The 137,951-nt window shown below is 46.7% G+C and overlaps 1 protein-coding gene across 4 annotated transcripts; it reads left to right on the top strand.

Moving 5' to 3' along the window:
* Positions 1-80,486: 80,486 nt before the first annotated feature.
* On the top strand, positions 80,487-137,297 carry ELK3 (ETS transcription factor ELK3). 4 transcript variants are annotated; one of them, XM_075011597.1, is made up of 6 exons: positions 80,487-80,878; positions 82,744-82,764; positions 110,204-110,412; positions 122,874-123,671; positions 130,906-131,028; positions 135,642-137,297. In XM_075011597.1, exons 3-6 carry the CDS (start codon positions 110,206-110,208, stop codon positions 135,738-135,740), a joined length of 1,227 nt encoding a protein of 408 aa, XP_074867698.1. In that variant the 5' UTR covers positions 80,487-80,878; positions 82,744-82,764; positions 110,204-110,205; the 3' UTR covers positions 135,741-137,297. The 4 variants fall into 4 exon arrangements, with proteins under 4 accessions (XP_074867698.1, XP_074867689.1, XP_074867684.1 ...); XM_075011588.1 differs by having other exon boundaries at positions 82,744-82,807; XM_075011583.1 differs by lacking the exon at positions 82,744-82,764.
* Positions 137,298-137,951: the final 654 nt, after the last annotated feature.

Here is a 137,951-nt window from a genome sequence, read left to right as displayed (position 1 = left end):
TTCTGGATATTAAATGCTTTAATACAATGAATAGTAACAGAGAGGTAGCCATGTTAGTCTGTACTCCAGCAAAATAAAGCAGCAGAAATGTAGCATTTTAAAGACTAACAATTATTTATTCGGTGATGAGCTTTGGTGGGACAGACCCATCTGAAGAAGTGGATCTGTCCCATGAAAGCTCATCACCAAATACGTCATTTTGTTAGCTTTTAAAGTGCTACATTTCTGCTGCTTTGTTTTTTTTTTAATACAATGAAAGTTGCATTAGGGATCGCTAGCCAGCTCCCTCTTAAATGAACACTTTAAAATATTCCCAGAGTTTCAAGTCTAATTTTTGGCCTTTTCATTTAAAGATTATTTCTGCCAGTCAAGTGGCATTTGCTTGTTCCCACAATGGTTATACATTTTGAACTGATGACATTTAATAGTTCTGGGTTATTGTCTCTTGTTCTGAACTGTGCCACTCAAATACCTGGTAGAATGGAATGGTACAATATTCTCCCATGCCAAGGGCTAACAGAAGGGGTAAGATGCTGTAGAGTCACCTTATTGGGTTTGAACGAACCAAGAAGTTGAATTGAAGAGAAATATTCAAGAGGTTGGAAAAAAAAATAATGGAAGCTTTTTGAAACCAACCTGAAATGAAGGTGGCTAATTTCACTTGTTTCCTAATAGCTCAGTTTGCTACCTGCAGCCTTCCTTCTGCCTACTTTTAATGTGATTAATCTGGTAGACCCTAGAAAAATTAGTTGCATGTATTGTATTGTATTAACCATTTACTCAAGGCCTGGCTTAATTAGAATAATTAGAAATGGGTAAGGCCTCATTTCTTGGGAGACAGAATTAGGAGGTTAAATGGATCAGCAGACTGGAAGCAGAATGACGTAAAATAAGAAGGGAGAAGGTAACAATGGATAAGATGAGCCTGGCATGCAAGATGAGGTAAAGAGATAGTCATGCATACACAAAGCATGTTGGATGGGAATGGTTCCTACCAAGAGACCAAGCCAATCCCAAAACATGTGCTACAACGTATAATAAACACAATGTAATGTGTAAATGTATCTGAAGGAAGATATTTGCTGTTTAATTTTGGAGGTGTGGCTTAACTGGTGTCCAATGCCTAGGCTGAAGCCGGACCAACTCAAGTGTAGTTTGATTGCCTGCCAAGAAAGAAACTGAGGTTTGTGGCCAGAGCCTCTGAGGACTGGTGATGGTGGGGCTAATTGTGTGTGGGAGTTGCAGTGGGGCAGTGGGCCGAGCACTGGGGGAGAAGGGCACTTACCTCTCTTGTGAGGGTGGAGAGTCCTGTCTCCATGTGGCCACTGTTTTCCAGCTGTAACTGCCCCCAGTGGTCATTCTGCAGTATGGCTGTTCCCTGCACTTGCTGCCCCCAGCGGTAAGTCTGAAGTATGTTGTCCCTCCTGACAGTGCCTCTCCCTTTGCATGTTCTGGGAAATCCTGGGATTTCAGGCACTTTCCAGGCACAGCCAAACCCTGACCTTGGTTTAAGTTGAAGTAAGAGGCAGCTGCACACCAAACTATGTGGTCGTAACTATTAAGGTTTAAGAGGCGTTCTTGAACAAATGTGACACTGAGACAGACAGACAGACAGACTGTAAAATATATAGTAGATGATAATGGAGATTCCACAGCCTGATTCATTTCAGTGCGTAACTAGCCTGACAGGAAGTTTTTCCTAATGTCCAACCTAAATCCCTCTTGCTGCAATTTAAGCCCACTGCTTCTTATCAGCGGTCAAGGAGAACAGTTTTTCTCCTTCCTCATTGTAACACCCTTTTAGGTACTTGAAAACTGCTCTTTATATTCACAGCTTTGTGTTACATTCAGCAACAATGCAAGGAACCTGCAGGCTTGTGTAGTAAACCCTTGCTTTACGCGTCTTCAGGTTGCACAAAACTTGCTTTAACATGAGTTTCACACAACTTGAAGATGCGTGGTGTCAGCCTGCCTAGCTTCCTGCAGCTACAGGCAGCTAGGCAGGCTAAGAGCCCCTTTCCCCCGCCTTCCCAGAGCAGGGGGAAGGCTTTCAGCCTGCCTGTGCCTGCGGGCAGTCAGGCAGGCTAAAACCCCATACCCAGAATGTCACCGCTGTCAAGTTGACAGCAGTGCTGCTCTGGGAAGGTAGGGAGAAAGGTTTTAGCCCCCCTTGCTCCTTTCTGCTGCTAAAAACCTCTTGCCCTCCCCTACACGGGGGGGTCCCAGCCCCCACCCACACATGGAGCTCCTAACCCCTAACACACTACAGCTCCACATGAGGCTTGGGCTCCAGCCCCGAGCGTGGCACACAGGGCTCAGGCTCCAGCCCCCTGCCCACCACCCCTGTGGATCCTACTCCAACCTCTGCAGCCCCAGCTCAGTTCCACCCTCCCATCCCCCCTGCAGCCTCTTCCCTAAGACATCACAAGACCAACATGCAGCCGGCCATCTCCATGGAGAAGAAGGTTGTGGTCGCCCTCTGGAAGCTGGCCACCCCCAACAGCTACTGCTCCATGGGTCACCATTTCAACGTTGGGAAGGAGCAGGGACAGGGAGAGAGGGGAGGGGGGCAGGGGGCTTGGGGCAGAGTGGGACAAGGGAGCAGGGCAGAGGGGAAAGGGGAACTGGGGGACAGGGAGAGGGGGACAAAAGGGAGTGGACATGGGGGAGGAGGGGACAGAGAGAGAGGGCAGGCAGGGAAGACTGCAGGCAGGAAGGAGGGGGTACTGGGGGCTGAGGGACATGGAGCTCACTGTAACCCAGGCGCCAGCTCCCCTCCAGTGTCTGGTCTCCCCCACCCACAGGTGGAGTGAGACATAAATGCTGTCCTACTGGGGAGGTTGGTGCAGATCAGTGACTTGCACACCCTTGTTGTCGTCTTTGACCATATCGGCTTCTTCAACTGTTTTGAGGTGCTGTATGGGACCCACATCCCCATCTGGGCCCCAGAACACAGCACTAGCTGACACCTTAATAGGAAGGGCTACCATTCTGTGGTGATGCAGGCCCTGGTGGACCACCAAGGACAATTCCTCGACATCTACTTCAGGTGGTCAGGTCGGAGCCATGACACAAGGGCGTTTTGGAACTCCAGCCTGTTTTAGTGAATGGGATCATAGAATCATAGCATACTAGGACTGGAAGGGACCTTGAGAGGTCATTGAGTCCAGCCCCCTGCCCTCATGGCAGGACCAAGTACTGTCTAGACCATCCCCGATAAACATTTATCTAGCCTGTTCTTAAATATCCCCAGAGATGGAGATTCTGCAACTTCCCTAGGCAATTTATTCCAGTGTTTGACCACCCTGACAGTTAGGAACTTTTTTCTAGTGTTCAGCATAAACCTCCCTTGCTGCAGTTTAAGGCCATGGCTTCTTGTTCCATCCTCAGAGGCCCAGAAGGACAAGTTTTCTCCCTCCTCCTTCTGACTCCCTTTTAGATAACTGAAAACTGCTATCAGGTCCCCCCTCAATCTTCTCTTTTCCAGACTAAACAAGCCCAATTCTTTCAGCCTTTCTTCATAGGTCACATTCTCTAGACCTTTAATCATTCTTGCCGCTCTTTTTTGGACCCTCTCTAATTTCTCCACATCTTTCTTGAACTGGAACACAATACTCCAGCTGAGGCCTAACCAGCGCAGAGTGGAGCAGAAGAATGACTCCTCTTGTCTTGCTCACAACATACCTGTTAATACATCACAGAATCAAGTTTGCTTTTTTTGCAACAGCATCACGCTGGTGACTCATATTTAGCTTGTGGTCCACTATAACTCCTAGCTCCCTTTCTGCCATACTACTTCCTAGACAGTTGCTTCCCATTCTCTGTATGTGAAACAGATTGTTCCTTCCTAAGTGGAGCACTTTGCATTTGTTTTTATTGAACTTCATCCTGTTTACCTCAGACCATATCCCCAATTTGTCTAGATCATTTTGAATCTTGACCCTATCCTCCAAAGCAGTTGCAACCCCTCCTGGCTTGGTATCATCTGCAAACTTAGTAAGTGTACTTTCTATGACAATATCTAAATCATTGATGAAGATATTGAACAGAACTGGTCCGAAAACAGACCCCTGCAGAGCCCCACTTGTTGTACCTTTCCAGCAGTATTGAGAACCACTAATAACTACTCTCTGAGCATGGTTATCCAGCCAGTTTTGCACCCAACTTATAGGAGCCCCATCTAAGTTGTATTTGTCTAGTTTATTGATAAGAATATCATGCAAGACCCTATCAAATGTCTTACTAAAGTCTAGGTGTATACCACATCCACCACTTCTCCCTTATCCACAAGGCTTGTTATCCTATCAAAGAAAGTTATCAGATTGGTTTGACAAAATTTGTTCTTTACAAATCCATGCTGTCTGTTACCTATTACCATACCACCTCCCAAGTGTTTGCAGATGATTTCCTTAATTACTTGCTCCCTTCATTGTCTTTCCTAGCACAGAAGTTAAACTGACTGGTCTGTAGTTTCCTGCATTGTTGTTGTTCCCCTTTTTATAGATGGGCACTATATTTGCCCTTTTCCAGTCTTCTAGAATCTCTCCTGTCTCCCATGATTTTCCAAAAATGATAGCTAATGGCTCAGATACCTACTCCATCAGCTCCTTGAGTATTCTAGGACACATTTCATCAGGCCCTGGTGACTTTCAGACATCTAACTTTCCTAAGTGATTTTTAACTTGTTCTTTTTTTATTTTATCTTCTAAACCTACCCCTTTCCCACTAGCATTCAATATATTCGGCATTCCTTCTTCAGACTTCTCAGTGAAGACTGAAACAAAGAAGTCATTGAGCATCTCTGCCATTTCCAAGTTTCCTATTACTGTTTCTCCCTCCTCACTGAACAATGGGCCTACCCTGTCCGTGGTCTTCCTCTTGCTTCTAATATATTTATAGGCCGTGTCTACACTAGCCCCAAACTTCGAAATGGCCATGCAAATGGCCATTTTGAAGTTTACTAATGAAGTGCTGAAATGCATATTCAGCGCTTCATGAGCATGCGGGCGGACGCAGCGCTTCGAAATTGACACGGCTCGTTGCCGCGCAGCTGGTCCCGATGGGGCTCCTTTTCAAAAGGACCTCGCCTACTTCAAACTCCCCTTATTCCCATGAGCAGATGGGAATAGTGTAGACACGGCCATAAAAAGTCTTCTTGTTTCCCTTCATGCCGGTAGCTAGTTTGAGCTCATTTTGTGCCTTTGCCTTTCTAATCTTGCCCCTGCATTTCTGTGTTGTTTGCCTATATTCATCCTTTGTAATTTGTCCTAGTTTCCATTTTTATATGATTCCTTTTTTATTTTGAGATCATGCAAGATCTCCTGGTTAAGCCAAGGCAGTCTTTTGCCATATTTTCTATCTTTCCTATACAGCGGGCTAGCTTGCTTTTGGGCCCTTAATAATGTCCCTTTGAAAAACTGCCAACTCTCCTCAGCTGTTTTTCCATTCAGTCTTGCTTCCCATGGGACCTTACCTACCAGCTCTCTGAGTTTACCAAAATCTGCCTTCCTAAAATCCATTGTCTCTATTTTGCTGTTCTCTCTTCTACCCTTCCTTAAAATTGTCAACTCTGTGATCTCATGATCACTTTCACCCAAGCTGCCTTCCACTTTCAAATTCTCAAACAGTTCCTCCCTATTTGTAAAATCAAATCTAGAATAGCTTTCCCACCACACCACCCGGTAGCTTTTTCAAACTTCTGAAATAAAAAGGTGTCTCCAGTCCAGTCCAAGAACCTATCTAATAATGTGTGCCCACTGTGTTAGTTTCCCAACATATATCTGGGTAGCTGAAGTCCCCCATCACCATTAAATACTGGGCCCTGGGTGATTTTGTTAGTTGTTTAAAAAAAGCCTCATCCCCTCTTCCACCTGGGTAGGTGGCCTGTAGTAGACCCCTAGTAGGACATCACCCTTGTGTTTTTACCCCTTTTAGCCTAACCCAGAGACTCTTAACACATCTGTTTCCTACATCCATCTCCACCTCAGTCCAAGTGTGTACATTTTTAATATATAAAGCAACACCTCCTCCCTTTTTTCCCTCGTCTATGCTTCCTGAGCAAGCTGTAGCCTTCAATACCCTTCTGTGATGCCAACAATGTCATAGTTGTATTTATTTATTAGCACTTCCAATTCTTCCTGCTTATTACCCTACTTCTTGCATTTGTGTATAGACATCTAAGATATTGATATGCTCTTACTTCCCAATTTTGCCCTGACCCTCCTTTTACTCTGCCATTATAGCCCATGCTCCCTCCCATTTCGGACCCATTGCCCAGGTCTCCATGTTCTCCACTTACCCGTGGGCTTTGCTCCCCTGTCCCTGTCAAACCTAGTTTAAAGCCCTTCTCACTAGGTTAGCCAGTCTGTGTCCAAAGAGGGTGTTCCCTCTCCTCAAAAGGTGAACACCATCTCTGCCTAGCAGTCCTTCCTGGAATAGCATCCCATGGTCAAGGAAGCCAAAGCCCTCCTGATGACACCATTTTTGCAGCCAGACATTCACCTCCAGGATGCACCTGTCTCTGCCTGGGCCCCTACCACTGGCAGGAAGGATTGAAGAGAATACCACCTGCACCCCAAACTCCCTCACCCGTGCCCCCAGAGCCCTGCAGTCACTCTTGATCCACTCAGTGTCACACCTCGCAGTATCATTAGTGCCCACATGGATGAGAAGCATGGAATAGTAGTCAGAGGGCCTGATAATCCTCGACAACGCCTCTGTAACGTCTTGGATATGGGCCCCCGGCAGGCAGCACACCTCCTGAGCTGAAATGTCAGGCGACATATGGGCGCCTCCGTCCCTCTCAGAAGAGAGTCTCCAACCACCACTACTCTACGTTTCCTCCTCGTAGTGGTGGCAGCAGACTTCCCAGCCTTGGGGGTACGAGGCTTCTCCTCTGCTGTATGGGGCGATTCTTTGTCTCCTGTATCAAGTACAGCGTAACAGTTTCCTAGTACCATGGTGGGAGGGTTCAGAGCAGGGGTGGAGCACTGCCTACTGCCAGAAGTAACCAGCTGCCAGTGTCCACCCTGATCTATCTCCTCCTCCATCAGTGGTGTGTCAGCAGTCCTGGGTACTGGGACAGCTACCTCAGCTGTCTCCACATGAATACTCCTCAACCTGGCCACCTCCTCCTTTGGCTCTCCCACCTGCTGCCTGAGAGATTCCACCAGCAGACACCTTTCACACTGGAGCTGCGTCTACACGTGCACGCTACTTCGAAGTAGCGGCACCAACTTCGACGTTAGGCGGCGAGACGTCGAAGTCGCTAACCTCATGAGGAGATAGGAATAGCGCCCTACTTCGACGTTCAACGTCGAAGTAGGGACCGTGTAGATGATCCGCGTCCCGCAACGTCGAAATTGCTGGGTCCTCCATGGCGGCCATCAGCTGGGGGGTTGAGAGATGCTCTCTCTCCAGCCCCTGTGGGGCTCTATGGTCACCGTGGGCAGCAGCCCTTAGCCCAGGGCCTCTGGCTGCTTCTGCGGCAGCTGGGGATCTATGCTGCAGGCACAGGGTCTGCAACCAGTTGTCAGCTCTGTGGATCTTGTGTTGTTTAGTGCAACTGTGTCTGGGAGGGGCCCTTTAAGGGAGCGGCTTGCTGTTGAGTCCGCCCTGTGACCCTGTCTGCAGCTGTGCCTGGCATCCCTATTTCGATGTGTGCTACTTTGACGTGTAGACGTTCCCTCGCTGCGCCTATTTCGATGTGGTGCTGCGCAACGTCGAAGTTGAACATCGATGTTGCCGGCCCTGGAGGACGTGTAGACGTTATTCATCGAAATAGACTATTTCGATGTTGGCTGCACGTGTAGACGTAGCTTGGATGTTCCCCCAGCCTCGATAACAGTAAATGGGAATTGCAAGCCGCAGTCCCTGCAAAACCACACCAGGATCTGGGTAGAGGCGTCCGTGGTCAGGCAGTCTGTCTGGCTACAGGCATGGGCAGAGGAGACAGAAGCAGTGCTGGCACAGGTGTTGCAGGTCTTCCTGACCATCGTAGGCTTCCTGCTGTTAAACTCCCTCTTAAACTTCCCTGTCTGCAACCCCCTGGTCGCCCTGCCTCTGGCTTTTGAAAGCCTGCTGGCCTAGGTCAGGCCTAACCCCTCGTTAGTCACGCAGAGGAGGCTGATCCTGAGGCTGATCAAAGGCAATCAAGGGAACAAACGGCAGGCACTCAGTCCCAACTGCCACAGAAACTGAAACTGAAATCGCCCACCTGAAATCAAAATGGCAGGTCAAATTCAAACAGTTAAGCACACTCACTTACCCCAAAAGCCAGCGCTCTCACCTGGTAGCCTCTTCAGCAGGGAGATCGCTTGCTCTCCCTCTTAAACTCCCCTGTCTGCAGCCCCCACCTGGAGCTGGCCGTTAGGGACATGCAGATGCCCCTGTGCATCATTGGAGATGCAGCCTACCTGCTCCTCTGTCCCGGGAGTAAAAGGGGTTCACTGGATGAGTGGTGGATGTAGACCAGACAAGCAGTGGCTAGTGGCCTAAGGGGGAGGGCCGGCCATATGGTGGTCCCTCCCTGTGGGTGGTGGGCATGCTAGGTGCAGCCGGGACCTCCCCAGAGATTCCCCTCAATGTGCATGCAGCCTGCAGTGCTGTCCAGAGGGGTGGGTGCTGGCCATCGCCTGAGGCCATGGCTGATAGCAGAGAAGCATGCCCCAAAGTGGGGTGTGTGGGGTGGGCCTGTTGCCCAGGTGGCTGGCATGGTTCTAGGCATGGCAAGGGAAGGCGGCTGCCTCCTCCAAGGTCCTGGGGGTCAGGCAGGTTGTTGTGGGGCTGTGGGTAGCCTGGCAGCCATGTCTGGGGGCCATCTGCAGGGCCAGGGTGGAACATCCCAGCGGGTGCATGACACAGGTGCCGGGACTGGTATGTGGGTGCCTGGTGGGCAGGGCTGTCCTGTCAGGGACCATAGCATGCCTTGGCTGCCCATGCTCCCCATGGAGGGGTCACTGAAGGGTTCCAGGAACAGGTCAGGAGATGCCCAGGCTGATGCTGCAGCTCTGGAGGGGCCGGCAGATAGGGCGATGGTCAACGTGCCCTGGCTGGAGTCGGGGTCAGAGGTCAGGACATCCTGTGGCTCTAAGGACAATCCCAAGTCTGATGTGATGGCCTTGCCGGTGGGGACCTCCTCACCAGTGTCCTCCATTTCACGGCCTGGCACCCCATCATCTCCCCAATGCAGGACAATGCGGGGAAGGAGGGCACCCCTGTTCCCAAGTGGCACTGGGCATCCCTGACCCACATGTAGCCATGGCACGGCTCCTTGATTTTTGCACACCCCTGTTGGAGGGTCCCCTCTGTGATAGGGCTGCCATAGCTGGAGGCGTTCTAGCAGTTGGCACTAGGATCCAGGACAAGTGGCTCATCTGCCCAGAGGTCTAGCAGGTCCTGGATCTCAGCACTGGACCAGGGTGGTGCCTGCTTGCAGATCCCACTAGCGGATTCCTGGGACAGCTCTTGGAGTCCCAGGCAGCATGTGGCATGTTTGTACCAGCTGGGGAGTAGCTGCTGGAGTTTGGGACTACCAGCATACAGCCATGCCCCCAGCTTCCTACACAGGACTTCCTGGATCCCTGTTGCTTTAAGGGCAGGTAGGAGCAGTAACCATAGAGCCCTGCTGGCTCTGGGGAGAGAGTCTCCTGGCTCCGGCTGCCAGCCACCATGGAGGACCCACTCTGTGGACATAAGTTTGTACTGTCCAAGTAGGACAGGAAACAGGATCAAGGTTCACAAGTGAAAAGAAAGCACCCAACACCACACCTGGATGAAAAACATTTATTTGAGGCAATCAGCACTCAGTACCCCAAAGTAACTTTCCCAACTCTCTATGGCAAGAAGCATGGATCTTACATCCCTTCAGCAGTCAGGGACCCTGGAACAGCTGCAGACAGCCCCAAGGAAGTCATATGGCAGCAGTGCCTGGTCCAAGGGAGAAATCCAATTCGCTGCCCAGCAGTTTGTTTTTTATAGGTTCCCTAACTTGCTGAGTCATGACTATATAACTGTTCATTCAATTAGTACGCTGGATTTCCCTTTATCTGTTCATGTGCTGCTTAAGTTACCTATCAGGCATTGTTCACATGCCCAGGGCAACTAGGCTGCTCTCCCTGGGTCACAACATGGTAAGGGGACTCCGTCTCTACCCCTAGATCTGCGCATACAATATTCTTCTGCTTTGGTCCCTTACAACTGCCTAAACGGGCACTCAGTCAACAAAACACCATCTTACAGAGGTGTTATACCTGATCCGGCAGAGGTATAACGCTGCTGACAGAACAGCTGAGTTTTGTCAACAAACTGTCAACAGAACTCTTTAGACATGTAGATGCTTTGGGCGGTCTGTTGAAAGAGGGACTCCCCTGTTGACAGAGGCTGCCCTTGTAGATGCAGCCATGGTGTGAACATTGCAGCTGGGCACTTTGGGGTTCGCAGCTATATGATACATTAAATACTATTGGGCCTCATCTTGGGACAAGAGCCTATCAACTCTCACAGGAATAATTGGGAATGCTTACGCAATCAATATGTTTATAATTTATAGATCTGGCTACAGGGCTGGACAGAGCACACACCTCTCTTGCTGGCACCTCCCTTTGGCTAGCTTAGGGAGATTCCCACTGACTGTTCTAGTTTTGTGGAACATACTCTAGGGCCCCTATCGCACCCCATTCAGTGTGTAGGTAAGGACCTCAGAATTGTTCCTGTGATTTTCTAGGGACCTAGAAGTTAGACGCTGTGATGCTCAGATTTGCAATGCCTAAATCCCTTTTGTGGATCCCCCCCCCTAGATAATAATAGTGTCTTAGTTTTACCGTGCCCAGATAGTCACTGAAAATTTGGCCTCCTTTGCCATGGCCTCCATAGCTAAACAACTGTTTCGACCAGCCTGGTAGTAGGTGTATATATAGGGATATAGAAAAGAGGCCTGCTTACCATGGATATTGTGAATGGTTTGAGCTGACAGCTGATAGCATTTTAATTTGTAACATGCGCACAATAGGCACATAGTAAATTAGTGAATAAAGTAGTCCATAGTTTTAAATACTGTAGAAGCAGGGCAGGCTCTCTTGTCATACACAAATGGAGATGCTACCCATGGTGACCTGTAATTATAAACCACTAGGACATGTCACTGTTGTGAATTTTCTTAAATTAAAGGCTAGTTTAGTGATTCTTAATTTGGGCTACACAAACCCCTGAGATGGGCAAGTGACAAGGATAAACACAGAATTAAGCCAAACACAGCAGACAGTGTACGTAGCCTAAAGAAAAGGAAACAACAAACAGGCACAGAAAAGTTCTACAGCCCAGATCCACTGCTGATATAAACCATCTTTCAATGGAGTTATGCTGAGGATCCTGCTGGGGATCTGGACCATAAGGTTTGCTTTTCGGCCCAGCTCCAATCAAATCTCCCAGAGTATAGGTAAAACATCTGTCAGGGGTCAACTGTGCCTGCATACCAGATAGATAGCCCTCTGATGTTAATTGTTCATACACATCATTTCAAGTGTGCTTGCAAATTGCAGTAGCCGAAAGGCAGGCCAGGCTTTTAAAAATCTAACTAGCGAGCCTGAGGATAAAGGTGCATACAAATTGGTAAGGTCAGTTGCTATATGTTAAAAAGAAGGATATTTCAAGTAGACAGTTTGTATTGCACAAAATAAACCAGCAGTCATGTAGCATGTGAAAGACTAACAAAATAATTTATTAGGTGATGAGCTTTTATGGGACAGGCTCACTTCTTCAGATCTGGAAATTCTGAATTTTAACAGCCTTTTTTAACAGATGTCAGCTCAGTTCAAGATTTCCAGATCTGAAGAAGTGGGTCTGTCCCACGGAAGCTCATCACCTAATAAATTATTTTGTTAGTCTTTAAAGTGCTATGGGACTGTTTTTTTTGTTTTGTGAAGATACAGACTAACACAGCTGTCTCTTTCTGACTCTTTGGTTTGTATTGCAGTACATGCTGAATGTTTCTAGCACCACTCCAATTTCACTGCTGCCTGTGCATTTGCATTTGTATTTATGAAAACTGGGAATACTAGTTATTTTGTCTAGATCCTCTGAAACAGTATATGAGCTCTGCAAATCATTATTGCTAAATGAACTACAGTACACAGCACAAATTATTGCAAAGTACCTATGATAGTTGTCTCATGGATGCCTGACTGTAGGTACTCCCTCCCCAGGCAAGTAGAGCTCAGCCATATTGTCATATATGTTCATAAACATTCACATTATAAAACACATTTCTTATTTAATTGATTGTATTATTTGCTTTCTTGTCTATAGTCAAAAGCCATGTGACCAATAGCGTTTTATTTTTTGATGGCCTCCTGAGGATGGCAGAAGCAGATTTTACAATCATTTGAATAATACAATGATTAGTAGCAAAATCTTTCTCAGGTCCCCAAAAGGAGCAACTGCCTAACATTTTGTAACAGTATTTGATTAGGAACGGTCATTACTATCGTTCTTTCCGACTGTATCCAACCAAAGTGCCAAATTATGACTTAAGCACATGCCAGCTAAGCAATTCAGAAACACATACAACTGAAGCAGCATTTGACCCAAGAAAGGCTACCCCAACTCTGCGTACCTTGAAACCTTACAGAGAATCCACTCTTCTTGGTGCAGGAGAATAATGAGGCATAACAAAGGAATCTGGACATGTGGGGCAGATTTTTATGCATGTTAGGCACAGACACCCGGCCAAACAACGTCCCTCAGCACACATCTTCCTCAGACAACAGGATGCGCTACATGAGGAAAGCTTTACCTGAGCTCTGCACAGCCCCGCAGTACAAATTAAACAGTTTGTAGGCATTGCTTTTGGAGAAGTGTTCCATCTGGTTTTTTACTGGCCAGTCATAATTTGGACCCCAGGTTATTCATTAATATAAGCAGCAGAGTATTAAGATAGTTTAGCTGGGGAACAAAGTGAAACAGCATCAGGACTGATACATGGCAGACTCATCTTCGCCCGTCTGTGGTCATGAGTAAATACTCTTTGATCTTCACCAGCTGTTGCTTCCATTGCTGCTTTATGGGGGTCTCAAGATGAGGTTTTTCTGCTTTTTTCAGTCGCTTTGCACCTTCAGATTTTGGAATCAAAACAAAAAGCAGTCAAATAGCACTTTAAAGACTAGCAAAATGGTTTATTAGGTGAGCTTTCGTGGGACAGACCCACTTCTTCAGACCATAGCCAGACCAGAACAGACTCAATACTTAAGGCACAGAGAACCAAAAACAGTAAGCAAGGAGGACAAAGCAGAAAAATATAATCAAGGTGAGCAAATCAGAGAGTGGAGGGGTGGGGAGAAAGGTCAAGAATTAGATTTTGGAATGTTTTAGAATCTTACTAACATCATGCTCTGCTACAACAGTGCCAGCTAAAAGCGGGAAATAACTGGGGCTTACCATGGTTTTGTGCAGCTCCTTGGCAGTGTTCCCTCTCACGCCTGAGCAGAACGCATTTTGTGCAACACATCTCCCTCATATTGGTGGACATAATAAAATTCATGGTGGGGGGGATGGGGCAAGGGGTTCCCAAGGAGTGTGGGAGAGAGCTCAGGCCTGGGGGAGAGGGTTGGGGGTTCAGAGGTGTGAGGGCATGCATGCTCTGGCTGGGGGTGCAGGCTCTGGTGAGGGGCTGGGGATGAGGATTTTGGGGTGCAGGAGGGGCTCCAGGCTGGGGTTTGGACCAAGTGATTCAGACTACAGGAGTGAGGCTGTGGGTTGAAGAAGGGGTTGGGGAGCAGGAGTGGGAGAGGGCTCTGTGGTGGGCCCAAGATGAGGCATTTGGGATTAAAAAAGGGGGCACCAGGTCTGAGGAGAGGTCAGGCCTGTGGGTTGGGCTACTGGAGGGGGCACAGGCTGTAAGCAGGGGTTGGCATGCAGGAGTGGGTACAGGCTCTGGCTGGGGGTGTGGGCTTCGGGGTGGGGCCAGGGATGAAAGGTTTGGGGTGCAAGAGGTGGCTCTGGATTGGGTGAGCTCAGGGGGTGGGTATTGGGGTTCAGGCTTAACTGGGCAGCTTCTGGTCAGTGGCCCCAAGACAGGTTGCCAGTGTGCCCCAGAAGCAGCCAGCAGGTCCATCTCCTGGGACGGGGGCACACAAGGCCCCACACCACTCCATAAGCTGCTCTTGTCCGCAGGAAGGAGGCAACGTGCAGAGCCCATTGGTCCCGCTGCTTAGGAGCCGGCTCTGTTGCGCTGGCCGCTTCTCCATTGGCCTCATAGTATTGGGGCCAATTGAGGGGTTCTGATGCCCTAGAAGCAGCAGCTTTCTGCTGAGGCTGGCAGGGAGGGACACTACCCCACCAGCCGCAGCTGCATCGTGCTGGGACTTGTGGAGAGGTTCCTCTTCCCACAGCAGCTCTGACCCCTGCATGAAGCTTACTAGCCCCTGCGTGAGGCTCAAAGGGGAACTACCAGCCATGTGACCACACAGCTTAGAAGGAACTTAGCTCCTGGGACAGAGCTGGATGCTCCCATTGACCATCATAGGATAAAATTCTGAAGTAGGCAATGATATTTGCTAAGAACCACTGTTCCAAAATGGAGTCTGGTAAGCCCCCTCCACCCCAGCCATCTGGGGAGGGCATCCCAGTTGATGTAAATAAGTCCCAAAGCAGTCACATTCCAGGAAGGGACCCTGTGGGAAGGGGAATTGGACTATAGTTAAGGGTGACTGACATGATTCTTTCACTAACTTCTACTTTGATCCTGCATTGCCCACTTGCTTTGATTCTGTAGGGGTAACATGAATTATCATAACAAAAAGCAGTCAAGTAGCACTTTAAAGACTAGCAAAATAGTTTATTAGGTGAGCTTTCGTGGGACAGACCCACTTCTTCAGACCTGGTCTGAAGAAGTGGGTCTGTCCCACGAAAGCTCACCTAATAAACCGTTTTGCTAGTCTTTAAAGTGCTACTTGACTGCTTTTTGTTATGATAGTGTATAGACTAGCACGGCTTCCTCTCTGTTATGAATTATCATGTCTGTGTGAAGATTATATCAGGATGCCAGACAAGACATCACTGCTCTACACATCAGTGTATTCCAGAGGAGGTATCACCACTTCATACATCAGTGCTGAGGAATGCACTCTTCAAAGGACTTGTTGTTTATAGATAAAATGTTCTGTAAACTGTGCGTGCGAACTCTTTGTCGCTCCCAGATTGTTTGTTAGTTCATCTGGATTGCTCATTGATTGCTCATTGATTACGCTCATTTCCTTATTGTCTGCTTCTATGCTTTCCTCTGACTAGTAGCTCTCTATATAACCAGTCATAACTTGGTGCCTGTCAGTGCATTCTGAAACTCAACCAAGTTCAGAATCATTCCACCAGCTGGTTGTAATAAACCTTTGTTGCTTCACACACAGTATCCAGACTTTATTCCAACAACAAGCTTCCTTATGTTTAGCCTAGCCACAAAAAGGAGCCTCTGACTGGCCACGATCAGCACAGAATTGAGCAAGGACAGTTCTGGGCACCACATTGCAAGAAACCTGTGGAGAAATTGGAGGAGCTCCACAGAAGAGTAACAAGGATGATTAAAGGTGTAGAGGACATGAGCTATGAGGGAAGACTGAAAGAACTGGGCTTGTTTAGGTTAGAAAAGAGAAGACAGCATGATAGCAATTTTCAAGTACCTAATAGAGGGTTACAAGGAGGAGGGAGAAAAATTGTTCTCCTGGGCCTCTGAGGCTAGGACAAGGAGCAATGGGCTTAAATTGCAGCAAGAGAGGTTTAGGTTGGACATTAGGAAAAACTTCCTAATGGTCAGGGTGGGTAAACACTGGAATAAGCTACCTAGGGAGCTTGTGGAATCTCCATCACTGGAGATATTTAAGAGCAGGTTAGAGAGACACCTATCAGGGATGGTTTAGATGGTGCTTGGTCCTGCCAAGAGGGCAGGGGACAGGACTCGGTGACCTCTCAAGGTCCCTTCCAGTTCTTGTGTTCTATGATTCTAAGGAGGAGGCATAGACCTCCCTCTACTGCCCAGCAGAAGGGGACAGAGACTGAGAACACGGTGGAGGGTAGTGAGACACATTGTGCTCCCCCTCAGGCCACTGACTATATTATCTTTTCAATAGATGTGAAACCCATGTGGGTCGTCATAGTCAGGAGCTAAGGACTGGGCTGGGGTTGTGGGGAAGGGGCGTGGCCAGGATATGCTCCGATGGAACCAGGATGCCAAGGAATGTGGAGAGGGGGATGGTCCAATGGAACCACACTGCCAAAAGTTCAGAGGAGTGGGGTGTGGGAGTGACTCTGCCCTGGTACCATGATGCTAAGGATGAGGGCAGAAGCTCTATTGGCCCTCGCTGCCAATAACTGAGGGGACCAGTGAAGAGCTGGCATGGTGGCACTTAAATAGCCTATAAATGTCCCCAGCTTCCCCCAGAGCCATGGAATTTCTGCCATTCTGGGAGAAGACCTTCAACTTCTTATACAGGGCATGGGGGGCAAACCTCAGCTGCCCATAAACCAAGGGAGGAGTATCAGAGGAGCACCTCACTGAAATCCCGCTCACCGCCCCTAAGAAAACTAGCAGGAGGGGACACTCCAGGCCAGTATTATCACAATTCAGTATTCATTTTTGAATGACCAAGGGGGGTGCTAAATGTCTAACAGAAACAAAGTGGGGAGGGATAGCCCAGTGGTTTGAGCACTGGCCTGCTAAGCCCAGCATTGTGAGCTTAGCCCTTGAGGGGGCCATTTAGGGCTCTAGGGCAAATAGATTTAAAAAAAAACAACCTCTGTCAGGGATAGTGACAGGTCTTGCTGTGAGTGTGGGGGACTAGATTTGGTGACCTTTCAGTTCCATGAGATAGGTACATCTGCATATATTAAAAAGACTGACACTACCTCCACAGCTTACAAACTAGATTCAGACATGATACAACCACTGAGGGTAACAAGAAGAGAGCTGGGATAACGGTTGCAGTAAGAACAAGCAGTTACATGGAAAGCATTTACACAGCTTGCTGGTTCAGTTAGATCACTATTTTATTTTTTAACTCAGTTCTTATAAAGAACACAGGATGAGTAAATTTCAAGAAGAATTTGAATGAGATTTCTTTCCTGCCAAGGGCTCCTTAAGTTTCACGCTACAAGCAATGAATGCCTGGATGTCAAACAAAAACAGTTGTATTCATCACCAAAGGCAGATATCGCTCCAAGTACTCTCGAGAAGGGAATGCAAGCATGAATAGAGATGGCCTAATACTGATCTCAGTTAAGCTGGTATAAACAGGGAGCGACCCCACTGAAATGTAAGGAATTACACACCACTAGAAAACTGGTCTGTGAGATATCAGAATCAAACCCACAGTATGCAACCCTGAATACTGAGTCTGCTTGGAGGCCACTGTTAAAGAAAATGCTTCTGTTAAAAATGAGAGAGCATGGAAAATTAAATAAAAACTAGACTAGATTTCGGGGAAACCAGGAATGAGCAGCAGACATGGGTTCTTTGTCTAAATACAGGTCTATAATCTCAGCCTATCAGAGATGAAGTTTGACCATTACAAATTTATGAAGCATTTAAGATCCCTGGAAAGATCGTTACAGGCACTGTAATTCTGTCATTTTTGTCAGAACGTCTTCATGATGACACCAAATTGTACCCGAGTGCCCTCCACCTCAGGGATTTAAAAGAGGGAAACTAGGTCTGCCTCAGCCCTGCAAACTGCTGTATGTGAGTGGCCCCCACTTGCACTAAGCTCCAGATCAATAGGGCTCTACCCAGACACAGAAGCTTGTGGGATTGAGGCTTGAAATTATTTAGCTAAAGTCTGTGTTATCTGATTTGTTAGCTAATCCCAGTTTAACAGTGACCTTTTCCTTAACGCAGGCGCAGGCTAGCACGCTTTACCTCATTTTAGCTGGTCATTGTTAACCCTGAACTCCCTCATGGGAGCACTTCTGATGGGTATGTTCTCGACAATTATGTAAACTTACAACGGGTTAGTAACTTAGAGTTAAGTATCAGAGAAGTAGCCGTGTTAGCCTGTTCCTTCACAAACAACAAGAAGTCCTGTGGTACCGTATAGACTAACAGATATTTTGGAGCATTAGCTTTTGTGGGCAAAAACCCACTTCATCAAATTCATGAGTGGGGTGGGGGGTTCAGAGAAGGATTTAAAGAGGAGGGGCTCAGTAAAGAGGAGGGCCAGAGCTGACAAGGTCTATTCAGTCAGGGTGGAAATGGCCCATTATGGCAGTTAATGTGGAGTTGTGAATATCAAGAGAGGAGAAAACAAGTCAATTCATTGGGGGGATGTGGCCCATAGTCAGATGCTAAATGTGGAGGTGTGAACATGAAGAGCAGAGAAACTGCTTTTGTAATGGGCCAGCCACTCCCATTCTCTGTTCAGTCCTTGGTTGATTGAGTCAATTTTGCAAATGAATTGCAGCTCGGAAATTTCTCTTTCCATTTTATTTTTGAAATTTTTTGTTGTAGGACTGCTACTTTTAAGTCTCTTACTGAGTGTCCAGGGAGATTAAAGTGTTCTCCTACAGGTTTTTGTATGTTACCGTTCCTGATGTCTGATTCATGTCCATTTATTCTTTTACATAGAGACTGTCCAGTCTGGCCAATGTAAATTGCAGTGGGGCATTGCTGGCACATGATGGCATAAATTATATTAGGAGATGTGCAGGTAAAAGAGCCCCGATGGTATGGTTGATGTTAGGTCCTGCGATGGTATCGCTGGTGTAGATATGTGAGCAGAGTTGGCGGCACCGTTCATTGCAGGGATTGGTTCCAGGTTTAGAGTTACTGTGTTGTGGTCTATAGTTGCTGGTGAGGATTGTTTAAGGTTGGCAGGCTGTCTATAGGCGAGGACAGGCCTGCCTCCCAAGGTCTGTGAGAGCGAGGGATCATTGTCCAGGATGGGTTGTGGATCACTGATGATGCGCTGGAGAGGCTTTAGCTGGGGACTGTATGTGATGGCCAGTCGTGTTCTCTGGTTTTCCTTGTTGGGCCTGTCTTGCAGCTGGTGGCTTCTGAGCACGTCTGCCTCTGTCAATCTGTTTTTCACTTCCTTAGGTGGGTATTGTAGTTTGAGGAAAGCTTGATAAAGGTCTTGTAGATGTTTGTCTCTGTCTGAAGGATCATAGCAAATGCGGTTGTACCTTAGTGCCTGGCTGTGTGCAATGGATCATATGGTGTGTCCTGGATGGAAGCTGGAGGCATGTAGATCAGCACAGTGGTCTGTGGGTTTTCAGTATAGGGTGCTGTTTATGTGACCATTGCTTATCTGCACAGTAGTGTCCTGGAAGTGAATCGCTTGTGTGGACTGGTCCAGGCTAAGGTTGATGGTGGGGTGGAAACTGTTGAAATCACGGTGGAACTCTTCAAGAGCCTCTTTCCCATGGGTCCAGATGATGAAAATGTCACCAATGTAGCGCAAGTAGAGGAGGGGCGCTAGAGTTAAAACTATTAATTCTATGTGACTCCAGCCCACATCACCTGAAATTCATCATCAGTTTTTTGGACTGTCCTCTGGCAAAATCACACAGTTGTAGCTCAGGACATTTGGTTCTACTCAACAGTCTGCCTCTGTCTTCCCACATGCAACTTTGAGCATCCCCCTATCAACATACATTGCAGAACAGGGCCGTTTACAGGCCCAGTGCTCATTATTTCACACACCCTTTGTATTTTGCCTTGTTTTTCAACCATTCCACAAGAATGTTCGTCACCAGAAATTTTGGCCAGACTGACTGTTCCTGAAAGCAGCATCACACTTAGGCACCCGGCAGCAATTCACAATGTGCATTTGCCAGTACTGCCCCAGAAACCAAGAGGGAGGCAGGTTGGTGGGCAAACACAAAGTTGCCTCTGTGGAGATGTTAGCTCAGAGACTCGGCATCCTATTGTGAGGCGGGCAGCATGTACATCCAGGAAAAACTAAAGCTAACACTGAGGTAAAGAAGTTGCATGTCCATGCCAGAAATATGCAATGAGGCAAAGCAGGTGAAGATTAGCGAAATCAGCCACAGGCACTGATTTACTCAGATCCCGGTGGGGGGGTGCTATGCCCCAGGCCCCTTAATCCTTCCTGTCCCTCAAGTCCCCGCCCCCACCCCTCCTCTTTCTGCTCCCACTCCACTTTTTACTTCCCCCCCACCCCTTCCTTTCCCACTGCTCCCCCTCACCAAACAGCTGATCTTAGGAGGCACTGGGAGGGAGAGGGAGGAGCTGACCAGCAAGGCCAGTGAGAGATGGGAGGCCTAAGGGGGAGGTGCTGATCCATGGGGCCCACTAGTGGGTGCTGAGTACTTATTATTTTTTCCATGGGTGCACAGCCCTGGAGCACCCAAGGAGTCAGCACCTCTGACTGCATTTCCATTCAGGGGGCCCTACTGCAAATGCAAGTGAATAATTTTGCACCATACGTCACACTGTAGTCAATGGCGTGGTAATCTGTTACCTAACGCATCCAAGAATAGCCATCCAGTTAAATCATTTGATCAATAGAACACTGTAACACCTCTTCCTCAAAACAAAGCAAGGATGATTACTGTCTCCTGCAGTGGAACAGCTCACACACCTTTCAGTGACAGTGCCGGAGTGCCATTCTGTGAGATTTTTTTAAAAACATGTATTATTCAAAAGGAATTGGCCTACTAAATAATACAAGGTAATTACGAAAAATTAATCAAGCCCTCCAAGCACCAGGGATGGTCAGAGCTGATTTTTAACCTTTGCCTCTCATTTATAATGCAATGAACCTATGGTGATCAGCTGTCCTGATTTTATAGAGACAGTCCTAATTATTGGGGCTTTGTTTTATGTAGGGGCCTGTTACTGCCGCCCACCTGGCCTAATTTTTCACACTCGCTGTCACCAAGCTCTGAGACCTGAGCACCCCCAGCCTTGGGAGCGCTGGTCCCTGTTTAATCAGCAGTTGCAGGCCAATGTTTTTAATGGGCAGCAAAGGTGAAAGTAGCCAGTGTGCCCTGGTATGCCATACCAATTAGAAGGTGGCCAGCTGGGGGTGCTGCAGATCTATGTGTGGACATGCTCCCAATTGGGTTCCCACTGTAGGTGTGGGGTTCCCAGCCTACCCTGCTAGCCCTCTGCTATCTGGAAGCAACACAGGCATGTGCCGTCCCTGAAGCATGTGGCCTTGGAGAGAAGGAAGCAGCAGGAGGTCCCTGTATGTTGCCTTGTCTGCTAGTATTGCCCCTCTCAGCCACAGCTTCCACATGGCTGGGAACAGGAGCAATGCAGGGCAAGGTGACCAATCACCGTCGGGACTGCCCCAGCCCCAAGCACCCCACGACACTTCCCCCGACATGTCCTCCCACCAATGTTCCCTCTAATCTTTTCCTTCCGTGTGTGCATTTTTTTCACCCATGTGAAGAATAAATTTTTATGTGCACGGCATAATCTTTATTTTATTTAGTTATTTTTATTTCATGTGTAAGACTGAGGCATGTGCAAATGTGCGCCACCAATGAAAACAAAACCTAGCTGTGGGTGCTCTGTTCACCCACTGAGTGGCACTGCAATCTCTTGAGTGGTTGCACAAGTGCACATCTCGCAGGGAGCATTGCCTCCCACCTCTGCTGCCCTGAGACCTCCACACCCCAATCCACTGCCCTGAGCTCCTCCTGCCCCTGGGCCCCCATCCTGGCTCTTGCACCCCCTACACATCCCAGCTCCTGCCCTGAGCCCCCATCCCTCAATCCCCACCTGCGCAGAGCCCCATGATGCAATACAACAGTGTATGTAAGAATTGTAAGGTACTTTCACATCTGATTTTTTCAGAGTATTTTAATTAGTCATTGACTTTCACAGAGACTATCTGTGAGTGCCAGCTAGTGTATGTGTACTGGAGCCCTCTACTGGTTGAAATTAGAACTACTCACAGCTACGCCAGAGATCAGCACAAAGGCCCAGATTTTAAAGGTATTTAGGCCTTGCAGTGCTCAGCCTTCCAATGTCTAACTGATGTGGGAGCCTAAATCTCTTATTTAGGTACATAGCCACCACCCAGAATCCCAGAGGTTGTGTAGCTGGATGTGAGTCTAGTCAGTCCCGGATGCAGAGCCAGATGCAAAGAGCAGGTACAAGGGTTGAAGCCAGCTGCAAAATTGGGCCCAGGCTGAGAGCGGCACTAAAACTGGGGTCCAGGGGCAGGATGTGAAACAGAACTGAGCTCAGAGGCCAGAGACAAGCCAAATCAGGATTGTAATTGGAGTCTAGCTATAAGTGAAAAGTTGAAGCCACCTGGCAGTCAGACCAAGGCTTGGGAGGGTAGGGGACAGTCAGTAGCAGGGCTGGAGCATGGGGATACACGTGACATCTCATAGAAGTGGAAGGGACCTCGGGAGGTTATGGTTGGAGTAGGGCACAGACAAGGCTAAAACAGGCCCAAAACAGGAACGGGATCAAGCTCCGAGTAGAAGTATAGGGAATCTGTAACACCCTGTGGCAGCAGAAGGTTTCCTCATCAAGTAGTGAGGCCGTTGCACAGATTAAATGGCAGCTGTGGTAGGGATGGGGAAGTACTTGTGCCTGGGGCAACTGGTCATCTGACCCAGGTCCTGCCCACAGATTGGTTGCTGCGACACACACTGGGTCAGATTCTTTCGCTCTCCACGTGCCACAAGACTTTTTGTTGTTCTCAAAGCTACAGACTAACATGGCTACCTCTCTGATACACGTGTGAAAAGCAGGCTCTGCTGAGAGTCTGTAGTGTACCCAAGTGATGAGTCATGGCTGCTGAGTGAGCAGCTCTGGTTTGGTTGCAGGTTGCCTCATGCTCATGGTCTAACTGAGTCATGGTCCTATGTGAGTTCAGGAAGGAATTTTCCCACAGGTCAGATTGGCAGTGACAGTGGGAAGTGTTCACCTTTCTCTGCAGTGTGTGGGGTGCGGTCATTTGCTAGGGTAATCTGGGAATGACTCACTTAAACATTTCCCTGCCATTATGGGGGCCTGGGGCATTTCAGTTCCTTGTTTTCAGCCACCCCTGGTCAGAGACCAAAGGTCCATCTCGCCCAGTATCCTGTCTTACTACAGTGGCTAATGCCAGGTGCTGCAGAGGGAATGAGCAGAACAGGTCATCATCAAGTGATCCACAGGGTGTTGTCTTCTGAGGCCTTTGTCATCATTTATACACATCTCATAGAACTGGAAGGGACCTCAAGAGATCAAGTCCTGTCCCCTGCACTCACAGCAGGGCCTATCACCATCCCTGACCTTCCCCTGACCAGTCCCCTGAAGCACAGGCCCTGGGTTTACAAGGCCAATGCTCTAAGCAGCTAACTATTCTCTCCTGTTGTAGTATGATCTACTTAAGTTTTGGGGTTCACTGGGTGTGTGCTGGGTAGTGGCAGTGGCCTGCGACAGGCAGTCAGACTATGATCGGTGGGGTTAAACGACGCCTTTCTCTGTTCTGTGTTGGCTGGTGATGGCATAGACTTGCTGCTTTTCATTTTACAGTTGTGCCGGGCTCCTCCAGCTGTCCCTGCACTGTCACAACTAGTAAAAGTGACAGGCTTGGGAGGCACTGCATTATTTCAGACTGCATACTGTTGTATTACATCACATCAGGGTTCCCCAAGCCTTGAGTCATGGCCCTCCCAGAGGTGGTCATTAAATCATGTGGAAAATGAAACACTTGGCAGAAAGATAATTCAGTACATTAAATGTTATTTTTAAGACCAATACTTAAAAAAAGCCCTATAGAACTGTGTCTATTTTAAGACATCGTTTCCTTGCAGCCTGAAAGCGTTAGCTACTGGGGCCATGTGGATGAGTGTTTCAGAGATTCAGACGTTAGAAGGGACCGTTGTGATCATCCAGTCCCACCTCACAACACAGGCCATAGAACTTCCTCCAAATAACTCCTCTTTGCAATGTGGACTCTAAGTGCAGGCAATCCGCTGCCACAACTTCTGCAAATAAAACAGCACTAAACTGTACTGGGGCTTTGCCAGGATTTACCTTATCTATAACAACTAGCTTCACCTGGCTTGCTTGGGTCCCTCAGTCAATAATGATGTAGGTGTTTTGGGTTTTTTTGTTCGTTTTGGGGTTTTTTTTGGAAAATAAAAAGGAAAATGTACATGTATGATTTAAACGATTGTATATTTCAAAACTTTCACCCCCTATAGCTCCGAGACCCCAGCTGTGAGCCCTTTGTTCAGCCCCCACAACCCTGGTTCCCCCACACACCACCCACCTGTCCTGAGTCCTTCTCACCCCCTATCCCACCAGCATTCCTTGTAGGCTGTGCCCGTGTGTGGCTGCTCTGGAGAGATTCAAACGTTGCCCAGCTGATGAGCAGGGTACCCGCTAGTAGGTTTTCTCTTTCTGTTGGCAGTGCGCATTCACACGTGCCTCACTGAGTATACGTCATTCCAAACATGGATGAAAAAGATTAGAAAGAACTTTGTGCCACATCCCCAGACTCCTGCCCTGACCTCTCCCCACGCCCCACCCTCCTCACCCCCACCCCCTCAGCTCCCTGCCTTTCCTCGCCCCCAACTCCTTCGTCCCCCCATCCCCTCAGCTCCCTGTCCCTCCTCACCCCCACCCCTGAACCCTCCAACCCTCTGCCCCGAGTCCCCACCACAGCCAGCCTCCAATATAGCAGCACTCCTGCTGCCCCCCACACACACACCCAACCCCCTGCTCTGACCCTCCATACTGCCAGCCCATGGCTGTTCCCCTTCCTGTCCCTGTCAGGGAGCGAGAGCAAAGTGCACAGCTCATCTGCCCCCGCCCTCCCCAGCCAGAGTGAGGAATGCAGCAAACTGTGCACTTTCCCGTCGCTCCCTGGAAAGGGAACAGCAACCAATGAATTTGAGGGTGGGGGCAGCTTCAGCTACCCCCCTCCACCCCCATGACGACCAAACCCTGACTGTGCTTTCAGGTCTGGTAAGAGGAAGCTGTGTACCAAATTTGGAGGTCCTAAACTCGTACCGTTTCAAAGGAGATCTCGAGCAAATCAACAGACAGACTCACAGAGAAACTCTCTCAAACATACAGTAGATAGAAGCCCCACTGAAAAGCATATAAGCCATACGCCACCAAGCGCCAGTTCCCCTCCCTCAGATTTTGATCCACGTGTCACTGAACTGGCATATGAACCGGTTCCTTTAATTGCAAAGGCCAGAGGGTGCTGCTGAGCCTCATGTGACCAGCTCGCACATGTTATTATTTGTTGGAGCTTCAGTTCTAAGAGGCAATTAAAACAGGTAAGTCATTTGGTGAATACGGCTGTGTCAGGTGGTTCCAACGAGCGCTTAAGTTAAGAGCGGAGTGCAGCTTGCCTTGACAAAAGCAGCGCTCACCCTGACTGGCACCTTTGATAAGCTGCCTTGGGAGGTATGCTTAGCCCCTTTGGGCACTTAAACATATTGAACGCAAATTTTTGGCCCACGCATGACAGAGCAAAAGCATTCAGCAGAAACCTTAGCAATCACTCAGCCTTCCTGAGCTCAAGGAGGAGAAGTGGGATCATTTCCTCTTGTTGCAGACTCAACAAAGCGAACGGAGGAGCCGGCTGAGAAGCGTCAGAAACTCCTAATTAAGCATGTGAAGGAATTCCTGACCCTACTGATGATGCACAGAGGGGAAAGAGGTAAATTACCAACCCCTTCTTTCAAAGTGCTACTGATGTAAGAGCACCACCTACCTTACCAGCTATTATAGGGCCCTCAGCACCAGCATATTAGAACTCCAAGTAATTTAAAAAAAATAAACACCTCAAAAATAAGCCATCTCTTTCTCCCCAACCTGTGGAACTAAAATTTCAGCTAGGTAGGAGGAGAGTTTCAAGCAGGCATTGAACTGGGTCAGATTCTTTCGCTCTCCACGTGCCACAAGACTTTTTGTTGTTCTCAAAGCTACAGACTAACATGGCTACCTCTCTGATACACGTGTGAAAAGCTATTTTGGAAAGTTCAGTTGAAGAAATGAGTTTTGTCTTTCGTTCTGGGTGTTGCGGGACGTGTGGTCATTCCTATCTCTTCTGAGCGTGTGTTCTACAGTCTAGGTCTGGCACTTGTAAACCTCTTCCTATGGAGCACCAGGTTCATTGTTCCAACCGATCATTGCTAGAAAGGGAGGTCACGGTCCTAGGGGGAGCTGTGATCTCTTAGATAGATTCTCCCAGTCTCATGGAGGGCTTTTAATACAAGACCAGAGGCCTTGAACTGGGCGCTTTATTTATTGGGGGATCAGTGCAGAACTGAGTGACGGCTGTGGTGTGTTCCTGTTGCCCTGCATTGCTAAGCAGATGAGCTGCGGCATTTTGCACCAATATTTTTTTTGTCAATGTGCAAGACTGGCTTCAGCCTTAGTTCCAAATGAGTTCCAATCAACTAAGCCCGAAGGTCACTGTAGCAAGACAGCGCCATAATCTGACCAGTCACATCCAGGAGTGAGTGTGTTTAGTGGTCACGTCTATTTGGGTATCTTGCATACGAGCCACTTTGCAGTCCGTACAAGGAGTAAAAGGGCTTGTTACGTGAGAGGTGAGTTCTTCAAAACACTTCCCTCGTTCTGTGGCATTTCCCTCTGTGTTGCCTGGCTCCAGCCACTTTGGGAGACTGGGAAAATGCACTGTTTATAGCTGCACGAAAAGCAGTGGAGAGCAGCAAATCATGTGCATGTGGCTGGCCTGTAAGCCCATATTGTCTAACTAGGTCCCCTGGTAACTTCTTACAGATGGAGACAGACAGAACTAAACCCTGAGAGGCTCTGGGAAGAGAGAGTTCTGGGAACAGATGAGCAGTTGTCAATTTCATCCTTCTGCATCCAGTCGCTTATTCACTCGTGCTGCTCCTTGGTGGTGGAACAGGAGCATTCAGTGATCAACAGTGTCAGTGTCAAATATCAAAGTAGAGAGACCCAGCAGGATGCGGATGGAAGAGATCATCAACCTGAATATGTGCTGCTTATGTAGCAGGCCCTGACTTGAAGCCTGGCTGGGAGGATTCCAGGATACTGGGAGCTGCAGTTTGCTTCTTATAGACCTCTCCGGTGGCAGGTATCTGCCACTTTCACCACAGGTTGAACCTCTCTAGTTCAGCATCCTAAGGATTTGACTGGTGCTGAATGAGAGAATTTGCCAGACCACAGGAGGTCAGTATTGTCTAGCAGCATTACCAACACTTCCACTACTTACTGGGCTCTTAGAAGACATTTAGGGGTAAATTACAGCTAAATAACAGCACAGAATACCGAGATCCAGGACTGGTGGCTGTGAACAAACTTTATGGGACCACAGGAAAGTTGGCCACACCCATGAAAAGTGGTCGTCTGGCTAATTAAAATCATGCCGTATTATGGATGTTGCCAGACAAGAGAGTGCTGGACTAGATACGTTCAACCTGTAGTGGAAAATCCAGCAGAGTTCACTTCTTTCTGAAGAAGAGGACTTTATGGGAGTTGCAGACATGAAAGGTCTCATTTTGCTTAAGTCGGATACCTATACAAATCACATTTCTCATCAATCGTGGCGATAAAAATTAATCGCTCTTATCAGTTTATTTGTCCTTCCATTAGAATGACAATTAAGAGGTAAAAGCTACCATTTTCTACGTGTCATAAACAAAATAAAATGCTCAGAAGTCAAGAAGAGAAACGTGGACTAAATATGCAGTTTTCCAATTGAAAGTGGGAAAATTGGAAAAAATGAGAGTTTATTAGTGTTTGGGCATGTTGAACTACTTGTCAAAATTGGTGGTTCATCAAAATGACCTAATAGTGTGGAGACAATATCAGATTGAATGCCCTGCCATTCCATGGAGGCCAGTCTTTCTCTCACCATGCTGAAATAGCATCTGCGAAATCAGTGTCCCTTGTCAGTCGCGAAGAAGGAATGCTGTCCCCAGAGGAGTTGAATTAACGCTGTGAATCAGCAGATGAAGACAGGATACAACAAACAGCCTGTGTGCGTAAATAGCAGAAAATGGATATGAGGAAATGAGTGAAGAGTGGCAAAGGGTTGAACTGGAATTGTAGACCAAACTACCTTCTCACCTCCAACCACAATCTCTTCATGTCAGCCTAGGGTACCTTGACAGGACATGGGGGGAATGATGTTGCTTTTACCCGTTTCGAACCTGGTCCGTGTATGAAGAGGGAAACATTAGTTTCCTGTGAATGGTTCCCCTTTCGTAAGCAATGTACTCGTGCACACATCATCTGAAATGGAAAAAGCACTTACCTGAAAAAGCATTTACTGGATCTGGTCAGGATAATTGTCTCTGTGATATCATTTAGAGATAAAATCTTGTTAGATTATTAACCTCAATTTTATGAAAATATTGAATATTGTAATTGTTCAAAATAGTAACATATATATAAAGGGACACAGAGATCTGCAAAGTTAGTCAGTAAATGGGCTCCCTGAAGAACTGAATCTCCCTACAAGTCAAATCTCATACTTAATCTAAGATAGCTGTCCGGAACTAATATGTTGCTTGAATTTGAAAACAAAATTAGGTGATTATAATGGAAGCAGAGCAGACAGGAAAGAGGGAAGGGGGAAAATAAATGAGAAAATGTACCATATTGCTAACAAGCTTCTGAACTGATTATTGATGTGTTTGGCGATAACCTTTTGAGAAAGTTGCTATACACGTTGTACCTCTCTAGTCTGATGCTCTCTTGTCTGGAAACATCCATGACCTGACATGATTTTAGTTAGCTGGAAGTCCACTTACATGAGTGTAGCCAAGTTTCCCATGGTCTCCTGTAAAGTTTGTTCACAGCCACCAGTCCTGGCTCCCAGTGTTCTGTGCCGTTATTTAGCTGTAATTTACCCCTAAATGTCTTCTAAGAGCCCAGTAAGCAGTGGAAGTGCTGGTAATGCTGTTAGATAATAGCGATCCCCTGAGGTTCAGCAGATTCTCTCATTCAGCATTGGTCAGGTCCCAAAGGTGCCAGACTAGAGAGGCTCACCCTGAAGAAAAGTTGCAAAGATGGAGATATTCTCCCATTTGTAAAATGCCTTTCTGTAACAGAGATTTGTAAGGAGAAACCGAGTAGAAACGAGGCACTGTTAGTTTGTTTGTTTGTTTTAAACCAAAGCACTTGCATTTAAAGAGCCTTACACAAAGTGCAATGGTGTTAATGGAAAGACTCCAATTTGTTATGGATCAGACCCAACGTGTGGGCTGGGAACTGGGAGATGTTTTGCTCCACACCGAGCTCTGTCACAGACTTCTTCCATGATCCCAAACAAGATATTTACATTCTGTGCCTTGGTTTCCCCACCTTTTAAGGCCATATAGTACTTTCCAGCACATGGTGATAGACTTAATACTTTATAAAGACTCTTAGAAATAAAGATTAATATGTGATTAAAGAAGGCTAATTTAATTGAAGCAAATCAACATGGGTTGTTTTTTCCATGGACAACCTGCCAGAGTAACCTGTTTTGTTTTTGTTCTTTTAATCACATTACAAATTTCATTGGCAAAGGTAATAGTGTTGGTGTAATATATGGAGACTTCTGTAAGGTCTTTAGTTTGGTATTGCCCAACATTTTCTTTTAAAAGCTAGAACCATATAAAATAATAAGGCATCCACTAAATGGATTAAAAACTGACTAGCTGGTAGGTCTCAAAATGCAGCTGTAAATGGGGAGTTCTCATTGAGCAAGTGTATTTCAGTTGGGATACTGCAGAGACTGGTCTTGGCCTGATGCTATTTAACATTTTTATCAATTATCTGGAAGAAAACCCAAAATCATCACCAATTAAGTTTGCAGATGATACAAAGATAGAAGGGAATCATAAATAATGACAAGGACAGGTCAATGCTACAGACCATAGTAAACTGGACACTAGCAAGCAATATGTGTTTTAGGATGGCTAAATATATTCATCTAAGGATGAAAAGTGTCAGACTGTCTGGTGTAGCTCATGACAGGGAGTACCAACCTCAGGGCAGGCTGTCCAATAATAGGGCACAAACCCGAAACTGATTTTGCGTGTTTAATAATTAGATATTACCACCCAAATAACAAAGGTGCTCTTAAAGCACAGCAACAGCCGTAACATGGAATCCCAGACTGTCCCCTTGGGAACTCTAGGCTCCCTTGCAAGCTTGTTTTTGTCACAGATGGTCCTTTATACAAAAAACAACAAGAATATTCAGGTTACTCCCAGTCCTATAGGACAAGTCACTGACCCCAGGTCAACTGCACTTCAGGTTTCAAACCTAAGATAATGCTTTGTAGCCAGCCTTATAATAAACTATCTAAGGTTTATTAAGTAGGAAAACACATATGGACACTATTTACAAGCTTAAATCAAGTAAACACATACGCACACGAGATGCAATGTTAGGCACCTAAAGATGTAGTAATTGCCGTAATACACCAATTTTGTACACCCTTCAGGGCCATGCCTGGCAAAACATCTGGGAGGCTTTGCTTGGGCTTAGTGCTTCTTATCCCTTTAGAGGCCAAGCACAAAAAAGGAACCTCAGGTCTCTTTGTTGGGGGGTTTTAATCCCTTTAGCTCTAGAGCCAAGCTGATGGAATGATTTTGTGCACAGGGCTCCCCTTCCAAAGGGTCAGGGAGAAGGAGAGTAGGGTGAAGATAAGGAATGCAATAAATCAAGTCCATGTTTTATGACAGCAATGGGCAACCTAGGCTAGTGAAAGGGCTGCAAGAGTGGCTCCTCTTCATCTGAGTGGGCCACAAGATTGTTGTAACCAGGACAGTCCCCTGAGACAGGGTCATTCTTCTAACTGCCTTTGTGTACCTAGAATTTGTGGGGTGTACCAACTGAACCATAGGAACACTTTGATTGGATGCAGAGAGAGCGCACAGTTCTCACAGTGGATATTGTGTGCAATCAGCCCAGGCCACACTGTGCTTGTCACTTTAGTAAAACTGGTGTACGCATGTGGGCAATGGTAAATGTCTCTTGGGCCATATATAGAACCCCAGCGGGCCAGGGGTTGCAGGTTGCCAACCATTGTTCTATGACATCTCACAAAGGCACATTTGGTTTTAAAGGCCTTCTCACTGGGTGAGAGGTAACATCTTCTGTTGGAAGCCAACATTTGCCTTAGAGAAGGTTTGTCTGTTTTGAGGAGTTACGCAATTTTAGAGGTTTGCATAGTAGACCCACAATATAACGTTACCCAGCGGGCTACAGATGTCATCCATCAGATCAATCCATGCAGCATTCTACAAGCATTTTGTCAGGTCTGCACACTAAACACATTCTTATCAATGTAACATCTATTTTAACAATGCTAGAATGGTTTCCAGCTATGCATTTGTCCATATTCAGTGAGCCCTAGAGGCCGTGACAAGAGGTGGCACCTCATCTGCCAATGTCACACATGACTGAGGACTCTGTGCTGGGAAGTAGTGTCTCTGAAAAAGATTTGGGGGTTAGAGTGGGTAATCAGTTGAAGATGAGCTCCCAGTGTAATGCTGTGGCCAAAAGAGTTAATACAATGCTGGGGGCATAAACAGGAGAATCTCAAGTAGGAGGAGAGAGTTTATTTTACCTCTGTGTTTGTCATCATCGCAACCACTGCTGGAATACTGCATCTCCCACTTCTGGTGTCCACAGTTCTAAAAGGATGTTGATAAATTGCAGAAGTTTCAGAGAGGAGCCAAAGAATGATACAATGATTAGAAAACTTAGCTGATACCAGTAGCTGAATCAGTCTACTTACCTTGCCAAAGAGAAGGTTAAAGGATGACTTGATCCCAGTGTATAAATAGCTGCACAAGGAACAAATATTTAAGAAATGGGTTCCTCAAGCTCGCAAAGAAAGGTACAACATGCTACAAAGGCTGGAAGTTGAAGCAAGAGGTTCAGACTTACCATGGGTAATCTTCATCGCTGACAATTTTAAATCAAGATTGGACCTTTTATGTGTAACCCTTCTATTAACGCCAGGTGCCTGCCAGAAGGGCTGGGTTCAGCTCCTAGGGGTTTCCTGTCAATGATACAACCACCTGGCTCGAGCCCCCACCCAGTGGCCTGGGACAATCTCATCCCACTTGCTAGGTGCCCGTAAGTCAGTTCTCCCCTGCCCCTGCCGGCAAACACAGAGTCTAAAATAGAAACAGCTTATTTAATGACAATAACCTACCCCAAGTTTACTGTGACAGATGCAGTATATCTAAGCAAAGGAGAGACAAACCCCTTTAACAAGATACCATCCCCATACATTATAGAACCAAGTCTCTTGCTGGGGCTCTTGGACTTTATCCCACACACAGTTACAGGGTGTACCTCTCGTGGTGCAGTCCCAGACCCAGAGCCCATAGATACATCACCAGGGCAGTACCAGCTGTCCACTTGTCTGCAGCATCCCACTGACTGCCACCTGCTGGCCGCTGGCTACTCCTCCTACTGGCCTCCTGCCAGTCACGTCATCCATCCATCCACCCACTGCTCCCTTACCAGCTACCCGCTGTCCCCGCCATGAGCCTCCTACCGTCTGCCCACTGGCCACCACCAGTCACTGCTCCTCCTACCAGCCACCCACCAACATCCCCTGGGGGATCGCTCTGAGGCAGAACCCTGTGATTTCAGCTCTTCAGCTACGTCTACACGTGAAGCCAACATTGAAATAGCTTATTTCGATGTAGCAACATCGAAATAGGCTATTTCGATGAATAACATCTACACGTCCTCCAGGGCTGGCAACGTCGATGTTCAACTTCGACGTTGCGCGGCACCACATCGAAATAGGTGCTGCGAGGGTACGTCTACACGCCAAAGTAGCACACATCGAAATAAGGGTGCCAGGCACAGCTGCAGACAGGGTCACAGGGTGGACTCAACAGCAAGCCGCTCCCTTAAAGGGCCCCTCCCAGACACAGTTGCACTAAACAACACAAGATACACAGAGCCGACAACTGGTTGCAGACCCTGTACCTGCAGCATGGATCCCCAGCTGCCGCAGCAGCAGCCAGAAGCCCTGGGCTAAGGGCTGCTGCCCACGGTGACCATAGAGACCCGCAGGGGCTGGAGAGAGAGCATGTCTCAACCCCCCAGCTGATGGCCGCCATGGAGGACCCGGCAATTTCGACGTTGCGGGATGCGGATCATCTACACGGTCCCTACTTCGACGTTGAACGTCGAAGTAGGGCGCTATTCCGATCCCCTCATGAGGTTAGCGACTTCGACATCTCGCCGCCTAACATCGAAGTTAACTTTGAAATAGCGCCCGACGCATGTAGCCGCGACGGGCGCTATTTCGAAGTTAGTGCCACTACTTCAAAGTAGCATGCATGTGTAGACACAGCTTTCATGGCCTCAGCTACCACTGTGATTTCAGCTCTTACTACCTCCAGTGTGGAGTTTCATGAAAACTCTAGTATCCAACTGTATCTTGCAGCAGGTGGGGAGGGCTGATCAAACCAGGCTTATAGCCTAGCCTAGCCTTGCCTTACAATGCTTTAAATCAGGGAGCCCTGTGTAATCAATGTCTTATGCAGCTATGGCGACTGTCCTGTCCCCCACAACACCCTAGAGCATTGGTGAGATCCCACAACTCCCACACTGAGTGTCAGCATAAATTGTGATTTTACAACAATGTGTTTATAATAGACAAAATCACATGGCTTGCTTGCTACCCATTAGACTTTGCCTGAAAGGTATCACACATGCACACCTTTGCATTCTCATGCAAATGATCTCTGGGAGACACATTCCTCCCATCCTCAGTACCACACATACACCCCTTTGCATTCTCATGCAAATAATCTCTGGGAGACACATTCCTCCCAGTCTTCAGCAGCATTGAGTTCCTGCTGCCACATTCCTTACATCTGAAAAAGCTCTAGGAATTACTTCAGGGAAGTTCTGTGGCCTGCGTTATATTGGGGAGTGGGGAGGAACAGATGATAACAGACTGAAGTGGAAGAGACTTGTACATGACCTGTGCTCCACACCGAATACAAGGGTTTAAGTTCAAGTTCCTCATACCTTAACTTAAATCAAGGTCATGGTTTGGTTGTGCCTGGAAAGTGGGGAATGCCTGAAATCCCAGGATTTCCCAGAATATGGAAAGGGAGGGGAAAGTGGGAGGAGCGAGATGAAAGGGAAGGGCACAAATAGGAAGGACACCATACTAAGAGTGGCCACTGGAGGCAGCTGCAGCACCAGGAAAGAGGCCAGCCACAAGACTGGTTAAGCAGTTCTCTTGCCCCAAACGCAGAGCCTAACCTCGCCCCTCCCCACACATGGAGAGCCTACAGGCTGCAGAAGGGGATGCTGGAGGGGGCAGCTGCCAGACAGCCTGCAGGCCACCGGATGTGGGTGGGGTGCAGGCTGGGGCAGTCCCTGAGCCCCTGGAACTTGACCCTCCCTAGACAGCCTGCAGAACGTAGAGAGCCAGCTAGAGGAGGTGCAGCCCCTGGGGCCTGCCCTACCCAAACAGCCAGCAGACTGCAGGGGGCAGATGGAGGGAGGACAGCCCACTGACAGCCAGCAGCCTGAGGGGAGGTAAAGCGGAGACAACTGGAGAAGGAAAAGCCCCTACAGCTGGCTCTGCCCAGACAGCCTGCAGACCAGGGGGCAGTGGGGCGGCAGCTGGAGGGGGCGGGGTAGCTCTCTGGAGCCAGGTTTCCCCACCTGCCCCCTGGAGACGGTTTGCAGACTGCAGAAAGCCAGCTGGAGGTGAGGAGGCAGCTGCCAGACAGCCTGCAGGCCAACAGAGGGGGTCCTGAAGGCCAGGGTAGCCCTGGAACTTAACCCTAGCAGGACAGCCTGCAGGCTGTAGGGAGGCTGCTGGAGGCAGGGCAGGCCCCAGAGCCTGCCCTCCTCAGACTGTCTGCAGACCACAGTGGGAACTGGAGAGGGGCACCCCACCAAAGCCTGTCCCCCCAGACAGCCTGCAGGACATGGAGGAGGGTTGAGAGTTGAGCCGCCCTAGAGCCTGGCTCCCCACCCAGACAGCTTCAGGCCACAGTGCCCCCACCAGCCTGCAAATCAAATGGGGGCCACTGGGGGATGGCAACCCCGAGCACCATGCCCCCACTTTAATAGCCTGCAGGTCATGGGAGGGCTGCAGAAAGGAGGGGAACCCCCCACAGCCTGTAGGCTGCAGGAGGCACTGGAGGTGGGGGGCAGCCTCCAGAGCCTGGCCAGCCCCTGGAGTACCCCACCAAACAGGCAACATGATGCAGGGGGCTGCAGGAGGCCAGGGATAGTCCCCAGAGTGCTACCCCCTCTGACCATTGCAGGGCCTGGTGGGTCAGCTGGAGGCCAGGGTCAGCCCACATCTGCCCCACCCCCAACAAGCAGCCCCTACCCCAGGCCCTTGGAGAAGCTGCTGGCCTGAGGGTAAGCTGGAGCCAGCCCACAGAGCCTCAAGCCCATGCGACGAGCGTGCAGTCCCAGTTCTCTCCCTCTCAGGAGGAGTGGCTCTACTGGGAACACAGCTCCGGACCCCCCAGGATGAGCCACCGTCATAGCAGCATCACCCTCACCACTAAGGGTGGCCCCGTAATCCCCCCACACCTCAGCCCCCGTCCTGAGACCCCCTGTCCTAACTTCTGCACTTTCCACCTTCCCACCCCCTGCCTTGAGCCCCTACCATATGTCTAGAAAATAAACTCATTTTACAGCACGGATCACGTCTGTATTTTTGAGATGTGAAGGGTTTGGGAACAGTTCCATTAACAAGAGTCCCACAAATCACATATTCTCTTAGGCTGGTACTCTGAACATCTGTCTGTGTGTGTGTGTGTGTGTGTGTGTGTAACTCTGAACATACCATGCATGCTTAGCTGTGTGTGTGTGTGTGTGTGTGTGTGTGTGTGTGTAATTTTGAACATCCCTGACATGTTTATCTCTGTAGTCACAGAGAGATAGCCGTGCTAGTCTATATATTATCAAAACAAAAAAGCAGTCCAGTAGCACTTTAAAGACTAACAAAATAATTTATTAGGTGATAAGCTTTCATGGGACAGACCCACTTCTTCAGACCATTGAGTCTGTTCTGGTCTGGTTGTGGTCTGAAGAAGTGGGTCTGTCCCATGAAAGCTCATCACCTAATAAATTATTTTGTTAGTCTTTAAAGTGCTACCGGACTGCTTTTTTGTTTTGATGTTTACCTCTGTGTGTGTAATCTGAACATCCTTCACATTTATTTAGCACTCTGTGGCTACGTCTACACGTGAAGCCTACATCGAAATAGCTTATTTTGATGTTGCAACATCGAAATAGGCTATTTTGATGAATAACATTTACACGTCCTCCAGGGCCGGCAACGTTGATGTTCAACTTCGACGTTGCTCAGCCCAACATCGAAATAGGCGCAGCGAGGGAACGTCTACACGTCAAAGTAGCACACATCGAAATAGGGATGCCAGGCACAGCTGCAGACAGGGTCAACGGGCGGACTAGCGCTTCCGGGGCAACAGCTAGCCGCTCCCTTAAAGGGCCCCTCCCACATACACTCAGCCTGCACAGCACGCGGTCTGAGGAGCCATATAGGCACACAGACCCCAGGCGCTGCAGTCATGGACCCCCAGCAGCAGCAGCAGCAGCAGCTAGAGGTCCACCCAGCCCTCCCGGCAGGAGAAGGGCTTGCCCTGGCCCATGCCATGTGGGAGGCAGCTGAGTACCTCCTTGCCCCAGGGGAGGAGATGCCCCCAGGGCAGCAGGGCTCAACCCCTACCCCTGCAGCACCCCGCTTCACCCCCCGCCTCACACGCCGGCGGCTGTGGAGCTACCCCACCAGCACCGACTGGTGGGAGCGGCTGGTGCTTGGGGAGTGGGACGACGACCACTGGCTCCGGAACTTCAGGATGACCCGCCAGACATTCCTGGAGCTCTGCCAGTGGCTCACCCCCGCACTCAGGCACCGGGACACTGCCATGCGGCGTGCCCTCCCTGTGGAGAAACGGGTCGGCATCGCTGTCTGGAAGCTGGCCACTCCGGACAGCTACCGATCCATGGGGCAGCAGTTTGGTGTCGGAAAGGCCACCGTCGGGGCTGTCTTCATGGAGGTAAGAGAACCCATGGGGGGAGGCCAGGCCAGGGCAGGGCAGGGCAGGGGGGCCAGGGCAGGGGGGCCAGGGCAGGGCAGGGCAGGGCGGCCAGGGCAGGGCAGGGGGGCCAGGGCAGGGCAGGGCAGGCCAGGGCAGGGGGGCCAGGGCAGGGCAGGGCAGGCCAGGGCAGGGCAGGCCAGGGCAGGGGGGCCAGGGCAGGGCAGGGCAGGGCAGGGCAGGGGGGCCAGGGCAGGGCAGGGCACGGCAGGCCAGGGCAGGGGGGCCAGGGCAGGGTGGCCAGGGCAGGGCAGAGCAGGCCAGGGCAGGGGGGCCAGGGCAGGGCAGGGCAGGGCAGGGCAGGCCAGGGCAGGGGGGCCAGGGCAGGGGGGCCAGAACAGGGCAGGGCAGGCCAGGGCAGGGTGGCCAGGGCAGGGCAGGCCAGGGCAGGGCAGGGCAGGGCAGGGCAGGCCAGGGCAGGGGGGCCAGGGCAGGGCAGGGCCACGCACACCCTGCTCACCCCTCATTGGGGCTGTCCCATGTGCTTTCTCTGCAGGTCGTGCGTGCCATCAACGCCATGCTCCTGCACAGGCTTGTGAGGCTGGGGGACCCACATGCCACCGTCGCCGCCTTTGCCACCCTGGGCTTCCCCAACTGCTTCGGGGCTCTGGATGGGACTCACATCCCCATCTGCGCTCCGCATCACAGTGGAGGACGATACCTCAATCGCAAGGGCTACCATTCTGTCGTCCTGCAGACCTTGGTGGACAGCCGGGGACGTTTCCAGGACATTTACGTGGGCTGGCCTGGCAGCACCCACGACGCCCGGGTTTTTCGGAACTCGGGCCTGTGCCACCGGTTGGAGGCGGGGACCTACATCCCCCAGCGGGAGATCCCTCTGGGGGACACCACCATGCCCTTCTGCATCATCGCAGATGCGGCCTACCCCCTCCGGCTGTGGCTCATGCACCCCTACATGGGCCATCTCTCCGCTAGCCAGGAGCACTTCAACGAGCGCCTGAACCGTGCGTGCCAGGTGGTGGAGCGCTCATTTGGCCGCCTCAAGGGACGCTGGCGATGTCTCCTGACCCACCTGGATGCGGGCCCCAACAACATCCCCCAGATTGTGGGTGCCTGCTGCACCCTGCACAACCTCGTGGAGAGAAAGGGGGAGACCTTTCTGCAGGGCTGGGCCGCGGAGGCCGGCAGGGCACACGTGCAGCCACCTGCTGCCCCCAGTCGGCAGGTGGACCCCAAGGGGACCCGGGTCCGGCAGGCCCTGCGGGCCCACTTCGACCAACAGGCCGCGGGGTGAACTCTGGCCAGGCCCCCTACTGCCCGCCCCTTCCTCCCCCACACTCCTGCCCCAACGCCCACACCATGGAGCACCCCACCGCCCCCCCCTCCCACTTGTCCTGGACAAATGACAGCACGAACTTGTGGCTGAACATAAACTTTTTTTTGGTCTTTCAGAACCTTTTTTGTTTTTTGTATGTAAATAAATAAATATGTGAAACACAAACCAAAAAGTAGGGACAAACATTCAACAAAAGCAAGATGTGCACAAATAAAACAATACAACAACAAAGCAAACAAGTGTGCGCCATCAACAAAAAAGAAAACCAGGGAGGAGAACGGGGAGAACTATTTACATGGGGGGGACGGGGCAAACGGGGGCACCAAAAAAAACCAGTCCAACTATATACAACAAGGGGGGGGCCACGTCCCGGGCCCCTCACCCCTAGAGCCCAGCACTGGGTGTGCCCGGCCAGGAGCCCCGCCGTGCCTGCAGTCTGGTCCGCGGCTGGGTGGGAGCGGGCTGGACCGGAAGGTATTGGTGCTGGCGAGTCTCAGGTGGCTCAAGGGGTCCCTCGGCGCTCTGGCCCTCGCGGGTGGGTGGTGGGGCGACGGCGGACGGCCCGGCGACGGCCGGAGCAGCTGGTGGTGGGGCTGCAGGAGCGGGTACGGCGGGCGATGGCTCGGCCGGCGCAGCATGGGGGGCCAGGTACTCAACCAGCCGGTTAAATGTCTGCATATAGGCCCCCCATGCCTCCTGGCGCCAGGCCAGCGCCCGCTCCTGCAGCTGGAGGTGCTGCTCCGAGACCTCCAGCTGCCGGCGGAGGATGGCCAGCAGCTGGGGGTCCGTCACCGTCGACGGTAGTAGGCGCGGGGTCCGCCGTCTTGCCCTCCGCGGGGCCGGTCGTTCCTCAGCCGAGGGGCTGCCCTGGAGCGATGGTCCCGGAGGGCTCTCCGGGACAACTGAGGCCTCGCCGGCGCTCTCTTCCGGTCCTTTGGATGGTGCAGGTGCAGGACACAGGAGAGGAGGGGGGAAAGAAGAATGGAGGCAGGCGTTAGTGTGGGCCCCGAGCCGTGGCCTCTGTCCCCCCCGCCCTGTGCTGCAGGTTCCCCATCCCCGTCCCCGGGAGATGCTGCTGTGATGGATGGGGTTCAGGGGTCCCCCTGCCCTGCACCCCGTCCCCTGGTGGGAGCGACTCTCACTTCACCCCGCAGGGTCTGAGAGCAGGAGAGCTTTCTTAGGCCACAGATGGCCAGTTTCTGGCAGGAGTGACAGCACCAGCTGTCGGAAGAGACAGTCCTTCCAACCCGTCGTGGGGAGAAGACCCCAAGGGGGGCCCCTCTGGGATGCAGCTTTCCCCCTCCTCTGGCTGGCTGCCTACCAGCTCTCCCTTCCCCTAGCCTCTACCTGTGGCCCCCACCCTTGCCCCCCAATTCCAAGCCAGCTCGGTTCCTCCCTCCTGTTTGTTCAGGGCAGAGGTGTCACCTGCCAGCTGTAGCGCCAGGATCCTCCTTTGGCCCTGGGAGCTCCTCGGCTCTTGTGGCTCATATGTAGCCTGAGTCTCCCTTTGGCACTCCCCACACTCCATCACATGCTGCTGCTGCGGGGTGTCCCACCCCCTCCGCCCGGGGGCCCTCGAGGTTCCGCTCCCCCCTGGCCTGGGGATGGGGCATGGCACTGTCATGCAGGGTGGGGGGGCAGGGGCTGATGGCTGCAGTGCTGTGAGGGCCATGGCCCTGGTGTCCTTGGGGCCATGGCCATGTGAGCGTGTGGGGGGCCCTGGACACATCTCTGTTACCCCCGCCCCTCAAGCCCAGGGGTGTCCACCAGAGAGGGGTACCTACCTGTGGGTCCGCTCCCACGGTCCGGAGATCCCTGGGGGTCGGAGGCCCTGCTGCTGCTCCGGGATGGCAGGAGGAGGATCTGCAGGCTGGATTCTGCGGAGGAGGAGCCCCCCTTCTCCTCCTCCTCCTCCTCCTGCCGCGATGTCCCGGGGATGACCTCCGGGGGGGGCCCCCGGGGTGCGGGGCTTGCCTCCGGGGCGGACTCCGGCTGCAGGGCCTGCTGGGCCTCGTCAGCCGAGGTGTCAAGGGTGGCCGGAGGGGAGGAGGTGTGCCAGGAGCCCAGGATGTCCCTGAGCTCCCTGTAAAAGAGGCAAGTGATGGGGGCGGCCCCAGATCGGCTGGCCACATCCCGGGCCCAGACATAACCCTGCTGCAGCTCCTTCACCTTACTCCTCACATGATCCGGAGTGCGGGCAGGGTGACCCCGGGCAGCCAGGCCGTCGGCCAGCCAAGCAAACGCATCCGTGTTCCGCCTCTTGCTCCCCACTACCTGGAGCACCTCCTCCTCGCTCCAGAGCCCCAGCAGGTCCCGCAGCTCGGCCTCCGTCCAGAAGGGGCCCCGCTGCCGCTTCCCAGACTGGCTGGTCCTCTGGCTCGGCTGGCTGCCCTGGCTCCCCTTGGGGGGGGTCCCCTGGGGGCGCTGTGGGGGCTGCTGGCTTGCCATTGCAGCTGTGTGGGGGGCTGATGGCTGTGCAGGCTGCCCGCGTGTGCAGGCTGCAGCCTGCACGTTGCCTCAGCTTCCTGCAGAGTCAAGGCGGGGGAGGGGACCTTTAAGGGGCCGCTCCACGCGGCCACCAGTGAGCTGAGGGGCTGGAGAGAGCGTCTCTCAACCCCCCAGCTGATGGCCGCCATGGAGGACCCGGCAATTTCGACGTTGCGGGACGCGGATCGTCTACACTGTCCCTACTTCGACGTTGAACGTCGAAGTAGGGCGCTATTCCTATCTCCTCATGGGGTTAGCGACTTCGACGTCTCGCCACCTAACGTCGAAGTTAACTTCGAAATAGTGCCCGACGCGTGTAGCCGTGACGGGCGCTATTTCGAAGTTAGTGCCGCTACTTCGCAGTAGCGTGCACGTGTAGACGCAGCTTGTGTGTGTGTGTGTGTGTAACTCTGAACATCATGCACATGTTTATTCAGCTCTCTTGTGTGTGCGTGTGTATGTGTTTGTGTCCAGATGTAGTGCAGGGACAGAAGGACAGAGAGTCCCTCCCTCAGGAAGCTCTGACAGAGCATCTGTGTCAATGTGCTTCCTCTTCCTCTCATTCCCCAAACTTAAGGTCAGAGGATCTGGAAAATCCTCCTCCACCCTGTGGCTTGATCTGATGATTGTAATAGTGCCTTAGTTCCTCCTTTGCCTTCCGCTCCCCTCCCTTCCCTGTCCCAGGCTGGTAACCCTTTAAAGCCTTTTCCACGTTATTGTCTGTAATCTTGCACTGTGACTAGAGAGGCAGAGATGTTAAGGCCTCATGCTGTTACTCTGTGTTTGAGCCAATCTCTAGTATTTTGGAGAGTCAGATAGCTTCGCTACTCAGGAGTTTGGGGTCTCTAGTGTCTCAGATGGTATTTTGAATCATCTCCTCCCGCTCCCAGCTAGATATGGGCAGTGTGTGTACATATATGCTGACAGGGTGTGGTGAGAAGGAACAAACACAAGCCTGGGCGTTGGAAACTCCTGCCTTCTAACTGTTGCTGTGCAACACAGTGGGAGCCCCCCCAGTAATGGCACTATTGCCAGTTGAGCTAGTGGGACCAAAACAGTATTTGTATCAGTGATGCAGTGCAGCTCTTCTCTGGCTATCTGCTTTGGATTCAGGTACACGCCACTTCTACACTCAACCCTCTAGTTAAGTACTGCAGTACCTTAGAACTGTAGACCTGGATGTATGTCATAGAGCCCAGACACCAAGGCGAGACTAGTTATTAGACCAGGCCTGACAGGTGTTTATTTAACCTGTTCTTAAAAACCACTCATGACAGAGCTTCCACAACTTCCCCAGGTAACTTATTCAGGTGCTTAATTACTCTGATGGGAAATTTTTCCTAATGTCCAGCTCACAGGCACTGGCTTCCTCAGTGCCTGGGGGGTGCTCAACCTCCCCGCCAGACACAACCCCTACCCACCCACTTCCAGTAAGAGCCTCCACTCCTGTCCCTCCTCTTCCCACTCCCACTCTGCATAAGTAGCTTAAACGTGACCTTGAGTGGATGGAGTGTCACTTTCATGTCAGGATCTATGCAATGGACTGGTGGGACAGCTCAGTTCTGAAGACCAGGAAGAGAGAGCAGTGGCTGATGAACTTTCAAGCAAGGATGGAGACTTTTGTTTACCTCTGTGAGGAGCAGGCTCTCGCATTGCGGCTTCAGGCCACTGGGATCATAGTTGTGCGCTATGTGAAAGAGAGCAGCAACCACCCGTGGAATATGAGGCCCATCTGGGTTCTGCTGTGCTGTACAGTGGTACAGTCATGGTCAAGTGGCCAGAAATCACAAATTAGGTCTCAAAACTCATGAGATTTTTTTAAAAAAAATAAGACATGTGGGGTTGTATGTATTTGCCTTCTAGTCTGGGAGCCCTGTAGGGTGCACTTGTCATGTTTTTGAGCTCTGCAACCATGAGGGCTGGAGACTCACTTTTGGAATAGAATGAAAGTGGAGGTGTTCATGTACCCACTTGTCTCCAAGAGCTAGGCTGTCACCGAAGAACCCAGCCCATGACACTCAATGGAAATCACGAGAGGTGGCAGCAGGGCAATCAAATGTAGCAGCCTTCCGTCATCCAGGTGACAAATATGCCCCAAACTACAAAGGAATATGACCATGTTTTCTTGAACTGAACTGGGACAATGGGCAGAACCTGTATATCCATCCCATGTGTACCCCCAACAAACCAAAGCCAAATGATACACATATCAAATATACAGTTTCCACCCCACCTTCAACCTTAGCCTGGACCAGTCAACACAAGAGATCTGCTTCATGGACACTACTGAGCAAATAAGTGATGGTCATGTAAACACCACGCTATACCAAAAACCCACAGACCGCTATGCTTATCTGCACGCCAGCAGCTTCCAGCCAGGGCTTACTGCACAATCCATTGTTTACAGCCAGGCACTAAGGTACAACCGTATTTGCTCCGATCCATCAGACAGAGACAAACACCTGCAAGACCTTTACCAAGCTTTCCTCAAACTACAATACCCACCTAAGGAAGCAAATAAACAGATTGACAGAGCCTGATGGGTACCCAGAAGCCACCTGCTACAAGACAGGCCTCACAAGGAAAACAAGAGAACACCACTGGCCATCACATACAGCCCCCAGCTAAAGGCCTCTCCAGCACATCATCAGTGATCTGCAACCCATCCTGGACAACGATCCTTCACTCTCACAGACCTTGGGAGGCAGGCTTGTCCTCGCCTGCAGACAGCCTGCCAACCTTAAACAAATTCTCACCAGCAACTATAGACCACAACACAGTCATTCTAAACCTGGAACCAATCCCTGCAACAAACCTCACTGCCAACTCTGCTCACATATCTACACCAGCAATATCATCACAGGACCTAACATCAACCATACCATCAGGGGCTCCTTTACCTGCACATCTCCTAATATAATATATGCCATCATGTGCCAGCAATGCTCCACTGCAATTTACATTGGCCAGACTGGACAGTCTCTACGTAAAAGAATAAATGGACATAGGTCAGACATCAGGAACTGTAATGTACCAAAACCTGTAGGAGAACACTTTAATCTCACTCTCTGGTGGATCGTCCTGCCCAGTGGTTGAAGTAAACTGAACCAGGAGAGGGTGCTCTTGCCACACTGGCCAAGGTGGAGAGGCAGCTGTGAAGGGGCACCTTGGCAAGGAGGAGGAAAGGGAACCCCCCTCTGCTTTGAGCAGATAGGGAAGGGCTGCACTCACCCCAATTCTTTCTTTATTTTAATCCCTTCATGGCCACTTCCCAAATGTTGCCATAGGGAGGCAGAATATACGAGGGCCCTACCAATTTCAGGGCTGTGAAAAACATGTCATGGACTGTGAAATAAGCCTCTTCCAGTGAAATCTGATGCCTCCTTGTTCCTAGGAGCAGCCCAGCAAAGCAAGATCTTAGTTGCAATTGGACAGGAGAGGACTGGACTTGTCCCTCCCATGCACACTGCTCTGGGGAGGGGAAGAGACCAGACCCACTGCTGGGTGCCTCCTCCTGCAGCCTGAGGTTCCTGCAACTGGAGGATACTGGTGAAGTTGGATGTTGTCTTCCCTGGGCTGCTGGGAGAACTCCATTAAAGGAGGCTTCTTAGCTCTGAATGAGCAGAACAGATCTGTCTATTTCCTGCATAGCTGCAGGGGTAGGGGCCGACCCACCTCCTGGTGCTGCCCCTTGCTGCAGAAAGGTGTTGGGGAGCTGCCAGAGGTCCCTGCAGCTGGAGGAGGCAATTGGATCAGCTCTTCCCTGTGCTGCTTGGAGTACCCTGTGTGTTATTTGCTACTGTGAAATGCCAATAACTCCTGTGAAGGTTGACATGACCTTTCTTCATCTGACTGAAACAAGCTAATGATTAAAACAAAAGGCAGTCAAGTAGCACTTTAAAGACTAGCAAAATAGTTTATTAGGTGAGCTTTCGGGGGACAGACCCACTTCTTCAGACCATATCCAGACCAGAACAGACTCAATATTTAAGACACAGAGAACCAAAAACAGTAAGCAAGGAGGACAAATCAGAAAAAAGATAATCAAGGTGAGTAAATCAGAGAGTGGAGGGGTGGGGGGGAAGATCAGGAATTAGATTGAGTCAAGTATGCAGACGAGCCCCTATAGTGACTCAGAAAGTTCACATCACGATTTAAACCATGTGTTAATGTTCCGAATTTGAATATAAATGTCAGTTCGTCCACTTCTCTTTCTACAAAGGAGCGATAATTTCTCTTCAGTAACACAAATACCTTGAGGTCTTTGACAGAATGCCCCATTCCATTAAAATGTTGACTAACTGGTTTGTGGATCTGGAGTGTTTTGATGTCTGTTTTGTGCCCGTTGACCCTTTGTCTAAGGGAGTTAGAAGTCTGTCCAATATACAAAGCATCTGGGCATTGTTGGCACATGATGGCTACGTCTACACGTGCAGCCAACATCGAAATAGCTTATTTCGATGTTGCGACATCGAAATAGTCTATTTCGATGAATAACGTCTACACGTCCTCCAGGGCCGGCAACGTCGATGTTCAACTTCGACGTTGCTCAGCCCAACATCGAAATAGGCGCAGCGAGGGAACGTCTACACGTCAAAGTAGCACACATCGAAATAGGGATGCCAGGCACAGCTGCAGACAGGGTCACAGGGCGGACTCAACAGCAAGCCGCTCCCTTAAAGGGCCCCTCCCAGACACAGTTGCACTAAACAACACAAGATACACAGAGCTGACAACTGGTTGCAGACCCTGTGCCTGCAGCATAGATCCCCAGCTGCCACAGAAGCAGCCAGAAGCCCTGGGCTAAGGGCTGCTGCCCACGGTGACCATAGAGCCCCGCAGGGGCTGGAGAGAGAGCATCTGTCAACCCCTCAGCTGATGGCCGCCATGGAGGACCCAGCAATTTCGACGTTGCGGGACGCGGATCGTCTACACGGTCCTTACTTCGACGTTGAACGTCGAAGTAGGGCGCTATTCCTATCTCCTCATGAGGTTAGCGACTTCGACGTCTCGCCGCCTAACGTCGAAGTTGGTGCCGCTACTTCGAAGTAGCGTGCACGTGTAGACGCAGCTGATGGCATCTATGATGTTAGTAGAGGAGCATGAGAAAGTGCCCGTGATTCTGTGAGTCACCTGGTTAGGTCCAGTGATGGTATTTCCAGAGAAGATATGTGGACAAAGCTGGCAGCGGGCTTTGTTGCAGGGAAAGGTTCCAGGACTGGTGTTCCTGGGGTATAGACTGTGGCTGTTAGTAAGGATCCTCATGAGGCTGGGAGGTTGTCTGTAGGAGAGAACAGGCATGTCACCCAGGGCCTTCTGGAGTGTAGCATCCTGATTAAGAATAGGTTGTAGGTCTTTGCATCTGAAAGTGGGGCACACTCTTTAGAGACAGAGAGACAGTCGTGTTAGTCTGCATTCTAGCAAAACAAAAACCGCAACCATGCCCAGACTGACGTTATGTGCAAACAACACCAAAAGAGATGATCTCAACTATGCTGAACGCTATGCTGTCCAGAGTCACAAAAATAACCCAGACATTATAATGAAACCAGCTGACAAAGGGGGTGCTATTGTCACCATGAGTAAGTCAGATTATGAACAGGAGGCAGCCAGACAACTCTCCAAAGCCATTGTAACCTTTTTGCTGGAAGGAGTTGGTCACAAGCAGGGCCAGCTTCAACATCTAGGGGTTCCTTTTCATCCATCTCACCTAATACTGGCTCGAGCCCCCACCCAGTAGCCTAGGAAATTCACACACCCCGGATGCCTCGGAGAGGCAATGCTTCCCCACTTGCAAGCACAGAGTCTGAGTGTAGAAAAGAAACTTTTAATGAAAGAGGCTGAAAAGTAATATGGCATAAGCTTGGGAAAATACCACACCCAGAGTTCATAACCAACCCTCAAGTAACTGTCCCAACTCAAGTGGATTGAGCAGTGTCCTTTGCCTCTCAGGCTCACCAGTCCAATACTGTAACCAGCCAATCCACATACCCATACTTTCTCCGTACCCCCATTTCAAGTGCCCCACTTACAACTCTGTCCCATCCATGCAGGCCCTGACACATCACCCTGATGCATTCCCTCACTGAACCTGAGGCAATGCCACCTTTGTGCTGGTTCAGCATTCTGCTTGCCCCCTGCCACCTGCCCCTAATGGCTGCCCGCCAGTTGCCTGCTGGTCGCATCTGCCAGCTGCCCACTGCTTCTCTTACCGGCCATCCGCTGGTCTTGCCTGCTGGCCGCCCACTACTTCTTCTACCAGCTGTCCACCGGTCACACCTGCCAGCTGCCCGCTGCTCCTCCTGCTGGCCAGCTGCCAGTCACCTGCTGCTGTCTTGTGTGTTTTGCTGTTGCCAAAACCCTGTGATTCTAGCTCTCCATAGCTTCAGCTACCAAAGATTTCAGCTCATAGTGGCATTCTGCTCTGGGCCTAGCCACAGCATCTCAGTATCCACCAAAGTGGAATCCCACAGAATAACTATAGACCTATCTTTAGGTCTACCTTTGAACAGCATGCACTGGGGGTGGGGGAAGAACTAGTCAAACAAGTCTTACAGCTGTATAGCCACAAGGCTCCCAGCCAGCCAGATCAACCACTATCCCTCACCCTCCTTTCACTTCACAATGCTTAGGTGGAGGGAGCCCTCCGCAATACATATCTTACACAGCGGTGATGACTGCCCTGTACCCCCATAACAACTGCAAGCATTGGTGAGACTTCACAATTCTTACACTGGGTGATAGCATAAATTGTGGCTTTACAACATGTTGTTCACAACAGACACAACGTCATTGCTTCACCTGCTCCCATCAGGCTTTGTTTACAAGGCATTACATATGCAACCTTTGCATTTTCATGCAAATGATCTCTGAAGGATACATTACCCAAATCCTTCAGCAGTATTGAGCTCCTGCTGGCACATTCCTTACACCATATTTTACAGACCTCTCTCCACTGATCCCACTTTAGTATTCCCAAAGAGGCTATACTATCTACTTAAGGAACTACCTGCTTCTAGTCAGGACCTTATTCACTCAGACAGGCCATCTGAGCCCTGCCCTGGATTATTCTATTTACTTCCCAAAATCCACAAACCTGGAAACCCCAGATTTCCTTTCATTTTGGGTACTGGCACCCTTACTACCAGACTACCCAGCTACGTAGACTCCCTCCGCAAACCCTACACCACCAACACTCCCAGCTATTTCTGAGATACCACTGACTTCCTGAGGAAATTACGAAACATCAGAAAACTTCCTGAAAATGCCATCCTTGCCACCATGGATGCAGGGACTCCCACACTAATATTCCACATGAAGACGGACTACAAGTGATCAGGAATACCATCCCTGGTGTTATGATAGCAAATCTGGTTTCTGACCTATGTAACTTTGTTCTAACCCACAATTACTTCTGATTTGGGGACAATTTATACCTCCAGATTAGTGGCGCTGCTATAGGCACCCATATGGCCCCACAATATGCTAATATATTTATGGAAGACTTGGAACAATGATTCCTCAGCTCTTGCCCCCTATTACCTCTCCTTTGCTTATGATACATTGATAACATCTTCATCATTTGGACCCATGGTAAAAAAACTCTAGAAGAATTCCACAGAGGTTTTAACAATCTGCACCCCACCATCAACTTGTGCCTTGACCACTCCACACGAGAGATGCATTTCCTGGACACTACAGTACAAATCACTGATGGCCTGATCAATACCACTCTCTACTGGAAACCCACTGACTGCTACACTTACCTGCATCCTTCTAGCTTCCATCCTGCACATACAACACAATCCATTGTTTACAGTCAAGCCCTGAGATACAATTGCATCTGTTCTGATCCTATGGACAGAGACCAAAAACTACAAGATCTCTACCAAACATTCATAAGCCTGAATTACCCACTGGGAGAAGTAAAAAACAAATCAACAGGGCCGGAAGAACACCCAGAAACCAACTACTCCAAGATAGGCCTCAAAAAAGCCAATGACAGAACACCACTTGTCATTACCTACAGCCCCCAACTCAAACCACTGCAACCCATCATTAAAGAGCTACAACCTACCCTTAATCAGGATGCCACACTCCAGAGGGCCCTAGGTGACATTCCTGTTCTTTCCTATAGACAACCTCCCAACCTTATGAGGATTCTCACTAGCAACCGCAGGCTATACCACAATACTACTAATCCTGGAACTTTTCCTTGCAACAAACCCCATTGCCAACTTTGTCCACATATCTATTCTGGAGATGCCATCACTGGACCTAACCATGCTAATTACAGAATCATTGGCACATTCTTGTGTTCCTCAGCTGACATCATATACGCCATCATGTGCCACCAATGCCCACACATCATGTATATAGGACACACTGCAAACACTCTTCCACAAAGAGTGAATGGATATAAAACAGATGTCAGAAAACTCCAAATACACAAACTTGTCAGCCAGCACTTTAATGGGGTGGGCCATTCTGTTAAAGATCTGAAAGCTTGTGTTCTACTGAAAAGGGACTTAACAACCGTTGTGACAAAGTCAGTTCTATTCCTGGGCCTTTGGTCTCTATTCAGTCCATTGGGCCCACTTAAGGGCCCAGTTGCCCTCACTGGGGCGAGGGGTGGTCTGAGGAAAACTCAGGCCCTGCCCACTCTTGCTGGGCTATGGCCCAGGGACCCTATGTGGCTGCTAGCTGGGGGAGCTGACTCCCTTAGCCCTTGGCACAGCAGCTCTCCTCCCTGGGCCACTTCCCCAGATGACTCCCCCAGTACCTTCTCCAGGCTGTAGCAGTCACGAGTCCCCACTGTTGATTGGCTGAAACCCCTCAGTCTCCCTCTGTGGTCTCTGGTGTTCCTGATGCTCTCTTGTGCTCCTCTCAAACGTGCTCTCTCCCACTACTCTGGTCTCCTTGCGTCTCTCTGCTCACCTCTCATGCTCTCTCCCCACCCTTCCCACTGTGAAGGGTTTTTAAAGGCCTCATATCAGCACAATATTTAACAGTCTACTGAACTGAAAGTGTACAAGGCTGTAGTCCTGACCAGTCTCCTGTATGGCTGTGAAACCTGGACCTTGTACAGAAAACATATAAAACTGCTGGAGTGCTTCCACATACGCAGCCTGAGGTCAATACTGCACATTTGATGGCAGGACAGAGTTACAAACCTGGAAGTCCTGGACAGAGCAGGAACCACAAGCATCGAAGCCATGATTCTGAAAGCCCAGCTTCGCTGGACAGGGCACGTCATACAAATGGAGGAGTCAAGAATCCCTAAGCAACTCCTCTGTGGTGAACTCTCCCAGGGCAAAAGGAATCAAGGTAGGCCTCACAAGAGGTATAAAGACTGCGTGAAGGCCAGCATTGCTCATGCTGGTTTAAAACCAGATCACCTAGAGCAGCATGCAAAAGATTGAACAGGCTGGCGTGCTCTCGTACGACACACGTATGACAACTTTGAAGAGCAGCGATGCGTACGCCTCATTGATGCATGTGAGAGGAAGAAAGCAACAGCAACAGCTGCACCAACAGATCCAGGACAATTCCCTTGCCCCCACTGTGAACGCCCACGCCGTTCACAGCTGGGTCGCCTCAGCCACATGAGTCCACAACTGATGAGCCTGTGCAAGCTCAAGACATCATCATTGGACATGATGGACTACCTACAATTAGCCCAGCCATGGAGTCTGTTGTCCCCATTTAGGCTGAGCCATCTACCTCCCAGCTGCCTGTGATTGTCCTGCAGGCCCTTCTGTTTGTCTGAGCTCCCTCTGAGGGGCCCTCCATCCTGGCCCTGCCATACCGTCTACAGAGGGAATGCTCAGAACTAACATTCATATTCAAACCTGACATATTAATACGTGGTTTGAACAGGGACAGCAATTATCTGACCCATTATAAGGACTCTTTTACTTACTTTGATGTTATATCTAATTCTTAACTTCCCCACACACCACACCACCCCCACTGTCCCTCTGCTCTTCTGATTTGCCAACCTTGATAACAATATTTCTGATTTGTCAACCTTGATAACAAGTTTTGGACCTCTCTGCTTTATATGTTGAGTCTGTTCTGGTTTGGCTATGATCTGAAGAAGTGGATCTGTCCCACGAAAGCTCATCACCTAATAAATTATTTTGTTAGTCTTTAAAGTGCTACATGACTGCTTTTTTGTTTTGACACTCTTTAGAGTATCAGAGGGGCAGCTGAGTTAGCCTGTATCTTCAAAAACAACAAGAAGTCCTGTGGCACCTTATAGACAAACATATTTTGGAGCATAAGCTTTCATGGGCAAAGACCCTCTTTATCACATGCATCTTTGCCCATGACCATTGGGTCTTTGCCCATCAAAGCTTATGCTCCAAAATATGTTAGTCTACTCTTTTGAGTGACTCCTCTCCCTGCAGATGTGGAGCGATGGAGGCAAGAAGTGAGTTTCGGGCAGCAGATGCAGATTTCTGCAGCTGGGAGAGGTATCCAACAGCAGCCGTGCAGAGAAAAGGCAAATATTGTCCTTCCCTTCCAGAGCTGGCTTTGACTAGCAACCAGGAGCCTCTGCTGGTACCCTCCCAGCAGCACAGGGGAGATCAGACCCACCTCTGCCTCTCTGAACCTCCTGTGGCTGCAGGAGGCTCTGTGGTTGCTGCCTTCCAAGTTCAGCCCTGAAGGCAGCACAGAAGTGAGGGCAGCAATCCCATGACCCCCCTATAGCATCTCTGTGACAACTCCCACCCATCTCCTTTTGGGTCAGGACAATACCCTGGTTACAATACCCAAACATTTCAAGTATAAACAGCTGAAAATGTGAAATTTAACAATTTTCAAATCTTGTGGCTGTGAAATTGGCCATAACAAACCATGAATTTGCTGGCCCCTATACATGATATTTTTTATGTTGCTGGGCTTCTCAGAGGTGGGCGGAGGAGCACACGCTCCTCACACCATAATGGAGTTTCTGTCTGAGAAAGCGCGGCCATTCAGAATTGGGGCTTTCAAAAATTTCCTTTGCTTGGCCACTGTTTTCAGTTCAGTCACAGAGCCTGGCTTAGCCACCTGCTGTGCTCAGCTTGCGGGTTGGGTGAAGAGGTGGGAAGGTTCCTATTACTTTTGCTCCAGCGATCAAGCTGGGCGTGGGGGAAGAAGAGGTTCAGGAGAGGAATTTTCATTCTGAGAAAAGCTGCATCTCGTCTTCAGAAAACAAACAATGGCAGTGGCCATGCAGGCCAGAAAGCAGCCCCAGGCCCTGAGGGTGGAGGCCACAATACACATCAGTAAAAATCACAAAAGATGGTGAGATAGTTTGAGTAGAGCTTCCGTCCCTCTCCCCCACTCTGCCATCTCCTGAGCTATTGTCCTGCTGAGCGTACTCATTTCCCCTCTTACTGCCATCTGCCTCCAGGGACCGGTTGTAGGACACTCAGGTGAGCTGTGATATTTTGTCTGAGTCCCAGTTTCACTACTGGCACCCAGCAATGGTGTTGTCTTCCTTTGACTCCCGGTCATTCAGTCCTTTGTTCCCACCTTGGTTTGTGTAAACTGTTACTCTGAAGGTAAGAAACAGGAATGAAGACGCTGCTGCTGCCACTGCTTTTTTATGTTCTTTTGCCATATGATCTGTGGGTTCTTTGTCCCATATACAAGGTGCACTGCACATGGCAGGGAAAAACCTCCGAGTTCTGTTCCTAGACGTGCCCCTACAGGTCTTGCTGTATCTCAGGTGTCGGAGGAGTAGCCGATTTAGTCTGTATCTTCAAAAATAACAGCAAGAAGTCCTGTGGCACCTTATAGACTACGAAAGCTTATGCTCCAAAATATCTGCTAGTCTGTAAGGTGCCACAGGACTTCTTGCTGTTGTTTTTGTCTCTCAGGTATATCCCCGTAGCTCCTTTCAATTACATCATAGTACAGCTGATGACTCTTGATGGGCCCTTGTGGTGGGGCCTCCAGCCCCATGCCTCTTCAGAGGACTTTCCAACTGTCCTCAGGCCCCTGTGACCCAATCTGTAGCCCCTCAGTCAGGCCCAACAGCCTCCTCCTCCCCTGGTGGCCAGCCCCAAATGACTGGCCTCCCTGGCCTTTATACCTGGGCTGCAGTTGGAGCATGCCCAGCAGGGCCATTGGGCAGGGAACTTTTCCACCCAGCCAGCCTGGCCCCCACCCCCTGCCAGTGTGAGGTTTGTACACCTCGTCAAAGCCCTCAACCAGGTTATGCAGTGGTGATGCCATTGCGTCTGGGGATGTCACCCAGCAACACAGCACAGGTTTGGAAATACAGATGCATCACACATGACTATCACTCACCATACAAAGGTGATATAAACACAGAAACATGATGATCACACTTGGCAAATCCTAACATTTTCACCCATGGCATATCTGACACAATTCCTGGCAGTTTTCTAATATTGGTATCGCAGAGTGATCGCCCATATTCCACACAGAGGACGTGCTGGAAAAGAAAGTTGCAGCTGGTGGGTGGCCTCCCGTGGGCCTGTTTTCAACCAGAATTAGAGAAAATCATCCCAGAATTACTGGTTCCTTTGCAGCTCCCCATTTCAGCTCAAAAGCAGAGACTGTGTCCTGCTGTTGGGAAAGTAAGGGGTAAGCAGCACTGCTGTTGTGCATGTTGTTCCCAATCTGTGGTTCGATAGTCCGTTCGGCATCTTTCAGCAGCACTAAATGCATTTTCAGAGTGTTTTATGAGGTCTAAAAGTACCCATGTAAACCTGGATTCTTTCATATTGATTTAATTGACTTGCATACTTGGGCTGATATTTTCCCAGTCACACTTAGACTGTGCCCTCTGTAGCAGGAGCAAAAAACAACCCCCCAAGTACAAATGCCGCATGTACCTCCATTTCTCTATTCTGTCTAGACTGAGCAAACATTTTCGTTTCTATCAGGTTTTGTGGTCTGCAATTAGAAAAGCTAAAAAAGGATACAAGTTGATCTAGTTCTTCTGCAGGGTGATTGATTGCAGACTCACAGGCCAAGCACTGAACCCTACACCAACATGTCTCACCCACAGAGTAAGTACTTTCTAATATTAGCATTGACCAATGTGAGCAATATAGAAATGCCTACATAATTGCACCTTGTTTGACAGGCCATGCATTAACTATCCCCGGCGGACTGGGCGGATGAGATACAAATGGAGGAGTCAAGAATCCCTAAGCAACTCCTCTATGGTGAAATCTCGCAGGGCAAAAGGAATCAAGGTAGGCCTCGCAAGAGATATAAAGACTGTGTGAAGACCAGCATTGCTCATGCTGGTTTAGAACCAGATCAGCTCGAGCAGCATGCAAAAGACCGAACAGGCTGGCGTGCTCTCGTATGACACGTGTATGACAACTTTGAAGAGCAGTGACACGTATGCCTCATTGATGCTCATGAGAGGAAGAAAGCAACAGCAGCAGCTGCACCAACGGAGCCAGGACAATTCCCTTGCCCCCACTGTGAATGCCCACGCCGTTCAAAGCTTGGACTCCTCAGCCACATGCGAGTCCACAACCGATGAGCCTGTGCAAGCTCAAGATGTCATCGTCAGACACGATGGACTACCTACTACATTAACTATAGGTGTGCATAAAGTATCTTTCATTAAAGGAACATGAAATGTTTTGGGCCTTAGGCTCAGTTTCACTACAGCCCCTTTTACAACCCCCCTGGCAGTGACTAGTAATTTATTAGGGGTCAGGCTGGCCTAAGCCACAAATGTTTGTATCCTGGAGTGTCTAGATTAGCATTTACAGAGGTAATCGATTGATTCAAGTTGTACTAGGGCCCCAAACTTTAATATATACATAGCTTTTGATTGTCAGATATCTGGGACAGGGACTTACACTCAATGTTTGTACAGTGCCTAGAACTGGTCTAAGCATTTAGGCATTCCTGGAACAGAAATGGAAAATAAATTAAGCGTCATCATGATTTTCCCCTTTCTTTCTTTGCATTTTTCCTTTGTTTAGCTGTTCTGAATATAAAATCAGCTGATATTGAACAAAAAACACTAGCCCAGAGTGCTCTACTAGAAGATGTCTTATTTTGGACATACTTGTATGATGACTCTTGGGTACTTTGAACAAAGAATATGTATCATTTTTAATTTCTGTGAGAGGAAAAAACCTATAGTCTTTATAAAAGTAATGAATTCCATGTACTTCCAAAGGTCACATAAAAACAGCAGGAGGGCAGGATGCCAGGATAAAAGACTGAGCAGATTTACTTCCTAAATTAGTTCCTCCCCACTTTTTTTTCTTTTTTTATTCTCCCTTGGACACCACAGAATAAGAGCATCTTGTACTAGACAAAGGAAATGAAAGAACATTAAATATGGTTATACTGCAAACATGGTAATCCAAAGAGAGAGATTTCTGGAAAAAAGAAAACCACGGAATGTAAACTTAAGTGACAACACAATTCAATTTTATCAAAAACTTTATATATTCGCAGACTAGAGCAAGAAACAAATGGATAGGAAAGATGTTGAGTATGATGAAAGACAGTGAATTCTCAGAAATCAGTGAGACTGAGTAAAATTGCACAGGAGTTTATGTGGTTGGAGGACTGTGTCCCACATCTGCTACACTAACGTCTGACTCTGAAGATATTGGGCTAAATTCATTATTGGTGTAACTTTACTCAGGTTGGTGGACTTACAACAGGCACAGAAATGACTCATGTACAGGTCTGAAAATTGAAGTCCAAACAACTTAGCAGCCCCACAAAATCACAAAGAGGTAGAGAAAAGACTGGCTTGTGAAGGCAAAAGCTCCCTCATTTGGTTTACTAGATGTAGAGGATTTGATTACAAAGTTAAGCTGTTGAGGCATGTTAGAAGATGCGTCATTAAAGACAAGTTCAGCTCAAAATAAAATTGGGTGATTTAATGATAAGAGAGGTTAGACCTACTGAAAACTCTGCAGCAAGGAATAAAAGGTCACAACACAGACTTTAAACATTGCTGAGTGTTAAGGAAAGGACCAGGCACGTCCCCTTTCATTACAGACAAAACCATAGTAGTTGCAATTAGCTCTGAGCAAAGAGCAGCACTCAACTGTCCACCCCTGAAGAGAGCTACATATGGGAAAGCACAGTCACAATTCCTTCCAAGCTCCCCTTTAATTTATAGGGCAACTGGAAGAAGTAATGTGCCCCATCACCTTTTAGCACACAGCTTGCTCCCTTCAGCCCATGCCTATGGGACAGTGCCCCACCATGCACACTTGCTTCTGAGAAGTATCAGGCACAGTCCAAACCTGACCACTGATTTAGCTTTACGGTTCTCGGGCTGTGGCAGTTTTCTGTATGGACAATCGTGGGTTATGGGTAACTGGTATGGGCTGGAGCAGCCCTACCACCCACTGCAGGGAGGGGGAGGGGCAGCTGCTCCAACCTAGTGGAGCTGGAGCACATTTCCTGCTGTGGACGGGGGCTGCTCCAGCCCCACACTGGCGTGCCCCCTCCTGTGGTGTGCTGGGACTAACACTGCTTAGGCCCAGTTGGAGCACCCCAGCCCCATGGCATTCATGGAGCTGCCACAGACGGTGGCTGTTCTGGCCGCAATGGAGTGTAGCCCCACCTGCAGCAGCAATGGGGGCAGGGACACTCCAGCCAGGCCAGAACAGCCCCTGTCCCTGGCTAACCATGAGCTGGGGCCCTCTGGTGTGGCCAAAGCAGCCCCTGCAGTGGCAGGGGGGCTAGGCTGGAGCAGCCTCCTCAGCTGCCCCTGTGCCGCTCCCCCTGCCCATTTAGTTGGCCAACCAATTAAACCTACCATTTAACTGGTTAACCAATGAAATGGGATTTTACATCCCACTGTGGGATTCAGATATTTTTGCATCCACACCTCACTGCTGACAGCTCAGGGGGCCAGGAGCTAGCGCAGCAGCACGGGTACCCAGGCTGAGCTCAGCTTCAGGTGGGTGAGTGCAAGGGCTGAGTTAGCTTTTTTCACCTTGGGGGACAATTATGTAGCAAGGAAAAAGAGGCTCTTGTGGGAAGCTGGTGATCCAGCCACTGGGGGAGGCTAGCCCCAAGCCCCTCTCCTTGCCTGAGGCCACATCCCTCTTCTCCTGTGCCCCTGCTCCCACAGAAGCCAAGAGCACCCCCACTGCAGCCCTTGGCCCTCGCCTGGTGGTGCAGCTGCCCAGTCCTAGAGTACCACAAGGCAGTGCACTCACCCCCAGAGCTCTGGGTGGTGTGACTGCAGCACCCCCCAGACACAGTGCACCAGCTGGCCAGCCCCAATCACTGGAAGGTATAGCTGCAATACCCCTAGCCCCACAGCAGTGGGCAGCACAATCCAAGCAGCGGGCAGGCAGAATTTGCTGTCCCTAGGTCCCTGCAGGAGGCAGACTGGCCAGTCTGGGTCAGGGCAGAGCCTTGAGAACTACAGGAGGTGGCTGAAGAATGGAACATGGATGGGGCCTACCAGGCTGCTTGGGGAAGACACAGCCTCTCCTAGTAGAGTACAGTCTGCTTATGACCCCTCTCCATTGACAGACCCAAGCCTTACGTCGTTCAAATGCACAGCTGCGTCAGGGCAGGGGAAATGGAAGAATGATGTCATGGAAGACAGACTCCCTCCTCCTGCCTTCCTGCTCACATCCCCTCCGTTTCTACTCTCTCCATTGACAGGAGGGAGAAGGGATGATTTAGCCCTCTGTGCAGAAGGAACTCCAGGCAGCGCAGCCGGGAAGTTCAAAATATAAATATATGTTATATTAATTGAGAAACAAAAACACAGGGAGAAGAAGGCCGCATCTACACATGCACGCTACTTTGAAGTAGCGGCGCCAACTTCGAAATAGCGCCCAGCACGGCTACACGTGTTGGGCGCTATTTTGAAGTTGAAATCGACGTTAGGCGGCGAGACGTCGAAGTCGCTAACCCCATGAGGGGATGGGAATAGCGCCCTACTTCGAAGTTGAACGTCGAAGTAGGGCACGTGTAGACGATCCGCGTCCCGCAACATCGAAATAGCGGGGTCCGCCATGATGGCCATCAGCTGAGGGGTTGAGAGACGCTCTCTCTCCAGCCCCTGCAGGGCTCTATGGTCACCGTGTGCAGCAGCCCTTAGCCCAGGGCTTCTGGCTGCTGCTGCTGCAGCTGGGGATCCGTGCTGCATGCACAGGGTCTGCAACCAGTTGTCGGCTCTGTGGATCTTGTGTTGTTTAGTGCAACTGTGTCTGGGAGGGGCCCTTTAAGGGAGCGGCTTGCTGTTGAGTCCACCCTGTGACCCTGTCTGCAGCTGTGCCTGGCACCCTTATTTCGATGTGTGCTACTTTGGCGTGTAGACGTTCCCTCGCAGCACCTATTTTGATGTGGTGCTGCCCAACGTCAAAGTTGAACGTCGACGTTGCCAGCCCTGGAGGACATGTAGACGTTATTCATCGAAATAGACTATTTCAATGTCACTACATCGAAATAAGCTATTTCGATGTAGCGTGCACGTGTAGACGTAGCCGAAAAGGAAGAGAGGGAAGGCTGGAAAGTACAAATGCAATGGGAAGAGAGGAACAAATGGGAGGTGGAATTTAAAAAAAAGGGAAAGTAGGGAAAAGTCGGGCAGTCTAGAAAAAGAAATAATAAAAAGCCCATCATGCAAAGTCCAGAATTCCCATTTTAGTGAGCATCTCACAGGATCAGGCTCAAACAGCTGCACAAAGCCATTTCTGTTCTATGCCCCTCCTTTTTTTAAATAAAGGACTTGTTGAAGGGGATCATGGAAACCAGAATCCTATGAAAGCATCATTTTGAAATCTGCTGAACAGCTCATTATTCCAAGGTATGGATTGGACTCCAGGAGACAGGGAGAAAGATTCAGTGCAACATAGCTCATTGGATTCACAATGCACGCTCTCCCAATTCTCTTTGGAATGTCTCTGCAAATATTAGCTTTTCTTCTAAAGGGATTCTGAAAAACTTGGTCAGTCTATAACTGGTGCATTCAGATGGCCTCTTCCTTGTGCCTTTTCTTTATCATCTTCCTTCCAACCTTCCTCTTGGTTCTCCAGGTCAAAAGGGCACAACTTCCTGTCTGCTTTGCTACACCATCTCCTTTATTTTGTTACAAGTAGTTGATAAGGAAGAGAGAATTTAAATTCAAAATACTTCAAATAAATCTGAACAGAATTTGAGGGGGGTTTTAATAAAGAAAAAATACAGGCAAAATGGTCTACATAACATTCACAAAAACAAAACAGATGGGGGTGGGGGTGGAATTCCCCCCAACAGCTAAATATGACAGTCACGTAAAATCCAGCACTGTAAAATATAAAACTTTTTTTTTTCTTGTGAATAAAGCCAGACTTACTGCTAAAGTCTTAAAATGAGAGAAACGTTCATTTAGAGACAGAAGAAAGTCTGAAGAAACAGAAAATGTGGCACCGCATAGCTCTAAAAAAGAAAAATCAATGAGCAGAGCAAAGCAGGGATTTATAGAAAACAAATATATGTTGATATGACTTAAGAACAAACAAGATAATAAAGTGTAATAGAAGAAAATGACTGCATCATTAGTGAGAGAAAACCAGAAAGAGTACTTTACGGTTTCAATGGCCATAAAATTGACCTTCACTAAGAATATTTCTCTCTGAATTCTTACCTCGATGAGGCCATTGTATAACATTTTAAGTGACCATTTTGTTACGGAAATATGTCATTTCCCCCTCACACACACTCTGGCTACTTTGAAATTCCTGCATAAACCACCATATTTTACACATATATATATCTATATCTTCAAGCGTTGCTTTAGTTGTGTTCTTCCAGGGAATACTGATTTCAATGACAAAAATTATTTGTGGTGCTTGTGAAAATAGGTCAATTAATGAAATTGACTTTTACGTTCGTCCTGGTAGGAAAAATCTTTTTCTAAGGAGCCCCCTTGTGTATTTTTCAAACTGCATTAGCTCTGCTGAGACACTCTGCTACAGTGTGCACATATGTGTCTATATTTTAGAGACAAACTCGCTGAGTGTCTCAGCAACATCTTGCTTTGCTTCTTCCCCTGGCGGGGACCCCTGCTGCTGGGGCCAGCACCAGGGCCCAGTAGTCTACCAGGCCGCTTCAGCTGGGAGAAGAAGAGGGCAGGTGGTGGAGCAGGAGTGGAGAAAAGAGCTGTGGAGAGGGCGGGAAGAGGCAGGGCAGGAGAAACGGTGGGGAGAGGCAGGGCCTGGCGCAGAGCAGCAGCAGGCCTAGAGGCATACACCATGGCTACACACAGGTTCACAGGCCACCTGCTCTCAGTTCCTCCTCTACCACCTCAGCATGAGATGGAACCCTAGTGCGTCTGCCGAGAGGCTGCCCGGCTCCCAGTTTTTAACTGTACGTGGGTTTTATAGCTATGTCAGTATTCAGTTTTTAGTATACTTAGTTTCAGGTGAGAGGATAGTTTCCCCTCTCTCTTTCTTCTGGGAGACTCGTTGCCCGGCAGGGCCTGTCTGGCTGCCCAGGCTTCAAATGCTGCCTTTCTTGTTCGGAGGCTATCCTGGTACACCACAAGCACTCCAAGAGTGACCCATTGCTGGGGGAGCTCCACTTCTCCCAGAACTGTGCCTTCTGCCTGGCCCATGCGACTGGAGCAAGAAAGAACAGGGAGCTAAAGCACAGATGGTTAAGCCTTGGAATGCTCCTGCAACCACCCTCTAAGACATTACCCCTCCTACCACAAGTATATCCATACTTGGACACCTCCAGTGCACCATCAGCCTCAGGGCGGGCTTCCCCTAAGACAGGGCAGTCTTTGGAGCCCACTGAGAAGACTCTCACAAAGGAGAGCACAGAGCAGTGGTGGGCAGCGTGAGAACCACAGGCCACATGGGGCTCTACCTACAGCCTGTGGACCACTTGGCTGCCCCCTCCCTTATGTGCCTCTCACACAGTGGGGCACCAGAGCCCACACTTCCTACGTCTCCCCTCTCTCTCCCAAACCTTTCAGAGAAGCAAATTGTCTGATTTGTGCTCCATCACCCTCACACCCTGAGCAAGAATGCCACAAATTGGCCGTTTGTGGCGTTCCTGCTCTGGGACAGAGAGGCAGGAGTGGGGGCCAGAGTGTGAATCAGGTGATTCGTGTGCTCCAAAAGTGCTGGGAGGGAGGGGAAGGAGAAGGTAAACATGGGACTGTGGTTTCCCAGTGTGTGAGGAGTGCATGAGGCCCACAGGGGGGTTCGCAGGTGGAATCCCAGTGTGCCGTAGGCTGCTGCAGCCCACTGAGGAGAAGGAACATAAGAACATAAAGAACGTAAGAACGACCATACTGGGTCAGACCAAAGGTCCATCTAGCCCAGTAGCCTGTCTGCTGACAGTGGCCAGTGCCAGGTGCCCCAGAGGCGGTGAACCGAAGACAATGATCAAGCGATTTGTCTCCTGCCATCCATCTCCTGCCTTCAAGAAAAGGCTAGGGGCACCATACCTTACCCCTTGCTCATAGCCATCTATGGACCTAACCTCCAAATATTTATCGAGCTCTTTTTTAAACTCAGTTAGAGTCCTGGCCTTCACAGCATCCTCTGGTAAACAGTTCCACAGGTTGACTGTGCGCTGTGTGAAGAAAAGCTTTCTTTTATTAGTTTTGAACCTGCTACCCATTAATTTCATCTGGTGGCCTCTAGTTCTTATATTATGAGAACAAGTAAATAACTTTTCTGTATTCACTTTCTCCACACCATTCATGATTTTATATACCTCTATCATCTCATCCCTCAGTCTCCTCTTTTCTAGACTGAAAAGTCCCAGTCTCTGTAGCCTCTCCCCATATGGGACCCGTTCTAAACCCTTAATCATTTTAGTTGCCCTTTTCTGAACCTTTTCTAATGCCAATATATCTTTTTTCAGGTGAGGAGACCACATCTGCACGCAGTACTCAAGATGTGGGCGTACCATAGTTTTATATAGGGGAAATAAGATATTCTTCGTCTTATTTTCTATCCCTTTTTTAATTATTCCTAACATCCTATTTGCTTCACTGACTGCCGCTGCACACTGCGTGGATGTTTTCAGAGAACTATCCGTTATAATTCCAAGATCCCTTTCCTGATCTGTTGTAGCTAAATTTGCCCCCATCATATCGTATGTATAATTGGGGTTATTTTTCCCAATGTGCATTACCTTACACTTACCCACATTAAATTTCATTTGCCATTTTGCTGCCCAATCACTCAGTTTGCTGAGATCTTTTTGAAGTTCTTCACAGTCTGCTTTGGTTTTGACTGTCCTCAACAGTTTGGTGTCATCTGCAAACTTTGCCACCTCACTACTTACCCCTTTCTCTAGATCATTGACAAATAAGTTGAACAAGATTGGTCCCAGGACTGACCCTTGGGGAACGCCACTAGTTACCTGCTTCCATTGTGAAAATTTACCATTTATTCCTACCCTTTGTTTCCCATCTTTTAACCAGTTCCCAATCCATGAAAGGATCTTTCCTCCTATCCCATGCCCACCTAATTTACATAAGAGCCTTTGGTGAGGGACCATGTCAAAGGCTTTCTGGAAATCTAAGTATACTATGTCGACTGGATCCCCCCGTCTGCATGCTTGTTAACCCCTTTGAAGAACTGTAATAGATCAGTGAGACACGACTTCCCTTTACAGAAACCATGCTGACTTTTGCTCAACAAATCATGTTCCTCTATGTGTCTGACAATTTTATTCTTTACTATTGTTTCCACTAATTTGCCCGGTACTGACGTTAGACTTACTGGTCTATAATTGCCAGGGTATCCTTTAGAACCTTTTTGAAATATTGGTGTTATATTAGCTGTCTTCCAATCATTGGGTACCGAAGCTGATTTAAAGGATAGATTACAAACCACTGTTAATAGTTCCGCAATTTCACATTTGAATTCTTTCAGAACCCTTTGGTGAATACCATCCGGTCCTGGAGACTTGTGACTGCTTAGCTTTTCAATTAGTTCCAAAACCTCCTCTAATGATACTTCAATCTGGGACAGTTCCTCAGATTTGTCACCTATAAAGGATGGCTCAGATTTGGGAATCTCTCTAACATCCTCAGCCGTGAAGACTCAAGCAAAGAAATCATTTAGTTTTTCCTCAATGGCATTATCTTCCTTGATCGCACCTTTTATGTCTCTATCGTCCAGGGGCCCCACTGTTTTTTAGCGGGCTTCCTGCTTCTAATGTACTTAAAAAACATTTTACTATTGTTTTTTGAATTTATGGCTAACTGTTCCTGAAAATCTTTTTTGGCTTTTCTTATTACATTTTTACATTTAATTTGCAAGTGTTTATGTTCCTTTCTATTTTGATCACTAGGATTTGACTTCCACTTTTTAAAAAATGCCTTTTTATCTCTCACTGCCTCTTTTACATGGTTGTTAAACCATGGTGGCTCTTTTTCAGGTCTCTTAAGCCGCATCTACACTAGCTGGCTATTTCGAAGTAGCCGTGCCAACTTCGAAATAGCGCCCGCCGCGTCTACATGTGCCGAGCGCTATTTCAAAGTTGAAATCAACGTAAGGCAGCGAGACGTCAAAGTCACTATCCTCATCAGGAGATGGGAATAGCGCCCTACTTCGACGTTGAACGTCGAAGTAGGGCATGTGTCGATGATCCACGTCCCGCAACATTGAAATAGTGGGGTCCTCCATGGCGGCCATCAGCTGAGGGGTTGAGAGACGCTCTCTCCAGCCCCTGAGCTCTATGGTCTCCAAGTGCAGCAGCCCCTTAAAGCTCCCCGCCCCCTTATTTCCTGTGCAGGAAGCTGAGAGCTCGTGCAGGCAGCAGCACAGCCATGTGCACAGCCTGCACGTCCTCAGCAGCCCCAACCCACCACCCTGCACCCCATGGCATCCAGCCAGCTCCCCCAAATGCCCACAGGGCACCCCCACCAAGGGGACCCAGGGCTCCCAGCCAGCCAGCCAGAAGGGGAAGAGGCAGCGGGGCCCCTCCTGGATGGAGGCCGAGATCCGGGACCTGCTGGGGCTCTGGGGCAAGGAGGAGGTGCTCCAGGTAATGGGGAGCAAGAGGTGGAACGCGGATGCATTCGCTCGGCTGGCTGAGGGCCTAGCTGCCCGGGGTCACCCTGCCCGCACTCCTGACCACATCAGGAGTAAGGTGAAGGAGCTGCGGCAGGGTTATGCCTGGGCCTGGGACATGGCCAGCCAATCTGGGGCCGCCCCTGCCACTTGCCCCTTTTACAGGGAGCTCAGGTCCATCCTGGGCCCCCGGTACAACTCCTCCCCCCCGGCCACCCTTGACACATCGGGCGATGAGCCCCAGCAGGCCCCGGAGACGGAGTCCACCCCGGAGGCCAGCCCTGCACCCCAGGGGCCCCTCCAGGAGCCCACGTCTGGGACACCGGAGGAGGAGGAGGAGGCCTCCAGTGACGGGGGGCTGCTGATAGACCTCCCCTCCCGCAGCTCCAGAAGGGCGTCCGCCCAATGGGTGTCCCCCGACCGTGGGAGTGGACCGTCAGGTATGTACCCCGCTGCACACCCCTGGAGTTGAGGGGCAGGGACAAGAGACATGACCAGGGCCCTCCACAGACCCAGATGACCATGGCCCCGAGGACAGCAGGGGCATGTCCCTCGGAAGAGTCCATCAGCCCCCTGCCCCCCAGCAGGACAGTGCCATGCCCCATCCCTGGGGATGGGGGGAGTGGAACCTAGGGTCCCCCGCGGGGGGGGTTGGACACCCAGCAGCAGCAGCAGCAGCATCTCCGGGGGATGGGGATGGGGAACCAGCAGCAGAGGGGTGGGGAGACAAGGGCCACGGGTCAGGGCCCAGACTAACGGCTGTCTCCACTCTTGTTCCCCCCTGTGTTCCGCAGCTGCACCATCAGAGGGCCCGGAGAGCGCCGGCGCGGCGTCAGTGGTCCCGGACAGCCCACCGGGGCCATCCCACCAGGCCAGCCCCTCGGCGGAGCACGGACGAGCCCCAGGACAAGCCCAACAGCGGCGGAGCCATCTGCGGGCGTCCACGGACCCCCAGCTGCTTGCCACCCTCCGGAGTCAGCTGGAGGTGTCCGAGCAGCGCCTGCAGGTGGAGGAGCGGCGGCTCCATCTCCAGGAGCGAGCGCTGGCCTGGCACCAGGAGGCTTCGGGGGCCTTCATGCACACCTTCGAGGACATCGCGCGGCACTTGCCCCCCCGCCCCCCGCTGCTCTGCCCACCGCTCCACCCGCCGTTCTGCCTGCTGCTCCATCCGCCGCGCCACCTGCCATCCCTCCACCATCAGCCGTCCTGGGGCCTGCCACCGAGGGGGACCATGGGCCTCCGGACTCCGCCTGGCCCTATCTGCCAGTTCTCCCAGCCCCCACGCAGCCTCGACCGGGCCTCTGGCCGCGATGTGGGTCGCGCCCCCCCCAACACCAGGTGCAGGACAAGGGGGGGTGCGTGGCCGAGGACGTTGCCCCCCAAAGCCCCCTCCTTTGGACATATTCCCACCATCTTTGTAAATAGTTTTTGTTCTACCCCTGTTTTGTACCTGCCCGCCCATGTACATAGTTCCCCCCTTCTTCTTCTGTTAATAATTAATACAGGTTGCACGGTTTTGTTTTAAAAAATTCCATTTATTGCACAAAAGTGTGTGTGGGAGTATGTGCTCTCGGGTTCTCTGTGGCGTGGGCGTGGGGGCAGGGAGTGTTGTGGAGGATGGGGGGTGGGTGCTGTGGGTGCCTCACCCACAGCTGGCTCTGCCAGCGTTCACCCCGCAGCCTGGTCAAAATGGGCCCGCAGGGCCTCCTGGACCTGGATCCCCTCAGGGTCGACCTGGCGACTGGGGGCAGCAGGTGGCTGCACATCAGCCCTGCCAGCCTCCACAGCCCAGCCCTGGAAGAAGGCCTCTCCCTTGCTCTCCACCAGGTTGTGACGTGCGCTGCATGCGCCCACAACCTGGGGGATGTTGGTGGGGCCTGCATCCAGGCGGGTGAGGAGACACCTCCAGCGCCCTTTGAGGCGGCTGAAAGTGCGCTCAACCACCTGGCGCGCACGGTTCAAGCACGTGTTGAACCGCTTCTGACTGGCTGTGACATGGCCCGTGTTCGGGTGCGTGAGCCAGGGCCGGAGCGGGTACGCTGCATCTGCGACGAGGCAGAGGGGCATGGTGGTGTCCCCCACAGGGATCTCCTGCTGGGGGATGTAGGTCCCCGCCTCCAGCCAGCGGCACAGGCCCAAATTTCTGAACACCTGGGCATCGTGGGTGCTGCCAGACCAGCCAACATAAATGTCCAGGAAGCGGCCCCGGCTGTCCACCAAGGCCTGGAGGACCACAGAATGGTAGCCCTTCCTATTGAGGAAGCGTCCTCCGCTGTGCTCTGGGGCATGGATGGGGATATGGTTCCCATCCAGAGCCCCAAAGCAATTTGGGAAGCCGAGGCTGGCGAACCCTGAGATGGCAGCATCTGGGTCCCCAAGCCGCACGAGCCTGTGGAGGAGCAGGGCATTGATTGCGTGGACGACCGGCAGGGGAAGGACTTGAGAGAGCACCAATGAGGGGTGTGCAGGGTGTGTCTGGCCCTCCCCCCAGGGCTCCCCCCCCAGTCTCCCCCCCTCCCCCCGGGGTTCCCCTCCCCCCCCGGGTCCTCTTACCTCCATGAGGACAGCCCCAACGGTGGCCTTGCCCACGCCGAACTGCTGCCCTATGGATCGGTAGCTGTCTGGAGTGGCCAGCTTCCAGACAGCGATGCCGACCCGTTTCTCTACAGTGAGGGCACGTCGCATGGGGGTGTCCTGGTGCCGTAAGGCAGGGGTCAGCCACTGGCAGAGCTCCAGGAATGTCTGCTGGCTCATTCGGAAGTTCCGGAGCCAGCGGTCGTTGTCCCACTCTCTGAGCACCAGCCGCTCCCACCAGTCCGTGGTCGTGGGGTATCTCCACAGCCAGTGGCATGTGCGGCGGGGGGGGGCTGGTAGGGCAGCAAGGTCTGGCACTCCTTCCTCATCCCCTGGGGGCAGCTCATCTTCCTCAAATAAAAGATGGTCAGCTGCCTCCTGCATGGCACTGAGCAGGGCAGCCACTGGTTCTCCGGGGGCAGGTGTGTGGGCCTCTGGCTGCTGCTGCTGCTGCAGGTCCATGGTGCTTCACGGGGTGTGTGTGCCTGTGGCTCTGCAGACCGCGTGCTGTGCAGGCTGAGTGTGTCTGAGAGGGGCCCTTTAAGGGAGCGGCTAGCTGTTGCCCCGGAAGTGCTAGTCCGCCCTGTGACCCTGTCTGCAGCTGTTCCTGACACCCTTATTTCGATTTGGGCGGCTTTGGTGTGTAGACGCTCCCCTGCAGTGCCTATTTCGATGTAGTGCTGTCCAACGTCGACGTTGAACATTGACGGCACCAGCCCTGGAGGATGTGTGGACGCTATTCGTCAAAATAGCTTATTTCGCTTTTGCTACATTGAAATAAGCTACGTCTATGTAGCATCCCACTGTAGATGTAGCTTTACTGTGTTTTTTAATTTGGGGTATACATTTAAGTTGGGCGTCTAATATGGTATCTTTGAAAAGTTTTCAAGCAGCTTGCAGGGATTTTACTCTAGTTACTCTACCTTTCAATTTCTGCTTAACCAACCTCCTCATTTTTGTGTAATTCCCCTTTTTGACTCATGTGGCCCACCCACTATTGGTGATTGCCCATCCGTGGCATAGATTCTCAGTCTAAGGAGTCAGCTCTAAAATATACTAGATTCCCACGAAGGGCTTCAGTCTCTGAGGGTATCGTTCAGGCCAAGGATGTAAAACTCAGGAGCTGGCATGCATGTGAAACCCTGGAGCTCCAAGTCAGGGAAGCTGCAGAGGCTTCCTGAGACAGAGCAGTGCTGGGGAAAGGCAGGCATAGTTGGGCATCTCTGGCCTGATCTCACTCCCAGGCTGCAGGGCACTAGGGTTGAGGGAGGCAGCCAGGGCAGGAGAAGGTAGCAGGTCCACAACCCCTTGCCAATGCTGAGTGGCCATTTCAGATTGCGGTTTGTTCCTGAGGTAAAAGGCTAGATGGCGACTGGCAGCGGGGTCACTGAGGCAAGGACGTATTGGAGTTAGGGGCTCCCTAAGAATGGAGGATCCCAGACTGTGAGGCATTGCCATAGGGCAGTACCTTGACGGAGGGGCACTACAGTCTGGGTGGGGCATAGGTCCTGATGTGAGTTAGTGGAGAACAGAAGACAGGAAACAGCCAGCAAGACACCACCAGCAGAGGATAAATTGAGCTAATTTCTTAGGGACCAACAGAGGGTGCCACGGTGGTGAGTCATGATAAGTACACTCATCTCTTGTTCAACGAATACTTTACTTATAAGTACTCACTAAAATGAGGGCCACGTATACCTACCTTTGTTCACTAGATGAGTGAACTCCACCCCCGCTAATACAAGCCTTACCCCACTCCCTGCAGACCCAACCTGCCACAGCCTGAAACCCCGCTTGCTCTGCAGAGCCAACCCGCCTCAGCCTGAACCTCCTGCTGGCCCCACAGCCACAAGCAGCCTCAGCCTGAACCCTCTGCCCTCCCCTTGGACCCAACCCGCTGCAGCCTGAACTCCCTGCTAGCCCTGCAGATCCAACCCGCTGCAGCCTGAACCCATCACTGGCTCCGTGGCCCCAACCCACCTCATCCTGAAGCCCCCCCCCCACCCTCCCTGCAGACCCAACTCACTACAACCTTAACGCCCTCACCCCCCAGCCCGCCCGCCCTGGATCCAACTCGCCACCAGGTTTTAACCCTCCCTCCTGTTCATGGCCCCAAACTGCCCTCAGCCTTTGACCCTCCCCAGCTGAAGGTTCACTTACATTTCAAAAGCAGTGCTTCATGCTTCTCCGACTTAGGAGCACTTGGAAAGAATCAGAAACTTTTACATATATTTTAATGGGAATTTAGTGTCCCTCTTACAAGTTTTCACCTATGAGCAGAAATCTGGGAACCAATTGTGCTCGTATAGTGAGGGATGAGTGTACAGGGTGATAAGAATTATGTGTTCTTTAAGGAGTCAGCTTTTTATTTTCCCATCCCCCACTTAAGTCACCAGTGGAGGATGCAGTGAATGAATGAGGTAAGCAACACTGTGAGATCTACCCCCTATAACCAGGACCAAAAGCAGCTGAATCTTTTTGGATGAAAGTCTTATTCATCCTGAACCCTGCAGTTTTGGGTCACAAACTATTCAGCAGTCCTGGCCAAATACAATTTTGCTAATTATAAAAAGTTCATAGCTGCTACTGAACAGCTGCCACATGGCTGCAGGGAGCAATTCCAGTCTACAGTCACAAAGCTCAACAACTGGGCAGAACTGTGGAAGCTGCTGCCAGATCCATCTCCACTCTGGTAGTTATGCACAGGGCATCTGGGCTCCAACTTTCAGGGCTTCCAAGTGGGGTTCCGGATGCAGTTAAGGATTTCTTCTTTGATGGTTATAAGCATTTCTCAGAGACAACAACCAACTTCCACCATGTGCTGAAGGACTCCAAAGCTGCCCTTTGTTCCCTGGACATTGACACACCTATGAGCAAGAAATATTTTAGTAGGTCACAGATTGCCCAGTGGTCACATGACCCTCTCACTTCTCAGGTTACCATACAGCTGTGGAACTCCATTAGGAAAAGATGTAGATTTCAGAGGAAGAGAACCACCATGACCACTCAGACATCTTCTACACAGCATTTAGATGGGCTTGTCAATGGTTTGAATTCTCCCACTTCTCTGAATACACAATTGTACCTGTTAGCCCATTTCCCTTCCCTTTGGGACAAATGTGTCCATTTTTACCAGGCTTGGAAATGGGTCACCATTGGTCTCAGGCAAGGGTGGGCAATAATTTTGATGGGGGGGCACTTGAAGAATTTGGAAAGTGGTCAAGCAGGGGACTGGGGTGCAGTGTCTGGGAGGGAGGTATGGGTACAGTGGGAGGGGCAGAAGGTTTGGGTTATGTGGAGCAGTGGGAAGAAGTGGGCCAGAGTGTTTTGGTTATGTGGGGAAGGGGGCAGAAGGTTGGGGGAGGAGGGAGGTAGGCTGTGGCCAGGAGACTTAGCTGGGTGGCCCCCAGCCAGCAGCCCTCTGAGGCAGGTTCTGTGCAGCCCCAGACTGCTCAAGACTGCTTCCTTCAGACAGTGCCAGAGTGCTGTGCCACTGAAAAGACGGCCTGAGAACCACCAAAAAGGGGTCACCAGGACTAAAGAACACAGGCATACCAAACCAGAGGGGGTCTCTTGGGAGAGGTGGGTGCTGCCCCTGTGACAGGGAGTCAGGAGTACAGAGCATGTGCATCTGCAGGGTCATATTCCTGACATCTTTGTCCTACCAGATGCCTATTTCTATGTAACCACACACCCATTGCACAGGATATGCCTACAATACACTAGAGGTCTGGATTATTCCCAGTACCAAGAGCTCTCCTTTTGCCTCACTGTACCCCCGTGGGTCTCTTCACAGGTCCTAGTGACAGTAGGGACTTGCCTTTGGCAAGAAGCAGTCCTGCTCTTCTCATACCTCAGTCACTGGCTGCTTTAGGGCCACGCCTTCAAGGTAGAGCCATCTTCCAGCCAGCCAGTCCTCATTCTGTTCCAGAGGGTGGGCCTGCAGTGGAGCATAAAGAAACCCAGGCTGGCACCAGTACAAAGAATACAGCTTCTATATTCTTGACTGTCATCAACAGCAGGGCTGTCCCTCGGGGAGCACAAGGCCTGGGGCAATATCCCTGCCACAGGCCATGCCCCCGCCATGCTTCTGCTCCAGGCCACCAGTTCCTGGAGTTCCCATTGATCAGGAATAGCAAACCAGGGCCAATGGGAACAGCAAAGGGCCATACCCGCTGATGCTCAAGTCCATAAAGCATCTGGCAGTCCAGCAGGAGCTAACCCTGGTGAACTGGGTCCAGCCCACCAAACACTAATTGCCCACCCTGTTCTACATCATCTGCTGTACTTGAAGGCATCCAAGCAATCCGTCAGTATAGTCAGGGTACACACGGCTGCCATAACAACCTTTCATCTCTCCTTTTTTGCTCACTCTGTATAATCTAGATTTATTAAGGGCCTGGGAAATCTCTCCCATCCCATTAGGTACCCACCACCTCAGCCTGATACAGTAGTCCCTCGAGTTATGCAAGGGTCTCATTCCCATGCACCCTCGCGTAACTCGAATTTTGCATAAGTTGGGGGGGGGCGCGGCTCTTCCCCTGATGGAATGCATGTTCTGCAGCTGGGGAAGCAGCAGGAGCACTTGGAGCTCCTTTTGAAAGGTAAGTCCTGGGGCTGGGAGGGGGTGGGGGAAGTTGGGCAGGGTCAAGTCTGGTGGTGGTTTGGGGCCATGGGAGGGGTGCAGGGGGATTAAGCCTGGGGTGGGTTAGGGCTGCAGGGGTGGTGAGGGGGTGAAGTTGAGCTGGGGCCACACAGAGGGTGGTGAGATGGACCCATGTGCTGGTGATGAGCTGGGCCATCTGTGGGGGGTTTGAACAAGAGCTGGCGGGTGGAGGGGGTGTTGAACCAAGGCCCTGTGGGGTGGGAGGTGGGGTTGAGCCAGGGCCGGGGGAAGTGGGATTTTGCACTGTGCTTAGCTTGCATTAATCCGAGTTAAGCGCCACTCGAAATCATGCATTTTGAGGGTTTACTGTACTCAACTGCCTTGCAAGACTTCCATTTGAACCAACAGCAACCCACTCCCTACTCCAGCTACGTCTTCTTAGTTGCCATAACATTGGCCCTTAGGGTCAGTGAGATTGGAACCCTGATGCCAGATCTCCATTTTTACAACGGTCTTTAATGTTAAAGTCTTTTTACTTACACATTCTAAGTTCCTACTGAAGATTTTCAGAGTTTCATCTTACCCAAACTTTCTCTCTACCAGTATTTGTTCCAAAATCTCCTGGTTCTCAGCTGGAATCCCATTTCCATATCCTGGACATTAGAGAGGCCTTGGTCTACTACATGGATAGAAATAGGCATTTTAAGAATTCACCTAGACTTTTCATCTCCAGCACCGATAGGTACCAGGGGGTGCCTATTTCTGCCCAAAGACTTTCAAAATGAATATCTGGTTATAACTCTACCAGTAATACTCAGTCCCATTCTGCAGGTGTGACGGCACAGTCAGCCAAATCACAAGCAACGTCTACTGCATTTTTAAGAGGGTTTCAGCACCCAAGATACATAGGGCTGTTATATAAACTTCAGTCCCTCTGCTTTCAAAGCATTATGCCCAGCTCCGTGTGATCAGTTCCAATGCAGCTCTTGCAACTGCTGTACTCTCTTCAGTTCTGGACTCTATTCCATCCATAGCATCCTTCTCCTCCAGGAGATACTGTCAGAAGTCACCTGAAGCAGAGCACCCACAGGGACTCTATGAAGAAGGAAATGTTACTCACCCTAGGCAGTAGCGACAGTTTTTCAAGATGTGTGACCTTCACTGCCCACTCTCCTTCCCTTCAGTTTTGATTGTTCCCTAGGGAATGCCTCCGTAGAGAAGACACTGAGGGCATTGCACTCATGCAATCCTATATAGCCTCAGTGTGTGCCATGGGGAGGCTCAGGGTACATAGATGGGCCTACCAGACCCTGCTTGTTAGAACTTTACAATCAAAGGTTACAGAGGCACTTGCTCACCTGAAGTGGAGCACCTGTAGAGACACATATCTCAAAGAAGTTCAGGTACTGCACAGGGAAAGCAAGCAACATTTCCTTCCTCGCAGACCAAATCCAGATGATCATCATGAACAACTCTTCATTTGCTTCCAGCACACTCTCTCACAGGGCTCAGTCCTCTTCCCTACGCGAGTCAACACCCATATGAAGTGCTTAGGAGAGTCAGTGAAACAACACAGGCTGCTGGGCCAGCTGCGCATGGTACCCAATTCTACATCTTCAAGCTTTCTTCATAATAACAGCCAAAAGCAGTGCCTGGATGAAGAGCAACTAATTAAAGATGAATCCAAGCAAGACTGAGGTGAGGCTGATAGTTGAAAAAAAAATACGCCTAAGAACATGCTTCCAGTCTATGACATCTCACATTAGCAAGGGCATCTGCCCACAGATTAATACATTGGTCTTCAGACTAGGAGTCCACTTATGTCTCCAAACCTAGCCTGCCTTGACAGTTATGTTCACTGGATGAATGAATCTGTCAGCTAATAGCTGCTGACCCTGGCAGACAAATTTTATTGGAACCAGACACAACCTATGGCACTGCCAGCCCTAGAATCTGGAGTACCCTATGTAGCCCCCTGCAGGGAGGTACTGCTATGCTGAAGGGGGTAGGGAGGCTTCTCTCAGGGCTGCAGAGGTAGGAGCTCTAAGGGGTCAGGCCCAGAATTGCAGGAGGCAGGAGTAGGGCAGGGAGACCACAGGGATCGAGCCCACTCCCACACTCACTGGAGGTGCTGAGAAATTGAGTGACTCAGCCCAACCTGTCCCACTCCCCCAGGTCCCAGCCTTGTTGCTCGGGGCACCACACTCCCCCACACTCATTGGCAATGGGGAGAAGTGGAGTGGTGCGGCTGGGTACTGGTGGAGCAGAGTGGACTGGGGCCAGGTTGCTCTGCACACCCACATCGCTGCCGGTGAGTGTGGGGGCGGGAGGGGGAGGCTCGAACCTTGCTGCCAAGCAGGGCAATGGTGGAGTACGTGTGGGGCTCAGAGGAAAGAATAAAGTGTGAGCAAGTTGGGAGTAGATGGGGGCAGAGCTGGAGGGTGTTCTAGGGCCCCATCTTCCCTGGGGTGGCTCTGCTGGGCACAGACCTTGGCAAGGCTGGCTGAGGGATGGGGCCGGCCTTTGGATCCAGCCCCACCCCATATGCAGCATGCAGCTGTGTCGGACACCACAAAATTTTGGGCACTTTGGTGCCCCAATGTTTGTGGTGCCATACACGGCTGTGAATTTGCATATTGATAGGTACAGCCTCAGCCTATGGATATTTGTCCCATGGGAGATATAAGAATGATTGTGGTCTCATATGTCAAACAGCTTTCCCTCAGTAAAGTCTTCATATACACACAATTATAAAAAAAAAAACCCAAAACCTAAGCAATTTGTTAATTTATATTTCTTAGTAAAAGCAATAATGACTTGAAGCTTTTAACAAAAAGCTCAATCACAGTTAGATGCAGCCAGACAACTTGGTCTATAAAAATCTAGTCTCTGAGCTGGGCTGTTAAACCTTTTAGGGACGGCTACTAGCAGATGTTAAAAGATCTTTGTTCCCTCAGTGGTCCATTTCCTAGGGTGAGCTGGGACTCAAAACTCTACTTTGTAGAACAGATAGCTGAAGCTGGAAAGTGAGCATAGCTATCCTGGAGGCTTGTCTGGATGTGCTGAGGGACCCCTGTGGACACAGCAGAAGAGATGGTACTGGGACAGCCAAAGAAGCTCTCAGTCTGATCTGAGGGGGTGGGACAAACATGATTGTTTTGAAAGCACATGAAATATTCCCTTTTCTTTTTTAACTTCTGCAACTAAACTGAGTGTGCCTTATCTATTTTAGCTTGTGAGAGGTGTCACTCTAAAGAGGTTAAACTAACCTCGTCTTCCAATTCCATTTTCACTGTTTTTAATAAATCCTGTTTTTGTTTTACTTAATGTCATATAGATAATTTTATACAGACCTCAGCAAGGACAGAAGAATTACATAGCCTCTACAGAGAGGCACTGAAACTGTTTCTGGAACCTACCTCTCCTCCTCAGTCTTAGTCAAAGAGTCCATACTGAGGTGTCCAGTCCTTGACAGTTGTGTTTCCATCAGGCGGTGGCAGAAGAACACAGCTGGGAGAAGCTGAAAGACCAAACATGAAACAAGCGTAAAAGGAGATGTGGATCACAGATTGTTATTGTATATTATATTACTTGATGACACTGGAGCCTGTATCATTTCACAATATCTCTCCTAGCACATATATCAAACAAGAGAAGAAAGAGGATATGTCTCTTTGGAAAGCTGCAGAAAAAAGTACTTTTTGTCTCTTCTGTTAGGAATGATAAGCCACTATTTTACTGTTACCACAGAATTATGCTGGTAACATTTATAGATAAAGGCATTAGCAGTGAGTTATATGGGCCCATGGTGCCCGTGTTCCACCAATATTCCACCCAGACTGCTCTGGATTCCAAGTCCCCCTGAAGTGTGGATCCCCTGAAAGCATGAGGCCCAGCGTGATTGTCCCAGTTTGTCCCATGTATGGGACAACTCTGCTTGGACTTGTTCTGGGCATCACCAAAAAGATTAAATTTTGAATCACCTATTTAGAGGGGTGCTCCTTTGACTCATTAATTTTAAAAGAGTTTGCAAAACTCTGTACTAAGAAAGCTTTTACTTTAAGTTTCAGCAAATAATTTAAAAGCTCATTCATATTTTTAAGTTGCCTTCTGTTAAATGATCTCACCTTGACAGTGCAATAGATCTACTATTTTGCCCATATAAACTTCTTGTAAATGAATTATTGGTTTCCCTTTTGGCTTCAAACCCCTTTGGCAACAAATGAATACTCTTCAGCATGGATTATGTTCATGCTTATTGCTACGGCAGGGCTAGTTGTGTTAAATGATCTAAATGAGAAATGTGTAGAGATCTCAGCAGGGCTATAAAATAATTTTTTTGACAAATAGAGGTACAAGAAAATGGTAAAGACATGCACTGAGTTTTTAAGAGGATGCACACAGATTATTGACTAAGAACCTAAAAGTTTCTTGCATTCCTTTATGATAATTTTTTCAAAAATAATTTAAGGCACTGGATCTCAGATCAAAGTTCCTTTCTAATGTTCTTATTTATTAATGGGGACTCAAGAAACTTACCACGGGTAATTGCAACAAGGATTTTGTAGACAGTATGGTTTGATGGACAAGTGAAAAGTAGGAGTTAATGAATATTGCCCTGGGGTTAGACAGGTAAACGACTCCCCCCTTCCTGCTAATTCAACTGAAACAATGAAGAGAAAAACTCAACCCACCCTTGTCTTGTTTGGCTTAGACATGAACTCTTGATAAGACTCTCGTAAACAAGCAACTTTTAATATGTTTTAGCCACCTTTGGCTGATAGAGTAGTATATTACCAAAATCTAGAATTGGTACCAAAGTTATTCGATGAATAGAACATTGTAAATGCAGTCAGTTTAATCTATTGCCGATTACAGAAAATGACTAAGGTAAAGAATAATATAAATTTTTAGCATAAACATTATATGTTTCACATTTCTTCCTGGAAAGGATATCCCTGCAGGAAGGAGAAAGGTGGAGTACAGCCCATGTAACATTTCTTATACTGCATTGTACAACCCTTTGTACGGACACAGGAACAGGATACGGAAGTTTCCACAGGAAAACAGAGAAAAGTTCAAACATAAACAGCATCCAAAAATTTACCAACAGTTTATTAGATTTCTTTTTTCTCTTTAAATGTTCTAGTACCCTTGGACTGCAATGTCATGTAATGAATGATTTTGTGTTGTACATCTCTCTAATCTTTGTTCTGTTATATACTCCAAAGAAATTTTAAAAATAAATTATAAAGCTTCTTTGTGTTTCTTGTCTTCTTCAATGGGAGGTTTTGAGATGCAGGGACTGTTATTTTGTACTGGCTTGTACTATAGTTCAATTGGTTTTACAATTATGTAAATAGAAATAGGAATATGTCTTTTTATGTAATTCTAACTTGAACAAGTACCTGATTACAGAGGTACCTCCAAAAGGTTTCGAAATTTAGGTAAGTAGAATGTAATTACCTGAATTGGAATGATGATGTGCCACACCTTCCATTGTAATAGCTGGCTATCTGACAAGATGCATCAATGGTAATGAATAGTCCACCGGTAGACTTTGGCTTTCTCTTCTCTCTCTCTTTTTTGTAGCTGGACAAAACTGAGCTCCAGAACCAGCAAAACTGGTCTAGCCAAAAAATTTCCCATGAGATCTTTATTGCTCACAAGTGTCTAGGACCTCTGTTTTATATGTCATTTTAAATCAGTGAAAATGCTACCTTAGTACCTCAATGGGGAAGCACTGGTTCTAGATGCATATTGATTCAAAAGGTCTGATTCTAATGTGCTCCCATTGGAGCACTATTTCCGTCTGGGCATTCTGTTGAGCTATGGAGGGTCCTGCAGAGCAGTCTTAAATAGAACGGCCATTCCTAGACTAACAAATATTTGTTATCACTAAAATAATATTAAAATGTTGGGCCACATTCTCAAGGACAGGAAAATCCTGAAAGTTTCAGCTCACAGTGTTTCCTTTAAATCATTCTGTCAGAGAATAAAGGAATAATTGCATCCCCATCCAAGGAACAAATAAGTAGGACACCAGGGAGAACTGAGGCCTTTGCACTATTTCCTCGGCTCCCTCTTACCCTTTAGTATCACATTAAACAGTAAGGCTGTGTCTACACTAGCAAGTTCTTCCAGAAAATCCACCCCTTTTTCAAAAGAACACATGGAGCATCTACACATGAAATGTGTGCTTTTTAGATCTGAAATTGAAAGACCATGGCTCTTCTTCTGGAAGCCGTCTTCCGCTCCTGGATCAGGAAGAGTGCCTCCTTTTGAAAAAAAAAAAAAAAAAAGCATGCGTAGATGCTCCATGGGCCTTTTTTCAAAAGAGCATTCATCATGGCACTGTATTTTTTGATCCTTGGTCTGTTCTTTCAAAAGAGAAGGGCCTGTGTGGATGCTCTCTATTGAACGAGCAGATCGATCTTTCAATCCGCTTTTTTGTATTTGGATGCACTCTTTTGAAAGAAGTATTTTCAGAAGAGATCTTCCTGAAGAACTTATTTTGAAAGATAGCTGTAGTGTAGATTAGCCTAACTTTCCTGCAATGCATCCTCTGTTTGTGAAGTTTGCAGGCCCAAGAGAGTCACTGCTGAGTTGCAATTATAAAGTTGCCTGCACTCTTAAGGGAGGATTCTCTAGTTTAGAGATTGACTATTTCCTAGTTTTTTCCCCTGCCTTATGCCCATACCACAAAGTCTGTAATAGTCCTATTACATGGGAACAGCAAATTAGGAGTCTCTGTAGTATTGTAGCCAATGGGGACCCACTGCTGTCCCACCCTCTTTTTCCTCTGGCTCATTTTGTTTTCTTCTGTATTGTGTACCAGAAGTGAGCATTTCACCCCGTGTGTTTAGGCACAAACGGGTCTTTGCCCATGAAAGCTTATGCTCCAAAATATCTGTTAGTCTATAAGGTGCCACAAGACTTTTTGTTGGTCTTGACACTCATATCTGATTCATTTATGTTATCCCTCTCCATTATGTCCTTGATTAACTGAATTGCCCATTGCATAGTATGTGATTGCCTCACTTGCTTTCATTCCAAGAATATTATATGTTACTGTCTCTTGAAAACTATGTAGAATCTACCTGGATTTTCTCAGTAGGCTTAATTTCTATTTAAGCGCAGAATGAAGATTCCAGGAAGCTTAGAAGACTATTGCTGTCTAAGGAGACCATGGCTCAGTAACTATTTTAGACTCCATCAAGGTTCTTACTAAGGGTACTCAAAATGCATTTCTGCAGTTTCATCTAGTGGCTGGAGTTTTTGTCTAGGTTTTCTAGTTTGTTATTTGGATGAACAAAGGCCTTTGATTTTTAAACCAGTATTTTAAATGGTAGAACATTATTTTGAAAGGAAAAATAAACCATTTGCCCATTTGGCAAAGTAATTTTGAAACAATTTGTTCCCTTCTGTTGCCTCACCATGGATTGGAAACAATTCAGGACAGCACTGTAACATCCATGCCCTGAATCTTAGAAGCCATAACTTCAGGAAGAGGAATTCTGGCATCCCTAAACTGCCGAAAATCATCGTCCTGATACTGGTGCTATGAAAATCCCTCTCTTGCACAACCAACCCTAATCATGATTTTCTACCTGCATGCTTGTTTTCCTGTGTACTTGCCAAATGAAGTTTGACTCTTATGCTGTAAAAATCTACAGTACAGCTTAAAACAAGACTATGTATAACACATATGATTTCCCAGAAATAGTAAATTATTTAATGTTGTAGCAACAGTTAATAATTTCCATCCTATTACTTCATGATATTTCAGTGGACTCCAAATTCATTTTCTAAAATTCCATATGACTCCCAGAAGGCATTTCTCAGCAGCTGACAACTTTACATGTGCGTGCATGAAGAAATTTCATCTTTCCCCATGCTACTGTATATGAGACATTAAAGGACCAGAATGTGGAATCCAACTTATTTTCCTTGAAGAATCTACATGTTCACTGCTAAATGTCAAGCTGCTAAAACCTAATTCTCAGTGGCAACTGTGACAATCCCTGTTAGCTCGTTTGAATGGAATTACATCTCATCAAAGCATATATTTGTTCCCAGCCACGTATATTTTAAATAGCTGCCATAAATCCCAAAATAGCAAGCAAACTAATGGTAACATCTAAATAATTTATGTCAAGAACATTTTGAACTTTGATTACCCTGTTTGAATGGTTAATATTCTATTTAAAACAGGGGTTCTCAAGCTAGGGGTAATGACCTATTAGGGGTCGCCAGGTTATATGGGAGGTTTTGCCAGCTGTCAGCAGGCACCCCAAACCACCTCCAGTGTTTGTAATAGAGTTACATATAAAATGTGTTTTTAATTTACAAAGGGGGATCACACTTGGAGGCTTGATGTGTGAAAGGGGTCACCAAAGCAAACATTTGAGACCCACTGATTTAAAAGAAGTGACAGGGCAATACTGATTTAATTTATATATAATTATTACTTACCATCACTGATGTGTGCTTGGCATCAGATAGATACAGAAGAAGGGGTCCTGTCTCAAGAAGCTTACAGTCAACATCAGAAACAGACAGTACAGCACTGACAAATGGAAAGCTGATTTAACTCCAAAATGGTGCATACTTATTTTTAAGAGATGAGTCTGTACTAAAATCCTGGTTCTGAACATCCTTCGATATATTCCAAATCTGAACCCAGATATGAACATCACCAAGGACCCATCTTTAAAATAAGCCAAACCAAACACATAGAAAAAGAGAGGTAGCCGTGTTAGTTTGTACTCCAGCAAAACAAAGCCACAGAAATGTAGCACTTTAAAGACTAACAAAATGATTTATTTGGTGATGAGCTTTTGTGGAACAGACCCACTTCACGTGGATCTGATGAAGTGGGTCTGTCCCATGAAAGGTCATCGCCGAATAAATCGTTTTGTTAGTCTTTAAAGTGCTACATTTCTGCAGCTTTGTTTTGCTCAAATACATAGAATCAGATTTGGGAATTTCAATCCAGATTCTGAGCAAACTTTGACTATTTACATTTTTTTTGTCTTTTTTCCAGTTTGGTTTTAACACTAGCTATATTTGGTGGTGTTTGGGTGTGCTGAGGGGTCTGTTTATCTAAGGCCCAGTTCTGAAATGTGGTCCTTACCTCTTTCAAGATGCTGAATAGCCTGACACTGACACTCAAATCAGTAGAAGCTAAAGGTGCTCAGCGCCTTGCAAATTAAGTCCGGAGACTGCACATTCCTTGGGGCAAAAGCCATGTCTTCGCGCATGTGTTCTAGGTGCACTGCTGAGGCTTAACAAGGGATAACAAACAGTATTAACATGGTTGTGTTCATCTTTGACAGCTCTATCTTAGGAAAAGCTGATTATTTTGCAAAGCCACCTTATGTTCTTAGCAGAGGCTGTTCATGGGCCAAGTTTGTTGAGCTTGTTTGAAGCTCCTCCCCTGAGGTGTAGAACAGGAAGAGGTGGAGGTCAGAGGGAGCTGCTGGAGCTCCTTGTGTGTGTGTGTGTGTGTGTGTAGTTACCGTTACCATTTTACTATGTGTGTGTCTTATATTACAGCAATGCTGCACATCAGCGGCCAGAGAGAGGGGAGAGGGGAGGAAAAGCCTGTTTACACAGACTGCAAACCGCCTGGGGAATAATGCAGGAAAGGAAGTGAGCCGGCTCTCTGTCTGACTGCTCCAACTTCCTGCTCTCACACACACATACACCAACCAAGAAAAAAAAAAAAAGAAAGAAAAAAAATCAGGATCTCATTACAAGAGCAACAGAGCGCTTGCAGAAGAGTGTCAGCATGGAAAACCAGGGGATTTTACCCAGCGCCCTTTAAACTACAAGGAGGGATTTGTAAAGTCCACCAGGCTCTGGGTATGTACAAGTGCGTCTGAGCTTGGGCTAAGTATTGCAAAGTTTGGGGGGCTTGGGAAGGTGGCAGGGAATGGAAGTAAAAGGGAGACAACCGGGCTTGTGCGAGATGGGCACACAGGAGAGTGGCTGCAGCTGCGCTGCGGGGCCCAAGGGCGGTAGGGGGCTGCTCTGCCCAGCCCCACAGGCTCCAAACAGCGTTTCCCTTCTGGCATTTAGTCTGCTGATCTAGGCCAATGTGGCTGGAGGGGGCCGGGGACATCAGCTGCTCGGGCAGTCCGGGCAGGGGAAGGAGTGGCAGGAACACAGAGCAAACGCCTTACTCTGAGGCACGGTTGCTTCCTGGCACCTCGCGGGAAGGGCCCGCAGCCCCGCGAGGGATACCTGGCAGCAGGGCGGGGAACAAGGAGGGCAGCCGGGGCGGGCAATGCCTTGTCTTGCTTGGCGGGAGCAGGGGCGGTTGCCTGTGCGAGGGAGCATGGGGGCATGCACTGCTTTGCCTGGGGGGGAGCAAGGGGCGCTACCTGTCGAGGGGAGCAAGGGGGAGCATGCAGTGGCTTGCCTGGGGGGGAGGAAGGGGGCCGTGCATTGCATTGCGAGGGGAGCAAGGGGGCTCACAGCTGGGGCAGGGGGAGAGGAGACGGGGAACCGTCGCCCGCCTGAGCAGATGAAGGGCGCGCGCTACCCTGGGAAGAAGGGGGACACCGGAGTTTGGGGGCAGGAAGGGGTCACGCTCAGAGGGAGGCAGGGGCCTCTGCCCGCCCGGGAGCCGAGCTTCGAGCCCGCCGGACCGGCTGCCTGGGGAGCCCTGGGCGGGGGGTGCGCTCCGCGGTCACGCGCTGCCCGGGGCGGCCCTGCTGCGAGGGCCACGTGGGCCTTTTAGAAAAATTCACCTCCTCAGCCTAGTGGCGGGGGAGGGCTCCGGCTGTTTGTCAACACGCCCCGGCGCGGGGCCCGCGGGTGCAGAGCCGGAGAGGGCTGGCGGGGGAGGAGGGCTCGTGCAGAAACTGAAACGGGGGAGGGGGGTAAAAGTGTCGGGAGCGTTTCAGGCTTGTCTGGAAACAGCAAGACTAATTGCCATGCGCTTCCGGTTTGAAACTGGCAGCAGACAACATCTTGAAAATGAGTCACCGCTGCTCACAAAGAAACTCTGTGGTTTTCTCTTCCTCAGGTTAATGCATCTGCTCCTTTTCAGTCCCCTTTGTAGTCTTCCTCCTTCTGCCCCCTCCCAACACTTTCCAGGACCTCCCTCCCCAAAAGCCCTCCTGGCCCATTTTGATACATTTCCCCATGCGGGGAGGGAGGAGGAAGGGGAAGAGAAAGAGAGAAAGTGGAGAGTTGTTTTTGGATCTGGCTTTGCTGAAGGTTAGAGGGACTCTGATGCTGCAGGGGGAAAAAGTTCCCTGAATTTTCCACTGGCTGCAGGAAGAGAGCCCATTTAGTCATGGCTAAGTAATGTCTGCACACACACCAACTAATCTCATTAGGAGTTTCCGTTCCCTAACACAGGAGGGTTTTGTGAAGCCCTGACAGCCTTTCTACCATTGCAGTTGAAAGAGAGACAAGTTACATCTTTATTTATTTTGTGACATAGGAATCAGACCAGTTTATTCAATGCAGCATCGTTTCAGTCCTGGGGGCTTTAAAAAAGTCACTGGTGTTATTTTACTTTATAACAAAAACTCTCTTCCCATCTAATCACTGTTTGTGCAAAATCTTGTTTAGTTTCAGAACTTTAAGCATAAATTTAATTTACAGATATTCAATAGTTGTGGGATGGTTTGTATGGAAATCAGAATATTTATGTTGCATTTGGCATGTTCCAGACATCGATAATGATCTTTATTCAACTGCATACATTTTTTCAGATAAAAACTGCACTCTTGCTGGTAGGTGCCAGGATACTATGGTGATGGGTACATTAGCACTGTGGTGAGTGGATGAAAGGACAGAATTTTGTTGCCCTGTCACTTTATTTGTTTAATTTAAAATTGACATCTAATCCATGCTTGTGCCATTCAAATTATGCTATTTGTAAAGTGGCTTTATTAATATCTATTTCTTCGGCAGTAGGGCACAAAGGCTCTATTCAAGATTGGTGACCTATTGTACACGCAGAAGGATATTCCCCCTGCCCCCAAAATGCTTATAATCTAGCAAGAGGTTGTACAAGGGAGCATGGAGCAAACAAAGAAAACAACAAAGAAAAATAAGTTGTAGACACAAGTGTTTTCTGATGTAAAAAATATCCAAACAAAAATGTGTACAAAATGTATATGTCATGCTAGGAAACACTTTGACTCCTTTTAACTACCAACTGCTTTGCAAAAATAAGGTGATTGAATGAAGAATTAATACACGCCTTTACCTGAGATGATCCTCAAGATTTCCTTTACTTTCTGTGTCCATCATATATTATGTTTTTCTGTATAGGTTTTCTGACCAATGCCACATTGCAAGGGAATTTCATTGGTGGATTACTGCCCACTACAGCCAGAGTGAGACATTCATTTCACATATGGTCACACAAGAACTTTTGAGATTATATATATTAAGGATGGAAATTGCCTTATCTGTGGTCAGCTATCACAGAGAGTGTTATTTCTCTTTTCAGAGGTCATCCTTCTGTGAAAATCTGAGTTTTCAAGAGATAACCCTCTTACTGGAAACATTTAATGTTTCAAAACCTGTTCACATTATAAAACCAATCAGTATTCTGTGACACCAAAAGTTAGACTCATTATATGTTAAATTGACACTTTTGTTTAATTACCAGGTTTATGTAGACATTGTTGGAATTTTAAAATCCCATCAGTTGCATCTATGTAAACTAGACATACGTAGAGTGTGTTAATGATGTGCATTTAATTTAATTCAGAATAAATAAAAACATCTTGATGCCTTCATAATGATGTACATTAAAATAATAATATATAATTTGCATGTACTGTATCTTTGAAATCAACATAAAAGTACAATCCACAAATTACTTATAAATTAATTATACATTGACTCAAGTGTGGGGAGGAAAAGTCCAAATGTTATTTTCTTCCAATTATGAATAATGTGATTCCTCTGAAAGTATAAAAATGTTGATATGTTTTTATATTTTAAATATCTCCTTTCTTAAATGTTGTGATTGTAAAATAAGAAAGTGGTTAAGAAGCAAGTATATATCACTACCTACAAAGAAATTACTAATTTTATATTTACCTAACATTTCTATTATCAGAGCTGCATACATTTGGTTTGTCTCAGAATATTTATAAATAGAAACATTTCCAAGAGCTATACCACGGAAAGAAAAAATGTACATCCTGGGAATCCATGTACCCTTTTTGTCATATTATCCCTGACATGTAGTAAACTAAAAAAATAGCACAATCTCAAATAAGTAAAACAAATAAATAATCCCCCTTATAAATAATTCTTAAAACAGTACATACATGTATCCGTTCTTTTACTTCTAGATATCCCATCAGTTTTTACTTTCAGTCATTAGCGAAGCTCACTCGCGAAGCTCACTGCTAACTGATTCATGCTGTGTTCTACTGCAATCTGTTGATGATATTTCATTCAGCTTAAGTCATGATTACAAAGAAAGTATTTCACTCCAAAAGCTAAAGTGTTGTTGTTCTTTATATGATAATTTTGATTGGCTGGCTATACAGTCACTTTAAAATCCTATCTTTGGAATGGATGCCAGCCAATCCGGGACTGTGTGTAGGACACAAGGCTGTTATAGGAAGGTAATAGTAATCAGATGGCTTTATGTAGCTTGATGTTTAGGTACAACATAGTTTTTATTATGAGAGAATTATTAAACAATTAAACTGTTACACTAACATGTTGGCTCACAAAGCCGCATGGAGCCTCATGCAGTACTTAATGACTGTATACTCCCATACAATGCACCAAGTGTAGGAAAATGGAGTAACAAAGTTGCATGAAAAATATGGCTGCAGAGTTGTAGATGTGAGAAATGCAGTTGCATGCTATCATGCCATTACTTGATACCATGTCAGTTTCAGGAGACTGAAACACAGTGCACTTTCATGTAACCTAAAATATGGCTATTGATAAGCTGGGGATTGTGGTGTTTGGTCAGAGGATGAAGCCTAGCACAGCTACTTGTGATGCATATTACCTGCAGAAAGTACAATTCCTAGGGAGAGGGATCCTAAGTTAAGCTTGCTTTGATCAGCTGGCATTATATATTCGTGACAAATCATTAAGAAGTTTGTACACCGTTTTGTGGTCAGTGTTGGCCAAAGAGTCCAATGTCCCAAAGTAAAATAAACTAGAGATGGAAAAGACCAGTTTGATCAACTAGTCCATTACATAGGCCACATCAACATGAGCAAGTTCTTTCAGAAGAATGAGACCCTTTTTCCAAAGAACAGGCGGTGCATCCCCACACAAAATGTGCCCTTTCGATCCAAAATTGAAAGAACCCGGCTGTTCTTCCAGAAGCCATCTTCTGCTCCTGGATCAGGAAGAGTGCCTCCTTTCGTAAGCTTCTTTAGAAAAAAAAAAGCGTGTAAATGCTCCGTGGGCCCTTTTTTTGAAAGAGCGGTCCTCATGGCACTGGATTTTTTTGATCTTTGGCCCGTTCTTCTGAAGGTGAAGGGGCTGTGTGGATGCTTTCTATTGAAAGAGCGGATCGATCTTTCAGTCTGCTTTTTTGCGTGTGGATGCACTTTTTTGAAATAAGATTTTTTCGGAAGAGATCTTCTGGAAGAACTTCTTTTGAAAGATGGCTGTAGTGTAGATGTAGCTATAATGACTGGTTGAATGTGTTTGAAATCTAGACTGATTATCCATCCACACAGTGGTCCTATGGTGATCTTATTCCAATCTACATTGCTTCTCAACATTGACTATTGAATTTCTGTTAGAGCCACCAGATTGACTGCAGGACATAGGTCTATTATGTGCTAATTCCAACAAGATTTCGGCTGGATTTCAACTGCTACATGTCTTTTGTGACCACACCCAATGGCAATTACAACAGGCTGTTGCTAAAGCACCTTTGAAAGCATGTTGTTCTATAGATCCCTTTATTGATTTGTAGTCCTAGTTTTCTATGGATTTTTTCCCCCACTGTTTTCCACAATAAGGAATCATCTAACCCTGAGTCATTAGGCAGATGTTTACTTGGTCTGTAGCTTGTTTAATGAATCAGTTAATATTCTTGAGACTGTTGAGAGCTCTTAAAAGACTGAATATTATCTGTTCTCATGTTGAAGTATTTTGTTGAATTGGGTATGATTTGAGAATTAGTCATGATTTTCAGCAGAATGTTGGGATGTAGGAACAGAAAGTCTAGCTCACTACATATAAAAATAAAATGGTAAATGTACGTAAAGAAACTGGATGAGATACATGTGTAGTTTCCTACAACAATTTACTTAAATGGTTATGTTTAAATTTTTATATCTAATGGTAACTTCTCCAGAATTAAAGTTTTTAAATGGTATATTTTTAAAAATTGACTTTAGCTTGGATACATTTTTGGAAAAATACTGTTATTGTTTTTCTAAACACAAACCGGAAAAAAAATCCTGTAAGGAGCCTACAATCAATAACATCAAGACCACTAAGTACCCTGTACTGATTAATTTAGTATCATATAATGCCAGTATATGTGACCCATGTTCTTCTGGGGAAAGTCTGATTTTTAAAATTATTATAGTGGGACATGCAGTTCAGAAATCTGTTCTGAAATTGTTAGTCTGTTTGGTTTCTGTAATTGAAATGACCAGTATCTGTCATCTGTTCTATAACTACATTCATTAGTAGCTTTAAACATAAATGATGTACTTAAGAACATAATGGCCCAACTGTAGTCCTGGTTCAAGGAGGCAGAACTTCACTGAAGTAATTTTTATTAACTCCAGTGAAGTTATGCCTGTTAATACGACATCTAATTTTGACCTATTGGCAGTATGCTTTTATCATACTTACATATTTTGAGGCAGTTTACCCATAAACCGTGTGGAAAAAAAGCGAACTAGGGACTAGATTCTTTGTCTCATGCTAAGCCTGATTAACCATGCTTGCCTCATGGGCTGCAAGAAATAGAATCATAGAAATGTAGTGCTGGAAGGGACCTTGAAAGGTCATCGAGTCCAGCTCCCTGCACTGAAGCAGAACCAAATAAGCCTACACCATCCTTGCCAGTGTTTGTCCAGAGTTTTCTTAAATACCACCAAGGATGATGATTCCACAGCTTTGGAAAACTATTTGAGAGCTTAATGAGCCTTGTATCTAGAAAGTGTTTCCTAAAATCTAACCTAAATCTTCCTTGCTGCCGATTAAGCCCACTACATTTTGTTCAGTGGACATGGAGAACAATGGATCCCAGTAATCTTCATAACAACATCAACAGATTTGATGAATTAAGTCCCTGCTTAGTCTGTTTTTCTCATGACTAACCAAGCTAAGTTTTCTTTTTTTCTTTTTTTTTTTATCATTCTGTACGTCAGTTTTTCTAAATCTTTTATCATCTTGGTTGCTTGTCCTCTGGGCTCTCTAAAATTTGGCCACATCTTTTCTAAATTGGGGTGCCTAGATCTGGATACAGGGCTCCAGCTCAGGCCTTATCAGTGCCAAATAAAACTGGTATGCTTCTTTCCAGTGTATGATATATGTTTTACTGTTAGTACACTCCAGAAACAGATTAGCCCTTTTTTTGCAGCTGTGTCACATAGTAGACTCTCATGCAATTTTCGATCCAGGTCCTTTCTGGGATCAGAGGGGTAGCCATGTTAGTCTGTATCTGCAAAAACAACAAGAAGACCTGTGGCACCTTTGTCTATAGTCTATAAGGCGCCACAGGACTTCTTGTTGTTTTTAGGTCCTCCCTACTATCCCCTAGCCAATTATTCCCTATTTTGTAGCTGTGAATTTGACTTTTCCTTCCTAATTGTAGTACTTTGTAAAGGTCTTCATTGAATTTCTTGTGGTTGATTTCAGACCTGTTTTCTAATTTGTCAAGGTCATTTTAAATTCGTATCCTATCCTTAGGTTGATTTCAACCCTTTCCAGCTTGGTGTCACTTGCACATTCTAAGCATACTCTTCACTCCATTATCAAAGTCGTTAATGAAATAATTGACTAGTAGCAGACTCAGATCCCGTTAGATATACCCTCCCAGAGGGACAGCAAACAATTGCTAACTACTCTGAGTATATTCTTTCAACACATCTTCTAATTGTCTAATTTAGACCACATTTACTTAGTTTGCTTATGCAAATGATAGGTGAGACTGTACCAAAAGCCTTCCTAATACCAGTAGGGCCATGTCTACACTTACAAAATACTTCAAAATGGCCGTGCTAAGGGCCAAATAGAAGAATACCAATGATGAGCTGAAATGAATATTCAGTGCCTCATTAGCATGCCGCTGGCTGCAGCACTTCGAAAGTGCCGGGGTTTGCTCGCCCGCAGCTCAGCTACATGGGGGTCCTTTTCGAAAGGACCCTGCCATCGTCGCAATCCTCTTATTCCTATCAGCTTTTGAAAAGGAGCCCTGTGTAGACGAGTTGCAGGAGAGCGAACCATGGCACTTTTGAAGTGCCGCAGCCGGCAGCATGCTAACGAGGCACTGATTATTTATTTCAGCGCCTCATTGGTATTCTTCGATTTGGCCATTAGCATGGCCATTTCAAAGTTTTTTGTAAGTGTAGACATAGCCTATCTGTTATATCTGCTGCTTCTCCTCTAGCACTCGGCCAGTAACCTGTCAAAAAAGAGAATTAGGTTGATTTGACATGATTTTGACAGATAGATCTTGACTATTCCTCATACCATATTATCCTCTAGTTGCTTCCAATTTGATTGTTTAATAATTTGTTCCAGTATCTGTCCAGGTATTGAAGTCAGAATGACCTAATTCCTTTTCGTGTTCTTTGTTCTCCCTTTTTATGTTTATCTTTCTCCAGTCCCTGGGACCTTACCTGTCCTTCATGAGTTCTCAGAGACAATTAGTAATGGTTCTGAGACTGCTTCAACTAATTCCTTAACCAGCCTAGGATGAATACCATCAGGCCTTGATAATTTGAATACATCTAATTTACCTAAATATTCTTCACCCTATGCTTTTCCTATTTTGGCTGGTGTTCCTTTCCCTTTACTTTTGTTATTAATTGTGTTGTGTCTGTGATTACCATTAACCTTTTCATTGACAACTGAATCAAAATTAGCATTAAACATCTCAGCCATCCTGATATCATCAGCTACTACCTCTCTTTTCTGCTAAGTAGAGGACTTACGCTTTCCTTTGTCTTTCTGTTGCTCCTAATGTATTTAAAGAACCTTTTCTTATTGGCTTTTTTGTTCTTTGATAAATGTTATTTGTTTTATGCCTTTGTCTTTGTGATTTTGTCCCTATGTACTTGTCCTTTTTCTTTTTTTTTACATTACCCCCAGCCATTCCTCTGTTTCCACTTTTTTTTTTCTTTTTTTTAGGGTTCCTTTCTGATTTTCAGGTCATTAAAGAGCTCATGTTACAGCCATATTGTCTCTTCCAATTCTTCATATCTTTCCTTTGCATCAGGATAGTTTGTGGTTTTGCTTTTAATATTATCTCAATGAGCAGCTGCCAGCTCTTATCAAGTTTGTTTTCTCTTAGATTTTCTACCCATGGGACCTTACCTACTAGTTCTGAGTCTGTTAAAATCTGCTTTTTAAAAAGTCTATTGTCCTTATTTTGCTGTTCGCACACCTGCCTTTTCTTATTATCATGAAATATATCATTTCATGGCCCCTTTCACTCCAAATTTTCTACCAGTTCCTTCCTCCTGGTCAGAATCATGTTACTTCTTCCACTTTCTGAAACAAAAATTTGTCCCAATACAGTCAAATAACATATTGGAACGCATCCATTTTGCTATATTTCTTTTCTAACAGATGCCTCGGTAGTTAAAGCCTCTCTCCCCCATTATTACTGGATCTTGTGTTTTGGATATTTCTGTTAATTGGTGGTCTTTAGTAGACTTTCCATTATGATGTCATGCCTGCTTTTTACCTCTTTCATCTTTACCCAGAAACATCAGTTCGTTACCTCTCATCTCCATCTGCACCTCTGTACCAGCTTATGTTCTTGATGTATAGTGTAACGCTTCCTCCCTTTTTATCCTACCTGTTCTTGCTGAACAAGCTATATCCCATTATAACAATATTTCAGCCATGGGACTTATTCCTCCTGCCCCCATCTCTGTCAGCAATTTAGTCATTATTTAGCATATATACTAATATTTCCAGTTCTTACTGTTTATTTTCCTTCCACTTGTTCATCTAAGAAATTGAGGAAATTCCTTTGCTGATTTCCCTCTTTTTTTTGCCTCTGACCCTAGTGCCATGATCTCAGGTTATAGTGTGGGGAGTCTAGGTTGGACTTTAGGAAAAACTGTTTCACTAGGAGGGTGGTGAAACACTGGAATGTGTTACCTAGAGAGGAGGTGGGATCTCCATCCCTTGAGGTTTTTAAGTCCCAGCTTGACGAAATCCTGGCTGGGATGATTTAGGTAGAGTTGATCCTGCTGTGGGCAGGAGGCTGGACTTGATGACCTCCTGAAGTCTTTTCCAGCTCTAGGATTCTGTGATTCTCAATCTCTATGTTCCCTTTTCTCACATCTAACCTTCCATTATGGTCACCTTTTGTTTAGGTTTACCTGTCAGCTTTTGCTCCATGTACCCTTTAATCCTAGTTTAAAGTGTCCCTCCCCCCCCCCCGACTTGATCGGTGAATCTGTGTGTGAAGATGATCTTCCCTTTCTTGGTCATGTGAATCTCATGTCATCCCAGCAGGCCCTCTTCCCCGGACAGCATCCCAGAGTTGAGGAAGCCAAAGCCATTGGTACAGATGTGCGTTCATCTTTAGGATGTGCAGGTCCCTTCCTTGGCCTTTATCCTCCACCAGGAGGATGGATGAGAACACAACCTGTGTGCCTTTACACTTGCTCCTGGAACTTTGTGCAGTATCGTTAGTGCTCGTGTGGCTGAGTAACACAGGGTAGTGGTCGTAGGGGTGGATGAACCTCAGCAATCTTTCTGTAACTTCTCATATGTGGGCTGCCCACAAGCAGCACATCTTCCCAGCAACCACATCAGGTCAGCAGGTGTATACTTCTGTCTCCTTCAAAAGGGAGTCCCTAACTGTCAGCTCCCTATGCATCCTCTTCCTGAATGTGGTGGCTGTGAGCTTCCCAGCTTTGGGAGCAGGTGGCTCTACTTCTCAGCCACTGAGGTGTGCTTCTTGTGTCCTGCTGCCAATACAAAATGCAGTTCCTTCACCTCACAGGATGGGAGATGAGGGAGGGGGATGGAGCACTTTCTGTTGCCCGAAGTGCTCAGTAGCGAGTCTCCTCCCTGTAGAGCCGCTGGTTTTAATTCTTCCTCTGGTGCTGATATAGTCATCTGTGGTTGGCGAATAGCCTCCATCCTAGATCTTTCCAAGTGAGTTCTGTTGACGAACTTCTTACATTCCTGGATGATACACTGATGAGACACCTCCTTCTGCATCTTGTCTTCCTGCTTTCCGAGGGACTCCACCAACAGACATCTCTCCCACTGGGTCATTGCCTCTGGCTGGTTTTGTCTGCAGGGACCCAACAGATGGAAGGAGAGAGAGAGCAGGTGGTGGTGCTGGTGACAGGCTGTTTTCCTCCCATCGCAGGTTCTTTCTGGTAGAGCAATAGTTCTCAGCCTTTCCAGCCTCTTGTGTTCCTTTCAGGAATCTGATGTCTTGTATACTCCCCAAGTTTCACCTCACTTAAAAACTACTTGCCTACAAAACAGTTCTGGTAAGTCTATAGGTCTGAAAAAGTGGGTCTGTCCTACAAAAGCTCATGACCGAATAAGTTTTTTTGTTAGTCTTTAAAGTGCTGCATGGCCGCTTTTTTTATTACTGAACAAGTCCATACTTTGCCATTTCGTCTGTATGAAGTTTTAGTGTGTGCTGACTTTGCTTGTGCTTTTTATGGAGCCTGTTGTAAAATTAGGCAAATAGCTAGATGAGTTGATGTCATGAGTACACACCCCCCTGGTTGCAGAGGCAATTGGTGCAGTGATAGCAGGTGGGCACTGGCCACATGCCCTTGGCTTGTCCTCTCCTCTCCCCTGCTCTTCCCATGCACCAGCCCTTCCCCATCCATGTCCCTTCCACCTCTCCTCTGGCCCGCCCTGCCTCCATCTGCCACCTCCACTGCATGCTGGGCAGTGTCTTTCCCCTGCTCCACCCTTCCCACACAAGCAGCATGGCCTAGGAGTAACACAAGCCAGGGAGCTCACGCTGCAGTGCTCCAGGCTAGGTCCCCACACTAACTGGAAGCAGTTCTGACAGTGAGTGTGTGCGTGTCCCCCTATACACCCTCACACATCGCCTAAGTCCGATTGAGAACCACTGTTTTAGAGTTCCTCCAAACTAAGGAAACAGGGAACAACAAACATGGGGCCCTGCCTTCCTCAGCTAGTGAACTCCCTTAGTCTTGAAGCTGCCTTCGTCTCACCAGCCACTGGGAGCATGTGTGCTTTTTACAGCCTGCCTGGGCCCCAAACACAACTTGGATGGGTGACTCAACCTCTCTGTTGGCCACCTCTTTTTGCTGGCCTAGCCCTGCTCTCACTTCAAAGTGCTCTGTTGGAAAGAAGGTGCTAACTTACCTAACTGCAGGGCAGCCTAGCCAGGACAGTCAACAACTAAGCCTAAGATTTCACATTACAGCAAACACAGCAACCAGTGGCAGTGTCCTACCAAACTCAATGGCAAACTCCCAGCAGGCTCCCCCCAGATTTATTCAATAGCAGTAAATTTGAAGTGCCCCAGAGATGTGTACCAGCTGGCTAACTCCGTTCGAGAGATGAGGGAGAAGGAACCCTTCTTCAGGCCACAGATCCTTTCGCAACTGTTAAGCCCTGATCCTGCAAAGTGTTTGACCATCTATTTAACTTTGAATATGTGAGTACTCTTGTTACCGTCATTGGACAGTAACATGATTTAAGTTGAGCACATGGTAAAATGCTTTGGCAGTGCAGCCTTCAGTGGGACCAGAGTACCTTCTGACACTCCCATGCCTGGCTGTGCCCTACAGAGGCCAAGGGTCTTCCTGATGTGTCACAGTCCCATTTCAACAGCTTATATTGTGCCAGGATATGTATGGCAACTTCATGGCATGCGGTGAACGTTGCCCAGGTCTGGCTCACTGAACAGAATCACTTCCACTTTGGTTTGTGCTGTCTACACATAATGTCTCATTTTCGGGAGCTGGAAGGGGAGGGTTGAAATATGTTCTAATTCACTTTTATCTTAATGGCATACCTCAGGTTTATTAGAATCCCTGCTTCCAAGGTAATAGCAGAGAAATCCTGTGTTTCTCACCCATCACAAATTCCATATTACAGGTCGTATGCTGCCCCTCTAAAATGTTTCTTTCATTTATTGTTAAACACACCACAGTGTTTGCTGCTAACAAAAATGCTATTATGTGAGTCAAATAATGAGTCATTGTCACTGTCTCCCTAAGCACATGATTTTCAATTTTGAAAATAATTTTTAACGTGTATAAAGGGCTTGCTTGGTGTTAACTTACAAGGTGCTCTAAGTATTACCTCTGTGTAAAATACCTTTATGCAAGGTAAAGCTTTTCTTGAAAACACTGGCCATAAAACATAAATAGGAATTTGTGTAAAAACCTAGTGTTTTTACATTCACACAATCATCGACTTAGAAGATTTGTTAGAATTATTTAAATATGTTTTTGTAAAAGTTTTACCCTCCTAGCTTTGTGAAACTGACAAGCTAATAGATCCACAGAACAGATTTCTCCTCCAACATCTATTTCTCTGGTGGCAGCATTTCATTGTAATATTTCCATATATCCCTTTATCATCAGTATGTTCTGTACAAATAGAGTTAATTTCAGCCTGGGCTTTCTGAGAAAGCTCCTGGTACATATTATAAGTACTAAACAATTTATATTGCAGTGTTGTTCAGAGGTCTCCTTTGTACTAGTGCAAACAGATACCACAAGTTTACAATCTAAGCACTTCAGTCAACTTTTCCAAGCAAAACATAAGAGTATTACCACAAAAAAAGAATAATATTAGAAAGTATATAATAGGGAGAGACAAATTCTGATCTCAGTTACATTAGTGTAGCCTGGAAAAACTCCCTGACTTCAGAGGAGTTGTTTCATATTACACTAGTTTAACTGAGATCAGAATTCAGGTTGATCTTCTGGATCAGGGGTCAGTAACCCCTGACACAGTGCCAAGAGTGGCACATGAGCCGATTGTCATTGGCACGTGAGACGCATTCAGCCCCTCCTCCATTTCCCTCATGCAGCCGGAGCTTGCTCAAAGCCATGCCACCTGTGGATTAACTAAAGACCAGCTAATGCTACCAACACCACCTAAACAGTAAAGTTCTGCCTCTTATTTTATTTATTAATGAAGCTGTTGTAAGTAGGACTATTAGTGGCTTTAAAAAGTGTCACTGGCACTCAGACCATATGTAGAGGTGAAAATGTCAAATTTCCTCACTCTCCTTGGAAAAGTTGCTGACCCCTACTTTAGATACACAGGTCAGATCTAGTCCTTCATGAAAATTGCTTTATCCTGCTTTGGTGACTCAGAGTAGACATAAAGCCGATCTGAATGGTCAGTTGCAGGGAATCCTTCAGTGGAAGAAGGCTGGTGTAGGGAGCCTAATTACAGCACTGCTTCATTCCAGTGATGTTTGTTTGCTGCAAGCACCATGAAGGTTAAAGCTGTTTGCAATGTAGAGAAGCCCTAGGCTCCTCTAATATACAACAGTGGCTGAACTGATCCCCAGTCATGATTTGTTTTTGACAGATAGATCCTTGGTCACCTCCAAGACTGGGAAAGTTTAAGGGTCCCACTTTGCTACACAGCATGGTGAGGCCTGAGGATAATAGCTACAGTCTGAGGACCTTATCTGATGAAAGTGACTTAATACCTCCTCCATGATGGAGTACATAGAACAAAAGTAATTATTGCTGTGTCCCCTGAGCAACAGCAGAGATACTAACATATTAAATAGTGAAGTTTGTGGCAAAAATTTAAGTGCTGCTCCTTTCCCCATGGGAATTAATTTAAGTACACAGGATATTACCAAAGCTGGCAGACTGTGACCAGATTTGATAATTTATTATTTAAAGCACATGCACCTTAACCTTCAAATTATAGCTCATTAGCTATTGTAGTGTTCTTTTAGTGCTTACATTAATGAATGAAGTGAGAGACAAAATGCTGGGTGATACCTGTCTCATCGGCATACTAGCTGTGTGAAAAACGGTACAAACTAAAAGATAGATTGAATCTATTTCATTAGGTTCCAGTGTTAACACTAGAGCAAACCATAACCTGGAAGGCTTCTGGCATAACAGAATTTTTATGGATCAGTTTTGCATCCGAGAAAAGGAGGAAACTAATAATCTTGGCATATGAGATACATGGGGATACATACCAGTGGTTCTAAAGTTAGGGCTAGATTGCGAACCCATTACTCATTCTGGTGAGCAGTTAGTCACAGGACTAATTCTGTGGGAGGCAGCAACTGTGGGTCTTGACTATCCTGTGAGTAACCGCTCTCCCATTCAGGATTTGGGATTAGTCTGTAACAGCTAGCACAGGAACATTAGCTTTCTTATTAGGAGACTCTGTGTATGCAAATCTTTATATATGTACACAGATTGCTTTTTACAGAATCTCACCATGCCGTTTTTAGTCAAATCATATGACTGAGTCCCAGTGCAATGTGTAAGCACCCAGGTAACCTGCTTGTGTTACTTAAAATTTAATTATTCATCCTTCTTAAACCAACTAATATGGAAAATTCACATGTCTACTAATATACGTTGCCATCACTTCACTTGTTTCAAGTCTCAATCTCCCCTTCAAACTTGAGCGAAAACTAAATTACTAGACTTGCAATCTCTTTCCTTTTGGCTATATACTTTTCTATCCACTGTATTAAGAGACCTGTTAGTTTTCCCAATATTCTAGTAAAAGACAAATCAGGTAACAGTGGAAGCTTGGTTTAAAAATTAAAATAAACAACATACAAAAATAGCAGTAAATATCCAGGGAACCTTTACAGTAATTACACACTTATTAAAAATGAATTTAGTCATTGTAGTCATCAGTATCAGTTATAAAAGCTTCTGTTTCAGTACTCTGTCACAGAATTGGAAGCTTTTAAATCCTAGTTAAAATACAAGCTTACCAGTAAAGAAGTCACATTTACTATGGAAGTAATCATTGGTGGATATGTTGAATAAACTCCTCAGAAGTAGCATCTAGACCTGCAAAAATATCTAAATACATGGCAGTTACACGACTGTGCCTTTATCTAGTTCTTTCCCCACTTGCACTTATATTATTTTCAACATTTAAAATGGAGACTTTAAAATATTTCATGTAACGGAGGAAAATAATAATAACTGAGTCTCACTGACGTAGGCAAAAATGTAATAAATTCATATGGGGAGAATAAAGATGCAGCGCTGTCTTTGAACCTGGAAGTCCCTTGAACTGAAACTTAGTGCATTGCCAACATGCCACAGATGTACACCATATGAGCAGATGAGGGAAATGTAAAGAGTCTGTATTCATTTTACATCTCTCCCAAGGTGAATGTTTGGAACCATTATAGATTTATGCACTTCTGTTTATGGGTTAGCCTTAGAAATAGTTAAACACGTTCATTAAAGCCCGTAACAGGGAGGAAAAGGCGACATTCTTTGTATTCCATTCTTGTTAAGGCTACTTCTTGGGTCTTATCCTTTTGGGGGTCTCCCCTCTGAAGCCAGTCACATTGCCAGGGTTCGGTCATCATACCTCAGTGTGGAAAGGGACCAAGCCTTTTTGCTGTAGAAACTTACAAGCTTTAGAACTCATAGACATCTGTCTCAGTCCATCCTCTCTGCTTCTAAAATCTTTTGAAGGTGTTGCTTTGTCAGAGGAGTTTTTCTTCAGCAACTGCTCTTGCCCCATGTTTGTGTCCTACCTTTTTAGTTATGTAGATTTGTTTTGCCTTTTAATAAGGTATTTGCCATTGCTGTAGTCTGTTTTCCGCTGTTTTAATTGTTGTGGTCTGTTAAACTGTATAGTGCTCAAAATGTTTAGTTAATTATACTTGAGTGGTGAAGCATGCTTATCTCATGAGATACTACACTAAGCACTCTAGGCAACAAAGCTCTGTGTGTCTTAAAACAGCTTTATTGTGTGGCACTATTACTGCTCCTCTGAAGCCATCTCAGAACTTCTGTTTGGTCAATCTTTAACTTTTTCTAATGTTTCCACTGGGTGGTGCTGCAGGAATTCCTACCTTTTGACTTGAATCTGCATTTCCCAGAAAGACGCCTTTAAAATATAATAGGAGGAAGTCCTGATTTAGAAAGTTTTTGCAATTTCAAAACAATAGCAAAACTGTGAGGATGCTCTATCAGGAAATGTTCCAGTTGCTGGTGATGGAAAATTTACCAACACTCTATATTGTGTACAAAAAGTACCCTAAGTCCTGTGGGTATGTACTGCAGCACAAATTAGTTCTGTTGGCATTTACCAGAGAAAGTTCTTCATCAAGTTAATATATGTATATGTACACATTTACTTGCAAGCTTGTTTTTCAAGGTCAGTAAAATTAGTAGTAAGATTTCCTTGGCTGAATATTTGACAAAGTTTTCTAAGTAAACAAACTGATATTTGTTTTTTTCTTCATTTTGGCAGAAATGCTAACTTTTCATCAACCACATCCTATTTGTCATCCTTGAAACATAACTTGAGAAATATAATTTGAAGACTGACTCAGACTTTTGCCTCCTTGGTCTTTTAAAATTTTCTTATGGCAGCCATGTGAATAGTACTTGCCATTTTCCTTAACCTCTTATGATCTGTTGGTTGTAGTGCAAACCAATATCAAGGAAAAAATTAATTATTTTGCTAATTACGGTGGAAACACAGCCTCTCTCAAAATCAACATCAGCTCAAATTTGCATCCAGAGTCACATGTAAGACAAATAAACCTGAAACTATTGCTATTGATATTATTAACATTAATTTTCCTTCTTTCCTATGTTCACAATTCAACTGTAAAAAAAAAACTGTAAAAAAACTAGCGTAGGCAAAGCAGCTGAAAGTTGTTCACTTTCAAAAGATGTTCACTATACACTAGGTTTATAAATTGAAAATATAAATAGGTAAGATAAATAAGCTAGAAATTATATTTTCTGGTGTCTTTCTCTTAAAATACTCATTTATTTTAAGCCCTGAGTATTAGCTGCAATAAATTGAATGATTTTGGTCATGTCAGTGAAAAATGAATTCTTTTTAAATTTGCATAATGCATAATGCTTGTTTAACCTACTTACTTTTTTCCTACTAGACACTGTCATGTTTAAACAAATTACACAGCTCTCTCATTGTTTCTTTTATCCACTGTCTACATTTAAAAAAGCCATCAAAATAAGGTAATTTAACTGCAGAATAGTCATGTTCTTTTACCAGCAAATGCAGTCATCATCTCAAGGGTTAAAACAAACCTGAGACACTTAGCAAAATAAAACCAGAGCTGCGATTACAAACTGGGACAGATGTAGGAGGCCAGGTTTCCTGTGGCCCGTTTTCCAGTTTCCTGCCTGTAACCTGCAGAAATAGAGGAAGCTGAATGCTAACGTGAACGAGAGATCTAAGAATGCACAACGTCATTCTGCTGAGAGAATCGTGCTCTTAGCCAGAATTAGGATACAAAGGCAATAAACACACAAAAATACACACTCACTTTCCAGACGAATTGAAAAGACGACAGACATCTGTTTAAAGAGAAATGCTTGTGCCTGCAAAACAAGTACTTTCCTGTATGAGACATAAATGCACGTGCCTGCATGAGAGGGATGACGGGGAGAGAGGGTTTGTGTAGTAGTTGTATGTTTTGCAGCTGCTCTAATTGCAAAAGGAGTGGGTCGTTTCTTAACATATTTAATGAAATTAAATTATTTTCCTTGCTCTGGCAAGGCTTGTGTTTTAATCCTTTTCATGTGCGCATTTGACCACTGACCATTCCAAGCTCTGCAGACTTAACTGACCTCTGAGGCTATGTCTACACTGGAGGGTTTTGTCAGCAAAACCCTGTATTTTTTTGACAAAACCCCAGGACTGTCCAGATTCCCAAAGTGTTCTGTTGACAGTAAGTCGACAGAATGCAGCACTTTTGTTGACAGTCTTATCCTGCTCCCCATGAGGCATAACTCCTCTGTCGACAAAAAGCCAGTGTGGACGTTCCGGGGTGGTCCTCTGTCAACAGACAGGGCTTTTGGGACACCGGGCGGCCCCATCTCCTGTACTTCCAGCTGGGCGTTTTGTCGAGAGAGTGGCTGGGCAGTCTGGCTGCTCTATGTCGGCAGAGTGGGTCGCTTTTGTAATCTGCTTGGCAGTTTGGCCGCAATCTGTCGACAGAAGTTTTGTAGGAAGATATCTTCCAACAAACACTTCTGTTGCTAAATCGCTGTAATCTACACATAGTCTGATAGACTCTGCAGCCCCGGTGGTTTCCCAGTCAACCTCCCTGACTAACCTGTTTGTGTGATTTCCATATCTTCATATTTGTTTCCAGTCCCAGACCTCTGTGGACTTTATAAAGTCAATAGGAGCTGCTCTTGACCTTGGTGGATACGCAGAACCATGTCTATGGACTTTAAAGTTTACATGAGTTCCTTGTCAGTAACTAAGATCTGTAGCAGCTCCTTCTGCCTCAGAAAATCCACAGAGAGGCAAACCTGAGAGCTGAAGGAAAAAAAATCAAGGCATGGAGCCTAGAAAAACCAGGAGAACCTGAAATTAGGGGCCAGATTAGGTAAATCAGTTGTGAAAGCAGGGACTGTGGAGTGGAGTGCTCCTAAACAGCCCAGGGTTCAGGATTTCCAGCTGGTGAAAATTATTTTTATGGCCACTACAGGGGAAAAAAAAAGTTCTGACGACCAAACTTTTCTGTGGACACATTTTTATATAATGTAAAGATAGGACAGCAGGGAACCATATTTAATGTTTTTTATTCACACATCACAGCAGCAATGTTATTATGCTCGTTTAACCTACTTACTAGCTGCATCGGTATCCTCCAAGTTCTGAGAGCCTCTGGGTGTGAGGCAGCGGACTGGCACACATAAAACAAGGGACCCTTTTGGGCACGAGGCAGCATTCAAAAGGGGATGAGGAAAATAGACATTTCCTCCGGTCTTATCTACTGCACCTCTCGGAATGGCAGAGGCTGAAAAGATTACGTGAAGGGCTGGCTGCGGAAGGAGCGAGAGGAGGCAGCTTGTGCAAGGTGGTTACTGATGCCAGAGTGTTCAAAGCCAGTCACTGGAGGTGGCAAAGAGCGGCCCCCACCAGCCAGCAGCAGACTGGAGGGAACTCGCCCCCAAGGAATTCTCCCCTCTCTGCTCCTGTCCCAGGAATTGCAGATTTCCTGGAGCTGCCCCATAGCATGGAGCTTGCTTTGGGGCTGGGGTGGGGGGCGGAACCTTAGTGCTTTTTTACTGGCGTGTTTTACAGACAGGAGGATTTTTAAGGATTTTACAGACAGATTTTTTTTTAACTAACTGTCCATAAATGTACTGACAGTTGGCAATCCTGACAAGGTTTCCTGCTGTCTGCCTCCTAATTACTCTCTGGAGTTTCTAGCTCCCCCATTCCAGAGCTTCATATTGCTTCATAGTATACTACTTTTTGCCTCCAATTTCTTGTCATTAACATGTAAGCAAAGACAAGGTGACGGCTGAATTTAGCCTTAACTCCAAACTTCCTGTGTTTCTAATGGTTGTTTTTTCATAACAACATTCTTCTAAGGTGGGGTGTTTGTTCTTGTTTCGTTTTATTCTTTTACCCTCAAAATACGTACTCACAGTCTTACCTCCAATTTATATACATGATTGTCTGGGAATTAGTATAAACGGTTCTGAATGCACAATGGTAACATAGCACAGTAGAGGAGGTGGCGCTGGTGTATGTTTAAATATATAATAATAGCTATCATATCTTCTGAGCATTTCTTGGAATGGACATTTGGATGGGCATCTTTCATAATGATTATCAAGGTCCTATCTGTGCACTCTCAAGTGGGTTCCCAATCTCTGGTACGTAGCTAGTGTCAGCATTGGTATTCTAGGCTCCTCCTTGCTATGTTAGTGGTGCCAGCGATTCGGGTCTCAGGGCCAGGGACCAATTCATTTCTCATTTGGTTTGTCCGGTAAATGGCGATAGTTGCTAGAGAAGTGTGTGGATCTCTGTTTTATGAAGATTATTCCTGTGCCATAAAATGTTCTATTTCCAAGTATAATTTTTTGGCAACCAGTTATTATACCATTAATTGTTTATAGGAATGGAGATAGTGTTCATTGGGAAAAATTTAATAGGCTCTTCAGCTCAACCGCATAGTTCTGAATCACTGCGGGGGGGAATGTCGCATCCCCATATATACCATATCAAAAATCCCTACAAGTAAAGAACATTAAGGTTGTAAAAATCAAACACTCAAACATTAGGAATGCCATAATTAAGGTTACCTCTAAAACCTTTATTCAGTTCTCTTGTGCATATGCATTATAATACATTTTTTAATTATTTGATCACATACATTTTTTTCCAGAGCCCTGTCTCATCATAGAATCATAGAATCACAGAACACTAGGATTGGAAGGGACCTCAAGAGGCTATCGAGTCCAGCCCCCTGCCCCAATGGCAGGATCAAGTACTATCTAAACCATCCCTGATAGACATCTATCTAACCTGTTCTTAAATATCTCCAGTGATGGAGATTCCATAACCTCCCTTGGCAACTTATTCCACTATTTGACCGCCCTGACAGTTAGGAACTTTTTCCTAATGTTCAACCTAAACCTCCCTTGCTGCAGTTTAAGCCCGTTGCCTCTTGTTCTATCCTCAGAGGCCAAGAAGAACAAGTTCTCTCCTTCCTCCTTATGACTCCCTTTTAGATACCTGAAAACCGCTATCATGTCTCCCCTCAATCTTCTCTTTTCCAAATTAAACAAGCCCAATTCTTTCAACCTTTTTTCGTAGGTCACGTTCTCTAGACCTTTAATCATTCTTGTCGCTCTTTTCTGGACCCTCTCTAGTTTCTCCATATCTTTCGTGAATTGTGGTGCCCAGAACTGGACGCAATACTCCAGCTGAGGCCTAACCAGCACAGAGTAGAGCAGAAGAATGACTTCTTGTGTCTTGTTCACAGCACACCTGTTAATGCATCCCAGAGTCATGTTTGCTTTTTTTGCAACAGCATCACACTGTTAACTCATATTTAGCTTGTGGTCCACTATAACCCCTAGATCCCTTTCTGCTGTAGTCGTTCCTAGACAGTCTCTCCCCATTCTGTATGTGTGAAACTGATTGTTCCTTCCTAAGTGGAGCACTTTGCATTTGTCCTTATTAAACTGCAGCCTGTTGACCTCAGACCATTTCTCCAATTTATCCAGATCATTTTGAATTATGACCCTATCCTCCAAAGTAGTCGCAACCCCTCCCAACTTGGTATCATCTGCAAACTTAATAATTGTACTTTCTATGCCAATATCTAAATCATTGATGAAGACATTGAACAGAACCGGTCCTAACACAGACCCCTGTGGAACCCCACTTGTTATACTTTTCCAGCAGGATTGAGAACCATTAAGAGCTACTCTCTGGGTACGGTTATCCAGGCAGTTATGCACCCACCTTATAGTAGCCTCATCTAAATTGTATTTGCCTAGTTTTTTGATAAGAATGTCATGAGAGACCATGTCAAATGCTTTACTAAAGTCTAGGTAGACCACATCTACCGCTTCTCCCCTATCCACAAGGCTTGTTATCCTATCAAAGAAAGCTATCAGATTAGTTTGACAAGATTTATTCTTTACAAATCCATGCTTGTTGTTTCCTATTACCTTACCACCTTCCAAGTGCTTGCAGATGATTTCTTTAATTACCTGCTCCATTATCTTTCCTGGCACTGAAGTTAAGCTGACTGGCCTGTAGTTTCCTGGGTTATTCTTATTTCCCTTTTTATAGATGGGCACTCTATTTGCCCTTTTCCAGTCTTCTGGAATCTCTCCTGTCTCCCATGATTTTCCAGTGCAGATTTTCCAGTGCAGAGGATGACATTGTGCACTGAACAATTAGATGTCAGTATTCCATTCTCATGGAATCATAGAGTATTAGGGTTGAAAGAGACCTCAGGGGAGTATCTGGTAGTCTAACCCCTGCTCAAAGCAAGACCAACACCAACTAAATCATCCCAGCCCTGGTATTGTTTATCTGGGCCTTAAAAATCACTAAGAATGGAGATTCCACCACCTCTCTAGGCAACCAATTACAGTGCTTCACCAGTCTCCTAGTGCAATAGTTTTTCCTAATATCACACCTTGAACTCCCACACTGCCACTTGAGACCATTACTCCTTGTTGTGTCATCGGTCACCACTGAGAATAGCCTCTCTGTGTCCTCTCTAGATCTGTCCTTCTGGTAGCTGATGGCTCCTATCAAATTCCCCCTTGGTCTTCTGGAGGCTAAATAAGCCCAGTTTCCTCATAAGTCATGTGCCCTGTTCTCCTAATCATTTTTATCAGAGAGGTATCTGTGTTAGTCTGTATCCGTAAAAACAACGAGAAGTCCTGTGCCACCTTATAAACCAATAGATTTATTGGAGGGTAAGTGTTTGTGGGTAAAGACCCACTTCGTCAGATGCATCTGATGAAGTTGGCCTTTGCCAACGAAAGCCAATCCTTTTTGTTGCTGTCTGCTGGACACTCTGTCCACATCCTTTCTGTAATGAGGGGGGCCCCCCAAAACAGAATGCAGTAACCCAGATGTGGCTTCACCAGTGCCAAATACAGGGGAATAATCATTTTGCTTGGTCTGCTGACATTGCTTGTACTATACTCGTTATTCATTGTGTGTTCTCAGGGATTGTTTATTCAACACTATTCAAACCTGGGACTGAATAAGAAAAAGTATTTTCTAGGTTTGCTGAGCAAAACTAGGAATTCCCGGAGGAAATTCTGATAGTTCAGCATTTGTTTTTCTCCAAAATTGGGACAAAATGTGAAATTTTGAAGTTTTTGTAGAATGGAAGTTTTCAAAAAATTTGATTCAGAAATATCAAAACAAAAATGACTCCCCAATTTGACATGAAACTAAACATTCATATTAATTCTGCATTAAACTACATTGCCCCATAGAAGCTCATTGCCTTGTAGGAGTGGTAATTAGGGAGCCTGATGCCATCATCTGCCATCATTACAATTTGAAACAAAGCAGTTTGATAAATTTTGAGTTTGGCAATGTCAATGTTGAGTTTAATTTCAAGAGGGCAAAGGCTTTCTGGCTTGATTACATCTCCCATAATGCATCCAGAGCTATCTGATGCCCATGGCACACCATGGAGGTCAATCAAGGGGAAATCCACACAACATGATGGAAAAGTGTAGTTCTCTAGGGAGTCCAGACCACAGGAGAGGATGGGCCCCGAATAATGTTCTGTTGAACTGATTTGAAACAAAATGTTTTGGCTTCATTCTAAAACCAAAATATTCCAATTTCGGTCAAACCAATCCCAAATGAAATATTTCATTTAGATTTTCCTGACAGAAAACTGAAAATTTTCAGCAAAAATTTTGATTTTTAGACATTGCATTTTTGGTAGGAAAATCGTTCTGACAGGGAATTCCTGACCAGCTCTAGTAACTTCCTCTGGCTTTTCTGTGGGGCTGTCATGGCAGCACACTAGATTCTGCCTAATAATAACCCCATTAATAACAACAATCTGTAAACAGGACCATGCTGCCTGGAACCGATTTGGGCCAATTGACTCGCATGTTAATTCATCTGGCTATTGGTGACAGGCAAGCGAGCCACTGACAACCTTTTCTGTGGCAATCTGTGGCCACGCATGAGCTGTCAAGGCTGCAGCCAAGGGAGAAAGATGTGGAACCCAGGTAGGTTGCAGAGAGGGTAGCCAAGAAGCTGGACAGATGGCTCTCCACAAGGAGCAGGAAGCTGGTGGCCAAAGGGGCTGCATGGTACCTCACTCTCTGTGCTCTCCATGTGCTGCATCCCGCTGGGACACTGTGGGCCCATGCTCAGCACATCCTATATCTGTTTCCTATACAAAACCCTCTCCACAGTCAGATCAGTGGGATTATAGTAAGGGAAGGAAGTGCATGGATGTACTAAGCCTGGACCTTCAAAGCCAAGGCAGGAAGTAGTCTGGAGAGTGCAGGGTGAGGTGTTGTACAGCTGTCATGCTCCCTTCTGGGGTTGTAGCCCTGCAAACCTGCCTGCAGTTGGTGTACCAGACATCCCAGCCCTTCCTGCCAGGGCCACAGAATCATAATCAGGCACTAGGATTTGCCGAGCATTGACTGCAGGCAGATTTGAGGTGTTGCAGCCAGAGGCAGCATGGCATGTTCCAGCACTTCCTTCCTTTACTGTAGCCCCACAAGCCTGCTCTTCATTAATGGGCAACCACCAGTTTAATGGCTACTTCTGGCTCTCTGCCAAGGGGCTGCCGATCATCAGAATCTCCCGACTGTTGTTCTTTGCAAACGTTAATGAACTCATCTTTGCAGCGCCACTGAGAGGTGAAGTCCTGTCACTATCCACACTTCACACCTGGGAAGCCAGGGACATAGATGGAAGCCAAAAATTGTAGCAGTGTTAACTAATTTTGGGTGCCCAATCTCTCCTAATTGTTCAAAGCACCTGGCCTTTTTTATAGCACTTCATTAGTTGAGCTCAGCACTCCCATTGACATCAGTTTCAGTTGTGAGTGCTCTCAGTACTTCTGCAAATCAGGCATCGGGTGTTTCAAATTGGATGCCAGAAAATAAGGAAGAGACGATAAATGGCCACCTGTGAGTGCTTGATATACGTGACTTGCCCAATATCACACAGCCTGTGGCAGAGACAAAGACAGACGACATTTCTCCTGGGCACCATTCAGCTGCCTTAACCACAAGACTGTCCTTTCTCTTACTGTCTTCCCTGCCTCATTCACAACACGCTTTCTGGCTCCTGCAACAAATGAGTCAGGTATCCGACAGCCAACAGCTTTATTCCAGCCTGTGCAGTGAGAGAGGCAGGGATCCTGTGGAAAAATAGCATGGAATCATACAATTACAAAGAGGACAATAATGCATGTGCACAAGAGGACTACATTAAGTCTGCACCTAACTAACCTAGTGTTTTGGCGCTTGGTTTTACAACATTAATGCTCTTTTCATGTATTGTTTTTGGATGCAATTTCCTAAGTTTTTAAAATATCAAATTGAAAAAAAAAAAAGGCATAGAACCATACAGAACCATGCTCCCAAACAGGTGAACAGCAGGACTGGGAACTACAGATCCCCAGCACAGTCCTTATATTACTTGAGCTAACGCAGTAACAGGTAAAAGGCTGTTATCTTCTGGCTGAACCTGGGACTAGAGCAGGGACATCCATGCTTTGCCAATGAATTTCAGAGCTCTTAGCTACACAGCAAAGAAATGATGAGACTATTCCAAGTTCTGCAGGGGAGTATTCTACAGAGATTACAGACTCTCTGGACTCTGTCTCCCTTCCAGCTTTATACTGCCCTGTCCCCTCTCCTGCTGTTATCCCTCTGCTCCTTTCCTCCATTTCCACAGCTCCATATATTTTCCCCTTAACCACATTCTGTGAAACAGCTGTCACATTTTATTTAAAGTTCAAATAAAAAATTCGCCCGAGGCAGACACCCCACATGGAGAATTTCAGCCTGTCCAGTTTAAACTTCTGAAAGTTAAAAGCAACTGGAAACAGGTTTGTAGAATGGAAACTGTTGGGCAATATTAGCTGTAGTTGTCACTACCTACGCCACATAGAACACAAGCTCTTGGTCAGAGCTGAGGGGTCATAAAGCTGCGGCAGCCAAACACGCTTCTAAACCATGTAAGGTTCAAATTAAGCTTTTCTCTGATATAATGAAGAGGATGTAGTCCGGCTCTAAAACCAAAGAAATGCACATTTTGTGCCTGAACTGTTGTATTCATATGATATGTGATTTGTGTTGGTGATTTTGTAGCCCATTAAACATTTTTATTTCTTCAGCTGAAATTCTGGCTTCAGCGTCTCAGTGTGGGAAATTTGTTTTTACTGAAAACATTTTTAATTTATTTTTAATTTCCAAAAGTGCAAAAAAGGTCTTGATTTCAAATGCTTCTTGTCATGGCAGAGAGGCATCTGATATAACCTGAAATAGTGCAGGGCATTTCTTTATACTGTTTCTTATTGTGGTGAAACCCAAATAAAATGTATTTTAACAATATGATTATGGGCTTGTTCCCTATGTAATAAAATAAACTGATTTGTTTTAACTCAGGGGTTAGCCATTACATGTGAGAGTCAGATGAACAGTAACATGATTAACCAGAATGTCTTGGATAAATCCATTATGAAAGGCTAAATATTTACCCAATAGACCGTATCTCCTTTAAAAGGATTTAATGTAACTTTAACTATCACTGTATGTGTTTATACCCTTTTCCTTGCCCTGTATTGGGCAATAAAATGTTTTATATAAAAATACATTACATTTGCATAAAATGTTTGTTACCGAATAAATGCTGGGCCTTTAACCTCTAAATATGTGTTTTACATTTAACTTAAATACCAGTTTGTTCAAGAGACTGGAATGGCTCCCCGTGGATCTCTGCCCTCTTTTGTAGACTATATTATAGCTACATGGCACATCTGGGAGTTGTCGGCTGTTTTTTCCTGCCCTTTGTGTTCAAATTGAATTTCCAAATGTAATGGATAAATGAAGCCTGTGCAGTCATAAGAAAATGGCCTGATTTGGCAACCCCCTTTCAGTGTGTGTGCTTTGAAATGATTTAGACCAAAGCAAGTTCCCACTTCTATTTTGCCTCACCCCTATAGATATTCACTACAGTATATTTAGCTGAATCATTACATTAACTTTAGGGAAGGATAAATTATTTATTTTGTTCTAAAATATTCTTCATTCAAAGTTTCATTTTGTTTATCATAGGACCCTAGTGGGTTGTTTTTCTAGTGAGTTAAAAGTAATAACATTAATTACCTCGCTGATGCGTATGTGTGAACAGCTAAGCATAGTTCAGTGAGCTGCTTATACAGGTACATACAGTTGCACATGGTTGAATAGCTAGAAGCTTCATGCCACCTTGTGGCAGCCACACCAAACAGAACTGTGGAGCCATAAGCCTGCTAAACACAATGGCTGCACTGTACAATAATAATAGAACCTCAGTGACCTACCCCTTCCTGATTTGGGCTTTGAGAAAATTTTCAGTTTGTAGAACTTAGAGGTAGGTAATAGGTACTCCTAAAAATCCAATTATCCTGTTAATACTGAGATTCTTAGATATCTAACCCTATTAGATGTGTGAAACAGGGTCAGAATTAAACATCAGAAAGTGCTAAGAAAAAGTATTGAATTAGTGGCTTTACCACTCCTATTTTGTCCTGATTTAGGGGCAGCAACTAATTATCCTATTTGGATACCTAGTGCAGCAGTAAGAAAAGCCAGAATGACTAGCCCTGATACGTAAACCAGTGGTTAGAGGTAATATTTGCATGGTGACCTATTTCAAAATTAATGAAATGAGAAAAATATTGCTTATTCATTTTCTAGCTTAAAGGCCAATTTTTGATTGTAACAATAGCCTGACCTGCAGTGTAAACAATCTTGAATCTCGATTTAAATGTGTGCATACGTAGGACAAATTACAATATTGACTTTCTGAAATGTTCTAATTCTTCTCTTACTATATAAGGAATAGAAGACAGAATCTGATAAAGGGAAGTGACTGTCTACACAGGGATGCCTCAGAACATTAATATGAATTAAATTAAGGTGTGAATTTGAAGTGGCTTAGTTAAATTGCATTGAATACCTGCATGATGCTGTCATTCAGAATTAAAGTGGCCGTAATTCAGTTTACTTTAAGTCACTTTGGAAGTGATTTAAAGCTACTTCTGAATGAGAGTATTCAGACAGAAGTTTAATGCAGTTTAATTAATCCACTTCAAATTCACATTTTTAGTTAATTTGCACACTTTTCATGGATGTTCCTGTGTAGACAAGCCCGCAGCTGCTTCTGAAAATTTTACTCTATGCTAGCCACTTCTAAAAACGGGATTTACTCTTCTAGCTGATTCAGGACACCTCTGAAATGTTTCTCCTAGCTGTTAGCTCCATCTGCAATAGAACAGGAAACTTCTTACATTGCTGATGGAGTTGTTAAGGTGAATCACTTTGTATGTGTGGGGGAGGGGGATTATTTTACACTTGCCAAGTGTGCTAGCCTCCGTACACTGAAGATAAAATGCTGTGGTCTCTGCTTTGCAAAGCTGACAGCCTAAGCGCAGACATAATGTGACAAAGACAGTGACAAAAGAGCTCAGAAAGAGGGTTGGTGAGGAAGGAGAGGGTTTGCAGTCGTGTGATTCAGTATGGTAAGGCAGGTCAGCTGACCTCCAAACATATGTTTAGTTAAATAAATAGAAAAATGAACGTTAACTTCTGACTTTTTTCTTGTGGCCCTTCCAGTATCAGTAGGTTTTCCTGAAGTGAAGGTAGCACCTTGGGAGTGAATTCCGAGAGTGGGAACCAGCTTAGCGATGGAAAAGCAGGCAGGTGAAGTATCCAGGCCGAGGTCATTTGTGTGGGAGAGGTGACAGTGATGCAGTGAGACTACATAGGCAGAGATATGGAGGGCACCGCAAACCAGGCTAAGTCTGAACATGATGCAGTGGATACGGAGGAGACAGTGAAACTGTTCAAAAAGGCAAGTGTCATGGCCAGATTGGTGGGCAAGGAAGATGTTTTTTAGAGACCGTATTGTGTATGGACCATAAAGGAGCAATGTAGGAACACGGAGCCCAGAGCAAGGTGGTTGATGCAGGAATTGAGATGAGAGTTGCTAAGGGCCTGAAAATGGGGTTTAAGTGATGAACTTCACGTACAGGGTTTTACTGTTGTCCCTTCACTCTGCTGTGCGCATTTTAGCAAAAGAGTATTGCAGGGGGGAGGAGGATAAAGATACAACTGGCACGGTGACAGGGGAGTGTGAGTCCTCTGTGGTTTTTGTGCTCTGAATTGTTTTTTAATGCCTCTCGCCTTCCTTTGCCAAACTGTTTTTAACTACGTAGAATGAATCCTACATGAAGATTAGGGTTGAGATGAACCTTGAGCAGAAACCTGTGCTGCTGAATCCCTTTCACATGGTGTGGTCTTTTGTCCGTTGTAGGTATGGAGAGTGCAATCACCTTGTGGCAGTTCCTATTGCAATTACTACTGGATCAGAAACATGAGCACCTGATCTGTTGGACATCCAATGATGGGGAATTCAAGCTACTCAAAGCAGAAGAAGTGGCCAAACTGTGGGGACTCAGAAAAAACAAAACTAATATGAATTATGACAAGTTGAGCAGAGCACTCCGATACTATTATGACAAGGTAAAATTTATTGTTCTATAGCAGATTAAGATAACAGAAGTAAGACTATGCAGAGGAATGAAGAGAGGTAAATAATGTGTACTTTTCTGTAGATGCTTTCACCATCTACAGAACCACTAACTGGCATTCAGTAAACCACTGCAGAATACTGGGTTGATGGGGTCAGGAGAAATTTTATCCAACACCCTCTTGACAACAATAAAATGGCTGTTCCATCATAAGGAGTGACTGTTTGGTTATCACCGCATATTTAGGACTTTCCCCAGTGAAGATCAATGATAGAGTAGTGCCACTGTAATTTTAACCATTATGATAGTGGCTTCACTGTCAGACTAACTTTAAAAAAAACTTAAAGACTGAAGTTAAGAGTTTCAAAACCATCTGCGAGAGACACACAATTGAGACACAAGAGTTTCTGGCTAATAACTTGGTAGTCTAACCGAAACTGTTTTGAGTTTAAATATGCCAGTGACAGCGCACAGTTAAGTAGCAAGTTGTTGAAGGCATAATATGATGGACAGGTGAAACCAGTGTGAGGGTGATCTTTCAGCTCTCTTCATAGATCGGGCCCTGGATCTTTGGTTTGAAATGTATTAAACAGTAATAACTCAAAACACTGTCAGAATGCCCATGGCTATGCAATATTACTGCATGGGAGTTTCATTATCAGTGATCACTAGTGAATGCTCACTTTCCCTTTAATGTTTAAATTTAATGTAAAATCATCTCGTGACAAAAATTCTGTGTTGATTTAAATGACAGGCTAGATTCCATGTTGCCTGCAATTTATCAGAGAACAGATATAAGCATGCGTCAGTCGGACACATTTATGAATATGCAGCACAAGTGTAATCTATCACAAGAAAAGCAAGGAATAGTGAGGTGCATTGTTATTGTTATATTTATTCTTTGTATTACTGTAAAACTAGGGAGCCCATGGTGTTAGGTACTGTACAAACACAAAATAAAAAAATCCAGAGCTTTGTCTAAGATAAACTATGAGTGAGCAGGTGGTGGAGTAGAAGGCGTGGGTGGATGGGGTGGGAAGAGGTGGAGCAGGGGCAGGGCCTGGGGTGGAGCCTATAAATAGAAGATACTTGAATCCATTTGCAGAATCCCAGAACCATCCACCCTTATATGACTAGCTTTCCCTTTCACACTTGTCCTGCTGTTCCCCCATGACCAGGTTCCCTCCAAGCTGCATGGCCATGCAGCCGCGCAACTTCCTGCTAAGCCCTGTGTGCTGGCTGTTAGGTGCCGTTCAGTGATATCTTATTTAGTTATTTAGAGCTTTTAAATAGGCATATTTTTAGCCTGGTTTAAGGAGTTCTGAGTGCTCACCAGCCCAGGTAAGGTCAATGGAAACTAAAGTTCAGTACCTCTGAAAACCAGGCCACTTGAGTGTATTGGGATGGTCATAAGGGCGCTGTTAAGGGTAAACGGTTTCACAGCAAGTACTTTGTTGGCCTTTCAGTTGGTGGCTAGTCTAATCATCTGCTTTCCTGTGTTAAGTAAGATCTGGCAGCACTAGATTAAAGTATATGGCAGAAAGTGAGAACAGAAGGTAACACAGAATTTGTATTTGGTAATTAGCGTATGCAGGCAGGTGACTGCTCGAGGGGAAACTCTTATCCACAACCAGATAGTGGAAAGACAAGCGATGGGAGGACTTACTGTACAGCACAACACTGAAGGCATTCAGACATCTAGGACCATTCCCCTGTCTGGATGTTAGATTGCTCTTTTCCCACCCGCACGTGGATTACTGTTATTATTTTATTTCAGGACCATTATTCTTTGTATGACTAATTTTTTGATTTTTACAGGGGGGTTCACACTTGTTATTCCTACGATTTCTTAACAGTCTTTGCAAATCAAGCTTACTGCTAATTTTAATTAATTTTTTTTAAAGAATAGTTATACTTACTGGTCTGTTCTCATCTTGATTTGCCTGGAGCTGAATGACATGAGTGACCCCTGCAGTGACTAACGTTAAAATTTAGCACGATTATAGCAGGTTTGCACGTTATGCACAACAGGGGAAACCAGACTAAATTTGTTGTCGAATTGAGCTCAAAGTATAGTTGTCATTTTTTAATTTGTGTCACCCTATCCCTGAAGCGTTCTTCTTGTGATAGGTGCTAGGCAAACTGAGATAACAGAACATCCAAAAAGTCATTCACTGCGTGTGAAATCAAATTGGTTTCTGTGTAATGAATGGGTTTGGATTAACTGATATTTTTGTTGTTGCCTAAAAAACAATTTTGAAGGAATTCTCCTTCTCACAGGCTAGTGAAGCCGCTTCAGTGTAGGCTTTTAATCAGAGCTACTATGATACATAGGTGTTACCGTTGCAGTGAAAAGAAGTCAGGCCCATTTAAGACCTCTCTCTTGAAGACCTTTTGAAGGCAGCTTGAAAAGCACAGAGGATTAACAGAAGACTATTCTATTGTAGAAGGATATGATTTTCTAACCACTCAGCATGTGATTTCTCCCTCACCAAGCACTAAAAGGCTGCTGCTCAGCATGGGGAAATTCGCATCATTATCTGACTCCAACCTCTCAGTTTATAAACTTGGCTAGGATCAATGCACACAGAGTGCCTTCTGGCGAGTGAACCATTTGTGGCTGGCTTCTGCTGGATAAAGCCATTAGTTCAATACAGCAAGTGGGTGAATTTCCATTGTCTGAAAATGAGATAATTCATTAGTCTTTTTTTCCAAGGAAGTGAAAGATAATACCTCTTTAAGCGACGGCACCCCTTCCCTTGCGTCCCTTCCGCATTCGCAGCTTGTCATCTTTTCAGGTCAGTCCAGCCTCTCTTTCTTTCTTGCTGTCTGCCATATATATTCTCTTTCCAAAAGCTTTAGCTCAGCACCTTCAGGAGGCCTAGTCATATCCCCCATGGGCCTCTGCTGGTATAGTGATACCTTCTCACCAGGGGTCACCAGCAGGGTTCGAATCCTGGACCAAAGCCATGGATTACTGCTATTTAAACTAAGGGTATGTCTACACAGCAGCCTTATTACGAAATAACCTATTCCAGAAGAGTTTATTTTGAAATAAGGCTGCTACACACAAAATGCATTTCAAGATAGCTGAGCACTATTTTAAAATACAGCTTTCGCTAAACACATAGAGCCTCTTTCGAAATACAGCCATTGGACACACTATCGCTTATTTCAAAATAGGCACTATTCTCTGTCTACACAGCTCCTGTTTCAGAATAGCTGTTTCAAAATAGGAGTTATTCCTGTAGGAGTGTGAGAGGGAGGCCAAGCAAGGTAGGGGTTAAACAAGGCCTGTTAGCCCAAACAGCCCCACCCTGGGTCACCTGTGGCCAGTGTCAGGTCTGGATGGGTATAAAAGGTAGGAAGCCAGGCCAGTTTGGGGCTGACCAGCCAAGAGGCAGGAGCTGGCTCTGAGGCAGCAGGTCCCAAGCCAGAGCTGCCACCTGGTCGGCCGCTGGAGGGTGCAGCCAGGACCCTCCCTCAGGCACTGAGGGGAGTGGGGAGCCCCCCCACGCCCCCCAGGGAACCCCTCTCCTGCCAAAGGGGGAACTGATTTCTCAGGGGCATGCCCCAAACTTAATCCATAGACTCTTGGGTGGGGCTGAAGACCCACCCAGCAGGCCCTGGCCAGGGGGCCTAGCTGCGAGGCTACCTGGTCCCTGGTGCAAACCGCTTACGTTCCTCATGGAATGAGGTTTACCTATTTCAAAATTTAAAAAAAGCGCTATTTCAGAATTATTTCAAAATAGTGGCTGCATTGTGGAGATGCTCACATAGTTATTCTGAAATAACGGCTGCCCAGCTTTCTGCCCTCCACCTTGCCTGGGACCCAGCGAGGCTGTTGGCCCCACTGATGTAGACACTACCAACAAGAGATCTTCCATTGGTGTAGGTCATCTGGTCCTATAGCACTGTCCATATTGGGGGGCCTGGCCAGTATAACTGTCTCTCCAAGGATATTGCAGCCTGTGAGAGCCAGAGGTATGCTACAGTGTGCCAGCCTTGTGTCTTTTAGTAAATAAAATCTATGAAGTTCCCCTCCTCACTAAGCATGCTCCATCCCTTCCTAGTGTCTGCAAGTGACCAGATGACATGCACCATCCCCACAGAGAAACTGAGCATGCCCCCTTCAGCCCAGGGCTACAGGAGTGAAGTGAGACTTTCTCTGTTCTGCTAGCTCCCAGCTGCTCTGGGCTGGGCACTGGAAGAGGGAGATTGTGTCTCCTGTGCTCAGTGGCAAATCCCTACTCCTTCCCCAGACACACATACAGCCAGCCTGCTATTGCGATCAGTCACCCTGTTTGCTAAACAGGTAGAGAGGCCTGTGTAGTGGATCTGAAAGTGCCTAACCTGCTGACGACTTCTGTGAGAGTGTCGGTGTGATTCTACAGGTTGCGATTTGTTTTTTCAGTTAAAAAACCCATACCAACCAAGGAAATTACACACACGCTGGCACACACCCCTGCACACCCTCCCCAGATTAAGAGCCCATTAAGGTTGCAAAGTCAAGCATATACAACTTAGGGAATGCTAGAATAAAAGTTGCCTATGTAGATCTCATGTATGCAGTATGATATGGTTTCTAAATACATTTTTTTCTCTGCCTCATTAAATGGGTAGCATGGACAGTGATAACTTAATGAGCAGCTGTTCAATATTTTGTTTGGTCATTATTGCGTGCATGGACCCTGGCATTATTCACTGTGCACTATTCAAACCCAACTCTGCTGGCAGAATTATTCATTTCAACTGCAGTTACCATCTGCCTGCTTTTTAGTGTGATGAAAAGGGTGGGCCATATTACACTCATGCTCCATAAATTATACGTCTTGTTTGCTGCCTGGTACAGCTCAAGGTGCTGAGTCTTTAAAGTCCTATTTACGATGACTCCTAGCTACTGGAGAGACAGCGTTGGTCTCTATGCACCACTGTGACAGTTGCTAATAGTTTCTGTTTTCTGAGGAGGGTTCTGAACCTGAGAACTTGTTTCCCCGGTTGGCTTGAGTTGGTTGGGCTGTTAGGGTGTGCTGTGAGAATAGGATGCAATCTTGCAATAATTAATTAGAAGTAACAGCAACGAAGGGTCCTGTGGCACCTTATAGACTAACAGAAAAGTTTTGAGCATGAGCTTTTGTGAGCACAGACTCACTTTATCAGATGCTGGTCTTGGAAGTCCACAGGGCCAGGTATAAATAAGCCAGAGCAAGGTTGGGGATAACAAGGTTAGCTCAGTCAGCAAGGGTGAGGCTTATTACCAGCAGTTGATCTGGAGGTGTGAACACCAAGGGAGGGGAAGCTGCTTCTGTATTTAGCCAGCCATTCGCAGTCTTGTTTAAGCCAGAGCTGAGGGCATCGAATTTGCAGATGAATTGTAGCTCAGAAATTTCTCTTTGGAGTCTGGTCCTGAAATTTCTTTGCTGTAGGATAGCTACTTTTAAGTCTGCTACTGTGTGGCCTGGAAGATTGAAGTGCTCTCCTACTTTTGTATATTGCCGTTTGAAATATACAAATTTCAATGAAATGGCAATATACAAAAACCCGTAGGAGAGCACTTCAATCTCCCAGGCCACACTTTTCTGTTAGTCTACAAGGTGCCACAGGACCCTTCGTTGCTGTTACAGATCCAGACTAACACGGCTACCCCTCCAATAATTAGAAGTAGCATCTTATTTCTTGGGTGAGTGTACACTTAGTTAACTTACGTGAGTCGGGGTAGGGGGAAGTACAAGGAAACAATAAGACGGAGTTTGTCAGCATAGTAGGCTATGGTATGACCACATGTGCAGCTTCACTTGGAATTTCTCTTGAAAGAACATGGTTTAATTTTGTCTGCATAGGCTAAACCAGAGAAAGCAGTGGAGGTAGCAGAGAGGAGGGATTGAGGCGTGAGTAAAAGGGAGTGAAAAGGGGACTCTGATTGTGGAGTCAAGTAAGTTGTAGCACTAGAATTGATTAGCTAGGAAGGAAGAGAGACCAAATCTGTCATGGAGGAAGTCAGCCAGGTCGCAGGATTTCCACCAGGGTTGCGCTGCAGGGTGAGAGCAGAAATGGAGGAAGCGGATGTTTGGGGTGGGGAGCCAGGGCTGGAGCTGGACAGGGCATATCTGGCTGTGGGAGAGAAGTGAAACAGAGTTGAGGAGAGGGAAATACAACGAGAATTAACAACTGTGCCAATGGAAGAGGAGAGGGCTGAGCTGAGAGCGGACAAAGGGAGTGAATGGGTGTCAGAGCAGGGACTCCTAGGGTGTGCAGAAAGACCAATAATGGCCAAAGAAGGGGAACTCAGGCAAGGAGTCCTCGTGGGGGAAGAGCTGGTGGAATGCATGGCGTTGTTGGCGCCTGGGAGATCTGAGCTGGGGCTGCAGGGTAAATGAAGAGGTGATGAAAGGAAAATGTGAAGCTAGGGATCAGATGGGCATTGAAGTCCCCAGGAATGAGTGTGGGAGATTGTGAGGCCAGGAAGAGAGAGGAAAGCAGGCGTTTAGATGAGCTAGGGAGGCCAATGGGAGGAGTTAGGCGGACAGTGGCCCATAGTAGCATGGCAGGGGAAAGGAGAGAAGAAGGGGCTGCAGCGCTGTTCAGGCAAAGAGAGCGACTGGTGAGGGCAGGTGGGAGGACTAGAAGGTGGCAGCAATGGGACAGAAGAACCCAACCCCACCCCGCGGTCTCATATGGGATGGGGAGCAAGAGAGGAGGAGAGGCTCCCAAAGAGAAGAAGCTGTAGAGACAGCATCAGATGAAGGGAGAGCCAGGAGCTGGAGGGAGGAAGAGGCCATGGATGGCTGTGATTTCTTGTAGAGATGGAGCTGTGGTCTTCCAGAGACAGCGAGAGATGGGGAGGAGGAAGGAGGGGGGATGATAGACACACAGAAATACAGGGAAGGAGGCAGCTTCAGAGGCATCTGGCTCTGCCCTCCCTGCTTAGGCAGGATTCAATATGAGTGCAGATACCTAGGCGCATACCCAGTTGTGCTAACAGCTGCGGGGAGACCGGGGGCAAGGTGGGAGCAGGGCCTGGCTCTGTACCCTGGAAGAGGCAGGAGCCAAGAGCGGAAGAGGGGGCAAGGAGAGTCTGTCCTGCATGCTGCCTGGACGGTGATCCTGCATTCCCTCCCCCCCCGCTGCTCCCTGACAACTGCCTGCAGCCAGAGCAGCAGTAGCAAAGTACCAGTGGCAGTGACCGGAGCTCTGGGTCCCTTTGAAAACTGCTCCCTTCCCCCACCCTCATTGGTGGGCTTGGCATACCTGTGGGCCTGCAGCTGGCTGCAGGCGAGTGTTTGGTACAAGGCAGCGAGCTCCTTCAGGCAGGGGCCTTGTTCTCTTGTTCACGCCTGCATGACCTAGCACAATGGGGTCCCAGGTGCCATGATAACACTAAGTGGAAGAGTAAATCTCTACACAACACTAACCTCCCCCTCTGCGCTCTCCACTCTGGAGTACGTACTGGGAGAGGAAGATAGATGGTCATGCAGATGACTGTCCTAAAATGAAAGGGAAAATGCTAGAGGTATATTGTACTGTCTGCGCACACGACATAAGGGTCAGTTGTTGTGTGAAATATGAGGTAAAGCAGGGCCAGCAAAGAGTTTCCTGCTTTAGAAGGATATCCTGCTTCCAATGCATGCTCACGGGGAGGCACCTTATTATGGCCCCTCTTTCTGGGCCTGGCAGGAGCACTTCTGCTGCTCATGCTAAGTTGGGAGACTGCTGGAATCATACTGTGCAAAAAATGCCTGTTCAGCAAGCTGCTCATTTTGAGGAAACTCTGTTAAGTATCTTCAGCTTGGAAGGGAAAAGCTGCTGGATGTTTGGATGGCCTCACAGGGTGGCTCATTAGCTGGAGGTAATAGCAGCAATATAGCAAATACCCCAGATTCCAATCTCACTCATAGAGCCATTGTCTTAAATTATTCATGCAAGATTTCTTGGCAGTGAAAAGCTGGGGGAGGTCAGTGTTACGCATGACATACGCTTGCTTCCAAGTCTTGTCCAAATCTAGCTAAGTGTAAATCTACTCCTCCTCCAGCTCATTCCAAAGAGACAATCAGAACAAATTTCATCTGGTACAGAATTCAGCAATTAAAAAAAAGCAAAGAAACAAAACATAACAAACGCACACACACACTGGTGTTTTATTTACCAGCAGCTCCCTGAATACCTGGCGTATGCACACTCTAAAAATGTTCTGCTGCAGAAGGCGATGGTCAGTGAATCATAATTTACAAAGGATGGTGCTGGCACACGGCTGTAAGTTGAAACCTTGAATGATAAAGTTACTGGTGGGCAATTCTCTGTACTTGTTTATCTGTTAGAATTAAAAACAAAAAGAAGGAAAAATATAGAAGTCAAGCAAAGTAATATTTAGGTCAAAGCTGTTTGTACATTTGCTCCTGGGGTGAGGGAAGCTCTGCTATCTATCTATAGGGAAAACCCCAAATTCTAGTTGCAGTCTGGGGGTTAGACAGCTCCCATCCATCACTTCAGGCCTTTCTATGGTAGAATCCTGGCTGCATAAGGAAACCCATTTACACCAGGGTTGTGTCCTAACCACATCCTAATATGGTTTAGTTTTGTCTGCATAGACTAAACCAAATCAAATTGTGACCACATTAAAGAACCGTGCTAACAAAGTTCTTTTCCCTTGGTTGTGATATGGTTTGGTCTGGTACGCACAGGAAAACGCAAACCATGTCATAGCGTGGTGAGGGCACACCCATGTTGTAACAGTTCCCTAAAACAGATGGAATTCTAGCACAAAGCTAGATGAATTTGATTTTTTAACTCTTGGTTTTATAAATCCCATTTTGAGTATCCTCACTTCCCACAAAGTCAAGTTAGTGCTGCCACACTAGAGTGGCCAAACATCAACCCTGCATTCTGCGCCCTCCCACTGGGCCCTTCTACACCACTCACCCTTCTGCTTGGTTCTTGGGTCCCTGCAGCCTGGGGGAGCCGGGAAAGTGACCAGCACTGTTGTGCCTGGCTCGAGGGAGCCAGGAGCCAGGAGCAGAAGGGACCCAGGTGCTGTGGTGGGCAGTTTCCAAGCTGCCGCGAGTGGCAGAGAGCAGAGATGAACAGCGCCGTGAGTTTCCCAGCTCCTCGCCACTTGCAGGAATTGGGAATTGGTCAGTTTCCCAGCTCCCGCAAGTGGTGAGCAGCCAGGAGCCAGGTGCAACAGCGCCAGTCAGCCTCTGGAGGTTAATGAATTCGATTCAAACACATGGCACTTCCACACCGGCCTTTATTCGAACTGTTAAATTCAAACTTGACTCTACACCCACCTGGTTCCGATAATAGTGTGCTATCACTATTAGTGCTCCCTAAATCGAGCCAATGGTATTTACAGTGAAGACCATTACATGGTAATATTGAGTTAACTGCCTTAAATTCGAATTTATCTCGTTGTGTAGATGCAGCCTTAGTTTGGTCATCCAGAACGCACAACACACTTTACAAAGCTGGGTAAGGGCTACAATACCTATTTTGCAGATGAGGAAGGAGGAGCACAGAGAGGCTAAGTGATTTGCTGAAAGCCATGCAAGAAGCCAGTTGCAGACCGGCCATTCGGGCTCACGTCCCCGCTTGCAGACCATGCTCTGAACACTGCAGAGATGGCGGTCTCCTCCGAAGGCCAATAGTTCATAAACTGAGGAAAGGGAGGCAGTGCACATGCCTCTGGACCAGTTTTCTGCTCGTCACTAACACTACAGATACTCCTGTCTGTACTGCACCCTGTAAGGCATGAGCCCTCCCCTCCGGACAGACCAGCAAATGTGAATAAAAGCGAGTTCTCTCTCTGAGGTAATTTCTCAGACATTTAAACAGGAGTTGGAGCAAGTACTGGAGGCTGCTCTTCTGATACCATGGTGAACCTAACTCAGGAGAAGTGGACATTAGCACAAAGGCAGCCTTTGCCAGCTGATATTACTGGCTACTCTACTTGTTGTCCATCTTTCAGTCCGATATACTGTTCATGTTTCAGCCAGGGCTACAGCCAGGGACAAATAAACAAGGAAACCTGCAGGTGAAAAAGCCCTCTTAAGACTAATTTGTCCATTTCCGGTTGTAGGTGTGACAGTAGCATTTCAGAAAGAGCCAACTCATTTGCTTTCTTATTTTCCCCAACATTATCATGGTGGATTATTAGACTCAGCATTTCAGAAAAGCATCCAAAATGTTTGAGGTCTCTGAATGCAATCTTTCACACTCTGCCCATCATTAATTATTAGGATTTTTCTGAAACCCCTATATTAAAGCACATCTATATTGAATAATAGCAAAGGAAGCATGAAATCACCAGCCCATTCAATTACTTTTTATAAAAGCGCTTCTCTGTTTCGAGCTTGTTCTCTTAAATTTATTTAATCTTTCCCTGCTGAGAATCCCAGCACAACATCCATTGCCAATATTAGATTCAACAAACCCTCAGGAGCCATAAGGTTTTTTTTAAATTAAAATGTTGCTGTGCGGGGTGGGGGGGAGGGGCAACAGTTATGTTCTGGGAATCGTGTTGAATTTTATAGTTTTTCGAGTAATTCAGAAAATTAGTATGAGGTATAAAACTGAGTCAGAGTGAAGTAAAGCTGAGAATGATGTTTCAATTATGCCAGAGCAGAGCAGAGCAGACAAAAATATAAATCAAATTCTAACATGAAGCCAGAGAGAAGCAACATACACATTAATTTAGATCCCAAAGAGCTTCTGAACTATAAAAATAGCCTTTTTGTAATCATTGTAATCTATGTAGAGAGGCGCATGTGCAACTCAGACTGGAGGAAGCATGAGTTTGTAGTTAAAGGAGTTGACTGGGAGATTTTGGATTTAATTTCCAGCTCTGGAGATTTCTGCTATGAACTTGGGCAAGTGACTTTGCTCTGTGTGCCTTACTGCCCTGTAAGGGAGTAGGAGGAAGGCTGGGTAAGGCAGGGGTTAAACAGCCTGTTTGCCCAGTTAGCTCTACCCTGGGTTACCTGCAGCCAGTGTCAGGCTTGGAGGCAGTATAAAAGAGGAGAAGCCAGGCCAGTTTGGGGTTGGCCAGCCAAGAGGCAGGAACTAGCTCTGATGCATGCAGGGCCTGACTCAGAGCTGCCACCAAGTTGGACATCAGAGGAAGGAGCCTCTGAACACTTCCCCAGACAGAGAGGAGGAAGAACCCCAGAGAACCAGCCCCTGCAGAGGGGAAGCTACATGCTTGGGGCCACACCCCAACTAAGACCATGGGGGTGGGTTGCAGACCTACACTCAGGGCCTCTAGGTTCTGCAAGGGCCTAGCCACAAGGCATCCTGCCATTGGGGGAGCTGCTTACATCTCCATTTGTACAGTGGGGCTAATAACGCTTCCCACCTTCACAGGGAGGTCCATGAGGACAAATCTACTGCTGTGTATGTGGCTTTCAGAGCCTACAGTGATGGAAGCCATGTAAAAATCTAAATAGCTAAATAGGAATTAAGGCTGAATTTCTTTCTTTTCTTTTTTTTTTTCTGTTTTTTTTTTAATCAATAAAACATAGCTCATGAAAGAGAACAGTGATCTCTGGTTTGCCAAGTCTTGAATTAGCTAGCTATGGCTGACTGAAAAAGAAATTAAGTTTACAGGAATAATGAAAGTTCTCATTCAGCCTTACCACAGAGCAGCTCTTTACCTTATAAGAAACAGCTGTGCACCAGCAGAAACGGTCTCAAAGGGGAGAACTCTTTGTTGGAGAGCCGTGGACCTCAAGAAAACAAACACTCATTTCTGAAATATCTGAAAAACTGCCTGTGCCCCCCCTTATTCCTGGCTATGGAGGTCTCACAGGATCACAGACTTTAAGGTCAGAAGGGACCATCGTGATCTTCTAGTCTGACCTGCAGACCATAGAACCTCACCCAGCCATTCCAGCACTAGAGGAAGGCAAAAAAGCCCCCAGCGTTTCTACCAGGCTGACCTGAGAGGAAAAGCCCCCTTGGCTCCAAGATAGGGCAGTCAGTTAGACTCTGGCCAGGTGAGCAAAACCCGCCAGCCAGACACAAAGTAACTCAGGACCCTCCCCAGCTAGTGCCCCACCATGAGCCAGTGGAGAGATTTGCTGCTAGCAGCTGCAGGTGGGCTGCATGCCATGTGACTGTGCATATCATGGAATCCTAGAATGCTAGGACTGGAAGGGACCTTGAGAAGCCATCGAGTCCAGCCCCCTGCCCTCATGGCAGGACCAAGTACTGTCTAGACCATCCCTGATAGACATTTATCTAACCTGTTCTTAAATATCTCCAGAGATGAGATTCCACAACCTCCCTTGGCAATTTATTCCAGTGTTTGTACAGCACCTAGCATAACGGGGTCCTGGTTCCTGACTGTGGCCCCTAGGCATTATCACTCAAATAGAAACCAGTAATAATTAATGATAGCTAATAAGACACTCAATGCAACCAAATCACTAACTTAGTTAGCATCTGCTTTTGTGTCCACAGAACATCATCAAGAAAGTGATTGGACAGAAGTTTGTGTACAAGTTTGTCTCCTTTCCTGAGATTCTGAAAATGGATCCTCATGCTGTGGAAATCAGCAGAGAGAGCCTCTTGCTGCAGGACAGCGAGTGTAAGATGCTTTCCGAGGGCAGAGACCAGCACAAGCACACTGTGTCAGCTCTGAAAAGCACAAGCCGTAATGAATACATCCATTCTGGCCTGTACTCTTCTTTCACCATCAACTCCCTGCAGAACCAGCCAGACACGCTCAAGCCCATCAAAACAGAGAGGCTCGAGGAGAAGTCAGAAGGAACCATGCCAGTGGAAGAAGTCAGGACTGTCATACGATTCGTGACGAACAAAACAGACAAGCAAGTGACGAGGCCCATTGTGTCATTGCCATCCACGTCCGAAGCAGCAGCTGGCTCTGCTTTTTTCGCCTCTTCAGTGTCCGCTAAAATATCTTCTTTAGTGTTGCCTACCACAGCCAGCATCTCATCGACCACTTCGCCATCCTCATCTCGGTCTCCATCTCTGTCCCCTAACTCCCCCCTCCCTTCTGATCACAGGAGCCTCTTCCTGGGGTCCAGTTGCCACGACTCAGATTCCCTGGAGCCTCTGAACCTCTCTTCAGGTTCAAAGACGAAGTCTCCGTCTCTTCCCCCAAAGGCGAAGAAACCCAAAGGCCTGGAAATCTCAGCCCCTCCCATGGTTCTGTCCAGCACCGATATTGGGTCCATTGCCCTCAACAGCCCAGCACTTCCCTCTGGATCCCTGACTCCAGCTTTCTTTACAGCACAGGTAAGATGTGCCTCTCTAATAGACTCTTTTCAGGCAAATAGGTCCTAATCAGGGTTCCCTCTATTTTTTTCCATTCATAGTCAGAATAAATTTTGTCACGTGCACCAAGGCATGTGCAGATGTGCACTGCCAATAGAAACACATGGTGCTGGGCGGGGGCAGCTGTGGCGCTGGGCTAACCATCTAGGCAGCATCTGAATCTCTCCTGGGTGACCGCCCAAGTACTCTTCTTGCAGGGAACACTGGTCCTAATTTGGTTGAGACTGAATGAAGGATGTTCTATGGGCACATAACATTTACATTGGGAAGATTCTTCGGGGAAGGGAAAAAAGTGAAGCATATGCCTATAAAAAATGTGTAAAATGCAGCTCTTTCTCACACACACTCCAAGTGCTGCCTCAGTAATGTGGACAAAAGTAATTCCAGTTCACAGAGTGGGTGGAAGGATAATGAGACATTCAGCTGGGGCAGCTGTTCCCCTCAATCAGCCCTCACTAAAAGCCAATTTCAAGGTATGCAGAACAAGGAGAAAAAGGCCACGAAATAAATCCAAGTAGTTCCTCGGTCAAAACGTGGATTTGTATGTCGTGGGATGCTCGGCTGGTTTTTTAGTACTGCTCGCTGTACCCATTCATAAAGGGTCACATTTTCATTAGCTTTCAAAGCAGGTCAAATCAAGTGGTTTCTAAGAAAAGGCTCCTGAGCCAATTTAAATTTCAAAAGGCCCTACAGGTCCAGAAAGCATTTGCTTGCAGTCTCCTTTTTCCTTGGGTCTAAGAAACACCCATTTGTTTCTATTCACTGTAAAATGGATGGTAACTAATTACATAGTTGCAAGAGTGTCGGTGTTGAACAACTGTTGTCCTGAAGGTAGAGTTCATTAAAAATAATGTGATTGGATCGACCTAGTAATTAACAGGACAAGAAGAATGTCAGCAAGAAGTAGATGATTTAATACTTGCGTCATTTTAAGTAATTTGTGTCTGTACCACAGTAAAATTAGAGAGGAAACTGGTTTGTAAAAAAATATGCCCAAAGGGAGAATACAGGAGTAAAAGTTCATGCAATCAATCTTAAATTAAATATACCGAATAAATAACAAAACAAAGCAGGAAATGGAAGGGAGGCCGACTCACTCACAAAACCAAGGAAATGTGGGGTTAACATTTAAGCCTTATCTCAAATTCCCCAGATAGTACGCCTTCCTTTCATTAGAGCTCCGCAGTACTTCAGTACAAGGGAATGATTTAAGGTTTGGCCTAAAATGAAAATGTTGGTCTCTACCTGTCATTTGTGCACAGTAAACTCCAAGCGAAACATCAGTTAGCAGAGAGAACTAGCGTGTGGCAAGCCACAGCTGAGATGCATTGCCTAGTATGTGGAGTATCTAGCTGTGGGAATAACCATAGCAAGTGTTTTACTTTCAGGGCGCAAAAATGGACAAATAAATCATACTGGGTCCAGAATGGGTCAGACTGAAAAAAGGTCCATTGCAAGTCTATTTTAATTTAATGCCACTCCTGGAATCAATTCCACCATTTTGATTTGTTTCCTTGTTGGTCCATCATTCGCCATTTCTCTGGATACTTTACTTCCTTGTTGCCTGTAAAACAGAGTATTACACCCAAGAGTTTCAACATGGAAAAATTAGAAAGAGCCTGGTTTGTTTACTAGTAACAGAAAGATAGCCATGTTAGTCTGTATTTTAACCAAACAAACCAGCAGTCATGCAGCACTTTAAAGACTAACAAATGCTTTATTAGGTGATGAGCTTTCATGGGACAGGGTCTGTCACACGAAAACTCATCACCTAATAAACCATTTTGTTAGTCTTTAAAGGGCTACCTGACTGCTGGTTTGTTTGGTTTGTTTACTAGTGGACTGTGGGCCTCTTCTTGAAGGCCAGTGATTGTAGCCATTACCAAGCACATCCATAATTTACTTATCCATCTGTTTAGTCCATCGTTCAGCAAATTTTTCTTAGCAGTGTGACCTGCCACATAAGAGACCGAATGAATTCGTGAGAGGTGCAGTGTGCTCTTCAGGTCCATTTGCTTTCTAGACATTCGGCAGCCTTCTCTGAGAACAAACGCTGTCTCCATTGTATTAACAATTCATTTGAGGCTTGTTTAAAAAGCCTCCTCCATGGTTAAGGAGCTGGACTTAACTGAATACATAATAAAACACAAAGCACGTCAGCCAAGGTTAGGGAACAGTAGTTCTAGAGGAAGTAAAGAGATCTAGGGTTTAGGCTGACGTACTGCAAGTCAGCTTGTTTTTCTTGGAGTGGCGAGTGCTGCGTATTCGACTACGTTTTGTTTTCCAGATTCTGCTTTCAGAGACATAGGGGGACTAGAGCAGTCAGGGACATATGCACTATGTTCCCAGCTCTAGAAGTCGGGCAGGGCATTTAAATGGTCAGCAAAAGCCAGGCCTGCTGATGGGAAAGGAGGAGTGGGACAAGGAGGGCGACTGCACTGAGGCCTAGCAATTCAGAAGATCCTGGGGCTCCTGGCCATCACGGCCACTGTCAAGGCAACATCGGTGGATGGATCCCCTGGTCCTTTAAATTGCTGCCAGAGCCCTGGGCAGTGCGGAGGGCTGACAGTGGGGGGGCTTGATGCGGTCCAGGCAGTGCTGAAGGCTGGCTGCCCCAACCCCACCCCTTCTGCCCAAGGTCCCCGCTCCTCCCCACGCCTTCCAGGAGTACAGTGTGCAGTCTGCACAGGAGGGAATAGTGTGGCATCGTGCACTGCAGGAAGATGGCTGTCTGGGGGGTTTCATGTGGTGCAGCAAGTGGTGTAGCTGAGCTAGAGTGGGATAAAAGTTCAGGGATCTGTCTTCTTTAGGTGCTGTAAGTCAAAGGCCAATGTCTTCACACCAACTGTCTCGGCAGCCAGAACCTAGACAGTTTAGCTAAATACACTGTTTTACAGAGGTTGAGCCAGTTGTCAGGTCTTGAGGTGCTAGCCTGTATTTCCCAGAGACCCTACTTCAGTGGATATGAGCCCTGATGGGAGCCAGATGATTATGAATACTCTGTGACCCAACAGCTTTTAAAGAAGGTTATGTGGGAAGAAATAAAGAGCAAAAGGCAGGAGAAGGGGCTTGTTCAGAATTGTGTCCTGAGATCTGATCCTAATTCTGACAGCCCTTCTGACAAGAGCTCACAAAAGGCCACCACTCCCTGTGACAAAATGACCCAGAATGGCTTCCAACAACTATTCTTGAGCACATAAATAAAAAGCTCAACCAAAGAACCATAATGAAGACTTAGGGCTTTTGTAACCAATCCAGACCGATTCAATTTCAAAAACAAAACAGCGACATAAAGTTGCAGGGAAATTGTGTTCTTAAGCGTAAAAAAGACATTTTCTTGGTAGATTTTTTTTTTGAGGGGGGGAGTTGGTTTCATTTAATGAATTTGAAAACAGGAATGCTCAAATAACAAAATGTGACTGTTTTGCCCAGTTCTACGGCGTGTTTTGAAGACTATTTATCTTTTGTTTTTCGCTAGCACCGTTGCCTCTCTCTGGACAAATGGGGAAAGCAGGTTTATGTCTGTTTTCTTGAGGCAGCCACTTCAGAGGCTGTAGCTTATATACCGATTCCTACTATATGAATGAGTATGTAGACAAGAGCCTCTCCCTTCCCTACGTCATCAGCAGTGCCTGAGCCTTTAGCACCATGGTTACAAACCTGACAGTATGAGAGCCAAAGGATCATCTGGGGTCATCTGTCATGTGTTAGCCCGAGTCACATTTACTCTTGCTCCTCTTTGGGGAGAAGGTGGGAACACTGCTCTTCCTCACTCTAATGCTGTTTGTACGATCAATAACATTCCTGTGAACTAGTTTTAAAACTGAGATAAATCTGATCTGTCTGGGTCAGCGTGTTTATTGCTGGTTTTGGGATAATAGTGTCCCACCAGCATTAAAATACAATGTTGCCACTGGGTATTTAACATGAAATGATTTATCACGTTCCATATGTAATTTAAGGACAGGTGACTCTGTTCTGTTGTTTACACTTTAAATTCCTCCTCTGGTTTTGCTGCTGTCTGATGGCCTCAGTGATATGGAGATTGGAATGCACCATGCACTTCTTGTGTTAAATATTCGCCAGCTTCAGGCCTTGCTGTGGTTAGCTCCTGGCTCTGGCTGAAAATGACAACTCTAGTGCTCTCATTTTTGAAGGTGTGGACTTTACCTTAGTACTATTGTCAGGTGCCTTAAAGTATTGATTGACCTGACTGGGTTACAACTCAGTTTCAGATCACATCTCTCTGTAAGAAGGAGACCATCTGTGAGTATTGTCCCGCAGAGAAGTACGGCTCTCTGTACCCATTATTCGGGATCAGCTTTTAGGACTCCAATTCTGAATAAGCTCCTCCTCTTCCATGTTCCTCTGCTTTGCTGCTTTGAAGCTCCTCCTCCCAGGGCCAGATCTCTCTCTCCCTCTTGCATATTCCTGCTCCTTGACTTCCCGGGTGTGTTAGAGATCATTGATCATACTCTCCTCTGAATCTTATTCACTTGTGCTTTCATCATGAAGACTTTGCATGGTTCTCCTTCAAAACTTTTGCCATCCCTTTGTCATCTCTTTTAGATGTCACTAATCTCCTTATAACCACTGTTTGTGGATCCTGCAGGGCTCTGTCCTTTTCCCCTTCTCTTCTTGCTTCATATCCTTCCTCTGAGGTGGGCTCATCTGCTCACACAGCACAAATTACCACTTTTACATCTACAATGACCGGTAGCCCTACCATCCAACCCCTCAGCTACCCAGCTGCCTCCCTCCCACCAATCCTGTGAGCCCCTCTCTGACAGCTCCTCCTGGAGGTCTTGACATAAGCTTGAACTTAACATGGCCAAAATAGAACTTAAGTCATCCTCCCTTCCCCTGCACTCCCACCCCAGCCTTCCTACTCCCTCATCTGCTTTGTCTTTTTTCATAGCACTACTGCTCCCAAAAACATGCAGCCACCATAAACAGGAGTCATCTTAGACTCTGCCCCTTTGCTTGCCTGGTCCATCCAGGCTGTGTCCAAATCCCAGTGCTGCTTCCTCTACAGTTTTCCAGCAGGTTGGGGCTCTCAGGCTGTACGTATTGCTAGTCTAGGTCACTTATTATGGTTCTCTCCTGCTCCACTCCACCCTTCCCAGCTATTGTTTGCTAAACTACCCTTCAGGATTTTGTGTCAAATTAGACTGGCATATTCAGGGCATCTGTGAATCTTCCTCTGGATTTGTACAGCAGCTGGGGCAAGGGCACTCTAACCCTCAGAGACAACCACAATATAAATACATCATTCCGATTTTAAAATTCCATGTCTTTAATTGGTCTCTGTCTCTAGTCTTTTATTGTCCCATTAACTGTGGTGTCTGAACAATATCACCTGTGCCCCCACAAATGCAGAAAGATCAGACAAACAGTTTGAACCCTTGAGGGAGGACAAATGAGACCCTCAGGGAGAACAAAGTTTGTACCTTTGGTCACAGTGAAGATGAAAAGAGTAGCTCTGCCACAGCAGTAGGAAACATGCACAATTATGTGAATTGACTGAGTGGGGAACATTAATTCCCTTTAAGTCATGAGATTCGTCTCCATCCCCCAAAGAGTTTAAATATTTTAAATACAGCCACCCCACCTCATTCAACAAAGCACAGGCTCAGTTTTAAGAATGTGCTCATGTTCCAGTAAAGTCAATAGATTTAAGCACATGCGTCAGTCCTTTCCTAAAAAGGGGTGATTGGCTAACTGGGGCCAATTGCGTAGCTAATGTTGACTTATCAGTGGTTGACTAAACAGACTTTAAAGTCTAAAATGGAAGAAAGTCAATGGGAGCATTTCTCCTGTCTACCTTACTTAATTTCTTGCTGCTCGCGAATTCTGGGGTGAACTTTGACCCTGGAAAGTGTTATTTCACGCATGGGCGAAACAAATCCCTGGAAGATCGACCCTGAACAGGTTGATCATCCGTGGCAGGATACACTTAGCCTTAGATTCCTAGCATAGAATTAACTGCAGTCTCTGGACCCTTCATTACTGAAACGAATACAATGGCACTTTGTAAAGTCTTCTTTCAAACAGAGTGAAAGAGAAGCACCACACCAGTTAGGGGAGTGAGCTTCAAAGCCTAGTTGTATATCACCTGACTCCAAACACTATTGGATTAGTAGTCCAAAATATATAGCCAGAATGAGTAATTGTTAGTGTACATTAAAACAAACATCATTCTGAAAGAGATTAGATAACTTTTATAGGCAGTTTCTGAAATGAGGTATGTATGGTGTTGTACCACTCTGATATAGATAAATATATAGTAAACTCTTTCATATCCAGCATTCTAGCATCCGTAACCCTCAACTAACTGGTGTTTTAAAGCTAAGTAAATTTGAGTAATGTTTTCCTTAAGTACAGGATAGTGAAAGTAAATACAGATAAATACAGCAAATACAGTATGGCTACATCATCACTACACCAGTCCTTCAAAAGCAGTTCTTTCAGAAAATTTCTTCCAAAAAATCTTCTTTCAAAAGAAAGCAACCACATACAAAAAAAGCGGATTGAAAATGATCTATTCTTTTGAAAGAACAGGCCAGGAAACACCACGGATTGAAAAATCCCGTGCCATGAAGGACTGCTGGTTTGAGCAAAGGGCCCCTGGAGCATCTACATGCGGTTTTTTTTCCCAAGAGACTCTTTCAGAAAAAGGCGGTCTTCCTCATCCAGGCGCGGAAGAGGGTTGCTGGAAAAAGTGCTGCATTCTTGAGCCCCAGTTTTTTCAAATAAAAAATTCGCCAACGTAGATGTAGCCTGTAAGTTTACCGAGTACCATACTACTGTTATTTTAAATGAAGAAATCTGCCTACATTTTTGTTTCTTTATATCTAATCTTGTTTTTCTTCAGTGTTACGTATGTATTACTAGGTCCACCTCTCTATCACCCAGCGTATTTGAATATCTGGCTACCTCCTGGTCCCAGAACTGTCGGATATGAAAGAGTTTACTGCACACCAAATATGTATGGCTCTGTTTGGAATATTTTGAAACAAACCAGAATGGCAATAAAATCACTTTGAAAAGAGATCATTTTATGAACCGGAATATTAAATTACAGGCCCATGAAGGGAAGTGGAGTAGGAGGTAAAACCTCAGAACATTGCAAAACATAGATGGCGCTGTAACTGGTTCCACCTCCAGACACACATTGGGTGTTTTTGTCTTGCAGACCCCAAATGGATTACTGTTGACCCCAAGTCCACTGCTGTCTAGCATTCACTTCTGGAGCAGCCTTAGTCCTGTAGCTCCTTTGAGTCCTGCCAGGCTGCAAGGACCAAACACCCTGTTTCAGGTATGTTTTTCTTGTGGATACATTTCATTTTTCTTTGGTGCCCATTTTTCTTTGGGTAACATCGTGCACTTGCTGAGTTTGAATTTTCCATGTAGTTAAAATACGTAAGTTAATGCTGTTATGGGAGTTCATTCTGGGGGTTTTCCTTGCATTCTTCAACTGATGTACCTATCACCAACTTTCTTCCTGCCAGTTATTTAAAATGGACACATACTAGTTTGCAGTGTTAGATCTACTGTCACACTGTACTGGGCACCAGCTCTCAGGGAACACGAACACAGCAGGTATTTGATGGGAAAAAGCAAAGTTGAAGCGTCTAGCTGAGTACAGTTGAGCTCCCTGCACCCCTGAAGTAGACCACACAGCTAAGAGACCCCCGTGCAGCTGCTGAGGCTGCTTGGGAAAGCAATGGAAATGGCTTTGGAAAACTCATACAAACCAGGCCTAGCTTTGTGCAGAAGTTAGCAGTGGATCCTTTCCTCATTTCAGGTGCCTCTCATTGCCTTATACTCAAGAGATCTGGGCTTAGTTCCAAGCTCTACCACTGATTTCATGCGTGTATTTGGCCAGATCACTTCATCCCTTTCTTGCCAGCATTTCTCATGTGAAATGGGGATTACAGCACTTCTCTGCAATATAGGGGCATTGTGAGAATAAATGGTAGCGAGCCATCTGGACTGCAGTGATGGGCACCTCAGAAAACCCCGGAAGGATGTGAATCAATAACCGTGGAATATAAGTCATCCGAAACCCCAGCACCCATCCAGAAATTGGAAAGAGGGTCACAGGGACAGGCATATCAGCTCCTCTACCCTCCAGCCAACCAGAGCTGCTGACTCTAGGGCACAGAAAACAAAAGACTTCCTGAGCTAATTGGCAGGAGGAAAGCTAGTGATAGGTACAGCAGTTAACAAATGCAACGAAAACCCCAGAATGAAATCCCAGAAGTGCTGGGGCAGACCTGCACGGACACAGCGTGAGGAATTTGGGAACCAGCGATGACAGAGACTGGCCATACTGTACAGCAGAGTCACGGGGCCGGGAGTGATCCAACATGACTACTGCAGCTCCACACTGGGGTTACCAGCACGCCTCTCCGGTATAACGAACGCATACCACAGCCCCAGGGCTCTGTCACACCTTGTCTAAGGGCATTGATCCACGCGGTGCTATTATTTTGCACACGATTGGAAACATCTCCTTGGGTATGTCTAGGCCTGCTGTGGGCAGGGGCATAAAGGGGGCAGTTACCCCAGAGCCCAGCCATAGAAAAGGGCCCAGAGCTCCCAGCCGCAGTTACTGCAGTAGTGGTGGCTGCTGGAACCCTGGGCCCTTTAAATCTCTGCTGCAGCGCCAGGTGGCACAGTCCAGGCACCCCTGTGGGAGTGGAGGGGGGCTGCAGTCTGCGTGATGCAGAGGGCCACCTGCCACAGCTCCACCCCTTGCTGAGGCTCCACCCATTCTGGGGGCGTGGAGCAGGGGCCCTCTGACTTTGCCCAGGGGCCCGACAAGGCTGTCAGCCCTGCTGGGAAGGTCTCCCATGCCCACGGCAGTGAGCCTCCCAGCTTGGGTTGACAGACTCAGGCCTGTGGGGTTTTGCTAGCACCCTCGAACGGCTGTGCGGAGAGCGTTTGGACACGTGGCTCCGGCTGGAGCGTGAACTCTGAAGCTTAGGGAGGAGAGTGGTCTTTAAAGGGCTTCTGCAGAGCCAGGTTGGGAGGCTTGCTGCCATAGGCTGTGGGACGTACTTCTTAAAGAGCTGCACGGATTAGGTGGTAACCAGATGGAGGGCTGGGTACACTACGTTGGATGATGGGAAAAAAGAGGGTCTTAATGTCCCAACAACGCCTGCATTTCTCCAGTGTTATGCACCATGCCTTGGGGACATGACCACTAGCCTAGCAGAAGGCTGTTGGCTGCTGAGGCAGATGGTGGCACTCCTTGTTGAGCAAGAGATCACTGCTAGTAATGTGAAACACATGCCTCTTCCTGGATGAAGTACTCTTTATGTTTTGCTCTGAAAGTTAGCAGTTGTTGAATGCTGCCTCACTACAGGTTGAACCTCTGTAATGCAGAACTCTTTTGTCTGGCAAACTCCATAATCCGGCATGATTTTAGTTATCCAGGTGAGCGCTTATCATGGGTGGGGCCAAGTTTCCCGTGGTCTCATAAAGTTTGTTCACAGCCACCTGCCTGGCTCCCAGTGTTCTGTGCTGTTATTTAGCTGTAATTGACCCCTCAATGTCTACTAAGAGCCCAGTAAGCAGTGGAAGTGCTGGTAATGTGCAAGTAAATATTGACCGCCCATTATTCAGCAAATTCTTTCACCAGCCAGGTCCCGAGGGTGCTGGATGAGAGACGTTCAACCTCTAGTACAACCCTGGAATTCACACACAGCAAAAGCAACACCCACACCCCCCCGCAGCATGTGGAGAGCATTTTGCCCATTCAGCCCTGGAGAAAAGGAGAAGTGCCACTGAAATCTGCAGTTAATTGTGCTTCATTCACTTTATGTCCTTAATTTGGCTTAATTAGATGATCTTCCCATGGAAGTAATACTGGCCTGTAATTAAACTCACTTTAGATTTTCATCATTAGTTTGAAAATTACTGCCTAATTGGGGCAGTAAGATGTGTATGTAATTGTGTTTTATCCTAATATAAACACCGAAGAGAAAGCAAGCAAACTTCAGTGAAATGTTAGCTAGCCAGTGAGCCCAAATATTGTAGCCTGTTGGATTTGATTGTTGTTTATATTATGATAGCACAGAGAATTCATGGCCCTGTTGTGCTAGGCACTGCACAAAAGAGAGAGAAAGAGAGAAAAAACAGTCCTTGCCTTAGACAGCTCTCCATCCAAGCCTCAGTTTCACCCAGAAAACACAACAGGTAGAAGAACTGAACAGAAGGGTGGAGAGATGAGGTTACAGTAAAAATCAGCATATTTTGCATATTGATGAGTAGCCTCAGCACCTCACCTGCCTAAGGGAACTGCCAATTATCACACAAACCATCCCTCTTGTGTTAGGCGTACAAGGGCATTTTAGGTTACATACCTCTCTTGAAACATATACAATATAAAAAAATAAGAAAAAAAACCCCAAGAAACAGTTGGGGTGTTTTTTGTGTGTAATCAGTTGAAATTTAACAGGTAAAAGGTTTTCCAGGGTCATGGTGGTGAGTCTTCTGGTGGCTGGCTAATCTAAAAAGAAAGCCTGCAGTAAACAAACCAGTACTAATTTTTGAGACAGCCTCCAGCCTGGTGCGCCGCCCCTTATTGCCTAATGCTGCCCACGCAGATTGATGCATTTCAGATTTCCCACTGAATGCTAGAAAGTCCAATTTTTAGCTAAAATGTGGAGCTAGCTGTAGAACACGGTGGTAATTAGGCTTGTGCTCTGTCCTGTGGCAGGGCATTAATTGTATTATAGTAAATGTTAAACTTCTCTAGTCTGGGACTCTCTGGTCCAGCAACATCTGTGGTCTGTCATAATTGGGAAATCTGTAGTTTAGTGGCTAGGGGCCAGAGGCCAGGAGTTGGCAGCCACAAGCAGTATCCAGTGGCCAGGGCTGGGAGCGGAGGCCTATGGCAGAGGTGGGCGGTGGGGGCTGGCAGAGCCAGGCAGCACAGAGGTCGGCATTGTCTGTCCAACTCCCCAGTTCCAAGGGTGGCAAACTAGGGAGGTTCAACATGCAGCGACCTCAATGCCTGTTGAAATCAATGCGTGTAAAGGATACTCAGCTCCCACACGTAAGTGAAGCCTTATAGAATCAAGACTTATGTTTGGCCATAAGGTAGTTTTAAAAGTGTATCAAGGATTATATTAGACTAAGTCTGAGCTTATAATGTAGCAGGCTTATCCTGCTTGCCTACCTAGCTCTCACTGTAGTGTCAGAGCTTAAATACCAGTCAGTACCCATTAAGTGCAGACATGCTGCAATGAGGGTAAAAGGGTGGACAAAGAAAATACTGGTGTATGAACTAAATTAATGTTCTTTGCACAGCACTGTGAAAAATGTGATGTGCTTAATACTTCTAATATCCCCAGGCCATATGACAAAGGACCCCTTGTAGAGAGCTGACAGATTCTACTGAATACACAGAAGGCCACTAATTAATACCATTGTAACAGAGAGATGGCTGTGTCAGTCTGTATTTACTGGGTTTTTTTATTTAATTATTCATATACTTTCTTCAAAATAATTTTGAAGGCTTATATTTTGATGCCACAGATTAAACTGCATCCTGAAACTGCAATTTCATTTTTGCAAAAATCTTCCATTGTGTGTCTCTTTCAGACACCCATGAGGTGCTAGCTAATGGTTTGTAAAATTACAGAACGTTTCTTCCTTTATGCATAATGGTCAACAAATCTTTTCTCATACTACTGAGTTTTGTGAGCTGATGATAGTTGCGCAGTAGCATTAACTAGCTACATTTCTGGCACATTTAAGGAAAATAATTTCATCCTTTCTTTATTCAATTTTACTTATTTGAAGCAAACCTGTTATATTTTCTTTGTAAAGAAAAATCATCTGGGTTCAGGTGATGGGGCTTAGTGCATTGACAGTAATCCTCTAAGATAATCAATTTTACCTTTTGTCCCCTTGCAGTTTCCAACTCTGCTAAATGGTCACATACCAGTACCAATCCCCAGTCTGGATGGGGCCTCTTCTCCAGTACTGCTTTCTCCAAATGCTCAGAAATCCTGATGATGTCTCATCATGTTGAGGACTCATTAACTGATTTAATACATTCATTCCCCTGGGTTAGTTTTTTCCTGTGTCACAAGAAGGACATTGTGAAACCCTCCATTACATTGGTTTGCACTTTTCATTACCTGGATCTACTTTTATTATGTTAGCATTTTTAAACAGTGTTTTTATATTTCTATAAAAATCTGTTTTGCATTAAGTGAATTTGAATTTTGTTTATCATAGCTCTCAAGTGTTGAACACTGTTGTTGATGAAGTACTTTTCTTAATGGATTACAACAATGTAACTAATAAGGATGTGAAGCTTTTTTTTAATCCAGTTTTTTTCTGCATATTATGCATTGTGCTTATGTAAAGTATAACCGGCTGTGCCTTCTTTTGCATAGTGTTATGCAAATGATTTATATATTTTCTAGTATTAAGATACAATGTTGAAAGACAAAACTAGTATCGACCAGCCCTTTGGTAGTATTTCAGTATTTTTTCCACAGATAGGCCATAATGATGCAGTGTATTCATGTAACTTTGTATTAACTGCTTCCAAATTGTATAAAAAATAGCTGTATGATTTTTTTTTCTGAATTGAAAGACAATAATAAATGATATGTCCAGGAAATATGTTTAAGAATAACTAAGCCATATCTATACAGATGCAGTTTCCTACTTTCCTCTCTGGCATAACTCCATTGACTTTAACAGACTTACACCACGAAGGGATTGGGCTCTGAAGAGTCATGAACTATTTTAACGACTTTTTGTAAACATGTCTGCAGAGAAAGAGGACTCACTCAGAACCTATTATTTTCATAAACTGCATATGAATTTTTGGAATTACAGCAGAACAGACCATCACGTACTCTCCAGACTACTGGTTGATGCAGGATTGTTCCCCTGGTTGGTTTTCCAAATGCTTTGTCCAGGTGTTGCACATGCCTTTCACTTTTGCCGTTGGAAGACTATTTCAGCCACTTAGCTGTCTGAAAATGAGGCTTACCCCCATACTGCAGAACTTGCAGAACTTTAACACCTCGTGCTTGTAAGGAGACCTTACATGGGATGGTATGGGCAAAAACATCACGTACTTGAGAATTGTGGTTTCATAAGTACTGCTGCATTACTGCTGCAGCCAACCTAAAGGTTTGGCATGCACTCTAAGCTTGGGGTGGTGGCTTAATCATCACAAACTGTCAGGTGTGAAATACCTGGATTGCCTTGCACCACAAATTCCTATCTTGGCAGAGCTGACAAGTCATCTGTCTTTTAAAGTAGATAAAATGGGGGGTGTGCAGGATCCTGTGTGGCTCTTTAGAACACAACAAAATAAAATACCGAAACCTGGATCCGCTCCAGCAGAGCTGTAATAAAGTCCCACTACACTTTGTGTGAATAGTGGGCTTTGACCCTCGTAACTGGCCACAATACTTCTTTCTTGGATTTTATGACGTGAGCTGTGCGCGAGTTGTCTGCCTGGATGCATTTCCTTGGTGATGCATGTTTTTAGTTGTAAAGTGGCTTGTGATCCTTCAAGATGAAAGGTGCTAAATAAACATTTTATTAACAAACTTTTGAATTCTGAAGGCCATTTGTGGTGGGTGAGGGAGTGTGATGGAAGCATGCTCTTCCTGCGGCTCTATGGCAGCCTAAAATGGCTCCTGCACTTAATTGAAAGGTTCTCCTGTCCCAAAAGACGTTTGTCCAATAAAAAGAAAAAAATCTTACCTCACCACCCCCTTGTCTCTCCCACATATCACACAGTCTAAGGGAAAGTCTATGCTAAAAATGCTCTAGTGGCACAACAGCCCTGTGGGAGCACAGACATTATTCACAGCTTTTTCTGTTGCTGTAGGAAATCCACCTAAGAGACCACAGCTAGGTTGACACAATGGCCAAGCAGTGTCAGTGCTGGGGCTTAGGTTAGCTTCACTATGCTGAATTAAGCATGACATTTTTCACAGCACTAAATGATGTAATTAAGACAACTTAACTAGGCAGGGTAGACAAGTGTTAAGAAAAAGAAATAAAAATTGCTATAGCTACGTAAAATACCACTGACCATAAACAAAGCAACAAAACATATCAAAAAGGGGAAAATGTGTTGTCAACATGCATTTCAGCATTTGGGAACCCCAACAGACAACTTCATGTGCATCTAGAGGGGAAGAGATCCAATGATGGGCCACGGCTATGGGAATCTCAGCTGATTTAAAT

Source organism: Carettochelys insculpta, chromosome 1, assembly GCF_033958435.1.
Source record: "Carettochelys insculpta isolate YL-2023 chromosome 1, ASM3395843v1, whole genome shotgun sequence".
In the NCBI taxonomy this organism is placed as follows: Eukaryota; Metazoa; Chordata; order Testudines; family Carettochelyidae; genus Carettochelys; species Carettochelys insculpta.
Note: the sequence above shows the minus strand (reverse complement) of the source record. Positions and strands in the feature narration are given on the sequence as shown.

Excerpts from the sequence above, each read along its gene's own strand:
- ELK3 (XM_075011583.1), top strand. The coding sequence starts at position 110,206 with ATGGAGAGTGCAATCACCTTGTGGCAGTTCCTATTGCAATTACTACTG. Across the intron at positions 110,413-122,873 it reads TCCGATACTATTATGACAAG|AACATCATCAAGAAAGTGAT; the intron begins GTAAAATTTATT and ends TTGTGTCCACAG. Across the intron at positions 131,029-135,641 it reads GACCAAACACCCTGTTTCAG|TTTCCAACTCTGCTAAATGG; the intron begins GTATGTTTTTCT and ends GTCCCCTTGCAG.